We start from the raw sequence: 144179 nt of genomic DNA on the forward strand, positions 1-144179 counted from the left end.
AGAGGTTGAACATAGTGACTCTTACCCACTGAAAATCTTTCCCATGCTAAGTCTCTTCTTTGGTAATGGCACTACCAGGGACCCAGTTTTAAAATACTATCATATTTCATTATTCCCTCTTTTTCAACTTTCTATACCCCTTCTCATCCAAGTAGCCAAGTACCAGAGATTCTACTCTATTTTATTTCTTTAGTGAGTACGTCCTTCCATCTACTCCTCACAGCAATTGTCTTAATTTAAGCTTCACATTCTTTTGTCTAGATTACGGTATTAGTCATCTAAAAATCTCTCCCTTCTTCTAGTCTTCTTTGCATTGCTGTTGAAATATTTTTTTCCTAAATCACAGACTGGATCATCTCACATGTCACTTGTAGTCTCAAGTAATATTCAGTGATCTTCTGCTGAATACAGAAGTCTGCATGCTCTTATGTAGCATTATAAACGTTTCCTGAAATGGCCCAAAAGAAAACATCTACTTTATCCTTTCCTGAACTCTAGAATTCAATAATATCAAGTTCATTGTCATCCTGGAGGAGATAATGAAATTCTAAGACTATGACTTTTTAAATATCATTTCTTGAGCCTGGTTCTTCTTCTCTTTATTTATAGAAACTCCTTTACTCTTCAAGGTCTAATTCAAGTTTACTGTTTCCTTTATTGCTTCTGTGAAGCATACAGTCACAAAGAATGATTTCTTCACTTAAAATCCTATGCAGTGTCCCTTTTGCTCCCCTTCAGTTCAGTTCAGTTTAGCTGCTCAGTCGTGTCCGACTCTTTGCGACCCCATGAATCGCAGCGCGCCAGGCCTCCCTGTCCATCACCAGCTCCCGGAGTTCACTCAAACTCACATCCATTGAGTTGGTGATACCATCCAGCCATCTCATCCTCTGTCGTCCCCTTCTCCTCCTGCCCCCAATCCCTCCCAGCATCGGAGTATTTTCCAATGAGTCAGCTCTTCGCATGAGGTGGCCAAAGTACTGGAGTTTTAGCTTCAGTATCATTCCTTCCAAAGAACACTCAGGGCTGATCTCCTCTAGAATGGACTGGTTGGATCTCCTTGCAGTCCAAGGGACTCTCGAGAGTCTTCTCCAACACCACAGTTCAAAAGCATCAATTCTTCAGTGCTCAGCCTTCTTCACAGTCCAACTCTCGCATCCATACATGACTATTGGAAAAATAGTCTTGACAAATTAACCCTGCAATACATATTTTCCCACTCATATATATCCTCACTAATTCCCCACAAGAACCAGGTTCTAAGAAATTTTATGATATAGATCCTGTCTTATTCATCTTTAGGTCTCAATTCCAAGAATAATACTTGGCAAATAGATGTCCAATAAATACTTAATTAAATTTAACATATATAAACATCTGTAAAACTTTCCTGGATCATGGACCCAATGAAATTATGGGTAAGGTTATAAAGATATATTCTCTAACTAAAATATACAGACATATACACAGAGTTCTGCATATAATTTAATAAGATGTGTGGTGAACATCTGGTCTGGCACACTCAAAATTTGTTCCAACCTCATTCCAGTCTACAGAGAATGGAAAACTTAAAATTATTTTTTGTAGGTTTCTTTGAAGCTTTTCATCTCCAGCTGCATAATTCTATTTTTTTCAAAATATAATACCCACTCTTGTTTCTTGTTGTTGTTGCTGAGTTGCTAAGTCGTGTCTGACTTTTTGTGACCCCATGGACTGCAGTAGGCCAGGCTTCCCTGTGCTTTACTAACTGTCAGAGTTTGCTCAAATTCATGTTCATTGAGTTAGTGATATTATCCAACCATTTCATCCTCTGTTGCCCCATTCCCCTCTTGCCCTCAATCTTTCCCAGCATCAGGGCCTTTTCTAATGAGTTGGCTCTTCACATCAGGTGGCCAAAGTACTGGAGTTTCAGCTTTAGCATCAGTCCTTCCTATGAATATTCAGGGTTAATTTCCTTTAGGATTGACTGGTTGGATCACCTTGCTCAAGAGTCCTCTCCAGCACCACAGTTAGAAAGGATCAATTTTTCAGTGCTTAGCCTTCTTTATGGTCCAATTCTATATCTGTACATGACCACTGGAAAAACCATAGCTTTGACTAGACAGACCTTTGTTTGCAAAGTGATTTCTCTGCTTTTTAATACGCTGTCTAACCTAGATAGCATATTCAAAAGCAAAGACATTACTTTGCCGACTAAGGTACGTCTAGTCAAGGCTATGGTTTTTCCTGTGGTCGTGTATGGATGTGAGAGTTGGACTGTGAAGAAGGCTGAGCGCTGAAGAATTGATGCTTTTGAACTGCGGTGTTGGAGAAGACTCTCGAGAGTCCCTTGGACTGCAGAGCGATCCAACCAGTCCATTCTGAAGGAGATCAGCCCTGGGATTTCTTTGGAAGGAATGATGCTAAAGCTGAAACTCCAGTACTTTGGCCACCTCATGCGAAGAGTTGACTCATTGGAAAAGACTCTGATGCTGGGAGGGATTGGGGGTAGGAGGAGAAGGGGATGACCGAGGATGAGATGGCTGGATGGCATCACGGACTCGATGGATGTGAGTCTGAGTGAACTCCAGGAGTTGGTGATGGACAGGGAGGCCTGGCATGCTGCAATTCATGGGGTCGCAAAGAGTCGGACGCGACTGAACTGAACTGAACTGAACTGAAGCTTGTCATAGCTTCTCTTCTAAGGAGCAAGCGTCTGTATTTCATGGCCACAGTCACTGCAGTGATTTTGGAGCCCAAGAAAATAAAATCTGCCAGTGTTTCCACTTTTGTCCCATCTATTTGCCATGAAATGATGGGACTGGATGCCATGATCTTAGTTTTCTGAATGTTGAGTTTTAAGCCAGCTTTCTCATTCTTCTCTTTCATCCTCATCAAGAGGCTCTTCAGTTCGTTTTTGCTTTTTGCCATTAGAGTGGTATCATCTGTATATTTGAGGTTGTTGATATTCATTCTGACAGTCTTGATTCCAGCTTGTGATTCATCAAATCCAGCATTTCACATCATGTACTTTCTTATTAGCTGTCCTCATATACTCCTGGCATTGCTTAAAGATTTTAGTTTCTGGCTTTCTTGTCATTCCTTCCAGTACTATACAGTTCATAACTCACAGTGATTTCAATATTTATGGAAGAGTGTAAGATACTCTTTTCAAGTTTTTGATCTCACTATTTCATACCTTTCTGTCCTCCCCTAATCTCTGTGGCTTTGCCTCAGTATCCTATTATGAAGGTCACATGCCAGATTATTTTACTACCCAAAACTGCACTAACTGTGTTCTTAGTTTCAAACTCTTCACTCTGTCCACTACCTCCTAAATTTCTAGCACACCACTTCTATTATCTCAATTGCAAGAATGTTATATGACTAGGACATAAAATCCAATGATCCTATTAATTTACTATTACTATTACATGGTTCATCTTTCTGAGTACACCCTTGCGTATGACTTCAACTGTCTTGCTTCTCTATGTCTCTTTTACACTGAGTTGGAAAAATACTAATGCTGGTTAAATTCAACTCTCTTCATACTCTGCCAGCACCTGAGCAATAAAAATCAGTTCAGAAAATCATACAATCATGCTGATTAGTCTTATTTTAACTTATAGCCATTAACCTCAAGTGTAATCATTGTGCTGCCTTACAATTGTATATTACACCATTCTATTCACTCTCCTCTTAACCTGGGTGGGATATTATATACCTCTTTTGCTGAAAAATCAAAAGCAACACTACCTCTGTGCCCTCCTATCCTCACTCTCAACTCATTGAGAACATAAAAGCAATCAGATAAGATTTTCCAAGCAATGGCACCATAGTCTCTTGTCTCCTATTTATTTGAATGAATTTCACATGCATTGCATGACCTTTGACTTCTCAATGATACCCTTTTATTTTTGTCTTTCTTTATCTCTGACATCATCAAATTTCACTCTCTACTAAGCCATTGCGTCAGAATACAAACCTGCTATAATATCTCCTGTTTTAAAAAGCTAATTTTACTCATATGCCTTTCAACTGCAGTCCCTGGAAGAATTGTATATATTTGTTGTTCTTATTTCCTCTCCTTCCATTCTCCTTTGAACATACTGTAATCAAGTTTTCATTCTTGTAATTCTCCTGAAGAGTTGTCAAGATCACCAATGATTTCAGCACAGCTGTATCTAATGATCAACACCCTGTTCTTGTTGACTTGTGAAGAGTATTTGCTACAGCATACAGTTTCTTCTTGAAATGTGTTCTTAGTGTTCAGGAAATTACTCCCTCTTGGTGTCATTCTTAGTCTCATTTGCCAAATTCTCCTCCATTCCTATATTACTAAACCTCATGGTATCTTGGAGTTTAATTCTTAGGTCTCTTCTTTATGTACCTGAACTCTTAGGTAAGATCATCTAGTTCATGGCTTCAAATACTTTCTATATGTTGACAAATTCCATTTTATATCTTGCTTCTCTCTTGAACATCAAATGGACTTCTAACCAGCAACTCAGTATCATCTCTGTTAATGGTAATTTTAGTTAATCACATTAAAAATGTTGGTGCCATCCTTGACTCATCTCCTTGTCTTACATTTGACAGCTATTCCTCTAGACTCTACCTTCAAAATATCTCAGAAACTGACACCTTACTGCTTTCATCAGTACTATCTTGATCCAATACACTATAACTTTTTAAGTGGATTACCCTAGACTTTTCACTCAAGAAATAGAGGAACCCAAACTCTATAGTGCAGTTAGACAACTACCCTATTTTCTACAGAGCAGACAGAATGAAATTATTCAAAACTCTGTCAAATTATGTCACTCTTTTACATGGAGCCTTCCACCATCTTACTATTTCATGCAGAATAGCCAAACCTCTTAGCACAATCTAGAAGGCACTACTTAATCCAGAGGACTCACACCAATTCTAACTCATGCTCTTCCACTCACTCCTTTTTTCACTCTGACCATCCTCAACTGAACTTCTTTGCCATTTCTTGAACATACCAGATTCTTGCCTCAGAGACTTTGAACATATTATTCTCTTCCTAGAATTCTCTTCCCCCAGATATCTGTATGGCTTATTCCCTCAATTCTTTCAAGTGTCTCCTCAAATATTACTATAATTGCCATCCATCATTAGAGCTTTTCCTGACTGAAAAGCATAGAATAGTAATCTTTCTTTTAAAAAAAAAACAAAAACAAAACTTACTCCTTCCTTTTAGCCTATTTAATTTTCTCAACATCTTTTATTACCATATAGCATAGTATATAAAGAAATTTCTATTTGTTTTATCTCCTGCCTCTATAAAAAGGAGATTTGCTTGTGTTGTTCACTGCTGTATCCTTGGTACCTTGAGCAGTAACTAAGTGTATGGTAGGTGTTTTAGGAATAAATGAATGAATAAATTACAGAAAGAAAGCAATTTAATCTCTAAATATTTCACTAGGAACTGTGTCATATTAAGAGAGGGAGGTAGTGAAGCATCTTTTCTTTTTCCTGACCTAGATCATGACAGAGTTGATGTGATTTTATACTCAGGAGAAGCAACAACATTCAGAGTCTTTGATCTTTTGCATCGGTATCCTTTTGATAGAAGATTCTACAGAGCTAGAGTTGTTACTCAGAACTTAGTTTAGAGCCTATTAATCTACAATTTTGCATTCACATAATTTCTTCTATTAAGTCCCTTCTGCCTGAACTCACTAGAATGAATTCTATTGTCTATTTGTAGGTGAAATTTGAGTGTCACAGTAACTGCCTCATGAAGTGCTTACAGGTAATCAATATTTAAAGAAATGCAAGTCACAACCCCCAGAATAGGAGAAAATAATAACAAAGGAAACAACTGACAAAGGATTAATTTCCAAAATATAATAGCAGCTCATCCAGCTCAATGCCAGAAAAACAAACAACCAAATCAAAGTGGGAAAAAGACCTAAATAGGCATTTCCCCAAAGAAGACATACAGATGGCTAACAAACACATGCAAAGATGCTCATTATTAAGGAAATGCAAATCAAAACTACAATGAGCCTCATCTTCTGGGAGAGGGGTTTGAGTTCGTTCTCTTGTCCCTTGGCTTGGCTGCCTTGTAAATAAACCCTTTTTCAGCAAATCTCAGCATCTTAGCAATTTGGCTTCCTGTGCATGAAAAAGCAACCTGGCTCAGTAAAAAATCTCTTGGGCCAATTCCAACTGATTGATGTACTCTCTTAGAAGATTCTGAGGCCATGTCAAGCCTGGGAATATCCTTTCTACTATGCTGTATATCTTCAAAACTCTACTCAAGAATCATTTCATTCATGAAGCTGTCCATTGAAAAACTTATTGTTTATCACTGATAAACCTGGTTACACTTGTGTTCCAGTTCATTTAGAGATCAAGCCCTGAACCTTTGGAGTGGGAGCACTGCCTCCAAGACCCTAGAATACCAGAGAACTAACCCTAGGGAGTATCAAATAGTAAGAACTCACACAAAGGAAACCACTTGAATACAAGGCCCAGCATCACTTGACCACCAGTAGCACCCAGTGCATCTAAACAACAAACAAAACAAAAATACAAACCCAATTAGCAGCAGACAGGATTACCACCTCACTCAGCCTTGCCCATCAGAGGAAAAACAAACAAAAACTCAGCACAAATCTCACCCTATATGAAGCTTTCGCAAACCATTGGATCAAACTTAGGAGGGCAGAAACCAAAAGGAAGAAGGAATTCAACCTTCTTCAAGGAAAGAATTCAACTTCCCTTGAAGCCTGAGGAAAGGAGGCCTCAAACACAACAAGTTTAAAAAAAAAAATAATGAAAAGGCAGAGAAATACTATACAAATGAAGGAACAAACTAGAAACACAGAAGTCCAAATAAATGAAGAGGAAACAGGCAAACTCTCTGAAAAAGAACACCTTGAAAACAAAATGGAGAAAATGAATGAAACAATTAACAAAGACTTAGAAGAATTAAAGAATAAACATACAGAGATACACAACACAATTACTGAAATTAAGAATACCCTGCTGCTAAGTCACTTCAGTTGTGTATGACTCTGTGCGACCCCTTAGATGGCAGCCCACCAGGCTTCCCCGTCCCTGGGATTCTCCAGGCAAGAACACTGGAGTGGATTGCCATTTCCTTCTCCAATGCATGAAAGTGAAAAGTGAAAGGGAAGTCGCTCAGTCGTGTCCGAATCTTAGCGACCCCATGGACTGCAGCCCACCAGGCTCCTCTGCCCATGAGATTTTCCAAGCAAGAATACTCTAGAAGGAATCAATAGCAGACTATCTGAAGCAGAAGAATGAGTCAGTGAGCTGGAATATACAATGGTGGAAATAACTTATGAAGAGCAGAATAAAGTAAAAAGAATGAAAAGAACTGAGGACAGTCTCAGAGACCTCTGGGACAATATCAAATGCACCAACATTTGAATTATAGGGGTCCCAGAAGAAGAAGAGAAAAAGAAAGGGTATGAGAAAATTTTTGAAAGATTGTAGTTGGAAAATTTCTCCAACATAGAAAAGGAAATAGTCAATCAAGTCCAAGAGGCACAAAGAGTCCCATACAGGATAAACCCAAGAAGAACCATGCCAAGATACATACTAATCAAACTAACAAAGACTAAAAACAAAGAAAGAACATTAAAAGTAGCAAGGGAAAAGCAACATACAGGGAAAACTGCATACACTTAATAGCTGATCTTTCAGCAGAAACTCTACAGGCCAAAAGGGAATGACAGGATATATTTAAAGTACTGAAAGAGGAAAACTACAACCAAGATTACTGTACTTGGCAATGATCTCATTCAAAATTGATGGAGAAATAAACTTTTCAGGCAAGCAAAACTTAAGAGAATTCAGTTCCACAAATCCAGCTTTACAACAAATGTCAAAGGGACTTCTATAGTCAAGAAATTACTTTAAATGTAATTACTTTAAATGAAATTACTTTAAATGTAAATGGGTTAAATGCTCCAACCCAAAGACATAGACTGGCTGAATGGATACAAAAACAACATTCATATATAGGCTGTCTATAAGAAACACACCTCAGACCTAAAGACGCATATAGAGTGAAAATCAGAGGATGGAAAAATATATTCCATGCAAATGGGAAGCAAAAGAAAGCTAGAGTAGCCATCCTCATATTAGACAAAATAGACCTTAAAATAAAGAAGATTACAGGAGATAAGGAAGGACACTACGTAATGATCAAGGGATCAATCCAAGAGGAAGACATAACAATTGTAAATACCTATGCACCCAACATAGGAGCACCTCAATACATAAGACAAACACTAACAGACGTAAAAGGAGCAATTGGCAGTAACACAATAATAGTAGGAGACTTTAAACACCCCACTCACACCAATGGACAGATCATCAAAACAGAAGATTAATAAGGAAACACAAGTCTTAAATGATACATTAGATGAGATGGATCTCATTGATATCTTCAGGACATTCCATCCAAATGCAGAAGAATACACCTTCTTCTCAAGTGCACATGGAACATTCTTTAGGATAGAGCACATCTTGGGTCACAAATTAAACGTCAGTAAATTTAAGAAAATTGAAATCGTATTCAGCATCTTCTCCAACCACAATGCTATGAGACTAAACATCAATTACAAGAAAAAAACTGCAAAAAACACAAACATATGGAGATTAAGCAACATGTTTCTAAATAACCAACAGGTTATTGAAGAAATCAAAAGGTAAATAAAAAAATTTCTAGAAAAAAATAATAATGAAAACACAAAAACTCAAAATCTATGGGATGTAGGAAAAGCAGTTCTAAGAGGGAAATTTATAGCAATACAATCCTACCTCAAGAAACAAGAAAAACATCAAATAGACAACCTAACTTTATACCTAAAACAAAGAAGAAGAAGAAGAACAACAACAACAACAACAAAAACCACCCCAAAATTAGTATAAGGAAAGAAATCATAAAGATCTGAGCAGAAATAAATGAAAAAGAAATGAAAGAAACAATAGTAAAGATTAATAAAACTAAAAGCTGGTTCTTTGAGAAGATAAACACAGTTGACAAACTTTTAGCCAGACTCATCAAGAAAAGAAGAGAGAAGAATCAAATCAACAAAATTAGAAATGAAAAGGAGAGATTACAACAGACAATGCAGAAATACAAAGGGTGATAAGACACTATTATGAACAACTATATGCAAATAAAATGGTTAACCTGGAAGAAATGGACAGATTCTTAGAAAAGTTCAATCTTCCAAGACTGAACCAGGAAGAAATAGAATTGATGAACAACTCAATTACAAGCACTGGAATTGAAACTGCGGTCAAAAATTTCCCCCAAAATGAAAGTCCAGGACCAGATGACTTCACAGAAGAATTCTATCAAACATTTAGAGAGGAGCTAATGCCTATCCTTCTAAAACTCTTTCAAAAAATTGCAGAGAAACACTTCCAAATTCATTCTATGAGGCCATCATCACCCTGCTACCAAAACCAAACAAAGACAACACCAAAAAAGAAAACTACAGGCCAATATCACTGATGAACATAGATGCAAAAATCCTCAACAAAATTTTAGTAAACAGAATTCAGAAAACACATCAAAAAGCTCATACATCATGATATAGTTTGATTTACTCCAGGAATGCAAGAATTCTTCAATATATGCAAATCAGTCAATGTGATACACAGTATTAACCAATTGAAAGATAAAAACCATATGGTCATCTCAATAGATGCAGAAAAAGCCTTTGACAAAATTCAGCACCCATTTATGATGAAAACTCTTCAAAGAATGGGCATGGTGGAACCTACCTCAACATAGTAAAGGCTATATATGATAAGCCTACAGCAAACATTATTCTGGTGAAAAATGGAGAGATATTCCATGTTCCAGGTAGGAAGAATCAATATCGTGAAAATGATTATACTACCAAATGCAATCTACAGATTCAATGTGATACCTATCAAATTATCAATGGCATTTTTTCACAGAACTAGAACAAAATATTTTACAATTCATATGGAAACACAAAAGACCCCGAATAGCCAAAGCAGTCTTGAGAAAGAACAATGGAGCTGGAAGAATCAACCTTTCTGACTTCAGATTATACTACAAAGGTACAGTCATCCAGACCCTATGGTGCTGGCACAAAAACAGAAATATAGACCAATGGAACAAGATAGAAAGCCCAGAAATAAACCCATGCTCCTATGGGTACCTTATTTTTGTCAAAGGAGGCAAGAATATACAATGGGGCAAAAACAGGTTCTTCAATAATTGATGCTGGGAAAACTGGACAGCCACATGCATAAGAATGAAACTAGAACATTTCCTAACACCATACACAAAGATAAACTAAAAATGGATTAAAAATCTAAATGTAAGATCAGAAACTATAAAACTCTTAGAGGAAACATAGGCAGAACACTCTGACATAAATCAAAGCAAGATCCTCTATGACCCACCTCCTAGAGTAATGTAAATAAAAACAAAAGTAAACAAGTGGGACCTGATTAAACTTAAAAGCTTTTGCACAGCAAAGGAAACTATAAGCAAGGTGAAAAGACAACCCTCAAAATGGTGAATATAATAGCAAATGAAACATGTGACAAAGGATTGATTTCCAAAATATTCAAGCAGCTCATACAACTCAATGCCAGAAAAACAATCAACGCAGTCAAAAAATGGGAAAAAGACCTAAACAGACATTTCTCCAAAGAAGATATACAGATGGCTAACAAACACATGAAAAGACGCACAACATCACTCATTATTAGATAAATGCAAATCAAAACCACAATGAGATATCACCTCACACTGGTTAGAATGGCCATTATTAAAAAGTCTACAAACAATAAATGCTGGAGAAGGTGTGGAGAAAAGGGAACCCTCTTACACTGTGGTGGGAATGTAAATTGATACAGCCACTGTAGAAGAAGGTATGGAGAGTCTTTAGAAAACTAGAAATAAGACCACCATATGACCCAGCCATCCCACCACTAGGCATGTACCCTGATGAAACTAAAATTGAAAAAGACATGTGTACCCCAATGCTCACTGTAGCATTATTTACAATAACTAGGACATGGAAGCAACCTAGATGTCCATCTACAGATGAATGGATTAAAGAAGCTGTGGTACATATACACAATGGGATATTACTCAGCCATACAAAGGAATGCATTTGAGTCAGTTCTAATGAGATGGATGGATCTAGAGCCTATCATACAGAGTGAAGTATGTCAGAAAGGGGAAAACAAATACTGTATATTAACACATATGTATTGAATCTAGACACATGGCACTGATGAACCTATTTGCAGGGCAGCAATGGAGACACAGACATTGAGAACAGACTTACGGACATAGGGGACAGGGAGGAAGGAGATGGTGGGACGTATGGAGAGAGTAACAATGGAAACATATACATTACCATATGTAAAATAAATAGCCAATGGGAATTTGCTGTGTGACTTAGGGAACTCAAACTGGGGCTCTGTAACAACCTAGCAGGGATGTAGTGTGAGGTGGGGGGAAGGTTCAAGAGGGAAAGAACATAGGCATGCCTATGGCTGATTCATGCTGATGTTTGGCAAAAACCAGCATAGTATTATAAAGCAATTATCCTTCAATTAAAAATAAAGAAATTTAATATAAGAAATAAGAAATGTAAATCATTGCTTGGCTCTGTTCCAGGGTCCAGTTATCGTTAGAAAATCAGACATATTGTGTTAACCAGTGGTAAACAGTTATTTAAATTAGCTTTTGTGTTGTTACTAGAATGCAGTCCTATTGAACACAAGCTATTCAGAATGAGTTATTGTTTGTACAGTCTATTTTAATGCTGGGTCAAACATAGAAAGACTACGTGGATGGAATGACTACTTTTAACTACATTGCAGAGTTTTGAATGTCTCAAAATATCATCAGGGAACAAAGGAATTTATATGACTGCCTTAAATCGATATCTTATCTCTTGTATCAGCAGAGTTATGATAATGAAAACATCAAGAATCTTCTAATTTCTCAGTGTTTTGCAATTTTGCCAAAGATGGCCTTTGTATATTGGCTGTATGTTGTTTATTTGTTTGTAGTCTCCTATTAGCTCAAAAGCCCATGAGCAGCAATATCAAAATTTTAGATATCCACTTGTTTTAATCATAGCCCAGATAAGCATATGTTAAGCTATTGAGAGCCTGCTTGCTTCCCACACCCATGAAACTACACCCAACATCTGCTAGCCATAGATAAGACCCGTAGGTATAAAAGATGCCAAGCTACTGCTGCCTTTCAAAGCTCTCTGACCCAGACTCCCTGTTGGACTGTTGAATGACATTACCTAGACACACAGGCCCACCTCTCTGATCTCTCTCTCCCCTTGGAGTTCTCTTACCTTCCTATTTCTGAGTAGTAGTCCCTGGGTATAGCCTCTGGATGGTCTCATGCCATGAGGGACTCCTACATGCAAGTGTGTTGCCCGAATAGAGAGCTCACTGTGTGTGCTGACATCATATATATATATATATATATATATATATATATATATATATATATACATACACACACACATATATACATATATATATATATTTTTTTTCTTTTTGATCAGCCGAAATCCCTCATATTCGCTATATCATGAAAGCTGAACTGAATAGCACTATAGGTAGAATTCACAACCACAGTAGATCTCTTGAGTGAAATACGAAGCAATGTTTGGAACTGAGGACTGGACTGCTGAGCAGTGACATTTGGTGAACTGGATAAATAGGAGTTTCTTGAACACCCCAACTCTAAGTTGTATCCTGTGCCAGGAGAAGCACCCTCTCCCTCTGAGCCTCAGGTGTCTGGTTCGTAATCACATGATGACCCAGTAAAGCTTTACATACAAGGGGATGCCAGTTCTTCTCATTTCAATGTGTCTACTTCTGTTCTTTGCCTCAAGGACTGTAAATGGAGTCAGGTTTCAATATGCCCCAGGAAGCCAATGTAAAGTAAACCAGGAGAAATAAGGCTTTCATATCAAAATAATTCCAAAACTGTGTTAATGTGTAAAAGAAAAATTTGAGGAGTAGACTCTCATATTCTAGACAAGGATGGTAAAAATATTTTAAGATAGGCTTGATATTGTTAGTATAGGTTTATATGACTAGAGCTTACTTAACCATTTTTTGATTTACAGTTCTAGTCTGAGGAGCTGAGATTGCTTTTAAATGGTTTCCCATGAGCTGATTAAAACCCAGACTCAATATTGACCTATCATTAATGAAATTAAGGTATCAGGATTTCCTGAATATAATGTAGAGAAATAATCCAAGGTCTTAGGGAAATAAGACTGTGGATTATTTTTTATAGGTAACAGTCTCAATCACACCCTAATTCTGTTTTCACCACCGAATTGAGAATTATGTCATTATAAATAAACACATTAGGCAAAGTTCTGTAGCGTCTGCTCTCTGTAGGCCATGAACGGTAATGGGAAGTGGTGATATTGAAACAGACTCTCTGATATCAACGGGGTTATAAAATCCCTGGGTGACAGTGGCAAAGCAGCAGCAGTTAATGAAAAGGGACAAGATTGTAACAGTTATACTAATAGGCAGCAAAGCCAAGGTGGTGATAAAAGTGCTTTGATCTGCAGTTATTTTTGGTGGTAACTAATTGTACCTGGCATTTCTAGAACTGAAATGGATAAGCAGTCCATTAATTCTCTACTTGATCTGTTTTATTAGAGAGGAACAAAATTTATGTATGTTAGGAAGGTCAAAGTGGAAAGCTTTGCAATTGGAGAGATGGTCAGAAATATAGGTCTATGGTAATGCATGAGTGGTGAAGAATTTCTTTTGCCCAATTAGCAGGGACATGAAGAGAACATTATAAAGATGGTGACAATGACCTTTGAGGAGTAGATATGTGAATGGATCTCTTGAGATGGGACCAAAATGGAAGATGATTTGTTTTCCATATAAATGATCATCAATGACACCCTCTTTTATGCATTGTCATACAGATTGATCCACACTGTGGGTGTTACTGTTTCTTCATCCATTCCAATTCATGCCCACTGGACTCATGAACAAGGTGGATATAATGTCAGGGACTCAACATTTCCTCCCACTGAAGTTTCTATCTGACCACTTACATTCAATTCAGTTCAGTTCAGTTGCTCGGTCATGTCTGACTCTTTGCCACCCCATGAACCACAGCACGCCAGGCCTCCCTGTCCATCACCAACTCCTGGAGTCCACCCAAACCCATGTCCATTGTCAGTGATGCCATCTAACCATCTCATCCTCTGTCATCCCCTTCTCCTCCTGTCCTCAATCTTTCCCAACATCAGGTCCTTTCAAATGAGTCAGCTCTTCGCATCAGGTGGCCAAAGTATTGGAGTTTCAGCTTCAACATCAGTCCTTCCAATGAACACCCAGGACTGATCTCTTTTAGGATGGAGTGGTTGGATCTCCTTGCTGTCCAAGGGACTCTGAAGAGTTTTCTAGAACACCACAGTTCAAAAGCATCAATTTTTCGGCACTCAGCTTTCTTTATAGTCCAACTCTCACATCCATTGTGGTGTGCTAAATATTGCATTAATAAAGAACAGTGATGAGACCATGATATAGCAGTATATTGAAGGAATCCCACCAGCCACCTAGAGACAAGTGAACCTGTTTCATTATATAAGGGGTAGACATTTTTCATCCTGTAATTGACTCATATTTTGCATATGTCAGGAACCACTGAATAGATCTACTGAAAATTACAAAGCATTCAATAAATTACTCTGTGTGAATAATTCAAATCATTTCTATAAATCTAATGAGCACTATTGTATGGGTCTATGTCATCTCTTTATCATCAAATCAGGGTCTAAGAGCTAGTGTAAATACATGTTAAAAATTGCTTGTAGCATTGGAAATCCTTGCTGAGGATTGCTGCTGCTGCTGCTAAGTCGATTCAGTCGTGTCTGATGCTGTGCAACCCCATAGATGGCAGCCCACCCAGCTCTCCCATCCCCTGGGATTCTCCAGGCAAGAATACTGGAGTGGGTTGCCGTTTCCTTCTCCTATGCATGAAAGTGAAAAGTGAAACTGAAGTCGTGTCTGACTCCTAGTGATCCCATGGACTGCAGCCTACCAGGCTCCTCCATCCATGGGACCTTCCTGGCGAGAGTACTGGAGTGGGTTGCCATTATCTTTAAATTCTTAACAACGTTGATATCTGTAATAGAATTGTATTGGTTCTGCTGCCGTAAAATACAACCCATATCTCAGTGTCTTAAAATTTTTTGTTGTTCAGTCATTCAGTCGTGTTTCACTCTTTGTGACCCCATGGACTGCAGTACACCAGGCTTCCCTGTCCTTCACAATCTCCCAGAGTTTGCTCAAACTTATGTCCATTGAATCAGCGATGCCACCCAACCATCTCATCCCCAGCCATCCCCTTCTCCTCCTGCCTTCTATCTTTCCTGGCATCAGCGTCCTGTCCAATGAACCAGGTAGCTAAAATATTGAAGCTTCAGCATCAGTCCTTCCAATGAATATTCGGGGTTGATTCCCTTTAGGATTGACTGGTTTGATCTCCTGGCTGTCCAAGGGACTCTCAAGAGTCTTCTCCAGCACCAGAGTTCAAAAGCATTAAGTCTTTGGTGCTCAATCTTCTTTATGGTCCAACTCTCACGTCCATACATGACTGCTGGAAAAAACATAGTTTTGACTAGATGGACCTTTGTTGGCAAAGTGATTTCTCTACTTTTTAATACACTATCTAGGTTTGTCATAGCTTTTCTTCCAAGGTGCAAGCATCTTTTAGTTTCTTGTCCATGCTCCTCAACTGTTACATACTGCCAGGTAGTCATCATGATACTAAGGTAGACATTTTGAATATTGCCTATTGTGCCAGAGAGAGAAGCCCACCCTAGAAAGTCTTCTCCAGATGTAATCCTTCAGTTTTGCTCACTCTTCATTTGCCAAACTAGGGATAAACTGTTAGAGGTACAATCCTGTAATAAACCTGGGGCAAGGAGGACTGGAACAGTGCTGCTCAATCAGGAGAAGAATAAATGCTTTTGACCTCTGGTGTTAGAGAAGACTCTTGAGAATCACTTGGACTGCAAGGAGGTCCAACCAGTCCATCCTGAAGGAAATAAGTCCTGAATATTCATTGGAAACACTGATGCTGAAGCTGAAACTCCAATACTTTGGCCACCTGATGCAAAGAGCTGACTCATCTGAAAAGACCCTGATGCTGGGAAAGATTGAAGGCGGGAGGAGAAGGGAACGACAGAGGATGAGGTGGTTGGATGGTATCACTGACTAAATGGACATGAGTTTGAGTAAGCTCCAGGAGTTGATGAACAGCGAAGCCTGGAGTGCTGCATTCCATGGGGTCACAAAGGGTCGGGCACAACTGAGTGATTGAACTGAACTGATCTAACAGATAACTTTCAAATTTTGAAGAAGACTGACTAATTCATTTCTCGTATATTTTCCTAAGGATTTTCTTGGAGCTATGTTGCCTTGCTTGATTTTCCTTTTTTATTTTATTTTTTCCTCCATTTCCTCTTTTCCCCTTTGTCTTGGGCATGTATTCCAAGAATGACAAATTCAGTGTGAAAACATAGGCTGATTCCGTATAGGCAAGGGAAATGTTCCTGTTGGGAAAAGGTCAAGGGCTTAAAGAAGATGATTCTGTGATGTACTTCGCTGTACAATAAAGAGCATTTCCTAAAATTTAATTTTAGTCTAGCTATTTCAAAATGCTTCCAGATTAATGAATTAGAAGATGTGTAAATGGTGTGACTGTGGTGGAAAATGTGGCCTCCATTATCCACTTAGCCATAGATCAAACAGAGATGTGGATATTAGGACATGGTTTTGTAACTGGATTATGAAATGTTACCCAGGCCACCTCAGTTATTTCAAAGTGCCATGGGTCTCTTTTCTTCCATCTGACATCCAGATGGACAGGAAAGGCTGTGCAGACAGGGTGCTGAATGAGGATTATTTTATAGTCTGTTTCTTGTGGCAGTGAAGGAGGGGACAGAGACGTAAGGAATACAATCTCACCATAGATGCTAGAATATCTAGATACACTAAAGTAAGATAGATTGGTGAAATTTCACCTAAATGCAAACTCACTAATATTAAAGTTCCTGCAAATATTACTGTTTAAGAAGCCTTCAACTTAATGCTACATTTAATTGATGAATTTTTAAAATTATTGAGTATCTTACATGCATTGCACAATGCAACAATCAAACACATTTCAGCTTGGGGTAGAAGTTTTATACAAACTTCATCAAATCTAAAAACTACACAGAAGTGCCGCAAAAGTGGTCACAATATTGGGGAATTGCATTTACTGAATAAATTTAACTTAACAATGATAAAGACTAGATGTATGCTTTCACTACTGAGAAAAAACGATGGGAATTAAAAGAAGGAGGCAAAACTATACACGTGACAGGTTTGAAGTCAATAACATGATTTTCCAAAAGACCCTAAAAACAATGAATTCTAAACTGTTAAACTGGATTATTTCCCCCTGAGTGAGTACACCAATGGGATCTTAAATCCCCAAACCCTGTCGCGACTCAACCATACGCTTTTTGACTTATGCAGTATTCTTATCTGATAAACTCAGAGCACTCCATTTTATTAATGTTTGCTCACAATCTTCTAAAGAACCACAAAAGGGCAAATATAATCTTCAATTCAGTGACAGAGAAACTAAAGCCAGATGAGAATTAGTGACAAGCCCAAGACCATGTAAATACCACCTGAAATTGAAATAGAATTTACTTGTCTTCCCAACCAGCAATCTTTCCCTACATCACATTGTCTATTCAGTTCTCAAGTGAATCACTTTGTTGATAAACAGGAATAATGCTGAATCCCATATAATTATGCTAACCAAGTAAGATTTAATGACTGTGTGATATCTGTCTCTCTAGAGATTGGACAGACATGTTATTATTCTTTAGCAAATTACTAAGCAGCAATTCAAACACAGTATAACTCTAAATGCCATACTTTGGAGTTGATACTGGGAATTCTGTAGTATAATTTTCCCTTTCAAAAATTTTTCAAAAGATAACTGATATGAGGAGGAAACCAGCTGCCAAAACAGTTTGTAAGATGATTCAGTTCAGTTCAGTTCAGTCACTCAGTCATGTCCGACTCTTTGCAACCCCATGAATCGCAGCATGCCAGGCCTCCCTGTCCATCACCAACTCCTGGAGTTCACTCAGATTCATGTCCATTGAGTCAGTGATGCCATCATTACAACAATTCAAATGAAAGAAAAAATCTGAAACTAAAATTGACTTTTAAAGTTGAACTAATACTTAAACCATAAGTAAAACTGACTTCTAATTAGTATTTTTTATAGTGTACACTGAATATGATTCTCTTTATGAAGGTAGAATGGCAGATTCCCTTGCTAGACTCAATTGGTTTTATATAAGCTACCTGTTTGATAATGAGAAATAGAAGTATTTGCACCTTCATCCATATTAAGTCATAGGAATAAACTTAATGAGTGGTCTGATATTTCCTGGAGAGTGTCTGATCATCAGATAATATGTGTGGACACATTTGAATAGATTTTATGCTATCAGTAGTTCATAATTATGCAGTCAGGTGAATTATAGTTAGAAGGCATATGAAATTCTACCATTCAATGATGGTCTTTTTACAACCATTAAGCTTATAATGGCTATAAGGAATCTATACAGCATAAGATTACACATAGGGATAAGGATAAGCATAAGCATGTATGCATAAGCCTGCATATAAGGATCTATACAGCTTCCCTTGTGGCTCAGCTGGTAAAGAATCTGCCTGTAATGCTGGAGACCTGGGTTCAATCCCTGGGTTGAGAAGATCCCCCGGAGAAGGGAAAAGCTAACCACTCCAATTTTCTGGCCTGGAGAATTCCACGGACTGTACAGTCCATGGGGTCGCAGAGTTCGACACGACTGAGCAACTTTCACTTTCACAGCATAAAAGGCATTCATTATTACAAATGTAAAATACAAGCTTCAGCTCATGTCAGATGTATAGTGATATACAAATAAGTATTTTATGATGATTACACCATTAAATATTAGCAATTGATGTTTCAGAATGTAGATCACCTAACTAAGCCTATAAAAGTAAGGCTAACTTAGTAAATTTTAAGCTTGAAAGTAGTGATTTTACATATTCATAAAAAGATTAAAAAATTCCCATGCCTTTCTAATGGCAGAAAAATGTATGGAAGGTGACATGGTGAAGAATATAAGATAGAACACAGCAAGCCTGAATTCTAGTTGGGCTGGACATGATCTTGGATTTTAATTATCATTCATATTTTCTTTATTATAATATTATGATAATGAGCTTAACAGTTGTAAGTGAAAGTTATAAATGTATAAAATGCTAAGCAAACACAAAATGTGATCATATTAGTAAAATTTATGTATGCTAATGGGACATTAGCATGTAGTCAATGATTATATACATTAATGCTTTTTATTTATTTTTAATTATAATTACATTGCTTTATCTACTTTCAAAAGCATTCTCCAAAAGAAACAACACTTTTCCAGTAGTTGATACACTTATAGCCACATAATTCAAAAAACATGGTTTGAAATATATGCTTGAGGATGAGTTAGCTGTACTAACCTATGTTTTCCATACAGGACAATGAGATGTTACTACAAGCACAAGTACCAGCAAACTCTAACCAATGTTAGCAATTTGCTGTTTGGTGAAAAACACTATTGGGCACAGGCAAGCCTTTGAATCTGTTGTACACATCATCTTATAGTACTATGGGAATTTGAGACTGGTGTTTAGTAAATTGTTCACAATAAGTGTTTTTAAATTTTCAATTATAAATAAAAGTTACTGATTGATGAAGCAGGAGTGTGCAGTCATGTGATTTATGGGGCATGTCACTTATTCATATATCTGGAAGTGACTGATTTATTCATCCAAGGAGTTGTTTCCAAGTCATGCAACTGCTTTGAGACCATGACTGATTTATATTCTCAGGAAATGGTGAATGGTTCATGTACTTGATTTATAAGATGCATTACTGACTTATAATTCCTCCCGCTGAAGCAGAAGTCAGTGCTATATACCTGGGATATAAATATCTGTTTTATTAATAAGATTGATTTATTTTACTTATTTGTATACACAGACTTTAAATTTTAGCTATAGTCTCGCTCTCAATCCCATTGATTCTATAATGGGTCTCTTCTCTAAGGTGCAGCTTGTGTAATTACAGTTCAGTTTATGGAAACATCTATTGTATGCTGTACTCTATTCTTTCAGAACATTCTCTGACCAAGATGTATTATTTGCCTATTTCTTTTTTCTTCTAGAGCCAAATACACAAGTCTATACTTGTTTTGCCTGTCACCTCTTATTCTCTATTCTCATTATTAAAAAAAAATGCAGACAATCACAACTGGCACTTAGGGACATTAGCTGCCACTTTAGGAGCCTAAGGCTGGCTTCATGGTGGCCTTGTGAATGTTACTGATTCAGGATAGCTTGTCTTACGAGGGAAGTGTTACCAGTCCCAGGGAGACACCTGACAGGCAGCTAGTGAGGAGCAAACTAAGAATGGAAGCGTCTGGGACAGAGGCAAGTGACCTTGTTGCAAACACTCACCTTTAAGAGAGCAACAGGGGTCTAAGTTAAGAGTTTAAAAGCATGTGGGTCTGAATTTTGTTTCTAAAATTCTTGGATCTGAACACATCTAAACTCATCAAAGGTATAGCGGATATAGTGACAGCACTTATGTGACAAATACTTGGAAGCCAGGTGTTGATGATTCTGAGAAATAATAATAGTGGCTAATATTTATTGGTGGTGTTTCAGTCACTAAACTGTGTCCAACTTTTTGCAGCCCCATGGACTGTAGCCCACCAGGCTTCTCTGTTCATGGGACTTTCCGGGCAAGAATACTGGAATGGGTTACTATTTCCTTCTCCAGGGCATTTTCCCAACCCAGGGATCAAACCTACATCTCTTGCATTTCAGATGATCTCCTGCATTGCAGGCAGAGTGCTTACTGTATTCTGAATACTGTTCTAAAGGCTTTACATATATAAATTCAATTGCCACAACAATCATTTGAGGCAGATACTAATAACAATTTTTTCAGAGATGAACAGAGACCTGGAAATGTTACATATCCCACCCAAGTTCAAACAAAGAGAAAGTGACAGAGCCAGAAATTAAATGCACCCTACTCTGTACTGTTGTCTAAGAACAAGGTGGGAAATTGACCTCAGATCCAGAAAAGAGAGGCTGAAAGCAAGAATGAGTGGGAGAATTACAGAATATCAAAGTGCACTGCTATTGAAGGTGGAGGCTACTTCTTTTGTAGGGAAGGTGGTAAAGAGCTTGAATTGTGCTCAAGATAATCAACTGGAACTAAGGAAAAGAACTGTAGGTTGCTAACTGAGATGTGGGAACCTTAGTAGGCTAAGGAAGCATTTGAGTATCAGATGGCTTCAGAAAATCACTCTGTCCTGTAGCGAAGAGGGTCAAGTAAGTACTGTGCCTGGAATAAGGATGACTGAATAAGACTTTATCAAATAAACACAGTTGAAAGAAAAATACTTGGGGAGAGACACTATAGTCTATTCCATGTATTTGGAAGACCTATGAAATTTGTGAATGTGGGCTATTTGTTGACCTATGAATTGGCTGAGGAGCCAGAGAAGGTAGCTGAGTTAGGGCAGATGTTTACCACAAACAATTTTAGAAATACGGATTTTATAATATTGTAAACTCATTGAATAAATATTAGCTTTTAAAATCATTTCAATTATAAAAGCAATTCATTTCTATGGTTAAAATACATGTCATTGTTTAAAGACAGAACTTTCTTCTTCCCATCATGGAACAGCCATGTTTGAACTTAACTTCTCATCATAAACAATGAGAAAGCTGTCCAAAATTCATGAAACATCTGCTGTCAGACATTGGGCATCAGGGAGAAGAGATCTGCAGTTGTTGTGAAAAGGAAAATGCACAAGAGGTGAACATTTTGTCAGAAGGCTCTTTCCAGATCTCAAGCAAAGCTCAGTGGTCCTGGGGAATCAAGAGACAGAGACTGTACCCAGGGGAAGAGGTGATGTGACTTTTCAGGCCATATTACAATACAGGCGGGAGTTAGAATTCCTCAAGTCTGCATAGGAATCATTTTGAATCTTTGCCTGAATTCTAACCTGTACATGTGTAGGGTATTGCTTACCACCTATAACCAAAACCAAAATCAAATAAATCAAAGTCAAGCACAGAGGAGCATGAGGTCGAGGTGATCTCCTTAATCCAAAGTCACGACCCTTTACTTCTTGTGCATACCTGAGCCAGTGTTCAGATCTAGAAGCCATTGATTGGGTTTCTGGGAGGAAGGACCCTGAAAGACACGGCAAATACATATGAGTGCAGTTCCTTCAATCCTTCCCCAACAGAGCCAATGGCCATTTATCTGGGTGCATGTCTGCTCTGGGGAAGATAGCTGAACACAGGGAAGCCTGGTGTGCTGCGGTTCATTGGGTTGCAAGGACTCAGACACAACTTAGCGACTGAACAACAACTCGACACAGGGTCTGAGCTGACATTGACACCCAGAGATTTAAAGCATCACCACTGTACCCTTTCAGAGTAGGGGCCAATGGGATTCAGGTAATAAGTAGAGTACTATCTAAAGTCTGGCTCACAGTGGGCCTCCCGCAGTTACTTCTCTAGTTCCTAAGTGTATAACTGAAATTTCTATCTTTTGCCATTGTAACAGCATCAGCATTAAGTCCCTTGTCCCTAGGGTAGACTTTGCACATAGAGTGGGAGGCATAGCTGTGATTATGCTTATTTCATGTTTAAGCAAGAAGGAGTCTACAGTCTACACTCACTTCCCAGGATCCATCTGTTTTCTGTAGGGGCCAGACTGGCAAAATAAAGGAAACATCAAAGGGACTAGCACTCCTACCTCATTTTACTTTCAATGGTAATACAAACCTCTGCCACAATCCCTCTCTCACCCTGGGATACAATGTTGTTTTTGAGAACCACTGGCACTACGTTGATATCATGATGACTGATGGGAAATCAGGAAAAGTGGATGATATGCAGATGGTCTTGGTAAGACATATCAGAGAGTGGGAGATAAATCCTACATAGATGCAAGAAGAGCCACTTCAGGGAAGGTTTAAAAGGTCTAGCGGTCAGGGCTGTGCTAAAATATTGCTTCTAAGTATATTGCACCCCCTACTACAAGATAGCCTGAAAGGCTTTTATGGGTTCTTGAGGCAGCATATTCCATGCCTAGCAATACTATCAACCCATACACTAGGAGGCATGGAAAGCTGTTAGCTTTGGGGCTTTGAGTAGGTCCAGACTGTAGTGCAGACATCCTATTGTTTGGGCTCTCCAATCCTGCAGACCTTATGGTGTTGGAAGTGCTAATCTTAGAAAAGATTCAGCATAGAAATTAAGGTAAACTCCAGTGGGAGGGGCTATCCACTCTCTCCACATATTTACGCTCATAGGACCCTTGTAGAGACGGATGATTTGACCAAGGAAAATCAAGTGACATATTGTGGAGAAGTGAGTCTCCAAGGATCTCTCAGATTTTTCATATTAGAGCAGAGGTGCTACTTTTGTTCTGGGCCATCTCTTTTTTTCTTTTTAGCAAAATATAACTTAATGATTAACTTCAGGGGATTTATGTTTTATCAGATACACTAGGTAAATTATTTAACTTTATAATTTACAATTCTTGTCTGTGACACAGAGAAGCTAAATTGAACATATTAATCCCTTTCTCTTTGAAGAACTTTGCTCTGAAGCAAAACAGAGTTTAAATAGAAATGTTATTATACTACAGATCAGTACCGCTGGACAGAAAATAAAAGTTTATACTAGATAACAACCCCAATACATTCTTCTGTGTTTTCATGTTTATAACATAACATTTGGGAAAAAATATTTTGAATAAAAAGTTGTTATGCTCATCAGGGGTCCTAAGGCAACTATCAGAAATTGATTCAGCCTGTTAAAGTGGTAAAACAATTTAAACAAATATTTAAACAATTTTGAGAGGTACTGATAATCATATGGAAGCCTAGAGAATATTGTGTCCTAAAATAAAAGAGAGCTAGAAGTGAAGTGAAGTTGCTCAGTCGTTTCTGACTCTTTGTGACCCCGTGGACTGTAGCCTACCAGGCTTCTCCAACCATGGGATTCACCAGGCAAGAATACTAGAGTGGGTTACCATTTCTTTCTCCAGGGGTTCTTCCCCACCCAGGGATCGAACATGGTCTCCCGCATTGGAGGCAGATGCTTTAACGTCTGAGCCACCAAGCAAATCACACCACACCACCCGCCAGTTGGGGAACAGAGCTGCTCCACTAAGCACCAGATGTCCAGCCTGCTCACTGGTATAGCTGATGCCATGCCCTGGATGTCACCCGCGTAACTCTGGACACTCCTATTACTTAACCCGTGAAAAACTAAATACTACTTCCAACATCAGTGTGTCCAAAGGAATTTGCCATTATCTCTGCACCGGGGCCTGGGAAAATGAGTGTGCAGCAATTTTAGATTCTACAGTAGGAGACCGTTAACTCGTCTCTCCCCATAAAAAGCAAATGGAAGTAAAAGTGAAAGTGAAAATCGCTCAGTCACGTCCGACTCTTTGCAGTCCATGGAATTCTCCAGGCCAGAATACTGGAGTGGGTAGCTGATTCCTTCTCCAGGGGATCTTCCCAACCCAGGGATCGAACCTAGGTATCCTGCACTGCAGGCAGATTCTTTACCAGCTGAGCAACCAGGGAAGCCTAAAAATACTGCAGTGGGTAGCCCATACCTTCTCCAGGGGATCTTCCTGAACCAGGAATACAAACCAGGGTCTCCTGCATTGCAGGCGGATTCTTTACCAACTGAGCTACCAGGGAAGCCCATAAAAAGCCAATAAATATCCGCTTTAGTCCATCCTAACACAATATTAAGATCATCCTTTTCTTCCTACTTCCAATTTTATAGATTATTCCTTCGTAACAAAAACATGATTGGTCACACAAACCAAGCACTTTCACCCTCTCAACAAATGGATTACCTCAATTTCTCATTAGGAGGAGGCATGCAAATCCATCTTCAGAATTTGTGATGTCTACTCCTCCTCTATGGACTATCTTTTCAAGGATATTTTTGTAGCTAAGAGTCTTGACCAATAGACAACACAGATAGCCTGCCCCCACTTCTTTCTCTCACGCAAAAGGTAGGTTTGTTTATTGTCTAGTAAAATAAAATAAACACATACTTTCCAGGTAATTATCAGGCAGGCTCACCGGCAATGATAAAATATTTAGATTCTTTAAGCTCAGAATCCCTCACCTTTAATCAGGTGGTGTGACCTGGGCTTCTTCACATTTCCCCATGGGAACTGGGGCTTTGGCAGCCAGGACAAATGGTGATGCTCTGGCTACTGATAGTGCTGTGAGCAATGACATCATTATCTCTCCCCAGGAATCTCATGTATTCTGTCAGAACCCGTGAAACTGTGGCAGGATGACTTTTTAGCTTACATATAGAATAAAATCCCATTTCCTTGACTGTAAGACAGCCTTGACATTTAAGTGTCATTTGTTGTTTATTCTTAAGTATTTTATTTTGTTGCTGACCCATAAGGTACGTTCTAAGTTTTAGGGATCTCTGTGGTTTTTAAGAAGCACTCATGTTCAACTAGGCCGTCTTTGAGCCTTTGAGAGTTTTAAGCTCATGTCATCTTGATACTATAAATTTTTATCTCTGGGTTACATTCCTTCGTCTCCCTGCCAAAAATTGTTGCAAGTAAGATTTCACACCACACAGGTCATGAAAATGTGTCACCAAGACTCTAAAATGCACAGAGAGTTTTAGTTCTCTTACGCTGGGCAGACCTTTCCCTTTCAGGTCTTGCACAAGCCCCTGAGTTTCATTTTTGTTTTGTGATTCCTGGCAAATAAAAAAGAATTCATGCAAATTAAGCACTCATGCAATCAGTGTCTCCTAGGTTTAAATTTTGTTCTGAGGATTTCAATAAAGCCTTTGCAGAACATTTGGTTCTATTCAAAACATCCATAAGACGTTTGGTCTACACCAAAAGATCCTTGATATTTGGTCCTATCCAAAATCATTTGGCATGAACCAAATATACTCAGGGACAATTTGGACAGGACCAAATTTCAAGGACCTTTTTGCTGTTTACCAAATGTCTCATGGACCAAAAGTATTACGGATGTTTTGAACAGCACCAACTATCTGCTAACCAATCCTATATTATTTGAATAAGTATTGATAGGAAATGAAACACAGATGCAAAGAAATACTGAGAATAGAGTTCTCTGGCAGAAAAAAGTAGAATAAGCATTAAAAAGTTGAGCTGAAAATTTAAAACTGAAATCACATTCTTTGTTATTTAGCAAAGAGAAATAAAACATATGTCCTCATACAGATTTTACATGAATGTTCTTAGATGCATTATCCTATTAGCTCCAAATCAGAAACAAACATATACCTGTCGGCAGGTGAACAGGTCAACAAATAGTGGTATGTCTATATAACAGAGTGACATCAGCAACAAAGCAAAATACTGATACACGCAACAACATGGATAAATCTCAAAAACTGACTGGAAGAATTAGATTTTACGCAGGCACATGCACACAAATAGTACTATTCCATCCATGTGAATTTCTACAATAGGCAGAACTAATCTATGATGACTGAAGGCAGACCAAGAATTATCTGTGGTTGTCAGGTGGTAGTTGTAAAGGGACAAGAGGGAACTTTTTAAGGGAACACAAATGTTTTATAACGTGATTGTGATGGTGGTCACAAGGGTATACATGTTTGTCAAAACTCATCAAACTAGATACTTAAAATAGATGCATTTCATTGTGCATAAATCATACCTCAGTAAAATTATTCTAAAAGAAAAAAATTATGATTATAAAAAATTAATGATTTAATTTAAAACGTTACATATTTGGAGTTAGAAATATAGCTTGTACTGTGCAAGAGAAGATTCTAAGGTAAGTGTTGCACAGAATTGTGGCACCTATGATGAAAATATGGAGGTAGAGTTGGACACGACTGAAGTGACTTAGCAGCAGCAGCAGATGTCTAGAACCTGAATGTCAATGGATTGAAATATATGCTTAAGAACTCAGAATGTTTAGTGATGCTTATAGCACTTTTATATAGGTAATTACTCCCACTTTGTATATTTATATTTTTTCTACCAAAAATTTACATTAAAAATGTTAAGTGCTGATACTTCATAAACAGCACTGCCACATAAGATTGCTTAGGTTGTATGTTGTATAACTCCAGGGTAACCTTCATGATACTGTAATATGATTTTTTCACAGTTTTACCTGGCATTAAAAGTCCTTTCCAAACATCCTTAAGATAAAGACTCCCTGCTATTTTAGGACTTTAGGTTCAGTTCAGTTTAGTTGCTCAGTTGTGTCTTTGCAACCCATGAATTGCAGCATGCCAGGCTTCCCTGTCCATCACCAACTCCCGGAGTTCACTCAGACTCACGTCCATTGAGTTGGTGATGCCATTCAGCCATCTCATCCTCTGTCATCCCCTTCTTCTCCTGCCCCCAATCCCTCCCAGCATCAGAGTCTTTTCTAATGAGTCAACTCTTCGCATGAGGTGGCCAAAGTACTGGAGTTTCAGCTTTAGCATCATTCCTTCCAAAGAAATCCCAGGGCTGATCTCCTTCAGAATGGACTGATTGGATCTCCTTGCAGTCTAAGGGACTCTCAAGAGTCATCTCCAACACCACAGTTCGAAAGCATCAATTCTTCGGCGCTCAGCCTTCTTCACAGTCCAACTCTCACATCCATACATGACCACAGGAAAAACCATAGCCTTGACTAGATGGACCTTAGTTGGCAAAGTAATGTCTCTGCTTTTGAATATGCTATCTAGGTTGGTCATAACTTTTCTTCCAAGGAGTAAGCGTCTTTTAATTTCATGGCTGCAGTCACCACCTGCAGTGATTTTGGAGCCCCCAAAATAAAGTCTGACACTGTTTCCACTGTTTCCCCATCTATTTGCCATGAAGTGATGGAACCGGATGCCATGATCTTCGTTTTCTGAATGTTGAGCTTTACGCCAACTTCTTCCCTATCCTCTTTCACTTTCATCAAGAGGCTTTTTAGTTCCTCTTCACTTTCTGCCATAAGGGTGGTGTCATCTGCATATCTGAGGTTACCTTGGAGTAAAATGCTTCTATGGGCTTTCTTACAGTATGGTCCTAAGTTTCCTTTCAAGAAAGCTGTCAGCTGACAACTTGACTGAGGAACAGTCTAAATGCTCTTTCAATGTCTGATGCTTCTTTTTTGTCATCACTAAACTGAAAAAAAGAGAGAGATTACAAGGAGAGTTCTGTGGTTGATTTATTTTATAGCCCTCCTTAGCGGAAATTTTTATGGTAAGGAAGGAAGGATGTTTCATTACACATGCTTAGCTTCTTTTGAAGTCCTTTACTCTTTTTTGATCAATAACTTAATTCTCTAAGTAATGTTTAAATTCATTAAATACTAGGTAGCTGTAGGTTCCCTAAGGTTTTTATATTTGAGTCTCTGAGAAAGACCATAGAGTCAATGTTCCTTTCTTATCAGACATGTTAGTTCTGTCTCATTTTAGCACAAAGGGATGAAGGAGATTTTCTCACATATATATCAGTGTAAAGCAAGCCAGAACATATTTTTGGAAATTTGATAGTTATTTATTCCATATTTTGGAGTTAATTGATATGATAATTCCCTTGTCTCAAAGAGTAATGAAAATGCTAATTATATATATATATATTTCTTTTTAATAAAATGTAGGGTATAGGCAATTATGGCTTGGCAAAATTTTTCTTAAAGGTCAAATAGTAAGTGGTCTAAGCTTGTGGGCCATATGATCTCTGTTGCAAATACTCAACTCTGTCACAACAGCAGGGAAGCAGCCATATACACTGCTTCAATGAATGGAAGCACCCGGGGTCCAGTGAAACTTTATTTACAAAAGCAGGTGATGGGACCATGAGCCAGAGTTTACAGACAACTGAATTAAGCTATTTAAATTCCCACAATAGTCTAACATGTTATAACTACTTTAATGGACTATAAAATATTTTAGAAAAATACAATGTGACTTGCTAACAAAAGTTCCTTGTCAGAAAGCTGGAACTATAATTCTGTAAGCCAAGATTTTGCATGACAGATCCTTTAGCATTTAAGATCATTATAGAAGGAAAAATTCAATTTATCTCTCTCACTATGTGCACTTTCAGTAAACTATTACATGTATTTCTTTGATAGGAATTAAGACTGTGTATATTCAGATTAAATGAGCTTGAAGTGCAAGGTGTATATCAAGAGGACTTTGATCAAAAGCCGCGTTATATTATAAAGGTAAGATGTTATCATGAGTAATTTATGGAACATGAATTTAATACTCTAGCCTGTCAAATTTAGGGCATAACCCAATTGACATTGTCACAGTGTATAAGCAACCTTTCTGGGTTGGTGTTTCCTTGATAAAATATTATGAAAATATATTCTGTTCTTTATAAAATGCAAATCATTTCAAAGTACATTAAACTTGAATAAATAAATTTTTAATGAAACAGAAGGGTTGTTTTTGAAATTCACTGTTCTCTGACAGACTCTAAATGGCTTCATTTCTCTGTGCTTATCCGCTTTTCCTAAGGTCTATGACTGCTAGTCTGTGGGTACTAAATTCTGGGCAGTTTCTTGCATCTCTTACAGAGTTTGAAGAAGGAATTAATGAGCAATAAGCCTGTAAGTTTCTTGCTCAACTTCTCCTATTAAGACAATTCATCAGAGATCACTCACAAACAGCTGTGCTCTGCAAGTCATAAACGATAGGTCATGTGTGGTGACTACAGTATGACTCTCAGTCAGTGTTCGTGAAGAGCTCCTCGTCAAGAGTGCTATTTTCACTATGTGAAAAGTTATTTTAAAGGACTCTATCATCACTGAATAATTCGAGCCCTGTATAGCCCCTGCCATTTTAAAAATCTGACACATGGTCAGAGGCTCATTTACTCTCTCAAGTCATAGGAAGTACTGTAAACCAATTTAGGGCTCTCAAATCCCCGGGGACAGGATTTATCGGCTCCTTAAATCCTTTTCTCTTCTTCCTGAAGGCATTTGCCTTATAAATTTCATATGAAGTTCTGATAGTGTCAGCAACCAGAAGCAGAGAAGTATTTTTCGTTCTCTACTGCAGTTTTCACTGATCTTAGAATTCATGTAAGTAGACCCCACCTTTCTGAAAGCCTGTATTAGGAGAGCTGGAGCTAGAGTGTTGGATGACAATAACACTGAGCAAATAATACTGTGAAGCTGGTTTGGAAGGCTCGGGGTGGGGGGAGACTCATTCACAGTCCAGACTTCGGCTATTTTCTGGTTCCAGTCAGAGCTGAAACACTCACAAACATGAACACTTTTCTAAATTGCATTCTGGCCCATCCTTCTCCAGTTCCAGCTGGATTCAGGAAATGTGCCAGGAGGAAAAAAAAAATGTATTTTGAGTAAGACTTTCTTTCCTAGTCCCCCCGCACCCCACCCCTTAAAGAGCCCCCAGGACACTGTTAATACTGTCAACAGAGAGCCATGATTGCTTTTTCTTGGCATCTATCAAGTTTTTAGAATTACATTCTCAGTCCCTTTGATAGAACCCAGAGTCAGACATGTGTATGGACCTAGGAGGTATGTATATGATATGAGAAGTGGATCCAGGAGTGGGGCAATGGGTGCTTCCAAGTGGAGCTGACAGGCAGCATTGTCCCACCTTGATTTCACCCTGACATGTCTTCAAAGTACAGACTGTAAGGCCAGAACAGACGATAGAAACCGCAAACACATGCTTTCGTGTGTAGTCTACGTTCTCCTTTCCCATTAAATCTGTGCATCTTATTTTTTCTCCCAACAGTCACGTGCCATCTGCAAGACCTTAGCCTTACAAATGGTCATCCACAAAGATAGGATATTAGCAATTTAAGAAACTAAAATGTAGGTAGAATTTCAGAAAATAGAGTGGCAATTTCTTGTAAAGGTGAACATAACACTCATCCTATGATCCAGCAATCCCATTCCTAGATATTTACTCAATGCACATGAAAACACATTCACTAAAAAATCCTGGTCACAAATTTTTCTAGTAGCTTTACTCATGATAGTCAAACTGAAAATAATCCAAAGTTCCATCAACTGGTGAATAAACTGTCATATATCCACACAATGGAATAGTACTCAGCAAAATAAAACTAAATAAAGTAGAAAATGAACTACCAACACATACAACAGCATAGATGAATCTCAAATACATTGTGCTAAGTGAAGTGAGCCAGGCTTGAAAGCCTACATATTGTTTGATTCCATTTAAATAACATTCTGGGGAAGTCAAGCAATGGTGACAGAAAGCAGATCAATGGGGATGGAAGAAGGATATTGAGAAAGAGGACTGAGGGAAATTTTGGAGGTGATGAAAATGTCTATTATGATTGTGTGGTATTTACTTTTCTTTGTGCTTGTCAGAATCGTAGAACTGTATGCTAGAAAGGGTGAATTTTTATAGTATGTAAATTATATATTTTTTCCTCTCTCTCTCTCTATATATATATAAAATTAGATCTCCACTGCAGTATTGAGAAACTTAATGTACATTTTCTGTGTTTTTCTTTGTTTCCTTTGTTTAAAATTCACCTCCTCTCTCTCACCCACCCCCAAACCAGCACACCTACTCTGTCATCTATTATGACAAGCTAAGCACAACATTGTTATTGACCAAAGCTTAATTTAATGCTTTCTGACATCTTTTCAGTCTCCACTTATCTCTTATAACTCTTTGTCTTTCTCGACAGCCCAGCTGTTTCTGAAACCCCCTGCCATCTGAGAACCATCAGATCTACTTTTCAGATTCTATCATTCAAAACTCTCCAGACAAGGGAATAGAACCCAAACAATTCCCATCATGTTTACAGTGGCTATGAGAAGGATAGCAGACATGGCCAATTTACGTAGTCATTCAACAAATATGGACTGATATTTGCTGTGTGCCAAACAATGCTAAGCCTGGTGATCTGCACTGTGCAAGGAGGTGAAGCCCTGTCTTCATGTTATTGCCTGGCATTAAAGGACCACAGAGATAATTATGATCTGTACCAGAAAGAGAGAGTGACGGTGGTGGTTAGAGCAAGGTTCAGAGCATTTCTCCTGTCAAGGCACACAATTCCATGTGATAGTATATGATGGTACATGATTAGCAGATGAGATCAACAGAGGGTGGAGGAGGTTAATACCTGACTTTATTAATAGTTCATGTTAGGCTGGTAGGAAAGCACTGGATTTGAGGACTCACCCTATCTGGGACACTGGATAAGGCTGACACCTGAAAGAAAAGTCTTAGCAGTAATAGTAGTGATGGCCTTGGTGGTGGTGATGGTGGTAATAGTTACATACTAGTAATGGTAGTAGTAGTAATGGCAATAGTAATAGAGAAGAGTTGGGCGTGGGAAGTATTTCAGGTACAGAAAGTAGTAAATGGTGTGTTTGTGGGGCTCTCCTAAGGTGATTAACCATTATTATAATAAAAATAGGATAGAACATGTGCTGTTCTGTGCTTAGCCCCTCAGTTGTGTCTGACTCTTTGTGATTGCATGAACTGAAGCCCGCCAGACTCCTGTGTTCCTGGGCATTCTCCATACAAGAATACTGGAGTGGGTTGCCATGCCCTCTTCCTGGGATCTTCCCAACCCAGGGAGCAAACCCAAGTTTGATCCACATTGCAGGCGAATTCTTTACCATCTAAGCCACCAGGGAAGCCCAAGGTATACATATTATGTAAGAATTCACCCATAATTCTTTTAAAATTAGGAGAATTACACTAGATTGGATTTTATACTGACAGATAAGTTTTTATTTCTACTCATATCAAGATATATAGCACTACCTGGATGTTTTGCCTATATACTCCCTGCTATTAAGGCACTAATATTTTGGAAAAAAAGACACACAAAGGGAATAATTAGAAAATGGGATAAAGCAGAATATTCACATCCTAAAACAACTGATGACAGTTAACTAGGTAAAAAGGGCCAAGAATGGCTTTGTGGAGGAAGACAGAGGAGGGTGGAAGGTATGAGACTTGAATCCATCTGGCTGGGTGAAGTGGAGGGGAGGCCTGTCTAGCCATGGGGTTCTCCTGGAGCAAACCCAGAGACGCAAGGAGGAGAAATGCAAGGGAGAGAAAGCAGGAGTATATTTTGTTGAAATTATTAAAATCATTTGCTTGTCTGCTTTTTCAAAATGGATGTGTCCCAAACACTATGTCCCATTCCCACTAGAATCAATATGCTGCTTACTGCCATTAGCTTATTCCACTGGGGGAAAAAGCATTTATTCTCCCATTATGCCTGCTGTTTATTATCTCACCATAAAAAGCACTAGATGCTGTGATGAAATTAGCAAGATTAACATCTATAGTGATGAAAGGTACATAAGCACCAGATCAAACAGCTTTTGCACCTTTAATATCTTTTGGCTTAGCCTTCCTGTGAGGAACACAAATCTGAGAGGTGTTTTATCCTGGCTTATAGTTCCCTCTCATCCTGGAAACCTCTCCAGGTGTCTTCTCTGAGCCTTGGGGATGGTTCCACATCTCAGTAACCTCAGTGTTGATGGTCTTTAGACCTTCTAATCTTCAGGCACCAGATTCAGGAAGTACAGCAAAGGGTTAAGCTCATATGACAATGAATCAAGAGTTTGTGGTCAGGATCTGAAACTGTTCTTGCAAAGTTAACAAAATCAACATCAGAACCCAAGCCTGAATGATGAGAAAAAGCAACTCCCTGCCTGAAGACTCCACTGCTGAGTTCACTGTGATTTTCCAACTGATAAATTTCTGATTTTTCCTAGTATATGAATGATTTCTCCTCAAAAGACAGGGACGCTGGGATTCTTACCTACTATCCTGTCAGCAAACTAGCCTTACCTAGTTGGTCACCATGCAAAACAACCACACTGCATGAACATAAAAATACAAAGAATATATAAATACACGATGACAAGCCCAGTGCAGATTTCAGTCTAGTTTGGCAAAGGTCAATCTATAAGTTAGACTCTTGATTTATCATCCTTTAATGCTTCCCAGGGGATGCTAGTGGTAAAGAACCTGCTTGCTAATGTGAAAGACATAAGAGGCATGAGTTCAACCCCTTGGTCAGAAAGGTCCTCTTGAGGAGGGCACAGAAACCCACTTCAGTGTTCTTGCCTGGCGAGTCCCCATGAACAGAGGAGCCTGGCGGGCTACATTCCATAGGGTTGCAAAGTGTTAGACTGAAGTGACTTAGCATGCACGCACGCCCCTTGTTCATTCATATTTACTTCAGGCCCAGCCCTTAAAGAAACTCTCATTAGTCTGGTACAAAGTCTTTTTTAAAAAAATCATTTGATTCAATTCCCTCTTAAGCGCATGTTGTACTTTTTCCTTTCACAAGCTTGTGAATACTTGGTCACTAATTTAGTATATATTTCAATTTAGTACATTTAAGTTGATTTCACTTCAGCAAAACTGTATTGGGCATCTACCACAACCCTGGCCCTTAGGGACAACAGAGATGGCTTTTGTCAGGGAGGAAAATCTTTTTTTCTATGCCTTTTGTCAGGGAGGAAAATCTTTTCTTCTATCCTCTTAGGTTTATGTCTTGAGTGCTTGCAAATTAAACTGACAAAAGACAGATTAGCAAGAGAAAAGACAAATGAGAATTCACAGAAAAATGTGACTCAAGGAGGTATTTAGAATTTGGGGCATGAATCTTAATAGGAGAAGAGGAGATGAAGAAGGACATTTATCGGAAAATAAATGACTTTAAGGGAAGATAAATGGGCCCTTAGGAGAATAGATGGGCGATACAGTTTTGTGACAATATCTTTTTAGGTGTGATATGGGAATTGCTCATCTCTAGTGGTAAGAGTCGAATTTTTTGATAGCTCCCAAGCAGGCGATTTCTTCCCATTAAGTTTTTTGGGAGGTTCTACTTTTAGGCTGATGGGAAATTTCAGGAACTCAAAATAATTTTTGTGCTCTAATTTTTTTTTTTTTTTTTTTTTTGCCACAGTGGCATAACTCTTTCATTTCCATTTAGTGGAGAAAGAAAAGCATATATAAATCACTGTGTCACAAGCAATTCACAAATACATCAGGAGAGCAGAGGAGGGAAAGCTGAATTCCGACCAAAAAAAGCTCTGGGCAGTCACAGGATTCCTGGACAGATTCTAAAACATTGTGTAGGACAGAGGAAGTTGGGGACATGAATCAAAAGGAGGAACAAGAAGGAAGGGAGTCTGATGACTTTCTTGGATAAAGAATTCTTTTGAAATGTGATCTCTTCTTGATACTAATTTACATAATTTTTTCTCACTTTATTTTTCTGGTTTTCTTCTTGTTCTTTTTGTTGTTTTGCCCTGATTTGTGCTTCATGCTTTATCAAATCCAATTTTCTTCTTAATCTTCTTTTTTGCAGTAACAAGGGGTCTAGCTCAGCAGCTTTCTCGCTGTATAAACTTAAGCAACGTCTGAAGATTGCAGCTAAACTAATAGCACAGTGCATCACACACAGGCCACACTGCACATGATGGCTAAAAATTCAGCACTCTACTCACACATACATTTTCAAATGCCTATGAGTGTGTGCTCAGTTGTGTCTGACTCTGTGTGACCCTTTGGACTGTAGATTGCTGGGCTCCTCTATCCGTGGGATTTTCCAGGCAAGACTACTGGAATGGGTAGCCATTTCATCCTTCAGGTGATCTTCCAGACCCAGGAATCGAACCTGCATTTCCTGCCTTGCAGGTGGGTTCTTTACTGCTGAGCCATCAGGGAAGCCCATTCAAATGCCTAGTTACCTTGGTAAAATCTATGTATCTAGTAGCATTTATAGTATGATTTTATCCAAAATCCAGGTAATTTCAATATTCTTATGTATTACAAAATACATAAGAGCTTTTATAGTCAGCCAGGTAGGATAAGAATCCAGAATTATCAAGATGATTGGATCTCAATTATGAATTACTAAAGAAGATGGCAAGACTGATCATAAAGCACACCCTGTGCTGAGGGTACTCTTCAAAGTGGCCCCTGTGGCTGTCTGTTTCTTTAGAGAATATGGGGCAGTAGCCCTGCCTTTCAGATTAGACCTTCTAAAACTATAAACCACAGGTTTTTCAGCCCAGGCCTCAAGCTACAATCAAATCATTCAACACAAAAGGATTTACAATTTGTAAAACCACTGCAGTCTCCTCCTATTCTAATTTTTCCAGTCCATTCCCTATTAAGTTTTACTCCAATTTATAGTTGGAAAGTCTTAAAATAAATCTGATTATGGAAGAAATTCTACAAATGGCTCAGAGAGGAAATGAGTCTGTAGAACCTAGACAATACTTAAGTTACTCCTTTTGTAGAATACCATAGTTGCCTGCACAGTTTTAATTCTAACTTAGGACTTCCCTGCTCCAAAGGCAGGATGCCCCCACCTGCACGGGCGCGAATAGAAAGAGGAAATGCGTACAACTGGCATAGTGTTGCTTTTTGGTTACCTTAACACACCCTAGGATAGTGACGTCTGTGTACCGGCAGTGTTTGTTCGGGGACGAATTCTATAAAGTAAAACAGCTTCACAGATCAATTCAGATGCTTAATGCACAACTTTATCCTTTAATACATATTCAAGGCATTTAATGAATACAATCTGAATTTACCCCTGTTCCGTTTAAATATGTCTAAGATTTACATGTTGAACCTTAGCAAAATGACAAGTATTTGACCATTTTCCACCTTCCAAAGTTAAGTGATATTGCTAAGAACCTCTTAAGCATAGTAATATCCTCTAAGAAAAGTTGCATATGAATTGGAGCAAAAAAATGATTGTGAATAAGAACAGAAGTTTAGGCATAGCTGACTGCATGTTAGGTTTCAAGGCTGCCCACAGTGCTTCTTTTTGATGCAGGTCGGAAGGATATCATCTAGTCTAGAGTTAGAGTAAAACTCAGGCCGCTAGCTTGTGATAGTTCTTCATCCACCACGCTTACCAATCTGTCCACTTGCATTATCATCTCCAAGTAATATTCAATCCTCTTAAATACACGCCATTTTTAGCTGAATAGAGGTTGCCTGGAGCTAAAGAGTGTGGATATCAACAGAGTTGAGACCAGATGTGACTCCTTAGTTGAAATAATGAAAAAAAGTCTACTTCGTTAAGAAGAAAATGTTACTGTTTATTAAGATCCGTGTTTCCTGGTATCCTGTTCTCACATTTACACAATGGCGACCCACTCCAGTACTCTTGCCTGGAAAATCCCATGGGTGGAGGAGCCTGATAGGCTGCAGTCCATGGGGTTGCTAAGAGTCGGACAGGACTGAGCGACTTCACTTTCACTCTTCACTTTCATGCTTTGGAGAAGGACATGGCAACCCGCTCCAGTGTTATTGCCTGGAGAACCCCAGGGACGGAGGAGCCTGGTGGGCTGCCGTCTATGGGGTCGCACAGAGTTGGACACGACTGAAGCGACTTAGCAGCAGCAGCAGCAGCAGCAGCATAGGGTCAGGAAGATCCCTTGGAGGAGGGCAGGGCAACCCACTCCAGTATTCTCCCCTGAAGAATCCCCATGGACAGAGCAGGCTGGTGGGCTACAATCCATGGGGTTGCAAAGTTTTGGACCGAGTAAGTAAGCATAGCACTATAGTGTCTAGAAACTGAATTGAAGACATTTGTTGAACTAAAAGTAAAAGAAGGAGAGACTACATATTTTATGAAAATTCCTACAAAATACATATCTAGGGGGTGTGATATGCAAGGTTCACACACAAATCTATGTGTATGTGTGTAGGGAAGAGGATGGATTAAAACCAGGCTAAATTAGATAGCCTGGTTTTTCTTTATGGTATGAAACAGTGGAAACAGATTATCTCTTCCCATTTTAGCAATGAATACTAAGGGAAGAATTTGTACATTACACTGTAATAGTAATGCTAATACATTATAATCATAAAACAATATATTGAAAACCAACTATGATTAATATTGTGGTCAAGGCTCAAATATTAGTTTAGATCTTGCCTCTACCATCTACTTCCTGTAGGACACTAGATCTATTACTTTGTTCTTCTGATCTTTGGTTATAGAAGTAATAATAACATCTATTTCTTGGAGTAGTAATAAGATTAAAGGCAATCATGAATAGAGGTATTAGTGTAGTCTCAGAATGTTATAAGCTCTCAATAGATGTTAGGCTAATTCTTGTGGTGAAATCTGTCAAATTAATTATTTTTGATCTTTATTTCACTGGCATGAGATGCCAACTTCTTGGAAGCTGAAGAAGCTCTAGACACTTTTCATATACCATGAACATTAAGAAGAGTGGCAATATTAATAGAGGTTTTCAGGGAAAACTTTCTTACATTCATTTTTTTTTCCCCCTAAATATGAGGCTTTCCTAGGATTACATGGCCTTGAAGTCAGGGTTGACTTATTCATTAGTGCCTAGGACTCACAGATGATCACAAAAATAATTTATTTTAAAATCAGAAGAAAAACATAAATTTGTAGGTATACAGTGTTTCAATATATCATATCAATATAGTCATCTTTATACCAACAGCCATAAAATAACATTTAAAAAATATTTTTATGAATAAAAGAGCCCAAGGTCTATGAAAATCATAATGCAGTCTTACTTAAAATGTGATGCAGGTAATAGTATTTTCCCTAGGTGACATAAGTGAGTTAGCTGAAAAAGGAAATAGCAGTTTGCTTTGTAATTGTTCTGCTTGATTGTAGGTGGATGGTGGATGGGTGTGCAGAGGTTGGTGGCCAGGTGGAGTGGTGAACTTATCTTTTTAGGGTGTACCAGGCATATTTTTCTCAGATTAACATTGACACATATCATCACAGGAACATCAGCATATGGAAGGATGCAGTAGAAAGAAATGTAGGTGAATAAGGCCAAGGTGGGTAATTCAGGTAATAGGGAAAGGGTAATAGAGACAGAAGTGATTTTTATGACTCTTCAGATCAGAGCACCTCATTTAAAATCATACAAATAATTTTTGAAACCCACTGAAGAGCTAAAATAAATTCATAGAGAGACATGCTGCTACAAATATTACAAAAGTCCCTTTGCTCAAGAGGAACTAAGTTATATCTCAAACATGCTGACATACAAGTGCAATGTCTTAACCAAAAGAATCTGAACTTGTTGCTAAGGCAAGCCATGGGCTTAAGCCTTTGGTGTAGTTATTTGAGCTCAGAATCTGATGTCTCATAAGTTAATTCTGGACATATCAGGACATGTTACACTTACTAACAGTAAGGAGGAGTCTTTTCTTTCTTGTTGCTTGGTTTTGTGGTATCATATGAGATTACATTTACAAATTGCTTTCATTACTGGTTTGGAGTTAGCTATTCAGCATGTTGCAAAGTGCTAGGAAGCTCTAAAATAAAAAAGATAAAACAGTTTGACAGCAAACAGGGATTTAGAAATCTCTGGTTTTCATTAAATGCCAAAAACACGCATTTTACTTGTAGTCTATAACATGTTCTAAAAAATCCTGAGCATATGATTTTGAATATACTGTATAACTCTCAGTTCAGCAAATCTTACTCATAGCCTGCAATAAAAATGGAGACACCCACAGTGTGGATGACAGTGTACTTGGCACTGGAACTCTGCCAACTATGACACAGTTGAATGAGCTTCAAATTACTTGGGAAAATCATTTCACCTCTCTTAACCTCAGTCTCCTTATCTGTGTACTAGAGGTTGTAATTTCTACTTTATTCATTTATTGTGAGGCTCAAGTCAGACAATGCCTATAAAAGTGCTTTGGAAAGCTGCAAGAACTTGAAAAATATAAATTATGGTTATTATTGTCCTTTGGGCTCAGTTTTGATGCCATGGAAATAATTGTGAGATTTTCATAACAGTATTCTGGGTCTTGGGGCTAATTTGTGGACTTAAATCATCTGTATGTGTAATTTAAGATTTAGTTCAATGACAGTGTCCTGGGCATATTTCTCTCAGGAGTAATAAAAGCAAACATCTCTAGCAAGTAACAAACTCAGTTGCCCTTTGTTGCCTGGTAAGCCATTCTGCAAAGTGATTTGTTTTTCTATTTGTATATGTGTTAGTTCACAGTCTCCACTGAAAATTGTCAAAGAAAATAATAAATGTGCGATGACAAATTGGTTCAGACTCTTTGACTTCAGTTGTTAATTGAAGCTTATCTGATTTGAATGCTTTTCTCTGAAGCCATGTTTATAAGATCTTCACACCTTAAGTATATCCCCCAAATTAATAACCAGATACTTAATTTTGCAGAGATAGGAGCTAAATTATTTATGCAGATGAACTTTATAGAAATTGTGACCAATAAGGATAAAACTACGTAAATGACTTTGGAAACCTTTTTGGAGATTCAGGTTTTACTTTCCTGGTTTTTTTTTTTTTTTTTTTTTTAACTATCTTTCAGCTAACTTTTGTTGAGTACAAACTCTGTCCCCACTGCTACTACATATATCAGCTCATGTAATTGTCACAAAGATTTCATTTTAGAGATGAAGAAAACTGAACTTCACAGAAGTTGAAAATCTCTCCAAGATCACAGAGCTACCAGCAGCAGCACCTCCTACTTACTGACTTCAAGACCGCATTCTTCCAAACAACAGAGCTTATCATCCAGATCTACACTCTAGACAGAACATGTCCTTATATTCTCTGTCCTTCTAATTAAAACGTGATCTCAGGAAAGAATTTGACAAACTGATTCACAATAAGGCGGTAAGATATAAATGAGTCAGACAGTAAAGAATCTGCCTGCACTGTGGGAGATCCAGTTTCAATCCCTATGTTGGAAAGATCCTCTGCAGAAGGGAACAGCAACCCACTCCAGTATTCTTGCCTGGAGAATCCCATGGACAGAGGAGCCTGATGGGCTATGGTCCATGAGGTCACAGAGTTGGACATGACTGAAGCAACTTAGCATGCATGCAGGGGACCTCACAGGTAGTTCAATGGTAAAGAGTTCACCTGGCAAGCAGGAGACACAGGTTCAATTCCTGGGTTGGGAAGATACCATGGAAGAGAAAATAGCAACCCACTCCAGCATTCTTGCATCGAAGATCCCATGGACAAAAGAGCTACAGTCCGTGGGGCCACAAAGAGTCAGACACGACTGAGTTGACTAACACATGCAAGGCTTAATTTCACATCTAACACAAGGAGATATATATTTTATCAGCAGAAAAGACTAATTGTAATATTATGGCACATGCTTAAAACACTTCCCAAAATTTTAGACATGAAGATGCAAGTGGATTAAAGAAACTAATTTCAATACTCTGCAATCATGTTGCATGTGATCCTCCCCAATTTAACAAGTGGTACCCAGAACAGTAACTGTGAGAGAAGGACTGATGCTTTCCTACTTTCATGTAAAGCTCATATTCAGATTAGACTGCTTCTGATGGAATTTGTTCACATAAAGTTGCCTGCAATGAGATTGCTGGTCAGTGACATTGCTGTTCAATGCTGGCAGTTTAGGTTGTTTAGTTGGCAGTGGCAGTTTATGTAAAATAGTCCCCCTACTCTTCCTCCAAACACCACAGCAAAGATGGATGATACATCACATATATTTTCTAAAAACATAGCTACAACCAAAAGTAAGATACACATCTCTGAATATCAGAAACAGAATAAAAATACAAACTAGTAAGTGCAGTTTAATCCACAGGCCTACTGAGTTTCAGGGTGACAAACAAGTAGAAGTGGTCATGAATTCATTTCCTGAGGGTCGAATGGATGGAGAACACAGCTGGGTTCAGTGAATGAAAAAGAAAGTTAGGTCAGGGCATCCACAGTCAGAAGCAAACATTAAGTTTTTGCCTGGAGGGTTAGAAGGAAGCACAAATAATTGTTTCACCAAAGCTGGGCCAAGCCCCACTAGCTTAGTGAGTTATCCATAATATCCTTGCATTATGAGAGCTTTGGTTGCCAATAAAAAAGCATGGCAGGTAGAGACAACTGTAAAACAATCACACATGGAATGGTGAGCAAGAAAAACTTAAACAAAACCAAAAAAAAAAGAAACCAGGAAAGGAACATTGAAGAAAACACAATACAATTTCAAAACATACAGAGAACAAAAAGCAATATGAAAGACGGTCATCAAACAATCTAGTAACCTAATTATGTTTGAGTAATCTGAAAAAGACTTAAGTATGTACATTTAAGATCTTGGAATACTTGAATGAAAGAAAAAAAACCCAAATAATTATAATACTGAAACAAAGGTAAGAGTAAAATTCACGTGGCTATTAAAAAGTACTGAAGAGAAATCTTAAAAAAAAATGTAGCCTTTAAAATTATATAACAATAAAAAAAACAAAAAACCTGAGTAAACTGGATGGGCATCATGTTGGAAGAGCTAAAGAAAGCATTAATAAGGAGCACTGAGGATGCGACCTGGAGCATGTAAAAGAAAGATAAAGAAGGGAAACTCTGATGTCAGCATTATAACAGACTTGGAGAATGGTCTGACCTAAAACTTTTTTTCCATAAAATTTTCAGAAGAGAAAATAACAATATTTAAAGAGATAATTACTTAGAAATCTCCAGACTGAAGTATCAATCCTTACTTACAAAATGCAGATAGTTAAGAAGGATAAAAATGAACCAATTCCATATCTTGACAAATGTATTTTACTTATAAAACCATGCCTAAAAAGAAAATCTTAAAACTTCCCTGGGAGAAAAGCAAATTATCTGATAATTAGAATGAGAGAAGTCATTTCTTGAGAAGCAATAGGGCACAGACGACAATGAGGCAATAGCTTCAAAATGCAGAAGAAAAAGACACCAAACTTACTATAACATGTATCCTAAACTATTACTCAAGAGTAAGGATGCTAGGGAACATTATTAACACATAAACAGCTAGTGGAATTTTTCACCCATACACTTTGGCTGAAGGAAGCCTGGAGCATTTACTTTAGCAAACAGAAAAGTGTATCTGGATGGAAGGAGCAGGATGCAAGAAGTAATTGTGAGAAGAATGTGTGGTACATTTGATTTAAAATAAGTAATTTTTGTTGGATTTTTTTTCTTTTTTTTTAAAACTGAAACTAAACCTCTAGATAGAAACAATATCTATGAGGTCATGTTTGAGAGGAGGAAAGACACTAAATTACTTTAAATTTGTTGGAAAAATCTGAAGTTTAAAAGGTATAGGCTCCACCTCAGGAAGCCCATCTGTTGAAAGTGGGTTGATGTGTTGCTAAGTGACACAGGCCAGTTCTACTCCTCTGATTTCCCCTGTTTCCTGCAAACACTAGATGATAAAAAAAAGATATTGATAAAAATAAACAAAAAATAAAGGCAGAGACATAGAATTTGTTACATGGTAATTATATACCTAAATGTATATCTAAAACATGTAACTACTAAAATAATAGAAGTACAATTGATGAATTCATACAAGCAAAGCATACAAAAAGGATTAAGAAGAACTTTATCATTATAGCAGAAAGTATTTAAAAAAAGAAGGAAACTAACCCAGGAAAATCTAAGAGAAAAAACAACATGCCAAATATAAGTCAAAATCAGTAATCTACTCATGTATTAAAATGCATAACCTATCAGTTCAGTTCAGTCACTCAGTCGTGTTCAACACTTTGTGACCCCATGAATCCCAGCATACCAGGCCTCCCCGTCCATCACCAGCTACTGGAGTTCACTCAAACTCATGTCCATTGAATTGGTGATGCCATCCAGCCATCTCATCCTCTGTCATCCCCTTCTCCTCCTGTCCCCAATCCCTCCCAGCATCAGAATCCTTGGGATTCTCCAGGCAAGAAAACTGGAGTAGGTTGCCATTTCCTTCTGCAATGCATAAAAGTGAAGTGAAAGTGAAGTCGCTCAGCTGTGTCTGACTCAGCGACCCCATGGACTGCAGCCTACCAGGCTCTTCTGTCTATGGGATTTTCCAGGCAAGAGTACTGCAGTGGGTTGCCATTGCCTTCTCCAATTACATGGATAAAAAAAAAATCAATCAGCATAAGTCATAGGGGAAGTCTCAATTCCAAAAAAATTCACTTTGTATTAAAAAAGTGAAGTCTCTCAGTCTTGTCCAACTCTTTGCCACCCAATGGACTATAGCCTACAAGATTCCTCCAACCATGGGATTTTCCAGGCAAGAATACTGGAGTGGGTTGCCATTTCCATCTCCAGGAGATCTTCCCAACCCAGGGATTGATCTTGAGTCTCCCACATTGTAGGCAGATGCTTTAACATCTGAGCCACCAGGGAAACCTGACAACAATAAGAAGATATCAATAACAAAGGGGTAAAGAAAAACAAGAACAATCATATACATGGAAATACACACACATACACACATGGTAAATACTTAGGTTAAATAAGAAAACACAATGGAAATCCCAAAGTATTTAAAAATTAATGGCAGCAAAAAATTACATATCAAAATATGTGAGGCATGGTTAGAGGGGTAATTATCAAAACACTTACTGGAATATATTCTTGAGATAGAAAAATATTCAATATATGAGCTACAGCTAATCTTAAGAAGGTTCAGTTCAGTTCAGTTCAGTCAGTCAGTCATGTCCCACTCTTTGCAACCCCGTGGACCACAGCTTGCCAGGCCTCCCTATCCATCACCAACTCCTGGAGTATACCCAAACTCATGTCCATTGAGTCAGTGATGCCATCCAACCATCTCATCTTCTGTCATCCCCTTCTCCTCCTTCCCTCAATCCCCGCTAGCATCAGGGTCTTTTCAAATGAGTCAGCTCTTTGCATCAGGTGGCCAAAGTACTGGAGTTTCAGCTTTAGCATCAGTCCTTCCAATGAACACCCAGGACTGATCTCCTTTAGGATGGACCGACTGGATCTCCTTGCAGTCCAAGGGACTCTCACGAGTCTTCTCCAACACCACAGTTCAAAAGCATCAATTCTTCAGCGCTCAGCTTTCTTTATAGTCCAACTCTCACATCCATACATGACTACTGGAAAAACCATAGACTTGACTAGATGGACCTTTGTTGGCAAAGTAATGTCTCTACTTTTTAATGTGCTGTCTAGGATGGTCATAACTTTCCTTCCAAGGATTAAGCATCTTTCAGTTTCATGGCTGCAGTCACCATCTGCAGTCTCCATCTTATTTTGGAGCCTCCAAAAATAAAGTCTGACATTGTTTCCACTGTTTTCCCATCTATTTGCCATGAAGTGATGGGGCGAGATGCCATGATCTTAGTTTTCTGAATGTTGAGCTTTAAGCCAACTTTTTCACTCTCCTCTTTCACTTTCATCAAGAGGCTCTTTAGTTCTTCTTTACTTTTTGCCATAAATGTGGTGTCATCTGCATATCTGAGGTTATTGATATTTCTCCCAGCAATCTTGATTCCAGCTTGTGCTTCATCCAGCCCTGCATTTCTCATGATGTACTCTGCATACAATTTAAATAAGCAGGGTGACAATATACAGCCTTGACGTACTCCTTTCCCAATTTGGAACCAGTCTGTTGTTCCATGTCCAGTCCTGACTGTTGCTTCCTGACCTGCATGCAGATTTCTCAAGAGGCAGGTCAGCTGATCTGGTATTCCCCTCTCTTTCAGAATTTTCCACAGTTTATTGTGATCCACACAGTCAAAGGCTTTGGCATAGTCAATAAAGCAGAAGTAGATGTTTTCCTGGAATTCTCTTGCTTTTTCGATGATAAAATGGATGTTGGCAATTTGATCTCTGGTTCCTCTGCCTTTTTAAAACCAGTTTGAACATCTGGAATTTCACGGTTCCTGTATTGCTAAAGCTTAAGAAGGTTAGGTAAAGGTAAAAATAAAGGTAATATATTTAATAAATGAAAGACAGAAGTTATAAATATAAGAACAAAAAATTAATGAGAGTAAACAGGGAAGCAAAAAAAGGCTGAAAATAAAAGCTTGTTTTTTGAAATGAAAAATAAAATAGAAAATTTTAATCAAGGCTATTAAGTTAAAGAAGCTCAAGCAATCAGGATTAGCAAATGGAAAAAGGAGACTCCGCTTATAGTGGCAATTTAAGAATCAAAAGGAAAAACAGAAGACTCTAATGACAGAACTTTTGAAATATTTATATTGCAAACTTGAATCAAGAAGAAATAGAAAACTTAAGGAGAATATCACTAAAGAAGTGTCTCATCTTCTCCTCTTTTCCCTTCTCACCCACAGAAAAAGAAAAGTTACCTCACCCACAAACTTAAATTGTAAGTTCTTTCAAATAAACAATAAATACATAATCTTTACCTGATAAAAACTGTTCTCAGGTGAATCAGTGGTTAAAAAAAAAAATGAGAGGAAACACTGGTTAAATCCCTGATCCTTGAAGATCCCACATACCACCAAGCAACTTAGCCTGTGTGCCACAATTATTGACCTTGTGCTCTGGAGTTCAGGAGTCACAACTACTGAGTCCATGAGCCTCAACTACTGAAGCCCCAGCGCCTAGAGCCTGTCTGCAACAAGAGAGGCCACTGCAAGAAGAAGCCTGAGCACAACAGCTAGAGAGTAGCCTTTGCTGGCCACAATGAGAGAAGAGCCCATGTAGCAGTGAAGACCCAGCACAGCCAAAAGTGAATTAAAAAAAAAAAAAACCTCCAAAAACTGAAAACAAAACAAAACAAAACAAAACTTAGTCATTCTGTGAGGCCCATGTAATTTAAATAGAAAAATCAGATATATAAGTAGGAGAAAACAAAATTACTCACCAATCTTTCTTATGAATATGGAAAAATACTAGTAAATGAACCTCAGCAATGAATTAAAATATTAGTGTGTCCTGATAATATTAGGATCATTTCAGAACAATGTATTAATACAGTAATCTATTAGCAAATCAATATCATATGATTATTTTAATACATGCAAAAAAAGTTGATAAAATTTAACACTGTTTCAAGATTTTAAAAATCTGTTAAGTGAATAAATGGGAATACATAGGGTAATTAATAGGGAAACAATGTCTTAAATAATTTCTCCAACAAATTAATAATCACAATAATTGGCAAAGTCTTGGATCTTGAGAAAAATTATCTAAGTCAAAATTGAGAGACAAGAAACAGAGAAAAAGGACATGATCCATCCCCTATCTGTGCACGCTAAGTCGCTTCAGTCGTGTTTGACTCTTTGCCACCCTACTGAATGTAGCCCACCAGGCTCCTCTTTCCGTAGGATTCTCCAGGCAAGAATACTGGAGTAGGTAGCCATGTCCTCCAGGGGAGCTTCCTGACCCAGAGATCAAACCCGTGTCTCTTATGGCTCCTGTTTTGGCAGGCAGATTCTTTACCACTAGCGCCACCTGGGAAGCCCCATTTTAAAGCTGCAATATTAAGTAACATTTAATTTAGACAAGAGTCAGCAAAAAGAGTCCAAAATAAGCAAATCCATTCGATACAATATATGAAAGGTGACAATACAAAAATGGCAAAAAGATGAGCTCCTCAGTAATTGTTGCTGGTCAACTGGCTTCCCTGGTAACTCAGATTGAAGAATCAACCTGCAATGCAGGAGACTGAGGTTCAAACCCTGGGTCGGGAAGATACCCTGGAGAAGGAAACGACAACCCACTCCAGTATTTTTACCTGGAAAATCCCATGGATAAAGGAGCCTGGCAGGCTACAGTCCAGGGGGTCGCAAGAGTCAGACACAACTTAGTGACTAAAGCACCACCAACTGGCTTTGCATAAGGTAAGAGCATAATAAGGTTCCCTGTCACAAATTGTACACATCAAAGTAATCTTGTCTGATCTAAGACCTAAAGATGAAAAGCAAAATTATCTTTCTTATGTGGAAAGCAATAATTTCTTAAATAAGATAATTTCTTTCTTAAGAATTTCTTAAAGTAATCATGAAGTAAATATAAATTCAACACATAGCACTCAAAGGTATAAGAAGAGAATTTCTCACTTCTGCAACTAAGATAAGGTAACTATAATGTTAAAAGGTATCCATAAAAGTGAATAAGAAAGAAATATTAACCATTCTAGTAAACAAGTAGAAAGGTATGTGGAAAGCAATTCCGAGAAGAGCAAATGAATATTAAAAAAAAAACGTTTGAAATAATGCTCAATTTTATTACTAATCCAGAGAATAAAATTTAGACAGAAATGAAGGATTCTTTTATACCAATAATAATGGGAAATTTAAAAAATTTTGACCTAAGTAGAATGTGAGTAAATAAAAATTCTAATATCCTGGGGAAAATATACAGTCTAAAGACCACTTTACAGTTTGATGATATAAAGATGAAGATGCTTCTCTCTGTGCCTTAGCAATTCTCCTCATACATCTACATACTAGAGGCCCTTCCACACATCTCATAAGGATTCGAATCAGATGTTTATTATAGGACTTCCCTGCTGGCACGGTGGATAGAAATCTGCCTACCAATGCAGATTCGGAAGATTCCACGTGCTCAGGAGCAACCGCTGAGCCTGCAGTCTAGAGCCTGTGAGCCACCACCGCTGAGCCTGCAGTCTAGAGCCTGTGGGCCGCCACCGCTGAGCCTGCGCTCTAGAGCCTGTGGGCCGCCACCGCTGAGCCTGCGCTCTAGAGCCTGTGGGCCGCCACCACTGAGCCTGGGTGCTGCGATTACTGAAGACGATGCATCTGGAGTCCGTCCCCTGAAACAAGAGAAGCCACCGCAATGAGAAGCCTGCGCACTGCAATGAAGAGCAGCCACTGCTCACCACAACCAGAGAAAGCCCATGCAAAAACAGCTGAGATCCAGCACAGCCAAAAATGAAAATGAAGAATGTTTATTATAAAGCAATTTATAATAGTGAAATATCAGAAACTTGTAAATCAATATCAAAAGGAGAATGGGTGATCAAATGTATATTCTTACAGGTGACATATATCAACATGAATGGATTTCAAAAATGTAATATGGAATGAAAAAGAAAACCAAATTGCAAATGATACCACACAATGTTAGCACTTTTGGAAATTTGAAATATGCAATGTTTTGATAGTGACAATATATGTGTGATATAAAAATGAAAAAGCATCAACAGATTGGATACACAAGGTTTTGATGGTGGTGGCCTCTGGATAGTTCAGGGATAAGTAGAGTGATGAAGATCAAATACATTCTTAATAATTTCATTTCTTTTGTGGGAATATGTTGAAGCTAATATAACAGAATAAACACTTTTCATCCTGTGTTGAAATAACGCATGTGTGTTATTTTATTAACTGTTTTGAGTCTTAAATTTTTTTCAAGACCTGAAACAATGAACTAAACTTTTCCAAGATGGTGAGCTTGCAGTCAGTTAGTGTGTGTGTGTGTGTGTGTGTGTTCAGTTGCTAGATTGTGTCAGACTCTGTGACCCCACAGATTGCAGCATGCCAGTCTTCCCTGTCCTTCACAGTCTACCAAAGTTTGCTCAGATTCATGTCCATTGAATGGATGATGCTATCTAACCATCTCATCCTCCGTTGCTCCCTTCTCCATTTGCCTTCAATCTTTCCCAGCATCAGGGTCTTTTCCAATGAGTTGGCTCTTCGGATCGGGTGGCCAAGGAATCCAATTAATGTCTTGGGTTGATTTCCTTTAGGATTGACTGGTTTGATCTCTTTGCAGTCCAATGGACTCTCAAGAGTCTTCTCCAGCACCACAATTTGAAAGCATCAATTCTTTAGCACTCAGCCTTTTTTAAGGGGCTTCCCTGATAGCTCAGTTTGGTAAAGAATCCACCTGCAATGCAGGAGTCCCCAGTTTGATTCCTGGGTCAGGAAGACCTGCAGGAGAATGGATAGGCTACCCACTCCAGTATCTAGGGCTTCCCTTGTGGCTCAGCTGGTAAAGAATATACCTGCAATGTGGGATAGCTGGGTTTGATCCCTGGGTTGGGAAGATTCCCTGGAGAAGGGAAAGGCTATCTACTCCAGTATTCTGGCCTGGAGAATTCCATGGAATGTATAATCCATGAGGTCACAAAGAGTCAGACATGACTGAGTGATTTTCAGCCTTTTTTATGGTCCAGTTCTTACATCCATACATGACTACTGGAAAAGCCATAGCTTTGACCTTATGGACCCTGATAGGCAAAGTGATGTTTTTGCTTTCAACATGTTGTCTAGGTTTGTCATAGTTTTCCTTCCAACGAGAAAGCGTCTTTTAATTTCATGTCTGCAGTCACTGTCTTCAGTGATCTTGGAGCCCAAGAAAATAAAATCTGTCGTCCAGGGCACTCTTTTAATTGTATCTCATGTAATTTTTTTTTTTTTTCATTCCTTTGGTTCCAAGGAAGAGGAATTTTTCCTAAATAGTCCTGGCTTTTTGGCCTAATCTTTATGGTGCCTAACTTGATTATAATTTAACTCCTTCTCCCCTCGCTCTTTGGAGTCAATGGTTTGCAGTATACATGCATTCTTTGTTCTCTCTATAATCTTCCTAGATTGTTAAAGCAATCTTTAGACTCGGATGGTACACTAGGTCCCATTTATTTATTTTTGTCTTTATTTTCATTACTCTCAGAGGTAGATTGGAAAAGATTTTGCTGTGAATTATGACAAAAAGTGTTCTGTCAATATTTCCCTCTCAGAGTTTTAAAAGCTTTTGCAAAACAATAGACAAAATGAAAAGACAACCATTGGAGAGGCAGAAAATATTTGCACATGAAGCAACTGAAAAGTGTATACAAACAGTTCATGCAGCTCAATTAAAAAAAAAATCTCCAAAATGAACAGAAGATTTAAATAGATGTTTCTTCAAAGAAGAGGTGCTCAATGTTCAGCTGCCAGCTGTGTCTGACTGTATTAGGACCTCATAGACTGTAGCCTTCCAGGCTCCTCTCTCTGTGGGGTTTCCCAGGCCAGAATACCAGAGTAGATTGCCATTTCCTTTTAAAAAGCACATGAAAAGAGCTTCCAAATCACTAACTGGTCTCATATTGGTCAAAATGGCCATTATCAAGAAATCTGCAAACAATAAATGCTGCAGAGGGTATGGAGAAGAGGGAATAAGCAAAGTTATGACCAACCTAGACAGCATATTAAAAAGCAGAGACATTACTTTGTCAACAAAGGTCTGTCTAGTCAAGGCTATGGTTTTTCCAGCGGTCATGTATGGATGTGAGAGTTGGACTGTGAAGGAAGCTGAGTGCTGAAGACTTGATGCTTTTGAACTGTGGTGTTGGAGAAGACTCGCGAGAATCCCTTGGACTGCAAGGAGATCCAACCAGTCCATCCTACAAATCAGTCCTGGGTGTTCATTGGAAGGACTGATGTTGAAGCTGAAAGTCCAATACTTTGGCCACCTGATGTGAAGAACTGACTCATTTGAAAAGACCCTGACCCTGGGAAAGATTGAGGGCAGGAGGGGAAGGGGACGACAGAGATGAGATGGCTGGATGGCATCACTGACTCAATGGACATCAGTTTGGGTGGACTCTGGGAATTGGTGATGGACAAGGAGGCCTGGCGTGCTGTGGTTCATGCGGTCACGGAGAGTCTGACACGAATGAGTGACTTAACTGACTGAACTGACTTATACTATTGGTGGGAATGTAAATTAGTGCAGTTAATATTTAGAACACTGTGGATGTTCTTTAAAAAACTAAAAAAAGAGCTAACATATGATCTAGCAATCCTACCCCTGGGCAAATACCCAGAGAAAACTATAATGGGAAAAGCTATATGCACCCCAATGTTCACTGCAACACTATTTACTTGAGCCAGGACATGGAAACAACCTAAATGTCCATCAACAGAGAAAATGGATAAAGGAGATGTGGATATAAAATGGAATATCACTCAGCCATAAAAAGAACAAAATAATACCATTTGTAGCAACATGGATGGACATAGAGATTGTCATACTGAGTAAAGTAACACAGACAAAGATGAATATCATGATATCACTTGTATGTAAAATCTTAAAAAAGGGCAAAGATGAATGTATATACAAAACAGAAATAGCATTAGATTGTAAACTAACTTATGGTTAACAAGGGATAAGAAAGGAGGGATAAATTGGGAGATTGGGATTGATATATACACACTACTATAAATAAAACATAACTATTAAGGACCTACAGTATAGGGCAGGGAGCACTACTCAATACACTCTAAGGGCCTATGTGGGAAAAGAATCTAAAAATGAATATATATCTATATATACGTGTGTGTGTCTGTAACTGAATTGTAATTTTTTTTTTAAATTTGGAAGATGCACAGGAATATTTCCTTTCAGGCTTAGGATCAGAAATTTTATATTAACAAGGGAAAATGGTGGCATAGTGACAGTCTGACCTCAGGTTGTTTTTTCTTTAATTCTCAGGTATTAGATATTTTGATGGCCTAAGCAGAACCTGAGTACAGCACATGGAATGAAGAAAATAGCCACATATTCAGGAAGCAGTATAAAGATACTTATGCTAACAGACTGGATCAAAATTGGGAATGGAGTACATCAAGGCTGTATGTTGTCACCCTGCTTACTTAACATATGCAGAGTGCATCATATGAAATGCCAGGCTGGATGAAGTACAAGCTGGAATCAAGATTGCCAGGAGAAATATCAATAACCTCAGAAATGCAGATGACATCACCCTTATGACAGAAAGTGAAGAAGAACTAAAGAGCCTCTTGATGAAAGTGAAAGAGGAGAGTGAAAGAGCTGGCTTGAAACTCAACATTCAAAAAACTAAGATCATGGTATTTGGTCCCATCACTTCATGGCAAATAGATGGGGAAACAATTGAAACAGTGACAGACTTTATTTTCTTGGACTCCAAAATCACTGTAGATGGTGACTGCAGCAATGAAATTAAAAGACACTTGCTCCTCGGAAGGAAAGCAATGACAAAACTAGACAGTATATTAAAAAGCAGAGACATTACTTTGCCAACAAAGGTGTATGTAGTCAAAGCTATGGTTTTTCCAGAAGTCGTGTATGCATGTGAGAACTGGACCATAAAAAAAGGCTGAACACTGAAGAATTGATGCTTTTGAACTGTGGTGCTGGAGAAGACTCTTGAGAGTCCCTTGGACTGTAAAGAGATCAAACCAGTCAATCCTAAAGGAAATCAGTCCTGAATATTCATTGGAAGGACTGCCCCTGAAGCTGAAGCTCCAAAGCTCCAACTTTGGCCACCTGATGTGGAGTCAACTCATTGGAAAAGATCCTGATGTTGGGAAAGACTGAAGGCACGAGAAGGGGATGACAGAGGATGAGATGGTTGGATGGCATTGCTGACTCAATGGACATGAGTTTGAGCAAGCTCTGGGAGATGGTGAAGGACAAGGAACCTTGGCAGGCTGCAGTCCATGGAGTTGCAGAGAGTTGGACACTACTGAGTGAATGACAGCAAATGCTGAAAGTAATTTGTATTCAGTTCTAAAATGAGTCTCAATGCTGCTAAGAAGGAATATAAGGTTTTTTGGGCTAAAAATAATTTTCCTCCAGGTCTGTAAAGAGTATTAATATCCATACATGTTGCAAGTTCTTTGTAATTTTTTTGAGGATTGTAGTAACTTATATTCCTATGCATTTTGATTAGCACAAATGGGAACACTCAATATTTATGTAATAAGACCCTATACATTAGATAATGACTTTCTCTACATAATACATTTTTACTGTGTAAACATTCTATTAAAAAGTAAAAAAGCAGCAAATGTTAGAATAGTTTCCAGTAATTAGATTTGATCTAGATATTCTGGTATGCCAAATTTTGATATGATATTGGGAAACATTCTAATGAATATACAAGATTTTTGTCATTTTTTGTCTGTTTATGGTAATGCTAGAAATATCTAAAGCAATGGAGTTATTTTAAGAACTGTATTCCAGAAGATCAAACCTATCTCTTTTTTGTTTGTTTAAAAATTCTGATTTTAGGGTAATACTATTTGGGGACTTTTTTCCTTTTCTTTTTCTTTCTGAGTATTCACATTTTAAAAATTTTAGTTTTAATTGGAGGATAATTGCTTTACAATATTGTGTTGGTTTCTGCCATACATCAACATGAATAAGCCATATATATATATATATATACACACCTTCCCTCTTGAACCTCCCCCCTCCCACCCTTCATCCTGCTCTTGGTTGTCACAGAGCTTGAGGTGACAGGTCAGCTCCCTGTGTTATACAACAACTTCTACTAGCTATCTATTTTACGACTGTAATGTATACGTTTCAGTGCTACTCTCTCAATTTGTCTGACCCTCTCCTTCCCCCATTTGGGGATTTCTATATAAAGCCTATAACTGCCCCCTCTCATTCACACAGGGGCAATTAGTTTAAGCTACCAGAGTCCTTTGCCACACAATTTAAATGATCAGTGTGAAGAAGTTTACAGTAGTATTTTTAGATAGTTCTTCATTTTCCTAAACTACAGCCATTTTCTGCAAGATAGTGACACATAAGCCAGTGGTAAATATTTTTCAACTGTAACATACACAAATGATAATGTTGATGAACATAAACATTTGGTGTTTCCTCATCTAACCCATCATGCCCCCAGAGTGTCCTGGTAACACTGCCCCTCCAATGCCTGAGTAATGCTATCTGAAAGCCATTGTGTTTGGGATAGAGAGAGCCTGGAGACTCCTGTGCTTTCAGAACCAGCACCCCCCTTCTTGCCCACACAGGCCAGGCTGTGAACACAGCTGAGGAAAGCTCTGCATGTGAGGGGGTGGGGAAACAGAGTCGGACATGACTGAGCAACTGACATGCACCGTCTCCTTTACTGGTGACTTTGCTCAGCTCTCCAAGCTGGCTGGAGTCCAAGTCGAACCTAAGGCCCACATACTTTGCAGACTGTTTATACACTTAGCTCTCTCTATACCCTACCACCTTTACTTTCAGACTGGGATAGATTGTTACTCTGATAACACAGCTCAGAGTTGTGGGAGTCAATAGCTCTTGATATGAATCCTAACCAATGGGGAAAGGGAGGTGAAAGGGAACAGGGCACATAAAGATTCCTTTATTTTTCCCTTTCATGGACTGCTTCAATGGATGTTTTCTCCTTGCAGACTTTCCAGAGAAGGCTCACATACTGAGTAAAACACCTGCTGGATGACCTTCCTCATCTCTCTGTAAAGTGTGTGTCCTAGCTCTCATTACATCAGGAGCACCATTCCTGGTCCCATCTCTCTCAATTTCTTCATCTTCACTGCCCTGACTCTCACTTACTAATAAACTATAAGCATTTTAATCCCTTTCTCAGGCTTTATTTTCTGGTAGCCTAGGACAAAGATAGATACGGTTAATATCCATGATATTAACCACAAAATATATATTTTGTGGAGGTCAGAAGGAAATCAGTGAGAAACTTTCAAGGTGAAATAAAGAAGATAGCATATTCATTTCAGGGGACCCTCTAGTTTTGATCACGTGGTTAGGAAAAATGATGTTCAATCAGAGTTTAATGAGCTATAACATCTTTTTTTCAGCTTCCTTTACTAATGGGCATTCTTTGATTTTTCACCTGAGATTACATTTTATTATTTGTTGTTTTCTTAATAAAAATGAAAAGTCTATGGTTACTGTAATTATGGTCAATAAATTCAAAACTAAATATGTTAAAAAAATGAATAAAAATCTGTAAGCAATACACGCTGGAGAGGGTGTGGAGAAAAGGGAACCCTCCTACACTGTTGGTGGGAATGCAAACTAGTACAGCCACTATGGAGAACAGTGTGGAGATTCCTTAAAAAATTGCAAATAGAACTACCTTATGACCCAGCAATCCCACTGCTGGGCATACACACCGAGGAAACCAGAATTGAAAGAAACACATGTACCCCAATGTTCATCGCAGCACTGTTTATAATAGCCAGGACATGGAAACAACCTAGATGTCCTTCAGCAGATGAATGGATAAGAAAGCTGTGGTACATATACACAATGGAGTATTACTCAGCCGTAAAAAAAGAATTCATTTGAATCAGTTCTGATGAGATGGATGAAACTGGAGCCAATTATACAGAGTGAAGTAAGCCAGAAAGAAAAACACCAATACAGTATACTAACACATATATATGGAATTTAGGAAGATGGCAATGATGACCCTGTATGCAAGACAGCAAAAAAGACACAGATGTGTATAACAGACTTTTGGACTCAGAGGGAGAGGGAGAGGGTGGGATGATTTGGGAGAATGGCATTCTAACATGTATACTATCATGTAAGAATTAAATCACCAGTCTATGTCTGACGCAGGATACAGCATGCTTGGGGCTGGTGCATGGGGATGACCCAGAGAGATGTTATGGGGAGGGAGGTGGGCGGGGGGGTCATGTTTGGGAATGCATGTAAGAATTAAAGATTTTAAAATTTAAAAAATAAAAAACTTTAAAAAAATGAATAAAAATACCTGAAATGGAAATTTTAGAAATAAAACTATATTTTCTGAAAAAAATCTCTAGATGGACAAGATAGTCAAATGAACATGCTGTATGGAAAAGTAAATGATCTAGAAAAAATAAAAATAGAAATTATCCAAGGTAAAAAAAATAGAACAAATATTTTAAAAAAGTGAAAAGAGTCTCAAACACCTGTTTCAGAAGTCAGGAAATTATGGTCCATGGGCCAAATCAACGTGCAAGCTAAGAATTCAGTTCAGTTCAGTCACTCCATCATTTCTGACTCTTTGCGACCCCAGGGACCACAGCATGCCAGGCTTCCCTGTCCATCACCAACTCCCAGAACTTGCTCAAACTCATGTTCATCAAATACTATGTTCTTCATTTCTTGCTTAGCTTTCAATGGCAGCACCTTTAAAATCCATATTCCTTTTTACAGTATTTTCAATATAGTCTAGGCTCATTTTTTCATAGCATAGTGTTTTATGTGTTATGAATCTTCAGTTCAGTTCAGTTGCTCAGTCATGTCCGACTCTTTGTGACCCCATGAATCATAGCACGCCAGGCCTCCCTGTCCATCACCAACTCCTGGAGTTCACTCAAACTCAAACTCATGTCCATTGAGTTGGTGATGCCATCCAGCCATCTCATCCTCTGTCGTCCCCTTCTCCTCCTGCCCCCAATCCCTCCCAGCATCAGGGTCTTTCCCAGTGAGTCAACTCTTCGCATGAGATGGCCAAAGTATTGGAGTTTCAGCTTCAGCATCAGTCCTTCCAACATCCAAGGAGCAGTGGCTGTGTGGGCACAGGAGGGCCGAGAGAAGCTACTACACATCCAAGGTCAGGAGGGGTGGGTGAGGAGATACCCCTTGTCCAAGGTAAGAGAAACCCAAGTAAGATGGTTAGGTGTTGCGAGAGGGCATCAGAGGGCATACACACTGAAACCATAATCACAGAAAACTAGCCAATCTGATCACACAGACCATAGCCTTGTCTAACTCAATGAAACTAAGCTATGTCATGTGGGGCCACCCAAGACTGGAGGGTCATGGTGGAGAGGTCTGACAGGATGTGGTCTACTGGAGAAGGGAATGGCAAACCACTTCAGTATTCTTGCCTTGAGAATCTACTATGGAGCTACAGTAATTGAAACATTGTAGTATTGGCACAAATATATATATATATATCTATATATATCTCCAACATATATAGATCAATGGAATAAAGAACTCAGTAATAAACCCTATGGTCAACTAATCATCAACAAAGAAGGCAAGAATATACAATGGATAAAAGACAGTCTTTTCAGTGTTAATAAGTGGTACTGGGACAACTGGGCTTGCTAGGTGTAGAGAGTGGTAAAGAACCCACCTGCCAATGCAGGAGACTAAGAGACATGGGTTCCATCCCTGGGGTTGGGAAGATCCGCTGGAAGAGGAAATGGCAACCCACTAAAGTATTCTTGCCTGGGAAATCCCATGGACAGAGGAGCCTGTCAGCCTACAGTCCATAGGGTTGCAAAGAGCTGGACATAACAGAAGCAACTTAGCGTGTATGCACCCACAGTGAAAGAATGACATTAGAACATTTTCTAACACCATGTGAGTTCAGTCACTCAGTTATGTCTGACTCTTTGTGACCCTATGTACTGTAACCCTCCAGGTTCCTCTTTCCAAGGAATTTTCCAGCAAAAATACTATGCTGGTTTGCCATCTCCTCCTCCAGGGGATCTTCCTGACTCAGGAATCTAACCTCAGTCTCCTGAGTTGCAGGCAGATTGTTTACTGTGGAGCCATCATGAAAGCCCATATACAAAATCATATACAAAAATAAACCCTGAATGGCTTAAAGACCTAAATATGTGACTAGGTACTATTATAAAACTCTTAGATGCAGAACATTCTTTGACATAAATAACAGCAATATTTTTTGAATCTGTTTCCTAGGGTGATGGAAATAAAAGCAAAAACAAACAAACAGGACTTAATTGAAATGAAAAGCTTTTGCAGAACAAAGGAAACCATCACAAAATGAAAAGAGAGCCTATGGATGAGAGGAAATATTTGCAAATGATATGATTGACAAGGGATTAATTTTCATTATATGCAAACAGCTCATACAGCTCAATACCAAAAGAGCAAACAATCCAATCAAAAATGGGCAAAAGACCTAAATAAACACCTTTTTCAAAGAAGACATATATATGACTAGTAGGCACATGAAAAGATGATCTGCATTAATAATTATTAAATAAATACAAATCTTTCTTCAGTGAGGTATCACCTTAAACCAGTCAGAATGGCCATCATCAAAAAGTCCAAAAATAATAAATGCTGGAGATAGTGTGGAGTACACAGGACCCTCCTACATGGTTGATGAGAATGTAGGTTTTTGCAGCAACTATGAAAAATACTATGGAGATTCCTTAAAAAAATAAAAATTGAGCCATCATATGATCCAGCAATCCCTCTCTTGGGCATATATCTGGAAAAGACAAAAACTCTAATTCAAAAAGATATAAGGACCCATTTGTTCATAGCAGCACTGCTTACAATAGCCAAGATATGGAACCAACCTAAACGTACATTGGCAGATGAGTGGACATTGTGACATATATACACAGTGAAGGTGTGATGTATATTCAGGTTCAGTTCAGTTGTTCAGTCGTGTCTGACTCTGCAACCCCATGAACCACAGCACACCAGGCCTCCCTGTCCATCACCAACTCGTGGAGTTCACTCAAACCCATGTCCATTGAGTTGGTGATGCCATCCAACCATCTCATCCTCTGTTATCCCCTTCTCCTGCCCCCGATCTTTCCCAGCATCAGGGTCTTTTCAAATGAGTCCATTGTGACATATATACACAATGGAATACTGCTCAAAAATAAAAAGAATGAAATAATGGCCTTTGAAGCAACATAAATGGACCTAGAGGTTATTATACTAAATGAGGTAAGTTAGACATCGAAAGACAAATATTATATGATATAACTTATATGTGGAATCTGAAAAGAATGATACAAATGAACATATTTATAAAGCAGAATCATAGACATACAAAACAAACTTAATTGTTACCAAAGAGGAAAAGGGGGAATATATTAGGAGTCTGGGATTACCATATACGTACTATTATATTGTCACCCTGCTTATTTAACTTATATGCAGAGTACATCATGAGAAATACTGGACTGGAAGAAACACAAGCTAGAATCAAGATTGCAGGGAGAAATATCAATAACCTCAGATATGCAGATGACACCACCCTTATGGCAGAAAGTGAAGATGAACTAAAAAGCCTCTTGATGAAAGTGAAAGAGGAGAGTAAAAAGTTGGCTTAAAGCTCAACATTCAGAAAACGAAGATCATAGCATCTGATTCCATCACTTCATGGGAAATAGATGGGGAAACAGTGGAAACAGTGTCAGACTTTATTTATTTATTTTTTTGGCTCCAAAATTACTGCACATGGTGATTGCAACCATGAAATTAAAAGACGCTTACTCCTTGGAAGAAAAGTTATGACCAACCTAGATAGTATATTCAAAAGCAGAGACATTACTTTGCCGACTAAGGTCTGTCTAGTCAAGGCTATGGTTTTTCCTGTGGTCATGTATGGATGTGAGAGTTGGACTGTGAAGAAGGCTGAGCGCCGGAGAATTGATGCTTTTGAACTGTGGTGTTGGAGAAGACTCTTGAGAGTCCCTTGGACTGCAAGGAGATCCCACCAGTCCATTCTGAAGGAGATCAGCCCTGGGATTTCTTTGGAAGGAATGATGCTGAAGCTAAAACCCAAGTACTTTGGCCACCTCATGTGAAGAGTTGACTCATTGGAAAAGACTCTGATGCTGGGAGGGATTGGGGGCAGGAGGAGAAGGGGACGACAGAGGATGAGATGGCTGGATGGCATCACTGACTCTATGGACGTGAGTCTGAGTGAACTCCGGGAGATGGTGATGGACAGGGAGGCCTGGCATGCTGCGATTCATGGGGTCGCAAAGAGTCGGACATGACTGAACAACTGAACTGATCTGACTATTATATATATAAAATAGATAATCAACAAGGACCTACTGTAGATCAAGGGAACTATATTCAATATCTTGCTATAACCTATAATGAAAAAGAATCTGAAAGGAATATATATGTATTCATTTATATATAAATGAATCACTTGCTGTACACCTAAAACTAAAAAATGTTGTTAATAAAATACACTTCAATTGAAAACAGAGAAATATGGCATGGAATTCAGTGAACTAAAATCAAGGCATTAACAGGCTGCATCCCTTTCTGAAGTCTCTAGAAGGGAATCTATTTTCTGATCATCTGAATTTATGATAGAGATGAGTTCCTTCAGGTCTCTGTAAGATTCAAGTCCTTGTTTCCCTCCTGGCTGTAAACTGAGGGCTGTTCCCAGAACTAGATGCTACCATCTCTTGGTTCCTTTCTTTTATTTTCAAATCCAACAATAGCAGGTTGAGCCTTCCTCATGTCACATCTCTCTGAACCTTCTTCCACTGTGGTTTTCTCTCCCTGGCCACATTTGAGAAAGATTCTCTGCTTTAAAGAATTTATAAGATTAGAATGGGTCCTTCCAAATAATCAAGGATAACTTCTTAATTTCTATGTCTTTATCATAATCACATTTTCAAAGTCTTGGAGTTGGGGAGTAAATAACCTTGAGGACTACTTTTCTCCCTGCTACTTTAACTATTTCAATAATTACATTATCATAATTATAAAAGACTAAAAGTTTCCAATTAAAAGAGAAAGACTTTTGAATGAGCATGAAAAAAATCCAACTATAGACTAACTACATAAGACACACATTAAATATGAGATCACAGACATTTTCAAAGTAAAGGAATGAGAAAAATATACCTTGGAAATGTTAATAAGATGGCCACAGTAGCTATATTAATGTCAGATAAAATAGATTCCAAAACAAAAATATTATCAGAGATAAAAAGAAACCCTTCATGAAGATGAAATGGTCAATTTATTACAAAGATAAAGTAATTATAAATAGAGCTCCAAATTATATGAAGCAAAATTTAGATAATTAATAGATAACCAATTACACAATCACCATAGGGAGTTTTAATATCCCTCTCTCAGCATTTGATAGAACTAGACCAAAAAAGTCAGTAAAGATGAAGAAGTTTTGAACAGTGCTATCGACTACCTTGACTTACTAATATTTAAAAATCACTATTCCAAGTGACTGCAAAATACACATTCTTTTCAAATGCAATGATAATTTTAGTAGGGTAGATCATATGCTCTCATAAAATAGACTCAATATTTTTTAAAACATCTGTATAGATTATTTCTAATATAAATTAATAAAGGGGAAATGAGGAAAGTAGTAACTCATGGGTCAGTAAGGAGAATAGTTATCACTGTTTTGTTTGCAATTACAGTAGAGATTTTTGTGGTTCCTAAAGGAGGGAATGATGCTGAGGCTGAAACTCCAGTACTTTGGCCACCTCATGCGAAGAGTGGACTCATTGGAAAAGACTCTGATGCTGGGAGGGATTGGGGGCAGGAGGAGAAGGGGACGACAGAGGATGAGATGGCTGGATGGCATCACGGACTCGATGGACGTGAGTCTGAGTGAACTCCGGGAGACGGTGATGGACAGGGAGGCCTGGCGTGCTGCAATTCATGGGGTCGCAGAGTCGGACACGACTGAGCGACTGACCTGAACTGAACTGAAAGAAGCAATGAACTTAAAAAAAAATTGTTTATTTTTAACTGCGCTGGGTCTTCACTGCTGCATGTGAGCTTTTTCTAGGTGTGCTGGTTGGGGGCTACTCTGTAGTGTGTTACACAGGCTTCTCATGGTGGTGGCTTCTCTTGCTGCAGAGCACAGGCTCTATGCGCGTGGGCTTCAGTAGTTCTGGTGCATGCGCTTAGTTGTCCAGAGAATGTGTTCCCAGACCAGGGATCAAACCTGTGTCTCCTGTATTAGCAGGCAGATTCTTAGCCACTAGACCACCAAGGAAGTCCAGCAATGTACTTTTTAGCACCAAAAACTCTGGTGAAGAAACCTCAAGGTGTAGGACATCAGGGGGTAGGGTAGCAAGAAACTGGGTAATTACCTATTTATTTTTGCCTGTCCTATGTGGCTTGTGGGATCTTGGTTTCCCAACCAGGGATTGAACCTGGGCCCTTAGCAGTGAAAGCCCAGAGTCCTAACCACTGGACTGCCAGCGAATTCCCAAAACTGAGTAATTATGAACACGTGGATTTACTTCTCTATAACAAAATATTTAAACCAATAAACATTTTAATTTTTTCTAAATGCTTTAAAAAAATTTCCTGAGAATTTTTGTCTTTTGGTAATCTCTCAAGTAAAATTTTGACTTTCTAAAGGTTACCCCAGTTAGGATCTATCTTTATCCATAGATGGGCTTCCCAGGTGGCTCTGTGATAAAGAATCTGCCTGCCAATGCAGAAGACGTAGGTTTGATCCCTGGGTTGGGAAGATTCCCTGGAGAAGGAAACAGTAACACACGCCAGTATTCTTTCCTGGGAAGTCCCATGGACAAAGGAGCCTGGCAGGCTACAGTTTGAAGGGATCACAAAAGAGTTGGATACAACTTGGTGTCTAAACAACAACAACCTATCCAACACATACCAAATCATTAGAAAGAGCACCCAAACACCATCCACACATACCAAATCTGTATTTTCATTATTTTTGTGTCCAGTTGAAAATTTTGTTTCTAATAAAATATTTTAAACATATAAATGTCTTTCAGTAAATAAACATCAAAAATAGGTAGCCTAAAAAAAGATAATGTAGGTGAGAACATTTTGTAAACTTTAGAGTCCTAAAAATAAAACCACTGAATATTCTATTGATATAATAGAAATATTCCATGTGATATCTTCATTTTATAAATTCAATTCTAATACTGGCTTCTCTAGGGATTTAACCTAATATAATGAAGACCTAATTATTTCCCCTAAAAATGGGAGAAAACATTTCATTTCTGAAGATGCACATACATTACATATTTAGCAGTATAATTTACTTATGAGAAAGTAGTAATTAATAAACTATTTATGAAATACACTTCAGCACTCAGGTTTCTCTGTCAAGAAAACATTCTTGACCTAACCCACTGTGACCAGTTAATTTTATGTGTCAATTTGGCTGGGCCATAGGGTATGGGGTATTTCTGCATGAGATTGACATTTAAATGGGTAGGGCAGAGTAAAGAGGATTGCCATCCAGAATGAGGGTGGGCCTTGTCCAGTCAGCTGAAGATCGAAAAGCTAAATAAGAGAGGACTTTGGCCTGACTGATTGAGCTGAAACACTGGTCTTCTCCCATTGGATGGGAACTACTCCATTGGCTCTTCTGGGTTCCAGTTTGCCAACTGCTGAATTGAGACTTAGCATCCATAATCCTATTCATTAGCTTCCAAGCTCATAATCATTCTGAGCTTTCCTTGTGGCTCAGTTGGTAAAGAAGCCACCTGCAAACAGGAGACCCAAACCCAGTGTTAAATTCCTGGGTTGGGAAGATCCCCTGGAGAAGGAAATGGCGACCCACTTCAGTATTCTTGCCTCAAGAATCCCATGGACAGAGGAGCCTGGCAGGCTACAGTCCATGGGTTTGCAATAGTCTGACACAACTTAGCAATTAAATCACTACCATTCCATAATCATGGGTATCAATTCCTCATAATTGTAATCTCAACCTCTCTTTCCATATACCTATATCTATTTACCTACATCTTAATTACTATCTATCTATTCTTACTAGTTCTGTCTCTCTAGAGAACCCTGATAATAAGCCTACTATTTCTAGGAACCAGAGATCAAATTGCCAACATCTGTTGGATCGTCAGAAAAGCAAGAGAGTTCCAGAAAAACATCTATGTCTGCTTTATTGACTATGCCAAAGCCTTTGAATCACAACAAACTGTGGAAAATTCTTAAAGTGATGGGACTACCAGCCCACCTGACATGCCTTGTGAGAAATCTATATGCAGGTCAGAAAGCAACAGTTAGAACTGGACATGGAACAAGAGACGAGTTCCAAATAGGAAAAGGAGTACGTCAAGGCTGTATATTGTCACCCTGCTTATTTAACTTATATGCAGAGTACATCATGAGAAAAACTGGACTGGAAGAAACACAAGCTGGAATCAAGATTGCTGGGAGAAATATCAATAACCTCAGATACGCAGATGACACCCACCCCCAACCCCACCATTGCAGAAAGCAAAGAAGAACTAAAGAGCCTCTTGATGAAAGTGAAAGAGGAGAGTGAAAAGTTGGCTTAAAACTCAACATTCAGAAAACTAAGATCATAGCATCTGATCCCATCACTTCATGGCAAATAGATGGGGAAGCAATGGAAATAGTAACAGACTTCATTTATTTGGGCTCCAAAATCATTGCAGATGGTGACTGCAGCCATGAAATTAAAAGACGCTTGTTCCTTCAAAGGAAAGTTATGACCAACCTAGAAAGCATATTAAAAAGCAGAAACATTACTTTGCCAACAAAGGTCCATATAGTCAAAGCTATGGTTTTCTCAGCAGTCATTATGGATGTGAGAGTTGGACTATAAAGAAAGCTGAGTGCTGAAGAATTGATGCTTTTGAACTGTGGTGTTGGAGAAGACTCTTGGGATTCCCTTGGACTGCAAGAAGATCCAACCAGTCCATCCTAAAGGAAATCAGTCCTGAATATTCATTGGAAGCACTGATGCTGAAGCAGAAACTCTAATACTCTGGCCACCTGATGGGAAGAACTTACTCATTTGAAAAGACCCTGATGCTGGGAAAGATTGAATGCAGGAGGAGAAGGGGACGACAGAGGATGAGATGGTTGGAAGGCATCACTGACTCAATGGACATGCTGCTGCCGCTGCTGCTGCTGCTAAGTCGCTTCAGTTGTGTCCGACTCTGTGTGACCCCATAGATGGCAGCCCACCAGGCTCCTCATCCCTGGGATTCTCCAGGCAAGAACACTGGAGTGGGTTGCCATAAGTTTGAGTAAACTCTGTGAGTTGGTGATGGACAGGGAGGCCTGCAATGCTGCAGTACATGGGGTGACAAAGAGTCAGACACAACTGAACGACTGAACTGAAATATTTCTAGGGTAACTTCACATATCAGTTTATGCCCTTAGCTCCTGCTCCATCTCTCTATAAAGCATATCACTCCATATTATTATTGTCTCCATTTTTTAAGTTCTAAGAAAGCAGAAATAATGCCTTTTCCTCCACATCCTTTATTCCCAGTTCTTAGCATGGTGATTGACACCTAGTATACACTGAACAATAGCTGTTGAATAAACGAAAGAATAGATCAAGTTTCAATCAGAAAAATATCTAGACCGCTTTCATCATTTATTTATTTATGTATTTTAACTTTAATTAACCCATAAGTAAGTTAAGCCTAGGTAGACATTCCTGAATGTGATTCTTAAGTAATTAAATCCTTTAGTATATAGACATAGCAATTTGTTATTTTTTAAATTTCAGTTTATAAATTTCTATTCAGCTTATAAATTTCTAAAATATAATGACTTTTACAAATAAGTTATTCCTGAAGAAACTGGACATTCTAGTGGATTTGGTCATTTTCATTCTTTGGTATAAAGGCAATCAGGGACCAAGAATGGAAAAGGACTATCACGTGCAAGTGAAATGCTCCTCCTTCCATTGTAGTCAGCCACTTTTTCAACAGAAGATAATCATTTCCCAATAATAATTAAAGGTACAGATGGCATAGGATAATAATTATCATGATTGGAAATTTCTTGTTTTAAAGTAATTCCAGTTGGACCTCTTTCATAATTACATTCATTGACCTAGAAAAAAATATTGAAACTTAAGTTAGGCAGTGTTTTGGCATGTAGACATACTTCAAGATTTTTTTTTCTTTTGTTGGGGTTTGTGAATTAAGAACAGAATGGAATTTTTGAAAGTAGGTCAACGATGGTTAAAATTGCTCTTTCTCTCTATTCTTTCTGTTAAACATTTTTTAAATCAACACTTAAAGCCAAATGTCTAGGTTTTGTACGCATCAATAGAAATTACAAACAAGAAATAGAAAGAACACAGAGACTACTATTGATCCTTCCTTACACAAAAGGAGTTATTTTCTTTGGTACTGGCTTTAAAAAGTTGTGTTCCTTCCAACACCTCCCCTTCAATACTTCAATAAAGGAGCAGACAATTCATTGTGTATAAGCTGGAGCTACAAGGAATTATTGAAAAAGAAGTAAAAAAAAAGTATTATACCAAAGAGAGAAACACTTTTTAAGTCAGACTTATCTACTCTCTTGGATTTAGGCACATGCATTTTCGGCTGCGAGCTGAATGAATGAGGGTGGATACAAGCCTGTGTTGATGGTGCGTTGCACTCAACCATATGACTAGAATCCTTTTCTATAAAAATTGTCCAATGTTTCATGCCTTTTATTCTTTACATTGTTGTACCATAAGTACCTAGTTTAAAGTGACATGAAATGCCATTTTAGTAAGCCTCTGGAGAACCATTTATTTAAATATTGATACATGAAATAGGAAGAAGAATACCCATTATGCTAGCATACACTTCCGTGTAAAAAATGACATATTTCTGTCAAAAGCTGATATTTATGACTCTAAATTTTGAACTAAACTTTTGAGACACAAATTGTCCTTTTTTCCCAAAGACTAGTACAGTGTTTCTGACTTGTATAAAAGTATCATTGATGTATTTTTTAAAAATTTCTTTTTACATATTTATCACAATGCAATACAATTTTTTCAAGGGTTCAGTACTCACAAATGGTACTTTTTTCTATTTTCCTTCACTTTATATTTTACACAGGCAGTTTTATAGTCAGTTTTCTTCACTTATTCAGTTCAGTACAGTTCAGTCGCTCAGTCGTGTCGGACTCTTTGTGACCCCATGAACTGAAGCACAACAACTCCCGGAGTCCACCCAAACTCATGTCCATTGAGTCAGTGATGCCATCCAACCATCTTATCCTCTGTCATCCCCTTCTCCTCCTGTCCTCAATCTTTCCCAGCATCAGGGTCTTTTCAAATGAGTTAGCTCTTTACATCAGGTGACCAAAGTATTGGAGTTTCAGCTTCAACATCAGTCCTTCCAATCAACATCCAAGACTGATTCCCTTTCGGATGGACTGGCTGGATCTCCTTGCAGTCCAAGGGACTCTCAAGAGTCTTCTCCAACACCACAGTTCAAAAGCATCAATTCTTCAGCACTCAGCTTTCTTTATAGCCCAACTCTCACATCCATACATGACTATTGGAAAAACCATAGTCTTGACTAGATGGACCTTTGTTGGCAAAGTAATGTCTTTGCTTTTTAATATGCTATCTAGGTATACTTTCCTTCCAAGGAGTAGGCATCTTTTAATTTCATGGCTGCAATCACTTATTACAGTGTCATAAACATTTAACTCTGCTATTACTTATTGTGTTGGAGAAGACTCTTGAGAGTCCCTTGGACTGCAAGCAGATCAAACCAGTCAATTGGAAATCAGTCCTGAATGTTCTTTGGAAGAGTGATTTCTGGTTTCCAGTCCAGCATGAATAGAGCTTTGAAACCATCCCTATCCTAATAATGTGTAAAAAGCTAAAGAAACAGAAAAATCAACAGCTCCTAGAATCATCAAAACTGTGATGTCACTCAAGACAGAATTGCCTCCGAAACTGGAGAATCAGACAAGAGAAAATGGAGAATCCTATTTTTCCAGAGCAGAAACCCACAAGTGCCATGGGAACAAATGTCAGGGTAGGAAAACCTGAACTGTAATTGATGAACTGCTGGAAGCTCAGCATGGACAACCCTGAGTGTTAACAACTCAGGGCAGAACCCCACTGTTGGAGAAGAAAACAGTTTTGTGAGTTTTGGCTTCAGGAGCTCAACCATGTACATAAGGTGACTATCAGAGTAAAAACCCCTCAAGCTTCTGGCAAGAGGAGATGAAAAGGGGTAAATTTGAAATGTACCAGAACATTCTGTTCTTAACAAGGCCTACATTCAGGAGAAACTGATTTTCCAGAGCCTAAGCTACAGTCCATGGGGTTGCAAAGAGTCAGACACCACTGAAGCAACTTAGCACACAAGATTCTGTAACTTTATAATAGCCTGGGAGAAAGGAAATACTCAACTCAATTTCCCCTCTAGGCTTCCACACAGGGGAAGTGAAAGTCGCTCAGTTGTGTTCAAGTCTTTGCAACCCCATGGACTATACAGTCCATGGAATTCTCCAGGCCATAATACTGGAGTAGGTAGCCTTTCCCTTCTCCAACCCAGGGATTGAACCCAAGTCTCCCACACTGCAGGCAGATTCTTTACAGCTGAGCCACAAGGAAAGCCCATGAATACTGGAGTGAGTAGCTTATCCCTTCTCCAGCAGATCCTCCCCACCCAGGAATCAAACTGGGGTCTTCTGTATTTCAGGTGGATTCTTTATCAACTGAACTATGAGGGAAGCACATACATAGGGGAAGGGAAACACACAACTCCAAGCTGCTCTATCCATTTTGTGCTAACAGGGAGAAAACCTGGGAGTTACCGGTGAAGTTTAAAATCCAAGAGTAAAGGTTCACCAGAAGACTGAGACTTAATCAGAGGATTATAGAATGCTTCCTGCTCCACCACATCTTACTACTAAATTACTAAAGGCCGGTTTAGTATAGTTCTTGTTACCCAGCACATCATGTCTTCCTTTCAACACATAAAACATACTAAAAGGCAAAAAATAGTTTTTGGAAGCTGAACAAGCATTAGAATGAGAGTCCGCAAGAATGTTGCAGTTATCAGACCAGGAGTTTTTGACAAATATAACGAATGTGTTAAGAGTTCTAATGTAAAAGTACACAGAATGCAAGAACAGATGAATAATGTAAGTGAAGAGATGGAAATTCTAAGAAAGAATCAAACAGAAATTCTAGAGATGAAAAACACTGTAATAGAAATGAAGAATGACTTTGATAAACTCATTAGTAGGTAGGAAACCACCTAGGAAAGAACCTCTGCACTCAAGAATATGACAATAGAAAATTGCAAGAGTGAGAAAAAAGGAGAAAACAAGACATACATATACAAAACCCCCAACAGAGTAGCATACCCAAGAACTGTGGGATAACCACAAAATGTGTAACATGGGTAATGGAAATACTAAAAGGAGGAGCTAAAGAGAAAAAGGAAAGGAAGTAGTCTTTGAAGTCATAATAGCTGAGAATTTCCCCAAATTAATGCCAGCCACCAAAATTACATCCAGGAATCTCAGAGAACACTAAGCAGATAAACACCAAAACAAAACCCTACGCACATAGGCATATCATATTCACATTTCAAACAATCAAAGATAAAGTCATGAAAGAAGCCAGAGGGAAAATCTCACCTTTCCTATAGAAGCGCAAAGACAAGAATTACATCTACTTAAAAAAAAAAAAATACAAGTAAGGAGAGAATGGAATGAATTATTCCACGTATTGAGAGAAACATTCATATCAATCTAGAATTTGGTACCCTGAAAAACTGCCCTTTAAAAGTGAAGGAGAAATAAAGACTTGCTTAAACAAATAAAAATTAAGGGTATTTGTTTCCAATAAACTTGCTTGCAAGAAACATTTAAACAAAATTCTTCAGAGAGAAGGAAATGACATAGGTCAAAAACTAGGATCTACATAAAAAGGGAAAAGCATTATAGAATTAATAAGCAAGATGAAATAATTTTTTTCTTATTCTTAATCGATTGAACATAATTCAGTTTTTTTCAAAATTGTAATAAGAATAAATCTTAGATTATGTCCATTTATCTATAAGTGAAATAAATGATAGTAATGGTGAAAGGGATAGGAGGAAAGAATTACAAATATTTTATTATCAGGTACTTGCAATACTTGTGAAGTAATGTTATTTGAAAGTGGGCTTGAATTCATTACAGGTATATATTGCAAATCTATGGCAATCACTAAGAAAAGAAATGCAAGCCATATGCTAAGAAAGGAGAATATGGAGTCATATAAAATGCTCAGTTAACATCACAAAAGACAGAAAAAGAGAAGACAAAAAAGGATCAAAGAACAAAGGCAACAAATAGAAAACAGACACAAACATGTTATTAATAGATATTCATCCAGCTATGTCAAGAATCACTTTGAACATCAGGGGTCTAAATTCGCCAATTAAAAGATCGAGATTAACAGAGAGGATTAAAAAAAAGTCAACTAGATGCTGTCTACAAGAAATTCACTTTCAATATAAACACAGCCACTTTCATTAATTGGTGGTGGGAATACATAATAGTACAGCCACTTTAGAAGACAGTTTAGCTGTTTCTTGCAAACTAAACATTCTCTTACCCTATGATCTAGCAGTCAAACAACCCAAACGAATTGAAAAGCTATGTTCTCACAAAGACCTGCACATGAATGCCAAGACTTGGAAGCAAACATAGTGTTTTTTAGTAGCTGAATGGATAAACAGTGGTATATCTAGGCAATGGAATAGTATTTAGTGCCCAAAATGAGTGAAACATCAAACTACAAAAAGACACAGAGGAAACTTAAATGCATATTACTAAGTGAAAGAAATCATCCCCCAAACTATATACCATATGTTTCCAAATATATGACATTCTAAAAAAAGGCATAGTCATGGAGACAATAATAATTTCAATATTTTCCAGGGGTTATAGAGAGGAGGGAGGAATAAATAGGCAAAGCAGAGAGGAATTTTTTTTTTAAACTTATTTTTCAAAGCATATTTAGGCTAACAGAAAGTTAAGAGACTATAGGCATTCCCAAATACTCCCTGTACCACACATGCACAGCCTTCTGAATTATGAACATCCCCAGCAGACTGGTACATTTGCTACCACTGATGAACCTCCAGTGACACATTACAATAACTCAGAGACTAGACTAGGGTTCACTTGGTGTTATGCTAGTGTGTGAGTTTGGACAAAGGGATAATGACAGGCATCCACGATTGTATGTAGTATTGTACAGGAGTTTCACTGTCCTAAAAAACCTTTGTGCTTAGAGGATTTTTAGAGCATGAAAATACTCTATTTGATGCTGTAATGATACATGCCATAGTACATTTGTCAAAACCCGTAGGGTATACAACACAAAGAGTGAATGAGTCCTGGTGAAAACTGTGGACTTTGGGGCATAATGATGGGTCAAAGTAGGGTCATTACTGCAACAAATGTATCATCCTGGTGGGGAATTTTGATAATGGGGGAGGCCATGCATATGTGAGAACTGGAGTAAACGGGAATTCTCTGCTCTGTTCTTTCTGTTCCATTTTGTTATGAACCTAAAATTGCTTAAGAAATGAAGCTTATTAATTTATAAAGAAATTGGGAGCACTGATGCTTATTTGGCCACATAAGTGATTATGTATATTAAAAAGATAAGGTCAATACAAATAATAAAATATTATGTTGCTATCAGTTCAGTTCAGTCACTCAGTCGTGTCCAACTCTTTGAGACCCCATGAACTGCAGCACGCCAGGCCTCCCTGTCCATCACCAACTCCTGGAGTCCACCCAAAACCATGTCCATTGAGTCAGTGATGCCATCCAACCATCTCATCCTCTGTCGTCCCCTTCTCCTCCTGCCCTCAAGCTTTCCCAGCATCAGGGTGTTTTCAAATGAGTCAGCTCTTCACATCAGGTGGCCAAAGGATTGGAGTTTCAGCTTCAACATCAGTCCTTCCAATGAACACCCAGGACTGATCTCCTTTAGGATGGACTCATTGGATCTCTTTGCAGTCCAAGAGACTCTCAAGGGTCTTCTCCAACACCACAGTTCAAAAGCATCAATTCTTCTGTGCTCCGCTTTCTTCATAGTGCAACTCTCACATCCATACGTGACTACTGGAAAAACCATAGCCTTGACTAGACACGGACCTTTGTTGGCAAAGTAATGTCCCTGCTTTTTAATATGCTGTCTAGGTTGGTCATAACCTTCCTTCCAAGGAGTAAGCGTCTTTTAATTTCATGGCTGCAGTCGCCATCTGCAGTGATTTTGGAGCCCTCAAAAATAAAGTCAGACACTGTTTCCCCATCTATTTGCCATGAAGTAATGGGACCAGATGCCATGATTTTAGTTTTCTGAATGTTGAGTTTTAAGCCAACTTTTTCACTCCTTTCAGTCTCATCAAGAGTTTCATCATGTTGCTATATTGAAGGTAATTGCAATCTTTGATGAATTAGTAAACACTTGGGTAACAGAAACAAAAAAAAATTCATGGCATAAACATGTTAATGCAACTGTATTTCATTTAACACATGCTTAAAAAATGAATTGATTCTGTACTAGTGATAGTTATATAGTTGCTCTAGATAAAAAACAAATGGAATTTTAATGTAGTTTTCTTAATTTTGGAAAACTGATGCTTTCAATTTGGAAATAGTGCTACTATAAAAAGATGTCAACAGATAAACAGCTCAGCTTCTTAGACATTAGCAGAGGCTCACTTGGTGGGCCCCTGGTTCCTTCGACTTAGTTTTTATTGCCCAGATCATATAAGAGGAACCCAGTGTCTCACAGGACAAGAGGAGAGAGTTATCCATTCTACCTACTATTATTGATAAAGCTTTTCATCCCTATCTCCTCTTTGGAAGCCTTTCCTTTTCAGCTGAAGGATGAAGAGATTGCACATGTGGAGGGTGTTCTTCACTGTGGAGAAGTTACTGCAACAGTGTTAAAGCAGCAATAATTTCCCTACATAATAATCACCCAAAGGTACAATGCTATAGTCATTTTCTGAGCCTTGTTTTGAAAAGTTCTTTTCAAGGCTAAATGTTTGAATATTATTCTTAAATGATTTCTCTCTAACTTGCAAAGGAAGCTATATAGTTTTGAATTTTAATGTATCTACACAGAAATTTTGGTAAAAATTTTACTCCAAGAACTGTTGGCCAAAAACACCCCATTATCTCTACTAATACTTCTTATCAAGTTAACATTCAATATAAGTATTATTAGTATCAGATGCCGTATGCCTGGGATTTTTTTAAATAAATCAATATATATTTTGATGCTCTCTAAATATGAAAATACAAAGTGTTCCTGGCCAAGGTAGTCTGCCTGATCACTGAAATTCAAAGGAGTCATAAGAGAGGAATGTCACTGACTCATCAACATTTGAAGCTTTCAGTTTTTTTCCTACTCTATTTATTACATAAAAACAGAGCATGGATTGCAAAGAGGAAATTTTTATCATGTGGTCCAGGTATGTATCATTTAGAAAGTTTGTGTTGATTTGTGTGAATGAGGAGGTGGGGAGAGTTGTAATGTGATGTACTTAAAAAAAAAAAAAAAAAAACTAAGCTGGGTTTTATCTTTATTCCACACAGAGATAAAATAGGCTTTTGTCAAAGGGAAAAGTCACCAAGAAGAGTTAGGTTGCAGACCTCTCACTTCAAGGAATCTCTTCTAATCAGTGGTACAGCAAACCAGGCAAGTCAGATCTGAGGCTTGCCCTAAAGAGGGTTTCTTCAAAGACTTGGCTTTAAACCTCTGGGACTCCTCAGATCATTTGCTCCTCAAGTGAGCTCCCTGGCATTGATATTATGTCTTCTGTTCCTGCTGGATGCCACACACAACCCTGCGGTGGTCTAGAAACAATGGAAAAACTGTCTAGAAGAACAATCTCCTCACTTAAAAAGGCAGAATCAAAATGCATATAAAAACACATCTACCTTTTCTCCCCAGCTTTACTGAGCTTTAATTGATATGTAACACCTTGTAAATTTGAGGTATACAGTATGCTGACTTGAGCCACGTACGTATTATAAAATGATGACTGACACAACATTAGTTAACACTACTATCACATCACATAGCCATCTTGTGTCTTTTTTTGAGGTGAAAACATTTAAGATTAACTCCTTAGCAACTTTTGAGAATATAAAACAGTAATGTTAACTATGGACTTCCCTGATGGCTCAGACGGTAGAGCGTAAATGTTAACTATAATCACCATGCTGTACATTAAATCCCCAGAACCTATTCATCTTATACTTGGAGGTTTGCGCTCTGATCAAGATCTCTCCATTACCCCTACCAACCAGTTCTTAGTAACTGCTATTCTTGTCTCCATTTCTGTGAGTATGGCTTTTTAGATTCCACATATAAGTAATATCACATCGTATTTGTCATTCTCTGTTCGACCTCTTTCACTTAGCACAATGTCTTAAGATTCATCCACACTGCTGCAAATAGCAGGATGTCCTTCTTTCTCATGGCTGAAAAACATTCCACTGCATATCTATACCATATCATCTTTATTCACTCATTCATCGATGGTCATTTAGGTTGTTTCCATATCTTGGCTACTGTGAATAATCTTTTATGGTTTTACTTCTTCCTTTTCAATTTGGATGTCTTTTATTTATTTTTCTTTTTCCCCCCTAAATACCCTGTCTAGGACTTCCAGTACTATGCTGAGTAAAAAATATAATAAACACAGAAGATTAGATATCTTTTTGATATCTTGTTTTCATTTCCTTTGGATACATACCCAGAAATGGGATAGTTGTTATCATGTTAGTTCTTTTTCAAAATGCTTTGCTGTCTTTAATACTATTTTCCATAGTGGCTACACCAATGTGTATTCCCACCAACAATGCACAAGAGTTTCCCTTTATCCATATCCTTGCCAACATTTGCAAACTTGTGTCTTTGTGATGATAGCCCTTGTAACAGGTTTGAGGTGATATCTCACTGTGGTTTTGATTTGCATTTTCCTGATGATTAGTGGAAAATTCTGAAAGAGATGGGAATACCAGAGCACCTGACCTACCTCTTGAGAAACCTATATGCAGGTCAGGAAGCAACAGTTAGAACTGGACATGGAACAACAGACTGGTTCCAAATAGGAAAAGGAGTACGTCAAGGCTGTATATTGTCACCCTGCTTATTTAACTTATATGCAGAGTATATCATGAGAAACGCTAGACTGGAAGAAGCACAAGCTGAAATCAAGATTGCCAGGAGAAATATCAATAACCTCAGATATGCAGATGACACCACCCTTATGGCAGAAAGTGAAGAGGAACTAAAGAGCCTCTTGATGAAAGTGGAAGAGGAGAGTGAAAAAGTTGGCTTAAAGCTCAACATTTAGAAAATGAAGATCATGGCATTTGGTCCCATCACTTCATGGGAAATAGATGGGGAAACAGGGGAAACAGTGTCAGACTTTGTTTTTTTGGGCTCCCAAATCACTGCAGATGGTGATTGCAGCCATGAAGTTAAAAGACGCTTACTCCTTGGAAGGAAAGTTATGACCAACCTAGATAGCATATTCAAAAGCAGAGACATTACTTTGCCAACAAAGGTCCATCTGGTCAAGACTATTGTTTTTCCAGCGATCATGTATGGATGTGAGAGTTGGACTGTGAAGAAAGCTGAGCGCTGAAGAATTGATGCTTTTGAACTGTGGTGTTGGAGAAGACTCTTGAGAGTTCCATGGACTGCAAGGAGATCCAATCAGTCCATTCTAAAGGAGATCAGCCCTGGGATTTCTTTGGAAGGAATGATGCTAAAGCTGAAACTCCAGTACTCTGGCCACCTCATGGGAAGAGTTGACTCATTGGAAAAGACCCTTATGCTGGGAGGGACTGGGGGCAGAGGAAAAGGGGACAACAGAGGATGAGATGGCTGGATGGCATCACCAACTAGATGGACGTGGGTTTGGGTGAACTCTGGGAGTTGCTGATGGACAGGGAGGCCTGGTGTGCTGCGATTCATGGGGTCACAGAGTTGGACACGACTGAGCGACTGAACTGAACTGAACTAAACTGATGATTAGTAATGTTGAACACCTTTTCATATATCTGTTGGCCATTTGTATATCTTCTTGAAAGGAACCAGTTCCTTTGTCCACTTTTTTTCCCCCTTTGTTCACTTTTTAATCAGACATTTTTGTTGCTATTGAATTTTTAAAGTTTTTTTTAATGTTTTCAATATTAACCCCTTACCAGACTTATAATTTGCAAATGTTTTCTCCCATGAAAGATTGTCCTTTCATTTTAATGGTTTCGTTTGCTGTGCAGAAGATTTTTAGATTGATGTAGTCCCACTTGTTTATTTTTGCTTTGGTAAAAAATTATAATACAAATCATTGTGAAGAGCATTGTCAAGGAACTTACTCCCTGGATTTTCTTCTGGGAGTTTTATGGTTATAGGTCTTAGTTCACATTTTATATTCATTTTGAGTTGACTTTAGTGTGCAGTGTAAGGTGGAGTTCAGTTTCTTTTCTTTTTGTATGTAACTGTTCAGTTTTCATAACACCATTTATTGAAGAGACCATCCTTTCCCCATTGTTTTTGGCTCCTTTATGATAAATTAATTGACTGCATAGATTTATTTCTTTGTTCTTTATTCTGTTCCATGTGTCTGTTTTCACATGGATAGCATATTTATTGTGATTACCATAGGTTTGCAATGTAAGTTTGGAACCAGGAAACATGATGCCTCCAACTTTGTTCTTCTTTCTCAAGATTGCTTTGGTTATTTGGGGTCTTTTGTGATTCCATTCAAATTTTTGGGTTGTTGTTTCTATTTCTGTGAAAAATGTCATTTGAATATTGATACGGGTTGCACTGAATCTGTAAGTGGCCTTGGGTAGTATACCTATTTTAAAAATATTCATTCTTCTAATCCATGAGCAGGGGATGCCTTTCTACTTATTTGTGTCTTCTTTAATATCTTTCATTAGTGTGTGATAGTTTCAGTGCACAGATCTATAAACTTCTTGGTTAAATTTATTTCAAAGCATTTTTTAAAATTGTTGCTGCTATTTTATAAGGGATTGTTTTGTCAATTTCTCTTTCTGATAGTTTGTTGCTAGTGTATAGAGTAACTGATTTTTTACATAGATTTTCACCTTGTAACTTTACTGAATTTGTTAGTTCTAACAGCTTGGATGTAGTCTTATGGTCCTTCTTAGATATTATTTATATTAATATTCATTACTTCACATTATTTATTAATAATATTATGCATCAGATATGTAGATGATACCACCCTTATGGCAGAAAGCGAAGAGAAACTAAAGAGCCTCTTGATGAAAGTGAAAGAAGAGAGTGGAAAAGCTGGCTTAAAACTCAACATTCAAAAAACTAAGATGGTGGCATCCAGTCCCATCACTTCATGGCAAATAAATGGGGAAACAATGGAACCAGTGACAGATTTTATTTTCTTGGGCTCCAAAATCACTGCAGATGGTGACTGGAGCCATGAAATTAAAAGATGCTTGCTCCTTGGAAGAAAAGCTATGACAAACCTAGACAGCATATTACAAAGCAGAGACATTACTTTGCCAAAAAAAGGTCCATCTAATCAGAGCTATGGTTTTTCCAGTAGTCATGTGTGACTGTGAGAGTTGGACCATAAAGAAAGCTGAGCACTGAAGAAATGATGCTTTTGAACTGATGTTGGAGAAGACTCTTGAGAGTCCCTTGGACTGCTAGGAGATCAGACCAATCAATCCTAAAGGAAATCAGTCCTGAATACTCACTGGAAGGACTGATGCTGAAGCTGAAGCTTCAACACACGTTGGTTATCTGATGCAAAGAGCTAACTCATTGGAAAAGACCCTCATGTTGGGACAGATTGAAGGCAGGAGGAGAAGGGGATGATAGAGGATGAGTTGGTTGGATGGCATCACCAACCTGACAGACATGAGTTTGAACAAACTCTGGGAGTTGGTGATGGGCAGGGAAGCCTGACGTGCTACACAGTCCATGGGTTTGCAAAGATTTGGACATGCGTGAGTGACTGAACTGAACTGAATATTAATATTATGGCATCTACAAATGCAGACAGTTTTACTTCATTTTCAATTTGGTTGTCTTTTATTTCTTTTTCTCTCTTTTTTCCCCCTAATTACTCTGTCTAGGACTTCCAGTACTATGCTGAATAAGCATTGCAAGAATAGACATCTTTCTTGTTCCTGACCTTAGAGGAAAAACTTTTAACTTTATACTGTTGAATATGCTAGCTGTGGGCTTGTCATATGATATTTTTGTGTGTTGAGATATGTTCATTCCCTCTATATGCAGTTTGTTGAGTGGTTTTTTTTTTTAATCATGAATGGATGTTGAATTTTGTCAAATGTTTTTTTTCTGCATCTGTTAAGATGATTATATGAGTTTATTCTTTGTTAATGTGGTGTGTCACATTGATTAATTTGCAGATGTTGGTTTATCCTTGCATCCCTGGAATAATTCCCACTTGATTATGGTGTATGATCCTTTAATGTACAGTTGAATTTGGTTTGCTGATACCTTGTTGAGGGGTTTTGTGTCTAGGTGCATTCAGAAATATTGGCCTGTAATTTTCTTTTCTTGTTTCCTTGTCTGATTTTTGTATCAGGGTAAATCTGGTCTCACAAAATAAATTTGGAAGTATTCTTACCTCTTTTAATTTGGGGGAGAATTAATACAGGTCCATAATAAATCCAAATCCTCCTCAAAATGAAAGAATTCACTAGTGAAGCCATATGGTCCTAAATTTTCCTTTCTTGGAAGGTTTTTGATTACTGATTCAATCTCTTTACTAGCAATTGGTATGTTCTGATTCTCTCTTCATGATTCTGTATTAATTTGCTGTGTATATCTAAAAATTTATCCATTTCTCCTAAGTTGTCAAACTTGTCAACATATAATTATTTATAATTATCTCTTATGATTCTTTGTGTGATATCCCTCACTTATGATTTTTATCTCTTTGAATCCTTTCTCTTTTTTCCTGGTTAGTTCAGCTAAATCTTTGCCTATTTTGGTTATCTTTTCAAAAAATAAAAATAGCTCTTAGTTTTGTTGATCTTTCCTATTGACCTTTTAGTCTTTATTTCATTTATCTCCTATCTGATCTTAAATATTTCATTCCTACTGCTAACTTGGGGGCTTATGTTTGTTTTTCTTTTTCTAGTTCCTCGAGGTACAAAGTTATGTTGTTTATTTAAGAGCTTTCCTTTTTCTTAATGTAGGCATTTATTGCACATTTTCAGTTTTAGAAGGGATCTTACAGATCATGTTTTCAGTTTTTCTTTAATAGGATATCTGCCACTTGATCATCCAGTGATGGAGAGCTCATGGGCTTGAAATTAAACAAATCTCAATCTTGAATATTTACTAAATATAGGAATGTCTCCCCTGATACTGAAATGAAATTTCCTTCTAAACTTCTCTTCATTGGTCTATCCTTTAAGATTACCAACTATCAAGCAATTCTGTTATAATTTTGACAAAAGTTTTTTTTAAATTTTATGATGGCTCTCACATCCCCACTTAGAATTTTCAGCTCCAGAACAAACATCCTATATACTTTAGATGCTTTCTACATAATATGGCAAGGTCCATTTTGTAGTCTAGTCACCATTCTCAAAACTTTCTACAGCTTTATCACCATGTATTTTAAAACATGGTGATAAGATACAAATATATTACACAGGATCTGACCAGGACAGTACAGTGGTGTGAGTATGTCCTTTTTTCCTAGCATAGGTTAGATCTTCATGAGTGTTTGTGGCAACTCATTACACATGGTAGCTTATATTAAGTTTCAGTTAACTAAAGTGCTTACTTCTTTTCCCAAGTGAACTGTTTAATTAACTTACTTGAAAAGTAATGCAGAATTTTGAATTTTTACCTTTATCTTGATTCTTAGATTCTAGATGATTGTATATCAGCTGTATATTTATATAGGAAAAAAACAGGATGAAGAAATGATTTTTTTCCATCTCACTGAAAAATAACCCATAGGTTGTTAAATATTTTTGTATAAGATTATTTAAGGACTACAAACTTATGTAACTGCATACATTCTAGCTTATCTTTAGAGGAGAATATGACATATGCCTGTGGGAAAGCTGGCCATGTCTTCAGTGAATCCGTTCTTCTTCTTGATATGCACCAGCTTCCTTTAATATTAGCAAATTGGAATCTGTAGGTACAATTCAAATTTATCATCGTGCTTAGTTGCTCAGTCATGTCTGACTCATTGCGACTCCATGGATTATAGCTGGCCAGGCTCCTCTGTCCATGGGGATTCTCCAGGCAAGAATACTGGAGTGGGTTGCCATGTCCTCTTCCAGGGGATCTTCCCAACCTAGGCATCGAATCCAGGTCTCCTGCATTGCAGGCAGATTCTTTACTGTCTGAGCCACCAGAGAAGCCCTTTTATTACTTTATCATTAGTAATAAAAGAATAATAACTTTGGCTTTTTGAGGTTTACAACATAAATAAAAATATAACCTTCATCAAACTATCATTAAAGGACTTTTCTACAGTGATATATGCACATTCATTTCCATATCCTGAAATAGATTGCATGAGGTGTGAATCTTATAACAGGAGTTTAAATTTGATGGGGGTCATCTAGAATGTCTGTGATCTTAGTTAAATGACTTATGTTCTTGGGACCCTGATCTGTGAGGATGATGAATATGAAAACATTAGTGGTGATAACCATCAACCTGGGATTCAAACATCTATTGATGACATATACTGTACCCATGTGAAGTGAAGTATTTAGTCACTCAGTAGTGTCTGAGCATCTCTTGCACTGCAGGTGGATTCTTTACTATCTGAGCCACCAGGGAAGCCCATACTATACTGATACTCACACTTTTTTCTTAAATTCTCCCAGCTACTTATTTTTATGGATATTACTGATTAGCATATTTCCTCTACCCCCATTCCCTGTACCCTTGAGAATATCTACCATTAGCTGCACAAGTAAAGTATTTAATTAAAAGAAAACACTATCTAAATTATCAAAAATTAACACATCATTAATACTCATAAACTCAAAATTCCTGGAAAAACTCTGTGTGTCAGTAAGTTTACTGAAGCCAATGGTTCATGCTTTTTCTCATTCAGTTTAGTGAGGCTTGATATACCTTTGTCTCTTTATTCAGTCTCTCAGCATTTCCTAGAATTTTACTGCATGAGAACAGTACATCCAGGAATATTCACTTGAATTCACCTTTGTTTTCCAGTCCTTTCCTCTTTTGGCCCTGGCCCTGGAGCATTGTGTTTTGGGATTGTCATCCTTTCCTTTGCCAAAGGTCACCCATTATTACTGGCTATGCCAGTTTTACATCTGCAATATTTTGTCTACAAAAGTCCTTTCTGAATCACCGCAGAGAGTGGGCCTAACTTCTTTTAATGACAATTGTCATTATCTTTCTGATAATCTCATATCCTTTTCTCTGGGAGGAGGAAATCAGCCTTTCAACAGAATATTTTAGAATTTAGTTACAAATTCATCTAACTCCCCACCATTTTAGAGTTTAGAAGTGTGTTTTGGTGGAGTTTCAGAAGAAAAAAGCATAGCTGATGGTAAGATTGGTAAAGCTCTGGATAAGACAGCTATACGTAATTTTTCAAGAATGTCATCTATTATGAGGATAACGTAATAGATGTCATGTTATTCTCCCCAAAGACACCAATTTCACACCATTGGAGAGCATTTTTCACTTCCCTTCTGACATCTCCAGGCACTCAGTTGCAACACATAGAAGGCAGTGTTTTGAAGGACAAAAAGCCATATTCAGCCCGCAATTTTGGCTTGCTTTCCCTATTATTTTTCCTCAGAATTATGTAATCTTTGGGTTGTTCCAGAAAATAATGAAAATGATCATCATCTGTATAGAATCTTGTCCAATATGCTTAAGGATTTTTAATCACACTTCAGGTCGTGTTCGAGTTTTGCATGCAACCTCCACTGGGCTAGAAGCACTAAGGGATGGCAATGGCCTTCTTATCTAACATCAGGAAAAAGAAAAATTATTTTCTTATTTTCCCCCAAGGGAAAATTCTTTAAGTAAGATGATTGAACTAGGGACAATGGGTATTATGAGGGACACTATAAAGTATGCATCTGCTATAAGCCTATAACTTTTTAATAAAATATTATTTCAGCTGATTGAACTGGGGATTATTGGTTATATGAAGGGCAAGATAAAATTGTGTGTCTCCATTATAAACCTAAATCTTTTTTTAATAGAGTGTTTGGGCCATTATATTTTCACATTTGCTTTTGAATAGGTAATGACTATCAGTCATGTTCTTCTATGATAAACTTTCAGTATGATTTCTAAAAGCCCTTGCATTAAAATGTGAGAATGAGTAGGAGTGATTTGTACCTTTGATTGCTATTGTCATTAGCATTAGATGATTTCTCTTAATACTTTTCACTCAAGTGGCTATTACAAAATTATAATTTTTCAAATGGATGTTTAAAAGTCACAGAAAAAACAAATGGGGTGTACAAAGGTGGAAACTACTCATGCAGGAAGTGTTGTTCTTTCCTGGGGAGCTCTATAATTTCCTGGGAAATGCTGTCATAAAACATTTCATATTTTTAGGATGCTTTCACTATGAAAAACCTGCTATATTTTAATACTTCCTCTCTCCTTTTATTTGAAAAGGAAAAATCCAAGCTTCATGTGTTTTAAATAAATGATTCCCTTCACGCTCCCCTTCTTCTACCCTCCATTTGCCAAGATTGATATTATCTGGGCCTTTCTTTGGCTTCTTCTGGAGCGTGAAGTTGTGCCTGGCATTATCAGACATACGCGGAGGGCCATTTAGTCTTAGACACTGAGTGGTGTTACCCTAGCTGATGATGCTGGTGATGCAAGCATATAAGTTAATTCTGGCTTTTGAACTTGTTAAGACATCCAAATGTATGTCATTGCAGTATTTATGGACAAAAAAGGTTTTTTTTTTTTTTTAAAGAGCAATAAGCAATAAAATAGTGGACCTTAAAAACAGAAAATCACTGTCATTGTGACAATTAAAAATTTAATTTTTAAAAAAGGCAGTATTAAGCTCAGGAGCAAAGAGGGACTTTCTGCTTCTGAGAATGGAAACCCATATGGCAGGAGACAAGGCCTCTAGGGATAGTACATGTAGATCAAAACAGTGGGAGTGGAATTTTCCTGAGTTTTACTTCTATAAATAATTAACTGAATGTCTTTACATAAATAAATATTTTCCTCTGGGAATTACAGCATCATTAGGAATTTCTGAGTACTAATCCTAATTTGGGCATCTATTCCTCATTCTCATCTTTTAGCATATGTCTGCCTCTCTTTTAAGAAGAGATCTCTTATCTGCTGGAGAAAACAAAAGAGACATTGCATAATAGTAAAAAATATTTACTTTTTACATTATTGTGCATTATTTGTGCATTATTAAGAGCAAAATGAAATTACTGTAAGGAGGTATGATAAAGGGCCAGGAATAAATAGTTTAGTTTTTTTTTTTTAGCCATCAAAATAGTGTTGCAATTCATAAGGAGTATTGCTTAACTGTCTCTTTGTCCTTTTAGGCCTTTATTTCATTTCTCTCTTCTTAGTAAAAGGATATCACTGAGACACTGGAGGAGGCTTATATTAGTCATATTCTCTTCATTTTTCAAACTAGTTACTCTTTTTTTATTAACATTATAGAGAAGACCATGGGGAGTTTAACCATCTAGAAATTAAAGAAGACAAGTGTTTAAATCTCTTATTTCTGAAGTTATGATCACTCCCAGTTATCTCAATATAATTCAACACAAGAATTTAAAAAAAATTGTTAAACACTTAATTCCATAAATAAGACTCTTTGCTAGTGCTCAGAAATGCGAAATAAGCAGGAAATTTTTTTATACTTTGGGGGAGCAGGGACTCTAAAATAGGTAACAATGATATAGTCATGCATGAACGGTAGATTTTGCCTATCATTTATATAAATCAGCTTCATAACTTCATTAGGAGAGCTCTTTGTTAAAGGAATCCTGTGTAAATTTGTTTACAGTGCAAGTAACCACCTCTTCTTTGGTCAGTTCTGGAAGTCAGAATCTGATAGGTCATATATTCTTAAATCAGGGAATTATGCAGTGTTCTTGCCTGGAGAATCCCAGGGATGGGGGAGCCTGGTGGGCTGCCGTCTCTGGGGTTGCACAGAGTCGGACACGACTGAGCGACTTCACTTTCATTTTTCACTTTCATGCACTGGAGAAGGCAATGGCAACCCACTCCAGTACTCTTGCCTGGAAGATCCCATGGATGGAGGAGCCTGGTAGGCTGCAGTCCATGGGGTCTCGAACAGTCGGACACGACTGAATGACTTTACTTTCACTTTTCACTTTCATGCATTGGAGAAGGAAATGGCAACCCACTCCAGTATTCTTGCCTGGGGAGTCCCAGGGACGGGGGAGCCTGGTGGGCTGCTGTCTATGGGGTCGCACAGAGTCGGACACGACTGAAGCGACTTAGCAGCAGCAGCAGATGCACATTGTAAGACAGCAATGTCTCTCTGAAGATCCCTTTTAGCTAGTACTGGGGGTCTAGTTTAGGAACAGAACTATACTGGTGGAAAGTAGTGTTTAATGATGCCCTAACCTTTGGCCTTCCAGATCCATGACCTGTATTTCCATACTTTGGTCTTTATAGGGAATTGGCCCCAAGAACAGGTCAAAGGCTTCCTTACCCGTTGGCTTCTTGTTGATGCTGTTAGCAGATCAGCAAGTAGGAGGAGAGAGTGACTGTTTATTTTGTCAAGTCCTTCCTTTCAGGTTGCTGTGCTCTGTCTGGATATTACCTCTGTCACAGGTTCTAGTTCCTGCCTAGCTGCACTCCCTTACAGCTACCCAGGCTGAGATGCCCCTTCAGTCCTTGGTGGTAACATCTCTGTATTGCTATTCATCCCCCAATACTACTCTATCCCTTGTTACTTTCCTTAAACCTTCTGTTTGTCAATCATCTTTTATTGAAATCTTATCAACGTTTTTAGTGAAGCTCCTTGGTTCTTGATCATACATAAACTTTTTTGATATAGTAGTAGATTATATTAGTAGAATATATTTTAGTCGAAATAGTGGATTAATTTTTAATAGACTATGAACAGAGACTTCCACAAGTATTCTGCCTTCTGCATTTCTCCTCATCACCCTGTCCTCTAAATTATCTTGGACTACAGGGAAAAATGCTCCTGTTAGACTAAAGGATACTGACCCCTTCCTACAAATGAGGGCACCACAGAAAAGTTAAAGAGAGATTGTCCATAATAATTTCTTAGCCCTTCAGGAACAAGAGACAGGCTGTATCATTATATTGTTATTCTTAGGTTTAAAAGACAGGTTAAAATATTTTCTGATTGATAATTAGACCAAAAGAGAGGAATGGACATTTAGATAACAGACCCCAAATTTGGGATCCATGGAAAAGCATTACAGAACACCATTACATGGCTTCATTATTTTTATAGATTATTATACCTTAATTTCATCCAGTCATCTATGTGCTCACTCGTGTACATATTCACTCAACAAATATCTGAGTGGTTAACTATGTCTTGTGGTGCAATGATAGGCCTTAGTACTATAACAGTGAACAAGGTAGGGTCTATCCCCTCAGGAAGCTTTGTGAAGAGGAATCACAACTGATATTGGAACACACTACACCACCTTTATATAACAAACAATAGCTTGTTAAAGATTATTCTCAATCTTTGTATCATCTTCATAAAACATGAAGTCATAAGAAAAAAAACACTTTATTGATAGCTAACTCAGTTTAGTTCAATCGCTCAGTCGTATCCAACTCTTTGCAACCCCATGAACCACAGCACGCCAGGCCTCCCTGTCCATCACCAACTCCAAAAGTCCACCCAAACCCATGTGCATTAAGTCGGTGATGCCATCCAACCATCTCATCCTCTGTTGTCCCCTTCTCCTCCTGCCCTCAAGCTTTCCCAGCATCAGGGTCTTTTTAAATGAGTCAGCTCTTCACATCAGGTGTCCAAAGTATTGGAGTTTGAGCTTTAGCATCAGTCCTTCCAATGAACACCCAGGACTGATATCCTTTAGCATGGACTGATTGGATCTCCTTGCAGTCTAAGGGACTCTCAAGAGTCTTCTCCAACACCACAGTTCAGAAGCATCAGTTCTTCTGTGCTCAACTTTCTTTATAGTCCAACTCTCACATCCATACGTGACAACTGGAAAAACCATAGTCTTGACTAGACAGACCTTTGTTGGAAAGTAATGTCTCTGCTTTTTAATATGCTGTCTAGGTGGGTCATAACTTTTCTTCCAAGGAGTAAACATCTTTTAATTTCATGGCTGCAATCACCATCTGCAGTGATTTTGGAGCTCCCCCCCCCCCCCCACACACACAAAGTCAGCCACTCTTTTCACTCTCCCCATCTATTTCCCATGAAGTGATGGGACCGGATGCTGTGATCTTAGTTTTCTGAATGTTGAGCTTTAAGCCAACTTTTTCACTATCCTCTTTCACTTTCATCAAGAGTATCTTTGGTTCTTCTTCACTTTCTTCCACAATGGTGGTGTCATCTGCATATCTGAGGTTATTGATATTTCTCCCAGCAATCTTGATTCCAGCTTGTGCTTCAGAGGCACCTAAATATGGCAGCCTCTACACCATTATTATTACTTTTTTTGCCACTATATCTTTGTTATAGGACCAGTTACATGCACAGACCCAATCTAGGCTTCAAGAACTAGTTTAATATTTTCTTAAGTATTTAATACCTTTTACATAATGTTATGTATTCTTGTGATCCTTTTTTCCTTTTTCTCACAATAAGCTATGAGCTCTTTGAGAACAAGCTATATCTCTGGTTCATCTTTGCATTCATAGAGGCATATAACCAAAAATGTAACTGAATGTAATATGGAAGATGCTCAAGTGAATTTGGCTACATTAATGAATAGATGGCTGTGTTCTAGGCTGAAGTTTAGATTCTTCTGATTTATAAGATAATTACCTTAAAAATTTCATTATATCCTAAAACAACCCTATTATTGATATGAAAGATTGACATAGATAATAAAGATTTTTCCAAAGGACAGAACAAACTCAACTTCTATGCACTTTCTGCAATCTTCTAAAGATATTGAAGAGAGAACACGACAAATTAAATTTTGATTAACCAAGATTTCAATGTCTAATATACAGATTATCTAAGCTTCTTTTATTCTTTACTCCTTTCAGGTACTCTATTATTTACCACTTAATGATTAGCTGGAACAAATCAGCTATTTATTTTTGTCAGTAGCCTTCATAAAATATTTAATAAACAAAAGAATACAAATGTCAAATAATATAATAAACAGATTTAATTGATTTCCATTCCTTCTATTATAGATCTATAAGTCATAGATGGAAATAATTAAGTTTTTTTTGTCTGAAATGAGTATAAAATTATAATTCTAAAATAGCTCTGCAAAAATAAACACTATGATTAAAACATGTGCAGAGAACCTGAATAGACATCTCTCCAAAGATAAACAGATGGCTAACAGCCACATGAAAAGATACTCAACATCACTGATAACTGGGGAAATGCAAATCAAAATTGCAATGAGATCACCTCACAGCTACCACAATGGCGATTATCAAAAAGACAACAAATAACTTGTATTGGGGAAGACGTGGAGAAAAGGGAACACTGTTCATAGGAATGTAAATTGGTGTATCCACTAGAGAACACAGTATGGAGTTTCCTTAAGGAACTAAAAATAGAATTACCATATGATCTAGCAACTCTACTTCTAGGTTCTTAGAAGAAACAAAAATACTAGTTTGAAAAGATATATGCGCCCCTATGTTCACTGCAGCATTACCTACAGTAGCTAAGATTTGGAAGTGACTTACATATCCTTTGATAAAGAAGATGTGATATATACATATGTAAATATCTATATATATGCACACATATACATTGGAATACTATTCAGATACAAAAATAGCATGAAATCTTGCCACTTGTGACAACAAAGATGAATCTAGAGGATATTAAGTGAAATAAGTTTAAAAAGACAAATATTGCATGATTTAATTTATATGTATAATTAAAAAAAGCATACTTACAGAGAAGAAATGGAGATGCAGACATAGAGAATGGTCTGGTGGACACAGTGAGGGAAGGAGAGGATAGGACAACTTGAGGAAGTAGCATTGAATATACACCATGGTTTACAAGATAAATAACTAGTGGAAAACTGCTGTATCACACAGGGAGTCCCGTCTTGTACTCCATGGCAGCCTAAAGGGGTGGAATGAGGGGGAGGCTTAAGGGAAGTGGGATATATATATATATATATATATATATATATATAATTATAATGGATTTGCATTGATGTACAGCAAGAGACCATCATAACATTGTAGAGCAATTATCCTTCTATTAAAAAAAACACAACAAAAAACGAAATGAGCAAACTAAACAAACCAGAAACAGACTCATAGATACAGAGAACAAACTTGTCACCAGGGGTCAGAAGTGAGGGTGGGGGGGTGGGGGGTAGAAGGTTAGGTAAAATAGATAAAGAGGTACAAACCACTTATAAAGTAAATAAGTCTTGGAAATGTAACATATAGTCAATAATACAGTAATAACTTTGTGTGATGCCAGATGGTTACTAAACTTACCATGGTGATCAACTCATAATATATTTAAATGTCAAATAACTATATTATACATCAGAAACTAATATAATATTGCATGTTTACTATACTTTTATTTAAAAAAGAAAAAGAAAAAATGAAACAGCTTTGGATCCAAAAATAATGAGACATTTGAACATTGCTAGCTTGGTCAAGTTGTTTTATCTTCTCTGTGTCTCTCCTCTCAAATGTAAAATCAGGTTGGAAGAGTAAGTTCCAAGATTTTCTGTACCTATAATATTCTTATTTCCATTTTTAATCCTGAAATGAAAAGAAAATTTTAAACAATTCCCCTTTGTATAAATCTTTCCACACATGGTTTTATACTTAATAAAACATCCCTTAACATGGACAAATCAATATGGAAGGAAATTAGGGCTTAGAAAAGACTACTTAATCATTTACCCAAGGTTACATATCCAGTAAATGAAAGCTAAAAACAGCACATGCAAAAGTACAAGCTCATTGTCCAGTGTTTTTTTCTGTGTTAGCAGTCTGCTTCTCCAAAAACTAGGCATTGCACTCACATACAAGCCCATACATGCATGTGAACACACACACTCTCACACTCTCACACACTCTCACTTTCTTTATAATCACAGTGAGCTTGTATTGATATTGACATCCATAAGCACACAGCTTTCTGGATCAATTACTCTTTACCTTGTGGAAAGATGGAAATATTTCAATTATTGGTTTTATGCTAATATATAGCCTAAAACCTCAACATGGGGACAATTATTTGAGAGCTGTAACATGTCCAGTGGACAGAGGAACCTGGCAGGCTACAGTCCATAGGGTCACAAGTGTTGGAGACAGGCACAAACAAACATGTCCAAAGCAGTGCATCTTCCCTAGACTTGCTATATTCACAACATATAGCTTTTATTGCAGCAGTAAGATGAATCCAAAACTGTTTGAAGTACATTATTAAATACAGATGAAAATAAGGTTTGCACCTTATTCACCTTAAATACAGATGAAAATATTGTCACATGTAGATAAAATTAAAATAAAATGTCATAGTGGTCTCTCAAATTTTGTTATTTACAATTTCCTATCTAACTTGTGGCAAATAGCCCTTGTGCTATTCTTGGTTTGTAATTTTTAGCAATTTTAGTTTTTTACTCTGTAGGTGTATAAATGATCATGCTTGCTATTGTACTGGAACACTGAGGTTAAAGAAAGTGAGTTTTAATAAAAACAGTTGAGTATAATATTGATGCTTATGGTCTTCTCGAAATCCAGTTTTATTATCTTCAACCTCTCTCCCCACCCTCCAGCTAGAAAAGATGACTTAGAGGTATATGGAAGTAAAACTGAGATTGTGCTTTTTCTTATTTTGTTTTGTTCAAATAATAACTTGACAGCTTACACTGAGTCAGACAATATGGTAAGATGCAATAATTTAAAATAATATAGCTAGATGTTTTCAAAGGTCAATAAACAAACAAAAAGGTATTCAACTATATTAAATAAACTTTTGGCAAAGCATACACTACTGTTTCTGAATAAGACAGAAGGGGATCATTATTTATAAAACAGTTCTAATTGAGGGCTACTTATCAAAACAATAAATTTAATTTTATATTGTTAATTTGAAACCATAATTAGGAACACAGACCATTAAATGTTATAACCAGGCCCATCTTCTCTTTTTAAGCACCCCAAGTAATATTCATAGTAAGTTGAATGATGAAAATATAACATACGGGTATAAGAGAACATCGGTCTTTCTGTGTAACACAAACAGAGGTATTCTTCTCATTTTAAAGGTATTCCTCTCATTTATCAAGCACTTAAGGAAAAAATTAAAAGGTAGGGTAACACACACACAATACCGCTGATAAGGGAGGGTGGTTAAGTAAGTAGCGGGAATGATTGGTGGTCTATATTGAGTGCATGCAATTTTGCTAGCCAATTGACCTCCAAAGACTGAGAGGTTAATACAGCCTTCAAATAAGCATTTCATTATGGTCAAGTTTTGCTGCAGGTGTGTAATATATAGTGTAATTTTTTGTTGTTGTTTGGTCGCTAAGTTGTGTTCAATTCTTTGCAATGCTATGGACTGTAGCCTGCCAGGTTCCTCTGCCCATGGGATTTACCAGACACAGATACTGGAGTAGGTTGCCATTTACTCCTCCAGGGGATCTTCCCCACCCAGGGACTGAACCCACATCTCCTGCATTAGCAGGTGATTTCTTTACCACTGAGCCATGTAGGAAGCCCATATAGTGCAATAGCTAAGCCTAAAACCTATCTAATTTACTGATGAAAGACTGGTCTGGTCAATCCTATTTGGCACTTGATGAAACAAGAAACAGTTATTTTACTAACATTTTAATACATGAATCGACTGTCATTTGGAAGATTTTTAAAAGGGGGTTCTTTAAAAAAAAAAGATACAACTGTTAAGTGAGGTACAAATATGGTACCAAAATCACAAAGCACTGTGCTTGTAGGATGACATAGATAAACAAATGAGCAATGATGGAAGTCTGTCATTATAAGTGGTCCATTATAAGTAGATCCATGAATCAGATACCTTCCTGAATGCTTTATTCAAGTTTTCATCATTATGAAAATTGCTTCCAGTATTCAATAAGTTCAGTCTGGGATCCCAAAAATTAGGTGGTTAATTTGACCTATAGTTTTACTAAGCTCTTCAGGTAGGACAGATACAGTGAAAGTGAAGTCGCTCAGTCGCTCAGTCATGTCCGACTCTTTGCAACCCCATGAACTGTAGCCCACCAGTCTTCTCCGTCCATGGGATTTTCCAGGCAAGAGTACCAGAGTGGGTTACCATTTCCTTCTCCAGGGGATCTATAGCCATAATTTCAGTAGCCAATTTCAAACTGTGGGTAACTGATTCACATGTGCAAAAGAAAAAAAAAAAAGATAACTAAATTACAGTCAACAGATACTTATGCATTGAAACGTGAGTGAAAGTATCATACAGTCGTGTCGAACTCTTTGTGACCCCATGGACTGTACCCCACCAGGCTCTCTATCCATGGAATTCTGCAGGCAAGAACACTGGATTGGATTGCCATTTCTTTATCCAGGGGGTCTTTTTGACCCAGGGATCGAACCCTGGTCTCTGGCATTGCAGCCAGATTCTTTATTCTCTTCCCCACCAGGGAAGCCCAGATATCTGTGCAGACTTTTCCAGATAAACTTGTGTTTCTTCATTCATTCTCCTCAACAGTGAAAAATGAACTTTTCAAGAGGGACAAATTCTTTGGGAATGGTTATTAAATTTAAACTAAACTTCTATTGCATCAGAATTAACCACTTTGGGGACATAAGAAAGGTAAAGACTGAATAATCCAACTGATTCTGCTTCTTAGACCTGGAGTTGTTATCTGCAAGCCCCATCAAGTAGGAAAATCCTTGATTTATGTGGTCTATGCACTTGGATGGCTATTCAAGTACCTACTCTTTTGTTAGGGGGAAAAAAAAATTAAAAGCAAAACTCCAAAAGCTTTTAAAAAAGGGCTTCTTGAGGTCCACTGTCAAACTGCATTTGTAAAAAATGTAGTAAGTTATATTCTCATCAACAGTTTAAAAAAGTACCTATATTTTGAAAAATTTTCTCTTATTTCCGAGAAGGCTCTGTTGGATGCTTATCTGTCTTTAATGCCTTTCTTTAATGCTTTATAAAATTGCTTTTAACAAGGAAGGTCGAATAAGCTGCCAGAGGAAGGAGCTGCCAGAGTAACAGCAAACAATGAAACAAACTTGTCTGTTAGTTCACAGCAAAGCGAATGTCTAGAACTATGGATAACTGAATTTCTGGATCCGGAGGATGACTGCACTAAATGTATCAGCAGTTACACTCAGTGAATTCATACTTTTATCTGAATTGTAGAGAAAATTTTACAAAGAATTGGTAACTGAGATTATTATTCAATAATTCATTAATGACTTAGAGTTCAAAGAAAATTTAACACTATTAAAAATGTATAAAGATTAGTAACAACAGTAGCAAATATAAATATTTAATAAGAATGTGTATGAACTGGCACAACTTTGTTAAACTACAGCTGAGTTTTAATATACTGGAATGACCATCATCACACAAGGATAGTATATCCCTGACAATCATACACATTGGGAATGCGTATGTAGTTGTGAAGAATATGTCTTATATGCCATGTGCTCAGACATGCCCAACACTTTGTGACCCCAAGGACTGTAGCCTGCCAGGCTCCTCTGTCCATGGGATTCTCCAGGCAAGAATACTGGAGTAGATTGCCATTTCCTTCTCCATAGGATCTTCCCAATCCAAGGACTGAACCTGTGTCTTCTATGTCTCCTGCATTGCAGGAGGATTCTTTACCTGCTGAGCCACTGGGGAAATCCAATGCAGAAAGATGAGATAATTATCAAATAGAAAATGTGTGCTTTCTATATGTCATTTTTAAAGGCAATTTTGTAAGGTCAGTAATTACAGCATAAAATTCACATGACATTTTAAAAGTGACTTGGAAAGAATACTTTTAAATAATAGGAAATTGGGTTATATTTTGCATTTTCAACAGAGTTTTTTAAATGTTGAACATTTTTCTCATACTTTGAGGTAGGTCAGTTATCATTTCACTTTATAAGGGTCTGCTTCTAAACCATTAGCAGGATTTCCTGATGGTTAACCTACCATTTGTTGAGTACTGTGCTAGGTGCTGGGGTGAAATATTTTAGTGATCATATATTAGGTGCATAATTAGTAGCTTTATGTGTGTGTGTATGTGTGTAGGTCTGAAATGGCAGAGATATAAACCAAAGATAGTTTAGAGAAAAGAAACTGCAAAGAGAGAAATGAAATAATTAAAAATTGAAAAGGATATTATGAGCTCTGTGAAAAGTGATTTCAAAAACCAAAAAGGACAACTACATTAGGTTAGGTAAAAAAGGAAGGGTCATTCAGGAAGTATGCAAAATGAGGTGAATCCAAGAACACCTTATATGAGTAACAGAAAGTGCTTAGAATCAGAGAAATCACACTCATTGATTCATTTCCTCCAACAGAGAGACCTCAGACTCCTGCCTCCCTTCCCCACGTGTGTGTATGCATGCTCAGTCTCATCTGACTCTTTGCGACTCCGTTGACTGTAGCCTGCCAGGCTCCCCTGTCCATGAGAATTCCCAGGCAAGAATACTGTAGAGCTCGCCATGCTCTCCTCCAGGGCATCTTCCCTCTTTTGAGTCTCCTGCACTGGCAGGTGAATTCTTTACCACTAATGCCAGCTGGAAATCTCCCTCCCCTCCCCACACATATTTAAGTTTAAAGATATTAAAATTCAGCTATGAGTAGTGGCTATTGTATTGGACAGCACAGCTTTACACTACATTGAAGGCAGGGGCTTTGTAAATGACTTCACCTCTCACTGAGCCCCACACAAGGTGGACTCATGATAAGTACTCATTAACTGCTAGTTAACCCTGGGAACGACAGAGGATGAGATGGCTGGATGGCATCACTGACTCGACGGACATGAGTCTGAGTGAACTCCGGGAGTTGGTGATGGATAGGGAGGCCTGGCGTGCTGCAGTTCATGGGGTCACAAAAAGCCAGACAGAAATGAGTGACTGAATTGAACTGAACTGAACCCTGGAAAGATTTAGTAATCACAAAAACAGAAATAAGTGTATCAGTTCAGTTCAGTTCAGTTCAGTTGCTCAGTCGTGTCTGACTCTTTGCGACCCCATGAATCGCAGCACACCAGGCCTCCTTGTCCATCACCAACTCCTGGAGTTCACTCAGACTCATGTCCGTCGAGTCAGTGATGCCATCCAGCCATCTCATCCTCTGTCGTCCCCTTCTCCTCCTGCCCCCAATCCTTCTCAGCATCAGAGTGTTTTCTACCGAGTCAACTCTTCGCATGAGGTGGCCAAAGTACTGGAGCTTCAGCTTTAGCATCATTCCTTGCAAAGAAATCCCAGGGCTGATCACCTTCAGAATGGACTGGCTGGATCTCCTTGCAGTCCAAGGGACTCTCAAGAGTCTTCTCCAACACCACAGTTCAAAAGCATTAATTCTTCAGCACTCAGCTTTCTTCACAGTCCAACTCTCACATCCATACATGACTACTGGAAAAGCCATAGCCTTGACTAGACAGACCTTTGTTGACAAAGTAATGTTTCTGCTTTTGAATATGTTATCTAGGTTGGTCATAACTTTTCTTCCAAGGAGTAAGCGTCTTTTAATGTCATGGCTGCAATCACCATCTGCAGTGATTTTGGAGGCCAAAAAAATAAAGTCTGACACTGTTTACACTGTTTCCCCATCTATTTCTCATGGAATGATGGGACCGGATGCCATGATCTTCGTTTTCTGAATGTTGAGATTTAAGCTAACTTTTTCACTCTCCTCTTTCACTTTCATCAAGAGGCTTTTTAGCTCCTCTTTACTTTCTGCCATAAGGGTGGTGTCATCTGAATATCTGAGGTTATTGATATTTCTCCCTGCAATCCTGATTCCAGCTTGTGTTTCTTCCAGTCCAGCCTTTCTCATGATGTACTCTGCATATAAGTTAAATAAGCAGGGTGACAATATACAGCCTTGACATACTCCTTTTCCTATTTGGATCCAGTCTGTTGTTCCATGTCCAGTTCTAACTGTTGCTTCCTGACCTGCATACAGATTTCTCAAGAGGCAGGTTAGGTGGTCTGGTATTCCCATCTCTTTCAGAATTTTCCACAGTTTATTGTGATCCACACAGTCAAAGGCTTTGGCATAGTCAATAAAGCAGACATAGATGTTTTTCTGGAACTCTCTTGCTTTTTCCATGATCCAGCAGATGTTGGCAATTTGATCTCTGGTTCCTCTGCCTTTTCTAAAACCAGCTTGAACATCAGGAAGTTCATGGTTCACATATTGCTGAAGCCTGGCTTGGAGAATTTTGAGCATTACTTTACTAGCATGTGAAATGAGTGCAATTGTGCGGTAGTTTGAGCATTCTTTGGCTTTGCCTTTCTTTGGGATTGGAATGAAAACTGGCCTTTTCCAGTCCTGTGGCCACTGCTGAGTTTTCCAAATTTGCCAGCGTATTGAATGCAGCACTTTAATAGCATCATCTTTCAGGATTTGAAATAGCTCTACTGGAATTCCATCACCTCCACTAGCTTTGTTCGTAGTGACGCTTTCTAAGGCCCACTTGACAGCCACCAACAAAAAGTCACTGTAAATATAAACAGTTCTTATTTTAATTTGCTTAGGAAAATAGAATATATCCAGTCATATCCATTGATATAGCATAAGGGATATGATCAACATATCCCTGCAAAGTTGATCAAGAAGACCATATGGATTTCTCCTTGAGAGCTGTAGGCTATGGTTTACCATCAACTTTTCAGGGCATGGGGTCAAAACAGAGCCAGAATCAACTTCTATGGATTTTCTATTAGAGTTTTGCTTGAAATTCTAAGTTCCATTTTGCAACACTCTCACTATAGATGTCACAGTGGTGAATTTTTCTGTCTCCTAAGCCTCAGACCCTTTGTTATGAATTAATTTCAAATAGCATTTTAGTACAAAGGGTCTATTGCAAGATGAGGTACTTTTTTAGGTGGCTCAAAAGAAACAAAGGAACATTGACTTCTATTATGATCACAGATTTGGCTTAAATTTGAATGGAAATCTAAGGTGCTATTTTGAAAAAGAATAACAAGCAACATCTATTGTATTCACTGGGAAATGCACATTGGGCACCAGGATCCTCACCATCACACCACTGTGAAAACTGTTAAAAAACAAAGCTTACTTCTTCCTTGAAAAACCTAAATCCTTTTCTTGTAATCATGATAGACTGTTCACAATACCAACCATTAAAATGTGCCACCAATAAATGAAGTGACATGGTTAAAACTGAATAATAAAATCTGCATTTATACATCTTATATATTAGCCTTCCCCTCAGTTTGACTTTCATTAGTTTTTGTTTTTTGTTGTTTTTTGGCCACACCACATGGATTGTGGGATCTTAGATCCCCAGGGATTGAACCCAGGCCCTCAGCAGTGAAAGTGCAGACTGCTAACCACTAGAACACCAGGGAGTACCTGACTTTCATTACTTTTCAAATTCTTTTAAAGAATTTCTGTATAATTGATATTATCATTTTTCTATAAAAGTATACAAAAACCTTGGTACTGGAGAAATGAACTCTGATTTACACACTAATAAATAGATTGTATGAATGGTGCCAAGCGTTAGGATTTAAAGGGAACAGGACTGGAGTCTTCTAGGTTATAGTGCTCACTAAGGAAAGAAGGAAGTGAAGGAAGTGAAAGTTGCTCAGTCATGTCCGACTGTTTGCAGTCCCATAGATTATACAGTCCATGGAATTCTCCAGGCCAGAATGCTGGAGTGGGTAGCTGTTCCCTTCTCCAGGGGATCTTCCCAACCCAGGGATCGAACCCAGGTCTCCCACATTGTAGGTGGATTCTTTACCAGCTGAGCCATAAGGGAAGCCAGTGCTCACTAAAGAAGGGGTCAAATTGAGGTAAATTTGGTGGCATATTACAACACAGTTTGTAAAATATAAGCTTTGAATCTGTACACTGTAGGATTCAAAACTTGGAAATTAAAGATATTGACATTAGGAAGTGGGCTGTTTAGATACCTTCAGGAAATGGGGAGTAAGAAGCTAGCAAGGAGGTATATAGTCAGTTCTCATTAACCGTGGATTTTGTATTTGCCAATCTGCCGACTTGCTACAAACTTCTTGCAACTTCAAAATCAGCATTCATGGTGATTTCATAGCCATTTGTATTCATGTGCAGAACTATGAAAAATTTGAGTAGACCACGGCTCACATCCCCAGCTCAGGTCACTCAGGCAATGATTTGCATTCTTATTTCAGCTCTCAGACTGTTAACAAGTATTCTTTCCTTAGTCTATTTAATGGTCATTTTTCTGCCTTTTTTTTTTTTTTTTGGTAACTTCACTGTTTAAAATAGCCCCTGTGAGTAGTGCAGAAGTGCTGTTTAGTGTTCCTATAAGTGAGAGGGCTGTGGAGAAAATACCTGTGATAGAGAAGTTTTGTATAGATTATGAATTAGACAGTTGACTGTAAGTTCAATTTCAATATATATGATCAAACAGTATATAGTAAATAAGATGTCTTTAAATAGAAACACAGATGAAACAAAATTATGTATTGATTGGTTGATAAAACTATTATGTCCAGAAATTCATAGGAACATAATTTGGATTTTCCCTAGGAGCAATGGTTCACTGTTTGCTAATTCGATGTTTCTGGTGACTTCTAGGGCAAAACAACTATGAATAATGAGAACCAACAATATATGTTGGAGGAGTGAGGGATGATAAGACATTTAATTACTATCTTTCTGGGAATATTATTTATGTCCATAATGGACTCTAGGTCCCAAGCAGAGCATTACAATAGAGGAGACCCTAAAATTCCCGAGATATATTTTCCTCACTTAGATCCATGGGTTAACTTTGGTGAGTCCCAAACACCATGAAATGAAATATATATATATATATATATATATATATATATATATATATATGCATACACACATATGTGTATCTTTCTGGAAGCATGTTCTAGAATACCCAGTAAATTTAGTAAATTTTCTTTTCTTTTTTTTAAAAAATTTTTATTTTTACTTTACTTTACAATACTGTATTGGTATTGCCAATGTATTGCCAATGTATTGCCATACATTGACATGAATCCACCACGGGTGTACATGCGTTCCCAAACAGGAACCCCCCTCCCACCTCCCTCCCCATAACATCTCTCTGGGTCATCACCGTGCACCAGCCCCAAGCATGCTGTATCCTGCATTGGACATAGACTGGCGATTCGATTCTTACATGATAGTATACATGTTACAATGCCATTCTCCCAAATCATCCCACCCTCTCCCTCTCCCTCTGAGTCCAAAAGTCCGTTATACACATCTGTGTCTTTTTCGCTGTCTTGCATACAGGGTCATCATTGCCATCTTTCTAAATTCCATATATATGTGTTAGTATACTGTATTGGTGTTTTTCTTTCTGGCTTACTTCACTCTGTATAATTGGCTCCAGTTTCATCCATCTCATCAGAACTGATTCAAATGTATTCTTTTTAATGACTGAGTAATACTCCATTGTGTATATGTACCACAGCTTTCTTATCCATTCATCTGCTGAAGGACATCTAGGTTGTTTCCATGTCCTGGCTATTATAAACAGTGCTGCGATGAACATTGGGATACATGTGTCTCTTTCAATTCTGGTTTCCTCGGTGTGTATGCCCAGCAGTGGGATTGCTGGGTCATAAGGCAGTTCTATTTGCAATTTTTTAAGGAATCTCCACACTGTTCTCCATAGTGGCTGTACTAGTTTGCATTCCCACCAACAGTGTAGGAGGGTTCCCTTTTCTCCACACCCTCTCCAGCATTTATTGCTTGCAGATTTTTGGATCGCAGCCATTCTGACTGGTGTGAAGTGGTACCTCATTGTGGTTTTGATTTGCATTTCTCTAATAATGAGTGATGTTGAGCATCTTTTCATGTGTTTGTTAGCCATCCGTATGTCTTCTTTGGAGAAATGTCTATTTAGTTCTTTGGCCCATTTTTTGATTGGGTCGTTTATTTTTCTGGAATTGAGCTGCATAAGTTGCTTGTATATTTTTGAGATTAGTTGTTTGTCAGTTGCTTCATTTGCTACTATTTTCTCCCATTCAGAAGGCTGTCTTTTCACTTTTCTTATATTTTCCTTTGTTGTGCAGAAGCTTTTAATTTTAATTAGATATCATTTGTTTATTTTTGCTTTTATTTCCAGTATTCTGGGAGGTGGATCATAGAGGATCCTGCTGTGATTTATGTCTGAGAGTGTTTTGCCTATATTCTCCTCTAGGAGTTTTATAGTTTCTGATCTTACATTTAGATCTTTAATCCATTTTGAGTTTGTTTTTGTGTGTGGTGTTAGAAATTTAGTAAATTTTCAAAATTGTCCATGACACAATTAAAAATTGCTGCTCTGTGAGGTGAGCATGAGGTCTAGGACTGCAGTACCGTATACAGAGTTCCAGCTGAGTTGGAACTTGGCCTTTGTCTGACAATGCCTAGCAAGGATATAGGTTTAAGTTTGGTGAGAGATGACACTTGAAGGCCCACTGGGATTTCAAGGAAGAACGATCACTGATCCTTTTATATCTGATCATATATAAGTGTTGTTCAGTCATAAAAGAAAAGCCTAGAGAAACAGGCTCTGAAACCCTGTAATGAACTTGGGAAGTCTGGCTCTTCAGGCATAGGTCCACTTTATAAAATCTGGAGGGTCAGAAAGCTCTTGGTATATGAACTTTTATAAGCAAATGGTTATACTTGAAAATCATATATTTTAATTTAAATTTTAATACAAAGGAAATAAAATCTTGGTTTAGGAACTGGTAGTTTGCACAAATGTGAATCACTACCAAATATACACATTTGTCTCAATTTGAGCATTTGTTCCCTGAATTCTGACAGTTCTGGCATGTTTTAATAAAATGGAGACCTTGACAAAGCCTTGGGGGAGCTTGAATCCTGTTAATTGAGGCTTGAGTTGTTTTGAAATCAATTGGTCTTATTTTTATGATCAAATATATCTGTAGATCATTAACTCTGAAAAAGAACATTGTTATGGAAAAGTTTAAAAGCTCATTCCTCCTTCAGGCTAAAAATGAGGACTGTGGAACACATATTAGGCAATTACATCATTTATTCTCAATTTACTGACTTGCTCCATAGGCATAACTCTCAGGTTTATAAGTCAGAAACATTTTCATAGGGTGGGAGGACTCATGATGTTTGATACATAACATTTAATAATTGTTATGGATCCGTAGTGACTGTGGAGCATTGTTGCAACTGGGTGGCACATGGATTATTTGAAGTTATACACTGAAATATGACATTACATTTTCAAATATGCTTCACCATTGTTAATATATTAGCAATGACATTAGCTTTATCTTCATATTTACACATGAAAAAACAAGAGTGAATAACTAGCCCAAGGTCATACTCTATGTTAGTAGATACTTACGAGTAAGAGCTAGAGTATTTAGCTCTCATTTTAGAGTTTAAGCAATTTTCCCCACTGCTTCCATCATGATAGTAGAAAAGGAAAAGAATCTCTTTAAAACAAATTATTGTTGGTGTTATACTCTTTCACAAAATGTGGACTATAGCCTTAAAATTAAACTCACTCTTTAAGAGATGGTTTCCCAGAAGTCTTAGGTTAAAGTAAACAATGGTAGACAGGATCGTTGACAGTTGTAGACAGGACTATTCTTGTTCATTGGCCAACATTTGGTGCTCATATTAATTGCCAGTAACTTTCTCAGCCATTGGTGACAGCCAAAGACAATATGGTTTCCCATCTCATTATTCTCTGTTCTCTAGAGGCACTTTTAGATGCCCTGATGGGAGGTGAAAGAATCCAAAGCCACTGATTTTTGGTAAGTATTCTTCTTTAAGAGCTCTTGGCATTAAGTTCCCCACTTCCCATAAGCTTTTGTACATTTTCAGTGTTTTATCTACACACATTTTTCACACATTTACACACATTTTTCACACATTTCACACATTTTTACACAGCTCCTTTACACATACATTTTTAGAACTCTAGATGGGAAATAAAGTTAATTATGCCTTCCTGAGCCTGACATCCATTTATATTAAAGGATAGCAGAGTATGCAGGGACTTCCTTTGTGGTCCAGTGGTTAAGAATTCATGCTCTCAATGCAGGGGGCCCGGGTTCAATTCCTGGTCAGGGAACTGGATCCTGCATGCCACAGCTAAGCAGAATAATCATGTCTTACCCCCAAGCCAGCCAAGACAGAAGTTAATCACAAGACAACCCTAGACCCCTATCAGCTCAGAAAGGGAATCAAAGAAATCTACCTAACAAACGTTGTTAAAACTAGCCCTAATCCGTCATTAATTTCCCCATATGTTTGCCTTCCCACAGTTTGCTAGTCACTAGAAGCTCAAAGTATTTTTCCTTTGCCTTGTTACTTCTCTTTTGAAGCTGCTATAGAAGTCCAAGTTCTAACCATGCTTTCAGTTACTCTTCTCTGAATGTTCCCATGTGTATGCAGGATGTGTTAGTAAACTTGTTTTTCTCTTGCTAATCTGTCTTTTGTTAGTCTAATTTCCGAGGCCCCAGCCAGCGAATTTAAGATGGGTAGAGGGAAAAAATTTTTCCTTTTTACAGTACTCTGACACTAAATGCCAGTAAATTAGACAAAATGACTTCAGTGGTTAGGCAGTTTTCTTTCCTCACTTACTTAATCTATGGCTGTCTCCTGTTTTCCTTTAGATTTTTCATAGTCATAATACCTTACCCTTAAGGTCATGCTCACTATCAGTGTATACATATAATTTTCAGAGTTGAACTGCTTTAAAAGTTCAAGTCAAATCAAATTCTCACAATTTATGACTGTACTTCTTTTCACTGTGTCCTAATCCCTTCTTTTGAAATTAAATGAAAAAAGATTTTCCTTTAGAAATAAATATTTTTTAACATTCCCTTAGGAAGAAGCAATTCATCTTAATAGAAAAGTACCAATTATGGAGTAAGACTACCCAAGTTTTAATTTAGCTTCTTTGGTCCTCAGACTCTGTATGCATAAAATGAGGATATTAGGAGCATCTGCATTACCGCGAAAATGTAACAGGGTAATGTATAAAAAGATTTATATGGATCTGATGCATAATAAAAACTCAGCAAAACTTACTTTATATATATACACATATATATGTTAAATATACAATGAAATGAATTTGATCGTGATGACACTACTCTGCCCTATGGCAATATCTTATTTCAACAAATTATTATCCATTTGTATTAAATTTTTAAAAAGTTTCAAAATTTAGAGGAATAGCTAAAATAATGAATGGCAGAGTCAATATTTTAAATTAGTTAACTAGATTTAAAAAATGGGTGAAAATCAGTGAGATATGTTTTGATAGGAATAAATGAAAAGACCTATATGTCAATTTAAATGATTAATGGGGCTGTCAAAAAGACCTAAAAGTTTTAATTCCCCCAAAAGTCAATATTGAGATGCAGTAGTTAAGAAGTAAATATAATCTTGGAGTGAATTAATCAAAATTTAGTTTCCAAGAAAGTTGTAGATTTGGGAAGTCTTTCTCTGTGCTTGTTGTATCATACGGTGGGATTATATTTTGTTCTGGGCTCTACATTTTAATGGTACACTGAAAAATGAAATAAAATATTTTACAACATATAGTGCATACAGCCATGCTCAGTGGCTTCATTTGTGTCTGATTCTTTGTGACCCTATGGGCTGTAGACTACCAGGCTCCTCTGTCCATGGGATTCTCCAGACAAGATTACTGGAGTGGGTTGCCATGCCCTTCTTCAGGGGATCTTCCTGACTCAAGGTTTGAACCCGAGTCTCTTACATCTCTTGTGTTGGCAGGAAGGTTCTTTACCACTAGTGCCACCTGGGAAGCCCTAATAATGAAGTCATAGGGTAGGACTAGCAGTCTCACAAAAAGAGGAGAGATCCGGAGTGTATTCTCAGAGGAAAGGCCACTTAGCAACATACTGCACAGCCAGCTGTCTGCAGGTAGGGAGATAGGTCTCAGCAGAAACCAACCTTACTGGCACCTTGAGCTTGAACTTCCAGCTTCCTAAGTTGGAAGAAAATAACTTTCTGTTTTTTAAACCACCCAGTCTGTGGGTGAAGTAACTACACTGACCAAGACAGAAGATTGTAGGGTTTTTCTCTGAAAAGTGTGAAACGAAAGGTCTTTCTATAAGAGATGATCAGCTATAGTTGAGAGCAAGTTATGGGTTAGGAGGAGTCAGTGTTTATATAAGGAATGTAGAGAACCTCTTAACCCTCTTCTCTCATACAGTTTTCAGAATATTGGCAGGGAAACATATATCTGAAATATTATTTTCTGTAAATTTTTAACACACCAAGAGAAAGATCCAAAATACTAAAATTTAGAGCCTCTCAATAAAGAAGTACAGACAGATTTTCATACAGCACACTCTACAACAGAAAATCACTATCACTGTGTACTTCCCAAAGATCTTTAAATCAATCTTTTATGATATGAATAGAGAAAAAAATGAACAAGCAATGTGGAGGAAGAAGATATTATACAGATTGAAGGAAACTTACATTTTACTACTATGCTCACAGTTAAGAAAAATATTTCATTCATAAAGAACAATAAAGTTCTATATAAAATAAACAGAATAGTTAAACAGAATCTTAAATATTAAAAACAGCAGAAATAGAACCTTGAGAAAAAGTTTTGAAAGATAAAAGAAATTCTTTCAGAGTGTAGAGCAAAACAAAACACATTTTCCCCCCAAGACCCTACAACACTGAAATATTTTTAAATAAATAGAGAATCAGAGGACCATTTTAGAAGATTCAATATGTGACTAAGAGGAAATTCAGATAGAAAGAATGGAAAAACTAGAAAGTAAAAAATCACTAATCAGTTCAGTTCAGTCGCTCAGTCTTGTCTGACTATTTGTGACCCCATGAATCGCAGCACGCCAGGCCTCCCTGTCCATCACCATCTCCCGGAGTTCACTCAGACTCACGTCCACTGAATCTGTGATGCCATCCAGCCATCTCATCCTGGGTCGTCCCCTTCTCCTCCTGCCCCCAATCCCTCCCAGCATCAGAGTCTTTTCCAATGAGTCAACTCTTCGCATGAGGTGGCCAAAGTACTGGAGCTTCAGCTTTAGCATCATTCTTTCCAAAGAAATCCCAGGGTTGATCTCCTTCAGAATGGACTGGTTGGATCTCCTTGCAGTCCAAGGGACTCTCAACAGTCTTCTCCAACACCACAGTTCAAAAGCATCAATTCTTCAGTGCTCAGCCTTCTTCACAGTCCAATCTCACATCCATACATGACCACAGGAAAAACCACAGCCTTGACTAGACAGACCTTAGTCGGCAAAGTAATGTCTCTGCTTTTGAATACACTATCTAGGTTGGTCATCACTTTTCTTCCAAGGAGTAAGTGTCTCTTAATGTCACGGCTGCAATCACCATCTGCAGTGATTTTGGAGGCCAAAAAAAAAAAGTCTGACACTGTTTCCACATCTATTTCCCATGAAGTGATGAGACTGGATGCCATGATCTTCATTTTCTGAATGTTGAGATTTAAGCTAACTTTTTCACTCTCCTCCTTCACTTTCATCAAGAGGCTTTTTAGCTCCTCTTCACTTTCTGCCATAAGGGTGGTGTCATCTGCATTTCTGAGGTTATTGATATTTCTCCTGGCAATCTTGATTCCAGCTTGTGTTTCTTCCAGTCCAGCCTTTCTCATGATGTACTCTGCATATAAGTTAAATAAGCAGGGTGACAATATACAGCCTTGACACACTCCTTTTCCTATTTGGAACCAGTCTGTTGTTCCATGTCCAGTTCTAACTGTTGCTTCCTGACCTGCATACAGATTTCTCAAGAGGCAGGTTAGGTGGTCTGGTATTCCCATCTCTTTCAGAATTTTCCACAGTTTATTGTGATCCACACAGTCAAAGGCTTTGGCATAGTCAATAAAGCAGACATAGATGTTTTTCTGGAACTCTCTTGCTTTTTCCATGATCCAGCGGATGTTGGCAATTTGATCTCTGGTTCCTCTGCCTTTTCTAAAACCAGCTTGAACATCAGGGAGTTCACGGTTCACATATTGCTGAAGTCTGGCTTGGAGAATTTTGAGCATTACTTTACTAGCGTGTGAGATGAGTGCAATTGTGCGGTAGTTTGAGCATTCTTTGGCATTGCCTTTCTTTGGAATTGGAATGAAAACTGACCTTTTCCAGTCCTGTGGCCACTGCTGAGTTTTCCAAATTTGCTGGCATATTGAGTGCAGTACTTTCACAGCATCATCTTTCAGGATTTGAAAGAGCTCCACTGGAATTCCATCACCTCCACTAGCTTTGTTCGTAGTGATGCTTTCTAAGGCCCATTTGACTTCACATTCCAAGATGTCTGGCTCTAGATGAGTGATCACACCATCATGATTATCTGGATTGTGAAGATCTTTTTTGTACAGTTCTTCTGTATATTCTTGCCACCTCTTCTTAATATCTTCTTCTTCTGTTAGGTCCAGACCATTTCTGTCCTTTATCGAGTCCATCTTTGCATGAAATGTTCCCTTGGTATCTCTAATTTTCTTGAAGAGATCTCTAGTCTTTCCCATTCTGTTGTTTCCCTCGATTTCTTTGCATTGATTGCTGAAGAAGGCTTTCTTATCTCTTCTTGTATTCTTTGGAACTCTGCATTCAGATGCTTATATATTTTCTTTTCTCCTTTGCTTTTCACCTGTCTTCTTTTCACAGCTATTTGTAAGGCCTCCCCAGATAGCCATTTTGCTTTTTTGCATTTCTTTTCCATGGGGATGGTCTTGATCCCTGTCTCCTGTACAGTGTCATGAACCTCATTCCATAGTTCATCAGGCAGTCTATCCATCAGATCTAGGCCCTTAAATCTATTTCTCACTTCCATGGTATAATCATAAGGAATTTGATTTAGGTCATACCTAAATGGTCTAGCAGTTTTCCCTACTTTCTTCAATTTAAGTCTGAATTTGGCTATAAGGAGTTCATGATCTGAGCCACAATCAGCTCCTGGTCTTGTTTTTGTTGACTGTATAGAGCTTCTCCATCTTTGGTTGCAAAGAATATAATCAATCTGATTTTGGTGTTGACCATCTGGTGATGTCCATGTGTAGAGTCTTCTCTTGTGTTGTTGGAAGAGGGTGTTTGCTATGACCAGTGCATTTTCTTGGCAAAACTCTTATTAGTCTTTGCCCTGCTTCATTCCGCATTCCAAGGCCAAATTTACCTGTTACTCCAGGTGTTTCTTGACTTCCTACTTTTGCATTCCAGTCCCCTATAATGAAAAGGACATCTTTTTTGGGTGTTAGTCCTAAAAGATTTTGTAGGTCTTCATAAAACCGTTCAACTTCAGTTTCTTTAGCATTACTGGTTGGGGCATAGACTTGAATAACTGTGATACTGAATGGTTTGCCTTGGAGAGGATCGGCGGCCAAGAGGAGCTACCCCACGTCCAAGGTCAGTGGCGGCTGGGAGGAGACACCCCGTGTCCGAGTTCAAGGCGGTGGCAGAGAGGAGCTACCCCATGTCCAAGGTCAGTGGCGGCCAGGAGGAGACACCCCGTGTCCGAGATCAGGGGCGGCCAGGAGAAGCCACCTCGTGCCCGAGGCCAGGGGCGCTGACCTTGAGGAGCCACCCCGAGCCCAAGGCCAGGGGCGGCAGCTGGGAGGAGCCACCCACGCCTGAGGCGAGGGCCAGCGGCCGGGAGGAGCAACCCGAGGAGTGGTGGCTGTGCAGCACAGGAGGGCCTAGAGGAGCTATCCCACGTTGAAGGTCAGGAACGGTGATGGTAAGGAGATACCCCTTGTCCAAGGTAAGGAGCAGCAGCTGTACATTGCTGGAGCAGCCGTGAAGAGATACCCCACGCCAAGGTAAGAGAAACACAAGTAAGATGGTAAGTGTTGCAAGAGGGCATCAGAGGGCAGACACACTGAAACCATACTCACAGAAAACTAGTCAATCTTATCACACTAGGACCACAGCCTTGTCTAACTCAGTGAAACCAAGCCATGCCTATGGGGCAACCCAAGATGGGTGGTTCATGGTGGAGAGGTCTGACAGAATGTGGTCCACTGGAGAAGGGAATGGCAAGCCACTTCAGTATTTTTGCCTTGAGAACCCCATGAACAGTATGAAAAGGCAAAATGATAGGATACTGAAAGAGGAACTCCCCAGGTCAGTAGGTGCCCAATATGCTACTGGAGATCAGTGGAGAAATAACTCCAGAAAGAATGAAGGGATGGAGCCAAAGCAAGAACAACACCCAGTTGTGGATGTGACTGGTGATAGAAGCAAGATCCGATGTTGTAAAGAGCAATATTGCATAGGAACCTGGAATATCAGGTCCATGAATCAAGGCAAATTGGAAGTGGTCAAATAAGAGATGGCAAGGGTGAGTGTCAACATTCTAGGAATCAGTGAACTAAATTGGACTGGAATGGGAGAATTTAACTCAGATGACCATTACATCTACTACTGCAGGCAGGAATCCTTCAGAAGAAGTGGAGTAGCCATCATGGTCAACAAAAGAGTCCAAAATGCAGTACTTGGATGCAATCTCAAAAATGACAGAATGATCTCTGTTCGTCTCCAAGGCAAACCATCCAATATCATAGTTATCCAAGTCTATGCCCCAACCAGTAACGCTGAAGAAACTGAAGTTGAATGGTTTTATGAAGACCTACAAGATCTTTTAGAACTAACACCCCCCCCTGCAAAAAAAAAGGAAAATCACTAATAAAACAAAAAAAATTTCCCACGAAAGAAGGTATGAAGTCTTAGATTAGACCCAGCACAACAGATGAAAATCAGTAGATGCAGACATTTAACTGTAAAATTTCAGGACTAAAGGGATAAGAAAAAGATTTTAAAAGCTTCTATGATCAGAAATTAGAAAGGACTTTAATGTCTCAAAGTTACATTAAAGCTAGAGGACAATGGAGATAAGCCTTTGAAATATAGAGGAAAGAAAATTATTTTGAATTGATTAACACCATGCCAGTGAAACTACCAGTCAAATATGAGGGTAGACTATAGATATTTTTCAGATGTGCAACCTCCATAATTATTTATTTCTCATATTGTCTTTCTCACAAAGCCCCTGGTAAAGTAATTTCACCCTGATGAGAGAGTAAATCAAGAAAAAGGAAAGCATGAGATGTAGAGAATGGGAGCTTCAATTCAGGAAAGATAATGGAATTTCTCTAGGTTTAAATTGAAAGTAGATCTTGGGATGATGGCATTTCTAAGGCATACAGCATAACTGATCCAATTTGAAAGATCAGCAGCCTCTGAAGAGTTGTATCCTAGAGCCTGATACAATCTTAACAAATCTGGAACAATTCAGGGAAAGTGAGGGCATAGAAAACCAAGTCAATAAAAAAAGTCCAGGTGGCACTAGTGGTAAAAGAACCTGCCTGTCAACGAAGAAGACATAAGAGACACAGGTTCCATCCGTGGGTAGGGAAGATCTCCTGAGGAAGGGAATGGCAATGCACTCCAGTATTCTTGCCTGGAGAATCCCTTGGACAGAGGAACCTGGTAGGCTACAGTCCATGGGGTCGCAAAGAGTCAGATACAACTGAAGCAACTTAACATGCACATTTAATATCCTGATGGCTCAGCAGGTAAAGAATCTGCCTGGAATGTAGGAGACACAGATGTGGATTTGATCCCTGGTTGGGAAGATACCTTGGAGGAGGAAATAGCAACCCATTCTAGTATTCTTGTCTGAAAAATTCCAAGGACAGAGTCACAAAAAGTTGGACATGACTGAGTGACTATGCAGACAGATACTGAACAGCAAGAGAGTTGTTCAAGAAAGCAAACATAATCCTAGCATAAAATACAATACTGTCAACTTTTACAAAAACATAATTATGTGAACCCTGAATACTGATCTAAGTAATACTGTTTAAGTCTTGAGTACGGGTAAATTTTTACAGCAATGAGAGTTAGAACGTGGAAAAACACCAATTCCATGTTTCCCATAGTGGGAAATTAATAAACTGATGTTTTAAAATTTTTCTTAATGCTAACAATGTAACAATGTTATGTGACAATATGGAGGTAAATATACATAAGTGAGTGACTGAGTGAGTGAAGTCGTCAGTCATGTCCGACTCTTTGCGACCTCATGGACTGTAGCCTACAGGCTCCTCCGTCCATGGGATTTTCTGGGCAAAGGTCCTGGAGTGGGTTGCCATTTGTAAGTGAGTACTAAAAGGGACCTTAGAGTTGTGAGAAATGCAGGAGTCAGGGAGGATAGAACTTTCCCATTATTGTTATGGAAATGTTTGGCCCCTTAAACCATCTGTATATATATATTTGTTGACCATATAAAACTTAATAACAAATTTAGGAACAGCTACATTTAATGATAGTATTTTTACCTGAGTTCTCCTGAGTTACATTCTGTCCTACTGTTGCAAATCCTAAACTTAAGCTAATCTTGGTATTTGCAACCTACATTTGAGTAACGTGGTGTTTTATTTATAATTACATGCTTTAGCCTTTGCAAAATATATGCTCACTGTAATTATTTTCAAAAGATATTTATGGTCTAGCCAATATAAGAATGCACTGTGTTTTAAAGCCCTTTACATCACTAAACTCTCATTAGATCAAAGACTAAGATAAATCTGAGGCACACATAACTTTGTAGGTGACCTCAGAATGTGCTGATGTTGTATGCAATAGGAAAAAAGCCAGCCACCCTCAACCAGTACAGATAAATGAGCAATAAGTGATTACGGAATTATATTTTCTCACCTCACCAGAAGCTTTGGCTTCAAACAATGTTTACCCAACTTGAGGAGACTCATTGACACTTTGCTCACTTCTATAAAACGTTTAAAATCTTTATCTTTATCTGCAGGTTTCCTAAATGACTTCCATTGCTCCTGGTCTATTTGAAGATCTAGTTCACATGTTTCTTTCTTGATTTTAAATCTCATTTGAAAATATTTTCTTCTCACCTCATTATCGGTTTCTTTTTTTCCCCCTTCACTTGCTTTATTATTTCTACACACCTCACTGAGCTTTCTGACACTCAAGTCTGTAGAAAAGATAATTTGCTGTTTCAGTAAATTCCTTGCTGGAATTAAAAGTACAGGGGAAAAAAAATCACAGAACTATTAAAACAGAGTGTTGTACAAGCTACTGGTGTAGAAAAGTTGAAGCAAAAGCCTTGTCTGTTCTTGCCATTTCTTCCCCTTCCTCTCCTCCCTCTAGCATATATCTTCCTGCTCTTCCCCCAAGCATTGCAACTCATAAAATTCTCAAAATCATCATTTCTTTTTTCTGACTAAGGAAATGACTTACTGCTCTGTTATTTTACCATGAAATGAGAAACAATAAAGCAAACACTGTAAAAAAAAAATCAATGAATTTAAGAGACCAACAGGAAATGACAGCCTTTTAAAGCAGGTCAAGCTTATTATCTTGGTGTCAATATACTTAAAGAATTTTCAAGCTGCTCTGGCCTTTTCTATTCCTCTAACACATGTACATGCTGAACCATACCCAAAGGCGTATCTTTAAGCATCACCACATAGACCACTGGGTAAATACCCCATTTTTCTATGTCTGCATAGATATACTACCTTTAATTCGAGCCAGAAGTCTTACCGACAAAAACAAAGCAAGTTTGGCTTGCCAGAACTTATGTCACCTTGAAAGGTTTTCAGTATCAGTTTGCCCAAAATGTAGCATTCTAAACCAGTTATTCTCTGACAAGGAAGCACACTCTTATCAGCAGACCACTGAGCAAACTCAATAGCTCAGACATGTTTAACACAAAGGATAAAATAGGTATTTGCTACTTTTTGGCATTTTTAATAGCCCTCATTTCCTACTTGCTTTTCCCAGCCATGCAGTTTGGTGGCAGAGAAGTCACATTCACTGGTAATTTACCAAAGAAATGCCAATCCTTCCTCTCACCATTTAGTCAACCAAGAGGAGAGCAAATGGCCGAAGCTCAGCCAATTGAACTGTACTGAGAGAAACTCGAATCTTCAGCACGCGATGCAAAAAGAAAAGAATGAGTTGGAGTTTCCTCTTCACAGTGGTGGTGGCCTCATCAGACTGTTCTCTTGTCCAGTCCAGGCCTACATTTGGTTTCGTAGTCCTCTGAAGTTTTCCTGGCTCTTCCAGGCTAATTCCAGTCCAGTCAATGGTCTCCTCATCTCCACAATGCATCCTTAGAATCTCACACCTGCGTTTGCTTAGGCTAGCCGGCATCCGTTTCTGTTTAGTCAAAAATTCCTAAGTGATACAAAGCCATTTTGCAAGGAATCTAAGAAAATAAAGTTACAATACACCATTTCATATCGTAAACACTACCCTTTGTTATCAGATATTCTGCAAAAAAAATTTTTGTCATTGTTGTTCATTCCCTCAAGTGTCCGACTCTTTGCCACGCCATGGACTGCAGCGCACGAGTCCTGTTTCTCCTATTTGCCATTTCCTCCAGGTATGAGATCACAGGCAAGCCACTTTTCCTCTTGGGCCTCAATGTCCATGTGTTCAAATGAGCTCTAGCATTCAGTAATTTCAACAAGGTCATTTCAATAAACATCTGTAATTACAGATTATAGATGAGAGTGGCATCTATATATCACTCTGTGTTCAGATTGTTGTTCAATTTTATATCAGTTTAACATTTGTTATGGGAGGGATAGCCTATGTCCCATACCTAAGTAGTTAATAGGCAATCACACAATTTTAGGTGAATGGACATATGCCATCCTGAATTTAATGACTATGACTTAGTAATAATGATAGTAATAACAGCACCAAGCTACACTTTTTAAATTAATGGCCCAACAACAATAAGTTGCATGTGAACAGATATTTTAAGAGAAGCTGCAATATGAGATTTCTATCAAAAATCGATTACCTTGGCTGCAAAAGTCGATGACTCTGTTTCTAATTGTTAAATATCAGCACATTTCAGTGTAAACATTTTCCTACATTTGATTTTTATGATTGTCAAAGTTATTTTTCACACATTTAAGAATTAATGACTCTGTAATTCTTTTTTTTTTGATAGTTTGCTTTTATTTATTTATTTTTAAAACTTTTTATTTTTGCTTTATTTTACTTTATAATACTGTATTGGTTTTGCCATACATTGACATGAATCCATCACGGGTGTACATGCGATCCCAAACATGAACCCCCCTCCCACCTCCCTCCCCACAACATCCCTCCGGGTCATCTCTGTGCACCAGCCCCAAGCATGCTGTATCCTGCGTTGGACATAGACTGGTGATTCGGTTCTTAGATGTGTATAGCGGACTTTTGGACTCTGTAATTCTTACTAAGAAAAACAGCTATACTCCAAACTTCCTACCATTTCCATTTTCTCACAGGCAATGTTTTCTTAACTGTTTAAGCTTTCTAACTAGCTGTTATTTTTGATAATGTTCCTCCACTTGTGTAAGTAAAGTAAAAATATTGTTATTTCTTGATCTTTCAGGTAGTATTTATTGATTTCCTACAATGGAAAAGAAGGATTGAACTTTCTTTAACTCACTAGGCCCCAGCAGTAAAAACACATACTTCCCATGTCCTCTATTCTCCCACTAAAATTATTGTATAATTTTGATTAAAATTTTCAGAGAACATTATTATGTTTATGCAAGAACTAGTCACAGAGAAGCTGTGTATAAACCATGACTATTTTTTATTTCTTTAAGTGACTTTTTGTTTTATTTTTTTGGCTTTACTTTATATGTACTAACCACTGAAAAATGCCCAAACTCTCCCAGTTATATCAGATATTCTATCATTTTTATTTTTTTAAAGATAATCTTCTTGGAAACTTCTGGGCTGTTCTATTCTTGCTCTTTCTGACCAATGATTTGCTACATTCCTGTGATATTTCATCATCTTCATCCTGGAGATAATCTTTGCCTCTTTCTTAAAGGAAGGAAAATCCCATTTTCTGGATTCCCTATCTTTCCTTTTCATGGTTACTTCTTCATTTTAGGGAGACCTACAACATCTGAAAATGTCTATCTTTGTCTTTGATTTGCTAGTTTGTCTATAAATAGAAAATCAATATCCTTTTACTTCAGAGTTCTGAAATTATATTTTCATTTTCTTTCAGTTTCCAGCACTGCTCTTGAGAAGTCCCAAACTATCCAGTTTTCTAATCCCTTATTTGTGACTTATTTGCATCTTTCTGGAAGCTTTAGAATCTTCTATTTAAATTGTGAGTCTGAATTTCCACACTGATGTGCTGTGGAATAAATCCAGTATATCTACTCAATGGGCACTTGATAGACACTTTCAGCCTTTGAATTCATGTCTTTTAGTTCAGAGAAAATTTCTTGATTGTTTATGTAATGATTTCCTAAGCTCTGAGTCCTCTGTTCTTTCTTCATGGAATTTTTATTATTGAGCTGTTATTCCTTTTGGACTGAATCATTAATTTTCTAATTTTTTTCATTTAACTCTCATCTTTTTGCTGCTTTGCTCTACTCTCTCAGAGATTTCTTTGATTTTCTAAATGTTGCACTGAGTTCTTCTTTTTCTGTTATTTATATTTTTAAATCTTTAAACAGATTTCTTATTCTCTGAACAAACACATTATATATAAATTATTATATAAAATGTATTACTATATAAATATATGCAAGATACAAACAGGAAGCATATGTATATATATATTCAACACATTTATATACGTATATATTTCTATATTTGTTTCATGAATGCAGTGCCTCTTTTTATTCTTCTATGATTATTAGTACATATATATTTGAACTTACCCCTTCTTACATAATGTTTCCTTTTAATGCTTTTTCTGCTGTTTGTACATTTCTGTCTTTTGAGTCTATCATTCGTTACATGTTTGAATGAAGAGTCTATTGATTCTTTAATGTTTATTAATGTATTAAATGGTTACAAAAAATTGTTTAGAAGCTATAAGTTTGTTGAATTTAGCCTTACTGTAGTGACCTGGTTATAATCTTTTATTGGAAACAGCAGGCTCTTTTCTTTAGCTCTGGTCATTACTTAGAGAATAGTTTTGCCTAAAGTTCTAAATCTGGCTGCCAGTCTCCTTGAAATTGAATGGGGAAAGACATCTGGTCATTTTCAATTTGCATATATACTTCTGCTTTGAGAATAGTACTCTTCCCACTCTAGTTCTTGGCTTCCTGAGGCAATCAAGAACTTTCCATTTTATTGTCACCAGAGAATAAGCCTCCTCCAGTCTTCCACTGAGGTGTTGGGTGGGATTTGGGCTTCCAAATGCTTGTCAGACAGAAAATTTATCAAGTTTCCATTCGCTTTACTCGTGCCTTTACCTCATCTGATATTTATGCCATTGTCATTTCTCAGCCTTTTATGAATTCTGATGTACTATTAGATTGTTTCTTGGATTTCCCCACTGCTTGATTAGCTTTCAGCATATTTGGGCCTTCTGAATCCCAAATTATCATTTATACTGGTATTGATACATTCCACATTGCAAAAGGCTATTCCTAATCTGCTTTGTTTTATCCTTTCTATCTTTTTGAATTTACATTTTAGAATTTCTTTACTGTTATTTTCTAGTTTTGGAAAGAAAAGAAGTAAATATATATGGACAGTCCATCCCTGCTTAACTGAAAGTTTGAGCATTATATTTCTATTTCAATAAAACTTTGTAATATATAAAAATATAGTACATATTATATATAATTATATGTAATTGTAAAACTTAAACTACCACCATTGAAACTTCAAGTTTTTTAAAACAATATAATAATTACAATATTTTGTAAAGAAACACACATATATCTATACTTGATCCATAAAATAGTCTATAGTAAGAAATTGATAAACAAGCCAATCAGTGCCTTCTTACATATTGATAATTTTTTTAAAAGTGAGAACTTGTGAGGATCTTTACGGGAAAAGAGGTGTTTAAAAGAAATATTTATGAAGTCTGTGATGTAATATGCTTTCCCATTCCCAATAAATGTACATTATCCAAACATATTTATGGGTTACATTTTTGCTTTACTTAAGCAAATATCAATAACCTCAGACATGCAGATGACACCACCCTTATGGCAGAAAGTGAAGAGGAACTAAAGAGCCTCTTGAAAGTGAAAGAGGAGAGTGAAAAAGTTGGCTTAAAGCTCAACATTCAGAAAACGAAGATCATGGCATCTGGTCCCATCACTTCATGGCAAATAGATGGGGAAACAGTGTCAGACTTTATTTTTTAGGGCTCCAAAATCACTGCAGATGGTGACTGCAGCCATGAAATTAAAAGACATTTAATCCTTGGAAGGAAAGTTATGACCAACCTAGATAGCATATTGAAAAGCAGAGACATTACTTTGCCAACAAAGGTCCATCTAGTCAAGGCTATGGTTTTTCCTGTGGTCATGTATAGATGTGAGAGTTGGACTATAAAGAAACCTGAGTGCCAAAGAATTGATGCTTTTGAACTGTGGTGCTGGAGAAGACTCTTGAGAGTCCCTTGGACTGCAAGGAGATCCAACCAGTCCATTCTAAAGGAGATCAGTCCTGACTGTTCATTGGAAGGACTGATGATAAAACTGAAACTCCAATACTTTGGCCACCTCATGCGAAGAGCTGACTCATTGGAAAAGACCCTGATGCTGGGAGGGATTGGGGGCAGGAGTTATTTAAAGGAGTAGAAATAAACATTAAGTAGATACTAGAATAGCACTAAGAATAGGAAAACGTCTACTGTTGTTAACATGTGCAAATTCAAAACCATGTATATATTCACTTTATTCACTATTCATCTTCCTTCTTGTTTCACCAAGAGTAATTCTGGCAAAGTATACCAAGTCTTAAGGAGAAGCTGTCTATTCTAACTGCAGTCTATCCTTTCCATCTTCTTGCCAGGAATAGTCGAAAGGAAGACTCATTTTCAGAGTGCTTCCATATAGTAATAAATGGACTAATGTTTAAATCTGTTTAATGTTTAAATTAATGCGTCTCCTTAGCATTTCAGATAGCAATCGACATATAGTATGTTCTTCACAAATATTTATTGAGTGAATAGGTCAGCCGAAAATATTGCTAAAATTAAACTACTGTTTTTTTCTAGTTATGCTTTCAAATTATGTTATTCTTTCCTAACTTATCTTTAGATATATAGCTTATATTAAGGCAAGGGTGGGCAAATGTTTTCTTTAAAGGGTCAAGTAATAAATATTTTAGGTTTTGTAGGCCATCTGGTCTCTGTTAAAGCTGCTAAACTCGGCCATTGTAAATGAAAGCAACCATGGAAAGGATATGGCTGTGTACCAATAAAACTTTAATTATAAACACTAAAATGCAAAGTTTATATAATTCTCACATGTCATAAAGTATTATTTTTCCTTTGATGTTTTCAATAGATTAAAAATCATTTTTAGCTTCAAACTTTTCAAAAGCAGGAAGTGGGCCAGATTTGCTAAACAAGCTAGTTTGCCACTTCTTTGTTAAGGGATGGTCCTTTGTTTAAAAATGTAGAGAGAAAACTGGATGAATAATTTCCTCCAGTTGTCAGCATAGCTATACAGCAAGTACAATATATTTTTATTAGAAGTTAACAGTTGGATTTCTTTTCACATTATTTTCATAAGACTAGCATGGTAATTTTGAAATCCAGTTTCCTTAGGTATGAGGTTTTCATGTCATGACAATAATGTTTATGAAGGCATTTTAATCATCTTTCAAAGTTCTGACTACCTCCAGAAAACAAGCAAACAAGTAATTATTATTTCAATTCTTTCACCTTACTTAAAACCTTAATCATAATTAAATCCTCCCCTTCCTTACATCTTCCCCCATCCCTCAAAGCCAATCAATCCCCAAATCTTGTCAACTTTTCTTTTTTTCAAGTCCATGATGTCTTCTTTTCTATCCCCATTCACAGCCTAGTTCAAGACCTCATCAATGGTTATATTTTGTGAAATAAACATTTTATATACTCTATTTCTATTCTGTCAATCACTTGTCACCATAATCCTCTGAACTGTGAAGATGATACAAATAGAGAGTCTCATTAGAAAAACTGCCACATGTTTTTTACTTATAAGGACAGGCATAGGGCATTTGTCAAAATTATAAGACAACTAGTCTAGAGATAAATACAAAGGAAATAGTTTTCAATGTCACAGGTCATGACAGAAAACAAATTGCATGGATAGGCTGCATTTAACCCGAGCCACTTATTCATAGAATTTGCAACTGAGCAATTGAGAAAGAGAAGATCAAGATGGCAGGCAAAAATGACTAACTTTAGGGATCAGAAGGACTCCTTTAATCATTTCTCTCTTTTTTTGGGTTTGACTGCATGAATTTCTTTATGTAAAAGTTTTTTATTGGATTCTGAATATCAGATGTTTGGTATTCAGGCACCAGTGTATAACTTTTGAAGTTTCTGCTACTGAGATTTCATGAGCTTCACTAAAATCATTAAATATTATTAGAAATTGATGGACAACTGGGAACTTTTCCAGGTCCCATTCTAGAACACCACATTATTAATTTTCAAAAAATTTTTTTGTTTGTTTGGAACAATAAATATAAACCTCCTTATGAAGCACCTGTTAGATCTAAGGACTAGAACATACAGGAGGCAGATAAGTGATTCTGATAAATGAACCTTTAAAACCGTCCTGACTTCCTGTGTGCCCAGATATTGCCTTCCAGACCTATAAGAGCAAGTTAAATATTCAAGGAAATTGACCACATTTTGAATTTTCTCTATTCCCAAGCAATGTTGGTTTGATCTTTCCTTGACAAAGCTCTAAATCCAAAAATTCTCCACTGCCAACCTTGATTCTCATTTCTGGACTTTTTAGACTCTGTTGGTGAATGATCTATTCTATCTGGGGTCCTTGACTTTACACAGTGGATTGTTGTCTGACTTTCTCTTTTGTTTCTAGAAAAAAAAAATTCTGCCCCAGAGTTAGTCCAAATAATTTAGTATTCCCCACTTTTTGTTTTTGCCACTTTAAGCCCATATTTAAAATTTTAATCACTCCCCAAAAATCCAAGGAAAGAGGCACCCTACCATGGTATGAAAACTTTGTAGGAAGCACATAGTGGATTTTAATCACTATTCATTTGTTTGATAATTGCCAAATGAGAAGATGCCAAGAGGGAAAGCTGGAAATCTGTCTGGTACTATTAATTATTTTGATGATATAAATAAAGCCTTGGGAAGCTTATTTATCAAATTCCCAGATGACTCTATTCCAGGTGATCTGACTAAAATGAAATGTAACAGATATTCAAAATAAATGGCTATCTAAGAATAATAAGCATAGGAGTTAGTTTTATTTTTTTCCTGTATTTTCAATATTTTCTATATGTATTATTTTTAATAAGAAAAATTATTTTAAATATGCAAAAAGGATTAGAAGAGGTTTGAGTATTTAACTAAACACAATAAAATGATATTCAAAAGAAAGATATAAAAAGTATGTTCATGCTTTATTTCAAAAAATCTGTTATAAAAACACAAAACAGTGGAGACACAGCTTATCAGCTGTAAGGAACAGATTTATCAGCTGTCAGTATGTGGGAAAAAATCTGGATCTCAAAAGGCACAAATTGACTTGATAACAATAGAAAATTATTGATCATAGGCTGAATTAATAGAAATATAGTATCCAAATAAAAAGATAAGACTGTTAATGAAAGAAGACACTCAAATATTTCTATGATAAAACATATTTGAATATGAATATGAACACAGTCTGAACTTCATTCAGAATAAGAGAAATTCTTATCAAGCTTATTTCAAAATACATTTCACCTTTCAGATGACCAACAGTCTGATAAAAAAATGTATCAGTGACGGAATGGTGGAGACACTCATATATATTTTATGAGTTTAAATTTCTAGTATGTTTAGGATAACAGTTTGCCATCTTTCAAATTTATAAAATATATCCACTCACTGTGGTGAACTGTGCTAGTATTCTAGTTATTTGTTTCCCATTCCTATGGGTAAAGAAGCTCATATCCATATTCTACTGATGTCAGGCTTGACCACATGACCTTCCCTGTCCAATGAAATATAAGTAGAAGTGACATGTACTGTTTTTAAGCAGAAGCTCTAAGAACTATCACAGAGCTTAATCATGTCCTCTTTACCTTCTACCAAAAACCTAGCTTGCCTGGAAAGGGACTGCTCCTTTAGCCTAGGTTCAATTTTGATTTCAATTCAGTCACTCAGTCGTGTCTGACTCTTTGCAACCCCATGAACCGCAGCATGCCAGGCCTCCTTGTTCATCATCAACTCCCGGAGTTTACTCAAACTCACGTCCATCGAGTTGGTGATGCCATCCAGCCATCTCATCCTCTGTTGTCCCCTTCTCCTCCTGCCTTCAATCTTTCCCAGAATCAGGGTCTTTTTCAATGAGTCAGCTCTTCACATCAGGTGGCCAAAGTATTGGAGTTTCAGCTTCTACATCAGTCTTTCCAATGAACACCCAGGACTGATCTCCTTTAGGATGGACTGGTTGGATCTTCTTGCAGTCCAAGGGACTCTCGAGAGTCTTCTCCAACACTACAGTTCAAAAAAATCAAATTTTCAGCTCTCAGCTTTCTTTATAGATCAACTCTCACATCCATACATGACCACAGGAAAAACCATAGCCTTGACTAGATGGACCTTTGTTGGCAAAGTAATGTCTCTGCTTTTTAAAATGCTGTCTAGGATGGCCATAACTTTCCTTCCAAGGAGTAAGCGTCTTTTAATTTCCTGGCTGCAGTCACCATCTGCAGTGATTTTGGAGCCCTCCAAAATAAAGTCAGCCACGGTTTCCACTGTTTCCCCATCCATTTCCCATGAAGTGATGGGACCAGATGCCTTGATCTTAGTTTTCTGAATGTTGAGCTTTAAGCCACTTTTTCATTCTCCTATTTCACTTTCATCAAGAGGCTCTTTGGTTCTTCTTCACTTTCTGCCATAAGGGTGGTATCTGCCATCTGCATATCTGAGGTTATTGATATTTCTCCTGGCAATCTTGATTCTAGCTTGTACTTCTTCCAGCCAGTGTTTCTCATGATGTACTCTACATATAAGTTAAATAAGCAGGGTGACAATATAAAGCCTTGACATACTCCTTTTCCTATTTGGAACCAGTCTGTTGTTCCATGCCCCGTTCTAACTGTTGCTTCCTGACCTGCATACAGGTTTTTCAGGAGGCAGGTCAGGTGGTCTGGTATTCCCATCTCTTTCAGAATTTTTCATAATTTTATTGTGATCCACACAGTCAAAGGCTTTGGCATAGTCATAAAGCAGAAATAGATGTTTTTATGGGACTCTTTTGCTTTTTCAGTGACCCAGCATATGTTGGCAATTTGATCTCTGGTTCCTCTGCCTTTGCTAAAACCAGCTTGAACATCTGGAATTTCATGGTTCATAGTTCTTCTTCTGGTACCCCTATAATTCAAATATTGGTGCATTTGATATTGTGCTGGAGGTCTCTGAGACTCTCCTCAGTTCTTTTCATTCTTTTTTCTTTATTCTGTTCTTCATAAGTTATTTCCACCATTTTCTCTTCCATCTCACTGATTAATTCTTCTTCTTTATGTATTCTGCTGTTGATTCCTTCCAGAGTATTTTTAATTTTAGTAAATTCTGTAGTTTGTCTCTGTATGTTTATTCTTTTAATTATTCTAGGTCTTTGTTAATTGATTCTTGCATTTTCTCCATTTTGTTTTTAAGGTTTTTATCATTTTTACTTTCATTATTCTGAATTCTCTTTCAGGGAGTTTGCTATTTCCTCTTCATTTATTTGAACTTCTGTATTTCTAATTTGTTCCTTCATTAGTTTAGTATTTCTCTCCCTTTTCATTATTGTTATTTTCTTAACTTATTGCATTTGAAGTCTCCATTTCCCAGGCTTCAAGGTTAAATTCTTTCTTCCTTTTGGTTTCTACCCTCTAAGGTTGGTCCAGTGGGTTGTGTAAGCTTCATATAGGGTGAGATTTTTGCTGTTTTGTTTTGTTTCGTTTGTTTGTTGCTTTTCCTCTTTTGGGCAAGGCTGAGTGAGGTGGTAATCTTGTCTGCTGCTGATTGGGTTTATATTTTTGCTTTGTTTGTTGTTTAGATGAGGCATCCTGCACAGGGTGTTTTTGGTGGTTGGGTGATGCCAGGTCTTGTACTCAAGTGGTTTCCTTTGTGTGAGTTCTCACTATTTGATATTTCCTAGGGTTAGTTCTCTGGTAGTCTAGGGTCTTGGATCAGTGCTCCCATTCTGAAGGCTCAAGGTTTGATCTCTGGTCAGGAACAAAGATCCACAAGTGATTTGTTATGGCATTAAGTGAGCATAAAACAAATACCCAAAAGCAAGAAGCCAAAGATGAACTCCAGACAAATGGCAGTTACAAAGTCAGACAGATAAAATAATGGAGTATACACATATACATATACACCCATAAGAAAAGTAAAAATAGTCCAACTATTAAGTGTAGTAGACTGACCTGGTGAACAAAGGAAATAAAAAATTATATTTACTAGTTAAGAACAAAACTAAAGCACAAACTGGAAAACAAAACTAAAGCAAGGTGCTAAGTGGGGAATAAAGCAATGAAAACAAAACTAACAAATATTTTGAGAGGAAAGGAAAGAAATGAAGAATAGATATGCAATGTTAAATCTTTTCTATATTTTAAAATTTTGAATGTTTGTGAATATGTATATATTCAAAAGAAAAATGAAATAGTAAGTAATAAAAAAAAGGATATTAATAGTTGACTAGGTCATATCTGGATTCTAGAGTCCTATTTCCCAGTAATTCTATACTATAATCATTTCTGCCTCTTTCCCTTTGTTTAACCCTTGCATTGAAGCTGCTAAATAGCTCTAGTCATTTTGTACATCCAAGGTCGAAGCCATGACACTATGCAGCTTGGTCTTACCAGTGTAGCCCCCAAACTGCAGTAACATGGTGCCCTGCCTAAAACTACTTGGTTAGGGAACCCATATGGCAGCTACTATGAGTGTTGGCTGGTAATAACTCACATCTATGCATTTCTCTGAAGATCTATCTTTGGCCAACAGGAGGCATCCTACCCCAGGACTCCTGGAAGGTCATGCCACTCTTCCCAGTGGAGGATGATAGCCAGAACTGACTGATAAGGGTAAAAAAAAAAAAAGAAAAAAAGCTCAGCTTTTATGCATTGAGATGCAACAATTTTGTGAAGTAATTTGTGCTCCAGAGTTCTCCACAGAATCAGGTGCTAAAATCACATATTAATTGAGCGTCTTCTCCTGCAATATCCTGATTACTTCCTCATAGGTTTGTCCTAATAACTTTCTTGGGAGGGCCCATAGGGCAATATACTTAAGAACATAATAAGGAAGATGTGTGTGTGTGTAGAGACAGCAGTATCAAGGTCAGAGATGGCTATCTTTGGTACATTGAGCCTTATAGGAAATCATGCTATTAACAGATTGAAGTTTTTAAGCAGTGCTGGGAATGACAGAGTCCTGAAGTAGCAAAGAACAGGTAACAGTATTTAATAATCAAAAGTCAAGAAAGTGTAATTACTATAAAGGGCTGTTTGGTCCTCATGACAGCTGGGAGCACTTGATTTAACAAAATCAATTAAAAATACTCACTATAACATACTATTATAGGAAGAAGGCAGATGCATAGACCACAAGGGTATTGTTTGGTATATAATCAAAAAATGTGAAGACCAGATGAGCTCTTATACTCCTTACATATTTCCCTGAGTAAGGGCTTAGACTCAAAATCCGTTGATTAAACAAGGGATCTGTTTCCCAAGAGGAAGCACTTTACAGCCTCAGGGAAAAAATATAGTGGTGAGTATCTAGTCCTTCCATAAATGTTCTATGCCATTTATTTGAATAATCATTACTAAATATAAATACAAGGTAATGCCCAGCCATTTTGAGGGCTTATTCAAATCATCTATTTCATACTGAATAAGCTTTAGTAGTTTATCTTTTCTAAGGAATTGATTTATTTCATCTAAGATGTCAAATTTATGTGTGTAAGGATTTTTGTAGTATTCTTTTATTTTTCTTTTGATGTCTAGAAGGTCAATAGTAATATTCTGTTACACTCCTGATATGGATAATTTATGTCTTCTCTCTTTTTTGCTTTACTAGTCTTGCTAGAAGTTTGTCATTTTCTTTTGTGATCTTTGCAATGAACTAGCTCTTTGCTTATTGATTTTTCTACTATTTTTTCTGTTTGCAATTTCATTTCTGCTCTTATTTTTATTATTTCCCATCTTCTGCTAGTTTTGGGTTTATTTTTCTCTTCTAGGATCTTGACAAGGGAGCTTACTAAAATTTCTTTTTCTTTCTAATATATGCAGTTCATGCTGTAAATTTCCTTCTCAGCTCTTAGTTATATCTTTTATTTTCATGTTGTGTCTTCATTTTTATTCAGTTCAATGTATTATTTTGTTTTATTCCTTAAGATTTCCTCTTTGACCTATGGATTATTTAGAAGTGTGTTATTTAGTTTCCAAGTGTTTGGAAATTTTTCTGCTATCTTTCTGTTACTGATTTCCTATATGTCTTTATTACAACTTCCTATTTCATTGCTATTTTCCATTTTTAAAATTTGTTTCAAGCATGTTCATAATTGCTTATTAAAGCATGTTTTTTGTGGCCAATATTGATATCTTTGTCAGATAATTCTAACATCTCTGTTATCTTGGTGCTGGTAATGCATCAATTATCTTTTTTTTAGTCAGTTTGATAGCTTCCTGGTTTGGCATATGCTTGATTTTTTTAATTGAAATGCAGAAATTTCATTGAAACTTAAATTATCAGACTATGTTGTTATATCAATAGTTTAAGTTATGACTGTGGATCATATTAATTTTCTGTTAGAAGACTTTGGATCTTACTTTAACCTTCTGTTTCAGGTGGATTTCTCTGACACTGATTCAGTATCTGCCTCTTTCCTGCCAGGGGAAGGCACAAGTCCAGGTTCCCTAGACTGTCTCCAGTGTGTGTGCTTAGTCGTTCAGTCATGTTCGACTCTGCAGACTCTGCTCTACTCTACTGTACTCTACTCATGGACTGTAGCCCACCAGGAGCCTTTGTCCATAGGATTCTCCAGGCAAGAATACTGGAGTGGGTTATTATTCCCTTCTCCAGGGAATTGTCCTGACCCAGGATTGATCCTGGGTCTGGGAAGCCCTTGCCACCAGATATAAGGGGAATGTTGCAACTGCTTGATGGGTATGGTAGTTCCAGCTCCCCACTTCTTCTCACTAACACCACAGTGTGAGTGGCTTCAATGTTGTTGGTTGATAGTGAAAGTCCTGGATCTACACTAGGCTTCTTCTGCTTTACCCCGGTGAAGACTGAGGAGCACCTCATTATTGTTGGCTTAGAAGAAGTCCAGGCTTGCCATGTGGTTTCCATGACAGGGATGGTGGCCATTCTCACCAACACTGGTGAGGGTTGTGGAAGCCCCAGGTCCATACTTGACCTCCTCTGACATGACCTTTGTGGGAGTGTAGGGAATACCTCATTATAGCTAGGACAGAATGGATCCTGGTTTCCCCACTCAGCCTTTGCTGGCAAAGGTAGAGGTGGGAACCTCAGTTTTTTCTGTGTTATTTGTCTAGAGCAGAGCAGTTATTATGACATAGTTTTACATTTTTCCAGTTTGCCTTATTCATGGTACCTTGACCTGAGAGAGTAGGATTCTGAGGGGTCTTTTGGGGGCTACACCTGCTGGTATTCCTGGGTTACCAACTTCTTCAGCTCCAAGTCTTAAAAAGTGAAGTTGAAGTGTTAGTCACTCAGTTGGGACCATCTCTTTGCGAATATAAGGGGAAAAAAAAAAAAACCACACAAAAAAACTCAAGGAAGTCACTACCATGTAATTCCTTGTGTCTTGAAGTCAGTTAGCAAACTTTCTTCTTTCTACTTTTCAGTCTTCTTCCATATTTGTTTCCTACATAATATCTAGAGTTATTAGCTGTATTTATTTGGAGGAATAGGATAAACTACCTCCACTCCATTTTTGTGGAAGCAAAATTCTTAAGACTTAAAAACAATTCACTGTTTTAGGACTTATGTTTTTCCCCTATTGAATCAAAACCAAATTTGATATTTTATTTCACTCTAGAAACAGAAATCTCACCCTTTTCTATTCCTAGAGGTTTAAAAATAAACCTTTCAGCCTTTTTCCATTCCTCAAACTGATATTTCCCTATTCTGACTTTAATAAATACTTTCATCAAGTGGCAGTCGATCAGATGGTTTGGGTGTCCTGATAGGGTGACACAGAACCTCTTTTCAAAGTGACACAATATTCAAAGCCTTTTCTCTTCCCACCAGTAAAGCTGCTTTGTAAATGCCAGATTCTTTTAAATTTGTGTTGCTTGCAAGCACATGTATTATTCATCTGACTGAGGTATCCCACTCTATCAGAGGGGAAAATTGCAAGAAATCTCTCTGAGTTTCTCTTTGATCCTGTGAGAAGATTCAGAATGAGTGGACTGGAAGGTGATTGTATTTTTCCTTTACCTTCTGGTTAAACTGACAATATCTGCCTTACACTTCATATTCCCATATGACATGTCACCCAGGAGGAACACCCTGAAAACTTGAGTCACCCCAAAAGAAGAAAAACTAGTTGTGCAATCCAGGTGTCACAGAAGAGATACCAATGCTGACAAATGGCCGCACACATTTCTTAAGCACTATACATGATGCTTTCTGAACAGGACTACAAGTATCTTACTTCAGAAACTAGCAACAGCAGCCGAAATTGAAAAGCGTCTAGATGTGCTCCTTTCAGTACACGCTCTCCAAGGCTAGATCTAAATGAGATAGAATTGTACAAAGGTAAGACTAAAAAGACAAGAGAGGTCGCTGAATCACAGCTCCCTTTCAGCTCTGGCCATTTTGTAAGTAGGAAACCAGACAGCTACAGTGACTAGTGGCTCAAGTTAATTAGTGGTGAAACTAAGACGTGCTTCGAAAGCTAACTTTCATCCAATATTCTTTTATACAGACCATATGGTCATCAACGATGACTTTTAAAATGCTGGTTGAGTATCTTGCATTAGAGTAGAAAATTATCAATCTACCATAGAAGTACAATCTATGTGAACTTTGAGAACTGATTCCGTTAAGGGTCAAGATTTTGATGACTAAGTCACTCGAAAACACCAAGAAGCTGCAAAAAATAGTCAGTGATTCATTCAGTGGGTAGGACAATTGCCTGCGACAGTCTACTCTTAAGGCTTCTTATGGTCAGCTGAAAAGTGAGCCAAACCTGGGCCTCTCTGAGGTCTCCACAAATCACAGAGTACAGCATAAGTTGACTGGTCTTCCAAAGGAGGTCCTAGTTGGGCAACAGTTCTAGGATTGCTTTCCAATAGCATTTTAAAGAATGACCTCTATGACCTATATTCTCCTGAAAGCTTAAATTGGATGTGGTTTCCAACTTCCTTAACTATCCTAAACAACATAGCTCTCTGAACAGCTGTTTAAAAAGTTGTAGATTCTTTTTTTTTTTTTAGTTGTAGATTCTATATAGGGTAATGAGTACTAGTAGTTCACACAATAGTTGCTTGGGTATATAAATATAATCTACACACATAGGAAGCTTTCAATATGAGTTTGTACAACCTAGATATATTTTATGAAATATACTTATCATTCTGTTAGAAAAAAATGAAGAATGTGATATAATGTCATATGAACACATGAGATTAAATATTATTCTATTAGTTATATTTTCTGAAACTCAAATCAGGGCACAAAGTAAGGAAATGTAATAATAAGCAAAACCTGAATTCTCATAGATTTTAGGATTGTTCGAGTTTGAAAAAACTAAGTTGTCATAACAAGATCCATTAATTCTTTAAATACTTATTTATGGGAATGACTAGAATTGTCCTTTTAATTTTTATCTTGATTACCTTTTAAATCTTTTATATTTGTTAGATCTTAGTTTTTGCAGATATCTGATAATTGTTCAAGTCTAATAACAAGCAATGAATAAATACTGATTAATGTGACAAGATGAGGAGTTTATCCAATAGATAATAACGAGGCAGTGAGGGGTTTTAATACAAGGGTGAAATGAGATATTTCTCCATGGATTCTTCTCATTTCTGTAAATTTTCTGAGCAAAGCCATTGATAGCTTTTGTCCATAAGTATTTTTTCAAGGGTATTTGTAAAGTAAAATAGTCTTGAAAGATGGAGAAAATATCTTCTTTTAGGGCAGAGGAAAGATTTGTTATTATCCTGCTCTCCAGGATGATATGGAGAAGGCAATGGCAACCCACTCCAGTACTCTTGTCTGGAAAATCCCATGGACGGAGGAGTCTGGTAGGCTGCAATCCATAGGGTTGCTAAGAGTCCGACACAACTGAAATACTTCACTTTCACTTTTCACTTTCATGTGTTGGAGAAGGAAATGGCAACCCACTCCAGTGTTCTTGCCTAGAGAATCCCAGGGATGGGGAGCCTGGTGGGCTACCGTCTATGGGATCGCACAGAGTCAGACACGACTGAAGTGACTTAGCAGCAGCAGCAGCCAGGATGATAAAGACACTGTTTCCCTCCAAAATTAAGATTGGGTAGGTTAGCCAACAGACTTTTTGGAAGACTGAGAGTTCCATAACCTGAGATTCTTAAGATGTAATGTGTCCTCACAGTGAACACAACATCCATTTAGGTATCACCCTATGGAACTCGAGAGGCAAGGGGAACTGAAGAGAACGTGTAATCAGTGTACTAAAGTCCTTTGTTTCCAACCCAGGAGTCTCTGGTCATCTGCTAGCAACTATGAAACAATGGCAAGCTAAGTTAATAGATTGGAAGCAAAGTAAAATCCCAGACTCACAACAGTTCTTGACAACTGCCAAGGTTCACATAGTACATTCCTACTATCCTTAGCTATGACATCTATGTTAGGGATTCTGAGTGGCACTATGAGGAGCCCTAAGGAAGATCAGAACAAGCCAGAGAAATGGAATTAAAGGTTGTGTGGATGGTCTATTTCCTAGTCAATTATGGTAATATATTTTAACTGAAGATACAGCTCCATGTTCTCATCAAAGCAATATATAAATATGAGAATGCCACTGTTGGTGGTCTTGAAAGGTAACTAGAAGGGCATTACCCAGTTAAATGCTGCCCTGAGTACAACAATTATATCCTTTGCTTTCCTAAACTCTGGGTGTTCTTTCAGTGGCTTATAGCACTCGTTGACATTTCCTTTCAAAGACTGTAATTTTATGTTGCCATTATAGTTCTTCTACCATGAATGTTAAACATATCTAAATACCGTTAGTAAGACAATATCAAAGCATCGTGGGTTACCAGTAAAAACACTGAATATATATTCAAGAAAATTGAGTCCTACCTTGTTGTCCCTGGCATTATCAAATATAGACACACCTCTCTGTTCCTTAAAATAATGGAGATTTAAATATAAGGATAAATGCTGAGGTAGGAGGCTTGAGTATAGATAGATAATGGAAATAAATAATCTACTTGGCAATTCAAAGGAAATGCTTGATCTATGTTGTTAATACAGAGCCACTAGTCACATATGGTTGTTTGAAGTGTGGTTGCTCCAAATTGTGATATGCTATACATATGAAAAATACACATTGGATTTTGAAAACTTAATGCAAAGCAAAATGTAAATACTTATCAATACATTTTATACTAATTTCATGTTGAAAAGATAATAGTTTAGATACAATTAAGTAAATTAGTTTTAAAATTAATTTGTTTTTTAAACTTTTTATGACTACTAGAAAATTTAAAGATCATCCATGTAATTTTTGTCTATACTATTTCATTGCCACCAGACAATGCTGTGCCGAACTATTCCTTGTAATGTATCTTAGTTATATGAACAGAGTGGGCTTATAAGGAATCTCAGGGCTGACTCAGTAGGTATAAATTAAATGATGTCAATTATTATACACTATATGAAAAAACTAAATCACCTGAAGGCTTGTAAATAGACCACAAATTTCTTGACAGCAAAGGTCATGTATTGTCATAACCCTTTCCTTTCCCTAGTGACACGATCATTTCCCCCAATTAGCTCAATAAAATTTTGCTAGTTGAATGAGTCATAAGAAAATTTTTAAAAAAGAAATGATGCAAGTGGAGTGGTTCTGTACATGAAGAGATTGTACATATTAATTCTGAAAAGGATGCCTGTGTGTCTTTTTTTTTCATTCATTTATATTCTTCATTTAAGAATTCAGGCTTACAGTGCAATTTGTCTTCCAATAGGCCCCGCTGCCTCTCTAGAGATCTAGGCTGGAAATGCTTATTTTCTGACACCTATCTTCTTCTTTTAGAATACACAGAGCAGTCACGGGGGTTAATTAAAGTGGGAATCACTTGGGCACAGATGAGTAAGTTAGTAGATACATAGGTCATGGAGTTTTCAAATTTTCTGAAGATTGTGGCCTTCAAAAAGCTTTCAATATTTTTAGTGTGCAGAGACAAAGAAAGTCCTAAAACAGGACAAGCCAGGAAGTCTCAGGTGATGTCCTTGTGCTGTTTCCATTTATTGCTTCATCTACTGGTAGGAAGCAATAAAGTGAACAGGGAGAGATGTTCCCAAAATATAGGGTCCATGGCCATTAGCACTCATACACGTTGCAGCAGAAATTAATGGCTGGTATATGAGGCTGACAGGGATACAGGAACCAGTGGTATTCTAAAACATATAAAACTTTCTTTGTGTGTTCTTTATTAGATGCAGCTAATATCAATACTGGTAAATGAGGATGATTACTATATATCACTTATAAATAACAATGTTGTGTACTTACTCTGTGCTAGGTAATTTGTATTATTAATATAAATTATAAAAACTTTGGAGAGGAGATGTTATAAAAATAAACTAAGTGTGGGAGAGTTGCCTAGGGACATCATAATGATAGTCATTGGAGGAGTCAGAACTTGAACCCAAGTGTAGTCTAACTCTAAAATTCATCTCTTTAATTAAACCAATGCCACCTCCTCTCCAGTGTAACAGTGGAATTATTATGATGATAATAGAGAAAACCCCCAGTTTTAGGGGCCTTGTCCTTACTAACTTCCTGTCTTTCCTGCTCCCTCCATCTTTCCTTATCTTTTCTTCCCTTTCTCTCTTTCCCTTCTGTCTTCCCCTTCCTCCCACTCTCTGCTCTCTCTTTCTCTCTGTAACAACTCTCCTTTTCTTTTCTTCATTCCAATTTTTCCTCTCCTCTTGTCCAGCTTTTGCTACCTAAGCAGCAGTCCTGCCAATGCCTTTGGAGAATCTTGCTATGTGACAGTCTGGCTACTGGGGAAATACAGAGGCAATTTTAATAGCTGAAGAAGCAAACTGAGTCCAGAATTCTTTAGATTTGAAGATAATTCTTTCTTCAAATACCACTGATATTCCACTAACTTAGAATCCTAGAACAGTAGAACTGGAAGGGAACTTTATGATTACCTAGCCTGACACCTTCATTGCATACCAGGGGGAACTCCAGCCAAGGGCAGCTAAGGGGCTGCCCACAGTGACCAAAGTAAATGGGAAAGCCAGACTGGGATTCTGGAATTCTTAATTCCATGCATAGGAAGATGCATGGAAAATTAAGTAGAAATGTGAAAATGCAAACTTTCTTATTCGCACTGAGTGAGGCCAGAAAAGGTGAAGTTCATTTCTCCTACATAAAGTTTTTGAGAAGATAAATGAGATAATACCTTAAAAGTGCTTAGAGCTCTTAAAGAGAGAGGACCAATTTAAATTGCTTGAATATTAAAGAACCACCTTTTATAGCTTTAAGCCAAGCCTAAAGAAGGGGACTGTTGAACTATAGACCATTTTATGCTTCTGAACTCGGATAAGAAGACTTCGCTTTATATATAATAAGTGAGTATTGAATGGATGCTGAGGAGATGTCTGTATTACCATTATTTCTATTCAACAAAAACGTTCTTCTAGGTAGATATATAAGGTAGTGCCTGGACCCCTGAAGATGTAGTAGACAGAATCTCACCTTTCTCTTTCTCTGATTCTCCAGCTGACCCTAAAAGAAAGTTATTGCTGTAATTCAATCTGATTCACATTAGGTACACCTTTTTATTCCAATATATATTTTAATTGAGAGAGGTAGATCATTTTAGAAAAAAGATGCCTAGACTAGAAGACAGAGTGGATCTTATACCTGGTTATGACTCTATTTGGCCAAGTGATTTGTACAAAATATAGAGCCATTTTCTTCTCTACCTTCTCATCTGTAAGATGCAGATAATATTGGCTCCAATCTTCAAAAGTAAATATTAACTGAGATATTATACATGTATTAGTTTGCATAGAGTCTGGAACATTGTGAGGTTTCATAAATAGTAGCTATTATTACTATTGTTTTTATTTGAATAAAGGTTTTTCTTAAGGTGTTCGCATTTAGACTGTCAATATTTCTGCCTCTTAAAAAAGAAGCCTCAGAAAATTGTACTGATCACTCAGTAGATCAAAGCTCTGTGAAATGGAATTGGGTTTCATAAGAACAGATTGATGCCTCATGCACAGATGTCTATCTCCAAACCAACAGGGAAAAATGTTTTACAGACTAGATGTTTGGCACAGGGCAGAATTCTGAAATAAAACTCCTATTGTTTTTCCTTCCTTCTTCTTCTTCTTCTTCTTCTTTTTTTTTTTTTTTAGTATTTAAAGGGAATTGGAACCTTGGTTATTTATTTTCTTCCATGTGAAGAAAAAAAAGAGCACATCTGTTTGCAATAGTGGATTGAAAGGTTTAAAAATAAATATGCTTTAAAGAAAAGAAACACAACTTTGTTGGCATTCTCAATCTAATCGACGCAGAGGAAATGTTTGTTCTAGAGATGTTTGGCTTCTTTTAAAAAAGAAAATAAAGAGCAAATAATGTAGAATTATACAGTTTTAGTTAAGTGGCTCACCACATAAAAAAGTGTTATTTTTACTCATCTGGTAAATAGTTTTAACCATGACATAATGTCTTAACATTTACATTTCAATTCTCAATATACTCTGCATTTGTCATTTTCTCTAAGAAGAGATTGATGAGATGTAAAAATGATTTCTTTGCTTTCATAATCTGTAATTAGAAAGCAAAAAGCCAAAGTACCAGTAAGATATCTGTAATTTGTGTCGACTGTGATCTTAGGAAATTCAGTTGCCCACTCTGGTGAAAAGTGTTATATTTAGATACATATTTTGGATTTTTCACTTTGTATAAAAAATAAAATTTTTTCATTTCACATAATTATCCATTGTAAAACAGGGTTACAAATATTGCTGTTACCATTTCACAGAGAAGGGAACGACCCTGCCAGATGACTTAACATGGCAGTTGTCTCTTGGGAAGCCCAGATAAACTAAGATTAGGGAGGGGACAATGTCAGGGGAGTGATTAGGGTTGACAAGTAAAAAGGAGCTTAGAGGAACTGGAATAGAAAACAGATGGAGTTGATAAATATGGAAGGCCTGCTGGGGTATCTTGAAAGACAAACATTGGTTTCTCAGAAGTAGTTGAGCCAGAAAATCCTTGAAAACTACTGAAAAGGATTTGTTCAGGCAAAAAGGAGCCCAGGAAAGGGAGAGTTGGGTTAAAGAAGGTTTCTATAGGTGAGAAAATAGGCTTGCTCTTTACACTCCATTCTAAGAAAGAACACCCAGAGGAAAACAGCAATATCTGGCCTCCTCGGTGGGCCCAGGAAGTGAAATAGAGTATTCTATCTGAACCAAAGGTGTGCCTTAAATGTTAAATTGGAAATAATCTAAATAACTGATTCATGTTAAATAAATGAATACTTAAATGTACTTTGAACCTGAGATTTTTACAGTTAAATGACTAGTATTCACACTGGAAATACTATCATTAGTAATGTCAGCATGGAAATGCCAGGAAGATAAGTATATGAAAATTGAACCCTTGAATAGTGGACCTGGCTAGGTCAGACTTTACTATAGTTTCATTTACTCATCTAGAAAAAATGGGTAGAAGAGTTAACATATATCAATAATATACATTGCATATATAAACAATTTCTTCCCAGGTGGCATAACTGGTAAAGAATCCCCATACAATGAGGGAGATGCAGAGATGAGGGTTCCATCCATGGGTCAGGAAGATCCCCTGGAGAAGGAAATGGCAACCCACTCCAGTACTGTTGCCTGGAGAATCCCATGGACAAAGGAGCCTGGTGGGCTACAGTCCATGGAGTTGCAGAGTTGGACATGACTGAGGGACTGAACAACAACAAAATCCTCCCATTCTCTTTTAACAGAGAATTGAACCCAATTCTGAGATTTTAATCCAAACACTTATTCAGGTGTCGGAAAAAAGCATTTAACAATTCAAGAAAGAGGAATGTCTTTTATTTGGTTCCTAGACTTTGATGACTCAGGCAGAATTTTGCATTAAAAAAAAAAAAAACTCAACGTCATGTACATTTAGCATTCAGGTATAACAATTTCTCTAAGGACACATTTCAACAAACATTTGAACTAAAATTTCTTGCTTAAAATTTTCTATTAAGTTCTGATGGCGATTTTCACATAAGTGAGAGATTGGTAACAGTTTTGGTTTTGTTTTTCTTGGTTTTCTTTTTAATTGACAAGATTTCCAGGAAATGTCAGGCCTCTGTCCTTCTCATTTGTTAGTCCACTCCAGGGTAGATATTTTTGTTCTTTAAATATTCATCAGCTGAAATGCTAAAAAAAAGTTACTCATAACTTCTTGGAAAGTTTTAATTTTTTTCTTTTTCCCGGCTTCATTCTCATCAGATACTGCCAGGAATTCTTGCGAAGTGCCAGCTGCAGCCAGACTGACCGTAACAGAGCCACATTTTCTGCTGTGGTGGGCCTGTCTTCTTACATTCCGAATAGTCTGTTTAAGACAAGTTTATCCACACTCACCCGGCACCTGATACCAAGCTGAGGAGAGTAACTTTTTCTGTACTTAGTGTAAGAGGAGCAGCTGCCTGGTATATGTGAGACTTTTAAGGAACACATTCATTTGATTTATAGCAATCTACTTTCTTCCACGGCTGGCTAAACACACTCTGTAGAGTGCCAGGCCACAGTGCAAAGCACGGATTGAATCCTAGGTCACAGTGCCTGGAGCACCATGGGATTTTGTGAAACTTAAAGCTAACTCTTTTCTCAAGCAGAGGCACACTGACTCTTCAGTGTGAAGAATCACAGCAGTGAAATTCCTGGATTTAGATTAAAAATTGGATTATAAACTGCCTCCAGGCAGGTTAAGCAGTTTTAATCAGTGAGGCCAGATGCTTCTGTCTCAGAGGAATAACTGCTGAACAAGTGAGACAAAGTTCATTTCCCAGGCTGGTCTCTTTGGTGTTGTATGAACCCCAATAGATATTTTTTCATTATCTAGTTGTCTAAGGAACATGAGTACTACCAAAGGAATTTGCCAAAGCTCAGCCCAAGAAAAAGCTTATTTGGCAGCATCAGGAATCATAGGCATAAATTCCTTACCAAAAAATAATAATAATAATAATAATAATTTAAAAATATTTTTCTGTGAGAAAATTTGTGAATTAAATTATTTTATTTACTTTTTTTGGACAAAAATAATAAGTTTTTAGCCTGGCAAAGAATCTATCCTGAAACCAATGATATATTTTATTTGTTTTCTAGAGACACTTTGTGAATTTTCAGGCTTTTTCTGGTATCCTGTCAGAACTCTAACAAAAACACAACTGTTCCAGATGTCCCAATATTTGCTTAAAAATTATAAATGGGAAAAAATTTTAAAGAAGAAAAGAACAATGAAGGCAATTGGTATTTGTACAAAATATTAGTTTCATCTGCCCAAGGCCTCAGAGGATTTCAAAGCCTGTTCTGTGTATTTGTATGTGAACATTTTGAAACAAAATTTAAGAATCTTTCTAAGTAAAACATAATATTTGTCTTTTTTTAATGTGAAATTACAGTTCTCTGTAAGGAAAACTAGTATATATTTTTTCAAATAAAATATCCAAGTTAAGTTTTTCCCCTTGACTCTTAAACATGTGATTACATTTTTTGAGGTGTAATATTTCTCATTCTCAAAGTTAGGTACAGTCTTCACCAGGCCTTTTAAACTTGAAAAAAGTATAGAATAACCACTGTAGTGTGTATTTTATAACTATTAGTGTTTTGTTAATTCTGTTTTGTTTATCTAGTTTTTTCTTTAGAGTACAGATCTGCAGTAGATTTGAACTCTGAACCACTCTGCTAGTATATTTAGTATATTCAGTTCAGTTCAGTTGCTCAGTTGTGTCTGACTCTTTGCAACCTCATGAACTGCAGCACGCCAGGCCTCCCTGTCCATCACCAACATCCTGAGTTTACCCAAACTCATGTCCATTGAGTTGGTGATGCCATCCAACCATCTCATTCTCTGTTACCCCCTTCTCCTCCTGACTTCAATCTTTCCCAGCATGAGAGTCTTTTCTTATGAGTCAGTCCTTCACATCAGGTGGCCAAAGTATTGGAGTTTCAGCTTCAACATCATTCCTTCCAAAGAACAGTCAGGACTGATCTCCTTTAGGACGGACTGGTTGGATCTCCGTGGAGTCCAAGGCACTCTCAAGAGTCTTCTCCAATACCACAGTTCAAAAGCATCAATTCTTCGGCACTCAGCTTTCTCTATAGTCCAACTCTCACATCCATACATGACCACTGGAAAAACCATAGCTTTGACTAGACGGAACTTGGTTGGTAAAATAATGTCTCTGCTTTTTAATATGCTGTCTAGGTTGGTCATAACTTTCCTTCCAAGGAGTAAGCATCTTTTAATTTCATGGCTACAGTCACCATCTGCAGTGATTTTGGAGCCCTCAAAAATAAAGTCAGCCACTGTTTCCATTGTTTTCCCATCTATTTGCCATGAAGTGATGGGACCAGATGCCATGATCTTTGTTTTCTGAATGTTGAGCTTTAAGCCAACTTTTTACTCTCCTCTTTCACTTTCCTCAAGAGGCTCTTTATTTCTTCTTCACTTTCTGCCATAAGGGTGGTGTCATCTGCATATCTGAGGTTATTGATATTTCTCCCGGCAATCTTGATTCCAGCTTGTGCTTCTTCCAGCCCAGCATTACTCATGATGTACTCTGCATAGAAGTTAAATAAGCAGGGTGACAATATTCAGCCTTGACGTACTCCTTTTCCTATTTGGAACCAGTCTGTTCCATGTCCAGTTCTAACTGTTGCTTCCTGACCTGCATACAGGTTTCTCAAGAGACAGATCAGGTGGTCTGGTATTCCTATCTCTTTAAGAATTTTCCAGAATTTATTGTGATCTACACAGTCAAAAGTTTTGGCATAGTCAATAAAGCAGACATAGATGTTTTTCTGGAACTCTCTTGCTTTTTCCAAAGATCCAACAGATGTTGGCAATTTGATCTCTGGTTCCTCTGCCTTTTCTAAATCCAGCTTGAATATCTGGAAGTTCATGGTTCACATATTGCTGAAGCCTGGCTTGGAGAATTTTGAGCATTACTTTACTAGTGTGTGAGATGAGTGCAATTGTGCAGTAGTCTGAGCATTCTTTGGCAGTGCCTTTCTTTTGGATTGGGATGAAAACTGACCTTTTCCAGTCCTGCGGCCACTGCTGAGTTTTCCAAATGTGCTGGCATATTGAGTGCAGCACTTTCACAGCATCACCTCTTTGGATTTGAAATAACTCAACTGGGATGCCATTACCTCCACTAGCTTTGTTCATAGTGATGCTTCCTAAGGCCCACTTGACTTCACATTCCTAGCTGTCTGGTTCAAGGTGAGTGATCACACCATCATGATTACCTGGGTTGTGAAGATATTTTTTGTATAGTTCTCCTGTGTATTCTTGCCACCTCTTCTGAATATCTTAATATGCTTCTGTTAGGTCCATAATATATATGTCCTTTATTTAGCCCATCTTTGCATGAAATGTTCCCTTGTTATCTCTAATTTTCTTAAAGAGATCTCTAGTCTTTCCTATTCTATTGTTTTCCTCTATTTCTTTGCATTGATCGCTTGGGAAGGCTTTCTTATCTCTCCTTGGTATTCTTTGGAAATCTGCATTCAAATGGGAATATCTTTCCTTTTCTCCTTTGCTTTTTGCTTTCTTCTTTTCACGGCTATTTGTAAGGCCTCCTCAGACAGCCATTTTGCTCTTTTTGCATTTATTTTTCTAGGGGATGGGTCTTGATCCCTGTCTCCTGTACAATGCCATGAGCCTTGATTCATAGTTAACCATGTGTTAATTATGCAGTATCAATAAATTGTAAGGAACAATTCAGAAATAGGTTCAAAATTAATTCTTAGAATTTAGATAATAAATCCTTTACTTCATCTCTTAATAGCTACTGCTGCTGCTGCTGCTGCTAAGTCACTTCCGTCATGTCTGACTCTGTGTGACCCCATAGACGGCAGCCCACCAAGCCCCCCCCCCTTCCCTGGGATTCTCCAGGCAAGAACACTGGAGTGGGTTGCCATTTCCTTCTCCGGCTGCTGCTGCTACATACTTTTAAATGTACAGATCTCTTTCTTATCCTTTTGTTAAGATTTTTGCACTAGACAATGACATACTGAAATGAAACAAAGCTTGTGTGTTTAACAAACTAAACCCAATGAAGTTAAAATTACTTTAAACACAATTCTGGGAAAAACCAAAGTCGTCAGTTTTGATGTAATGTTCATATGCTGCCATCAAGTAGCTGTGTGGTCTTAGGCAAGCTACATAGATTTTCTGGGACTTAGTTTTTTCATCTATGAGTAGGTTATTGGACTGAATAACTTATTTCAAAACTTTATGACTTCACAGAAGGAAGCAGAGTACATAGCATACAACTGACAAAATCAAGAGTTTCATCATTGGGAAGTTTCCATCAGTTGGGAGGTATGAAATACAGGTTTTAAAAAATCTTTCACTTCCGTAATTACTGTGATTTCGGAGAGATTCTTAAATTATAATTTGAAAAACACTGGGCCAAATAGCATCCAAGACAATTTGTACCTCTATTTTGTCATTGTAATGCTATTCTGGAAAAATTTAAGAAATTAGAATTTTGAGCTCAAGTAAATTTGGGAATTTATTTAGTTCAATACCTTCATTTTGAGGGCTTCCCTGGTAGCTCAGCAGAAAAGAATCCACCTGTCAATGCAGAAGACTCGGGTTTGGTCTCTGGGTTGGGAAGATCCCTTTTAGAAGGAAATGGCAACCCACTCCAGTATTCTTGCCTGGGAAATCCCATGGACAGAGGAATCTGGTGGGCTACAGTCCATGAGGTCACAAGAGTCAGACATGACAGTGACTAAAGAACAACAACAACATGTTCATTTTGAAGATGTTATAATTAAGAGACATCCTTGCCAAGTTCCCAGAAGGTGTATTGCTAAACTGGGCTTCTTCAGAATACCAGTTGATTGAATCAGAAATGGCTCCCTGGTATAACTGGACTTTGTCTGACGGTGACTATGCCTACTTATCTACAGAAACTGCCTAAATTTGTTTCCCTAGGACCATGTTTAGATTATGTTGAGGTCTTCAAAACAGAGGGTAAGTCTGAGAAATCTGATTAGATCAGGGGTATCCCAACCTGAATGTTTCTTCTGAGGTTCTGACTTTGTTTAGGGGTTAGGGGTTAGCTCTCTAGATTGAACTGGAATGAAGACAATCTTGAGACTTTATTATCCAAATTACACTCTATACTTATTTGATTCCTTAACAAAGGCCATTATTGAAATCATTATTTTGAGTTAAGGGCAGTGGTTATTTTATTCCAAAATTTTATATGTGTGTGTGTGTGTGTGTGTGTGTGAAGTTGCTTCAGTCATATCTGACTCTTTGCAACTTTATGGACTATAGCCTGCCAGGCTCCTCTGTCCACAGGATTCTCCAGGCATGAATACTGGAGTGGATTGCCATGCCCTCCTCCAAGGCGGGGATCTTCCTGACCCAGGGATGGAATCTGTGTCTCTTATGTCTCCTGCACTGGCAGGCACTAGTGCCGCCTGGGAAGCCTATATATATATATATATATATATATATATATACACATATACATATATATATACACACATATATATATATATAAAAATCTAAAAGGGAAATGTACCTTAAATATATATATACACACATATATAGGCTTTATATATATATATGTATATATATTTGTATATATTTATATACATAAATGTGTATATATATATATATATATGGTACATTTCCCTTTAAAATTTTCTCAATATGACATTACTTCCTGGGGAAGAACAAAATCTGACACATAAAGAAAGTACCTGTGAAAATTTCAGTTCTGAGGTGCTAAAGCAAAAAGCAAAAGGCAGTCATATTGGTGGATTTCCTATAATCTTGTCTGGTGCTTGAGATAGTTGTGCAACCTACATACCACTTGTAAACTATGCATGTGTGAGGTCCTCCTTCTAATTTAAAATGCTTTAAACTGGAAGTTAAAAAATTAGGTTTCTAATCTCTGTCCCAACCTGTACCTGTAGTGAGGCCCTAGGCAAATCAATTAACATTTGTCAGTTTATTTATACATAAAATCAATATGCTAAAACTTGCTCTCTGCTAGCTTAAGTAACGCTGTGATAACAAAAATAGACATTTTAAAGAGATTTGAAGACTATAGCCAAAAAAGATATTACTTTGGAGAAATAGAACATGTAAAGAAGTTCATGATTACTGGCAAGAAATGGTGAATTTCATTTGTCATGACTGCAGGTAAGCAGCTTCTATTTTTATTTTTTGGAGGACATGATAAAATGTAACAATAAACATGGAACAGAATGGCCCCAGGGAGAAAATTGCATTTTGAACAGCTCATTCTGGACTCATTAATGATAAGCAAATATTATTTCAGTGGAGACTGAAAACTTACAGAGGGAATTAAAAAAAAAAGTTTTAACTTCAAGAAGGATAAATTTGTTACATTTCTGAAAGTTCTAGGAAATTTTGTGATCACAATAGTGAGGGGATATATGTACATATATATTACCTTCATGGATGTGTTGTGGCACATTTCTTGTAGCAAAGGGGCTGTGTAACTCAATGAAGCTATGAGCCATGCAATGCATGGCTACTCAAGACAGGCCATAGTGAAGAGTTCTGACAAATCATGATACAAAGGAGAAGTAAATGGCAACCCACTCCAGTATTCTTTCTGTGAGAAGCCCTAAACAGTATGAAAATGCAAAAAGATATGACACTGGAAGTTGGGTCCTCCAGGTCAGAAGGTGTCCAATAAGCTGCTGGAGAAGAGTGGATGGCAATTACTAATAGCTCCAGACAGAATGAAGTGGCTGGGCCAAAGTGAAAATGATGGTCGGTTGTAGATGTGTCTTAGGAAACTGGGAAATGTATATGACTAGGCTGTATATTATCACTCTGCTTATTTCACTCATATGCAGAGTCATCATGTGAAATACCAGTCTGGATGAATCACAAGCTGGAATCAAGCTTTCCAGGAGAAATATCAACAATCTCAGTTATGTAGATGATCTGTTAATGGCAAAAAGTGAAGAAGACTTAAAGAGCTTCTTAATGAAAGTGAAAGAGGAGAGTGAAAAAGTTGGCTTAAAGCTCAACATTCAGAAAACTAAGATCATGGCAGCTGGTCCCATCACTTCATGGCAAATAGATGGGGAAACAATGGAAACAGTGGCTGAGTGGATTCTTGAGAGTCCCTTGGACTGCAAGGAGATCCAAGCAGTCAATCCTAAGAGAGATCAGTCCTGAATATACATTGGAAGGACTGATGCTATAACTGAAGCTCCATTACTTTGGCCACCTGATGCCAAGAACTTACTCATTGGAAAAGACTCTGATGCTGGGAAAGATTGAAGGCAGGAGGAGAAGGGGATGATAGAGGATGAGATGGTTGGATGGCATCACCAACTCAGTGGACATGAGTTTGAGCAAACTCCAGATGATTTTGGATGATTATGGAAGCCTGGCGTGCTGCAGTCCATGAGGTCGCAGAGTCATGCACAAGTGAGTGACTGAACTGAATGAGTCATTTACTCTGAGCATAAAGAAAGTTAGCCTTAAAGACTGTTGTCATAGCAACTGAGTTTAAGAAAAAAATTTCTTCTGTAACTAATACAAAATAATGTAGAAAAAAAAACTTCATTGTTTTCTCCTGATTGAGAGCCTCTGACTCCTTTCTCTTTCTTGATGACCCCAGACTTCTTATTAACCTAGCTGAGAATTAACTCTCACAGGCAACAACTATATAAGGAGGTTATTCAAGGCATCCAGTGGACAGGTCCATGAAGTCTTCCTACAAACAGCTAGCACCAACTAACCTTTAAGAGGCAGATATCTTAGACTGAACTCTTCCTTGCCCAGTTAAGTAATCAGATTAACACGGTCCAAGGCATTACCTTAACTGAAGCCTTGTAAGAAAGACCCCCCATCCCCTGCAAACAGCTGCTTCCAAATTCCCGACCCACAAAAACTGTTAGAGAAGAAATGTTTGAAGTCATTAAATTATGAGGTGAATTTTTATACAACACCAGATAATTAACACAGCTTACTTTATCACATGAGAAAAACCAAACATATTAAATATGTTTGAATGACAACATGTATTATATGTTTTGAATGACAACAAAGAAAAATATATAGTAGAAGGAACTTAGCATATGTGTTTATGCATTTATGTCTGGAAAAAGCTAGATTTTCAAACTTTACAGCATTTTCATTGGAAAATCATAGAGTTTTGTTTAGTTACTGTAAACAGTGATCGAAATTGAGTTCAACTTTTGTTTCGCTATTATTATAATTTGCTTTGAACAATATTATACAGACTTTAAACACCCTGTATTTTTTCAAAACATTGAAACAGATCTCTTAGGTAGTCTAACAAAGGAATGAAACAAAACTTGCAGGAATATTACTTTCTGTAAGAGCTGCAACTGATTGCAGCCAGACTCTATGAGTAGAATATTAAGATCTGATTTCTACTCAATTATTTTCAGTGGGAGGGGATGTATTAGCAGAAAAACTGATGTGAAAAAAAGAAAGAGACTTTCCTAACGAAATCTATCCTTGTTACTTGTTCTGTAAGACTATAAAAATCCCCAAATGGGGTCTGAGTCTTCATATCAGTCTGACTCAAAGAGACTTTGAGGATTGCTTATTAACTGAAGTTCAACAAAATTTCTGTCTCCTTCTGGAGACAGGCTTGGTATCTGCAACAGAAGAAAGTACATAATATCTATATATTCTTTCCTTTAAAAAAAATCTCATTTAAAAATCATATTGGCTAATTGTTTAGTGTTTTCATAAACGAGTAAGAAGAGACTCCTCCTCAGTGTCTCACATGAGTAATAAAGTTGTCACAGAACATCCTGTGGAAAGTGGCAAAGGGTCAGAACACCCACTTACAATGGCCACCTGTCTAGCTGTCAGATCTCAGCTATATCATAGTCAGCCCCCTTAGCACACACATTCATCTCTATATCTCTACATGTCAGGCCCATTTATAAAAAAAATTCCACCTTGTAGGGAGGGGAGGCAGGGAGAAGCACATCTGGTAAGAATGGCTATCACTGGTTTTCATTTAGTCATAAATTCAGAGAGAATCAAGACCTTCCAAACTGGCCTCTGTATTATTGTGCTCTTTAATTTCTTCCTGAGTGAAATAAAAAATAGTACTCTTTTCCTCAGAGCTGACAAGATATACAATGGTTTATCTCGCTCCCTCTCATTTTTTTTTTTTCAGGTAGCATGTGGATTCTTAGTAACCAGTCAGGGTTCCAACCAGCACCCTCTGCTATGGAAGCCCAGTCTTAACTGCTGGACTGCCAGAGAAGTCCCTAGGCTTATCTTTACAGAACAAATACTTATTTATGTAGTCTACTATAGTTACATCCATTAATAACATTCTTTCTGTATAAATGATTATGAATAGAATATTACTATATGTTCTCTTTACCAAGTTAGTACAGAAGGGATAGAAGCTTTGCCTCCAGGGGAGATTTAGAAGCAAGTGTGGCACCGTGGGAGGAAAAGGCAGTGCACATTGTCTCTGTGGAGCTTTAGGACAGCCACAGACCATGTGAGATGGTGAATATTGGGGTGTTGGAGGTAAGAGAAGAGAAGGGCCAAGGCTGTGAAAGAAGTAAGAAGAGAAGTTAGTTAAGGAAAGGTAAATTGCACAAACTTGAAAACTGTGCCCAAGAGTCATGTGGTGGTTGCCATAAAAAGGTTTTAAAGGATGGGGCAGGCACTCTAATTGACTCCTGTCTTTGGGTCCTCTAGTAGCAGTCTCCAACCTTTTTGGCACCAGGGACAGTTTTCATGGAAGACAATTTTTCTATGGACTGGTGTTTGTGGGGGTGGTTTTGGGATGATTCAAGTGCATTGTATTTACCGTGTACTTTATTTATATTATTATTGCATCAGTTCACCTCAGATTATCAAGCATTAGTTCCCAGCAGTTGGAGACACCTGTTCTAGAGTACAAGAAAGGAACTCTATTTCTTTCAGTTCCTCATTCTCCTGTGACCTCTCTGAATGGTCAGAATTTGGATACTCAGAAACCAAGGCCTTCTAGCACAATCTTCTGCTTGTTCAGGCAAAACTGTA

This window comes from Ovis canadensis, chromosome 1 (genome assembly GCF_042477335.2).
Source record: "Ovis canadensis isolate MfBH-ARS-UI-01 breed Bighorn chromosome 1, ARS-UI_OviCan_v2, whole genome shotgun sequence".
Lineage (NCBI taxonomy): Eukaryota > Metazoa > Chordata > Mammalia > Artiodactyla > Bovidae > Ovis > Ovis canadensis.